The sequence below is a fragment of the Halichoerus grypus genome, chromosome 7, assembly GCF_964656455.1.
Source record: "Halichoerus grypus chromosome 7, mHalGry1.hap1.1, whole genome shotgun sequence".
In the NCBI taxonomy this organism is placed as follows: Eukaryota; Metazoa; Chordata; class Mammalia; order Carnivora; family Phocidae; genus Halichoerus; species Halichoerus grypus.
This window is the reverse complement of record NC_135718.1, coordinates 85,830,038-85,953,594: the sequence shown is the minus strand read 5'-3', so window position 1 is coordinate 85,953,594 and position 123,557 is coordinate 85,830,038. Positions and strand designations below refer to the sequence as shown.

At 47.7% G+C, this 123,557-nt stretch overlaps 2 protein-coding genes, 2 long non-coding RNA genes and 1 pseudogene across 7 annotated transcripts; 2 read left to right on the top strand and 3 right to left on the bottom strand.

Annotated features, from left to right (window-relative positions):
• Nucleotides 1-3,653: 3,653 nt before the first annotated feature.
• Nucleotides 3,654-8,187, bottom strand: LOC118552459 (uncharacterized). Its single transcript, XR_013449787.1, has 2 exons — nucleotides 6,743-8,187; nucleotides 3,654-6,296 (listed from the first exon to the last, which is right to left on the bottom strand). It is a non-coding gene; the product is annotated as an uncharacterized LOC118552459 (long non-coding RNA).
• Nucleotides 8,188-15,836: 7,649 nt separating this feature from the next.
• DEGS1 (delta 4-desaturase, sphingolipid 1) lies at nucleotides 15,837-25,842 on the bottom strand. The gene is made up of 3 exons (XM_036118904.2): nucleotides 25,644-25,842; nucleotides 19,880-20,622; nucleotides 15,837-16,527 (listed from the first exon to the last, which is right to left on the bottom strand). The coding sequence occupies exons 1-3, from the start codon at nucleotides 25,723-25,725 to the stop codon at nucleotides 16,381-16,383; spliced, it is 972 nt and encodes a 323-aa protein (XP_035974797.1). The 5' UTR covers nucleotides 25,726-25,842; the 3' UTR covers nucleotides 15,837-16,380.
• LOC118552446 (F-box only protein 27 pseudogene) lies at nucleotides 25,724-27,775 on the top strand (annotated as a pseudogene).
• A 7,893-nt stretch (nucleotides 27,776-35,668) lies between these two features.
• On the bottom strand, nucleotides 35,669-64,856 carry FBXO28 (F-box protein 28). Of its 2 annotated transcripts, XM_036118905.2 has the most exons (5): nucleotides 64,557-64,856; nucleotides 52,751-52,860; nucleotides 49,400-49,538; nucleotides 42,553-42,748; nucleotides 35,669-40,297 (listed from the first exon to the last, which is right to left on the bottom strand). In XM_036118905.2, the coding sequence occupies exons 1-5, from the start codon at nucleotides 64,821-64,823 to the stop codon at nucleotides 39,903-39,905; spliced, it is 1,107 nt and encodes a 368-aa protein (XP_035974798.1). In that variant the 5' UTR covers nucleotides 64,824-64,856; the 3' UTR covers nucleotides 35,669-39,902. The 2 variants fall into 2 exon arrangements, with proteins under 2 accessions (XP_035974798.1, XP_035974799.1); XM_036118906.2 differs by lacking the exons at nucleotides 35,669-40,297; nucleotides 42,553-42,748 and adding an exon at nucleotides 46,612-47,810.
• A 24,274-nt stretch (nucleotides 64,857-89,130) lies between these two features.
• On the top strand, nucleotides 89,131-120,637 carry LOC118552463 (uncharacterized). 3 transcript variants are annotated; one of them, XR_013449786.1, is made up of 7 exons: nucleotides 89,131-89,847; nucleotides 93,483-93,681; nucleotides 97,911-98,092; nucleotides 101,419-101,549; nucleotides 103,700-103,894; nucleotides 118,544-118,655; nucleotides 120,356-120,637. It is a non-coding gene; the product is annotated as an uncharacterized LOC118552463 (long non-coding RNA). The 3 variants fall into 3 exon arrangements; XR_013449785.1 differs by having other exon boundaries at nucleotides 89,131-89,872; nucleotides 101,424-101,549; XR_004925551.2 differs by having other exon boundaries at nucleotides 89,131-89,872.
• Nucleotides 120,638-123,557: the final 2,920 nt, after the last annotated feature.

The following is a 123,557-nucleotide window of genomic DNA, read 5'->3' as shown; positions in this document are numbered from 1 at the left end:
TCCCTGTGATCCCGTGGGAGGGTGGTCCTTCCGGGCTGCGCACGCGGCTCCTCCATGGAGGGAGGTGCTGGGAACCACGAGCGAATCCCTTCAGCACAGCTAGCTGCGCGTGTGTTTGCGTGGGCGACTCTCAGGCTGCCCAGGTCTGGCCCGCTGGGGCCTCTCCCGCACCTGCGCGCCTTCGACAGGCCCCTGCTGCGTCCACAAGGGCTGCGTCCGTGTTCACTGTCCTCGCCCCTTCTTGGTGCTGCTCGCGGCACCATGTGACACCGCAGACACGGGCGCTTGCCTCGTTTTCCTTCCACTCCCCACTCCACCTCACACTATGGAAACGTTTGTGCTACTTCGAAGAGTAATCGATGGGGGCGCCTGGGCAGCTCTGCCGGCTGAGCGTCTGACTCCTGGTTTCGGCTCAGGTCGTGATCCCCGGGTGGAGAGCAAGCCCTGTGTCGGGCTCACTGCCGGGAGCTGCTGCTCCCTCTCCGTCTCTCCACCCCCGCTCGCTCTCTCTCTTAAATAAATAAAACTTAAAAAAACATGGCAAAAGTCCAAGAGTGAAGAAATCCCAACAGAGGTCGTCAGCTTCTCTTCCCTCCGCGCCAACACCTGCTCTTCCTCCTGCGTCCTGGTCTCCCCCGCTCAGACCCTGAAGGCATCTTCAGTCTGAACGCAGTCAGGCCTTTGTTAACCCTGTTTCTGTAAGCTTCCCTTCCCTCGTCCTCATGGGCGCCGCCTCGCGCTGCCATTACCTTTCCTCTTCTACCGCGGTGTGCCGCTGGGCCTCCCGTTCCAATCTCTCAGGCACTGAAACCGGGGCCGCCCTCCCAAAATACTCATCAGTGACGCTGAGACAGAGCAGGGACTGGACTCGGGTCCCTCGACCCTGACCGCGAAATCCAGCCCCCATGAGGAAGAGCAAAGGGCTAGGACTCTGGGCCGGGGGAGGACGCAGCTGGCAGGGACCGGACCCAACCAGTCTGCACCACCATGGACCCCAGCGCTGACCTCTCGCCGGCTTTTTCGCTCATTATTGTGCTAAATATTGAACATGTTAACAGACATGCCACGCATGAAGAAGCGTGACCTTTTGGTGTGCAGGTGCTAATAAATCCCACCTGCACATGCTTAGCTGTCACTGCTTTGCCCCTGACCTCTCCCCGGGGCCTTGGCCTGAGGCCACTTTCCTCTGTGCGTCTCCCCTCTAGTTGGAGCATAACCCCAGCAAAGTCTCTCCGGGAACTCCGTCAGCCTCTCATTGGTTCTGCTTGGTTTCGGTTGCAGCGTCACTTCTCGGCCCAAACTCAGTAGTCTAATTATACACGGACCTCCGGTGATGGGACATCAGCCCACCCTCAGCACCTGTCGCCTGACCCCAACTGACGTGTACTATAATTCCAGGGAAGCTCATTGTTCTCTGAGCCTTGGCTGGGGAGGCCCCCGCCCCCTGGAATGCCTCCTGGGTCCTGTCCCACCCAGCACAGGGCCTGAAATACCACTTCCCCAGAAGCTTTGCCCAATCCCTTCCTCCGCTCGTGCGTGGGCTGAGTTTCGTGCTGACCTGGCCGGTGGTGCCCATGTTGGATCAGCTCCAAGTGCAAGACCCACCTTCTCCACGCAGCATCCCGACCCCTCCGTGCATCTGTGGCACTTGACTCGGATTAAGAACAAAGTAACTGTTGAGTTACATAGCTGAATGACTTCCCAAAAGGAAGCAGCATTAACATTGGGGAGATCTGATGTTTCCACCCGAGGTGTCTACCCAAGTGGGACCCGGTGGCTCCGAAGAGGAGCCCACGGGACTCTGGGGGCACATCGTCTGGTGCTGAGTTATTGCCGCTCAGAAGGGCTCCCCAAACACTTGTCCCCGGCCGAGCAGAACCTTGGGTGTGCTCAAGGCTCTCAGAACAAACTGTTGGTGAGAGTTGGGCCTGCATGAGCATTCTGTAAAACAGAAGGCTTTAAAAAGAGATAATATATATATGTTTTATACCAAAATTCTAATTACCTTGTTTTGCGCAGACAGGAGCATCTGCTCTCCTACCCTAGCTGGCTGTGAATGAGCCTGGTCAGTGGACAGTGGGTCTTCTTTTGAGACTCCAGGAAGTTTTGCTGGCTTGAACTTTCTCAGAATTAATAGTGTGGAAAGCGAAATGAGCTTCCCAGTCACCGGGGGCTTTAGAAGTGCAGATACCGAATGAAGGAAACAGCTGTGGCATGCAGGGAGCTCGTGTTTCAAGGTAAAAGGCCGAGTCTGAAAAGGGGATCAGCAGATTAACTCAACAGGCACTTTTGGGCACCTGTTTCGTGTCTGCTGGTTTTCAGTTGCCTCCTTGATTTTTCCCAGCTCACGAAGAACTTAGAGTCAGATTTTCCAGCCCTCAATTGCCACACTCAGTTCGTAGTCCAGCTTAGATTCACTTATTAAAAATGAAATTAGGGCGCCTGGGTGGCTCAGTCAGTAAGCATCTGCCTTTGGCTCAGGTCATGACCCCAGGGTCCTGGGATCAAGTCCCATGTTGGGCTCCCTGCTCGTTGGGGAGTCTGCTTCTCCCTCTCCCTCTGTCCCTCCCCCTGCTTGTGCTCTCTCGCTTGCTCTCTCAAATAAAAAAATAAAAATGAAATTATTTGCTTCCACTTCCGTCGTACACCTCGGAGGGCACAGGTTTGGAGCATCTGTGCTTTGACACAAAATGTCACAGCTCTGTCCAGTGGCGTGGGATATGGGGATGACAAGGAAGGTGAACTATACACATTATCTCACTAATACATCAAAACTGAGGAATATAGTATCTTCTTTTATGTTTGAGAAAACGAGCTCAGAGAGCTCCAGCAATTTGCCCTTGGTCACACAGCTAACAAGTGGCATCTGGGGATTCAAACTGAAGACGGGCTTAACTCGAAAGCCTGTGTCGTCCTACATCTTAGTGCCTTTGTCAGAAGTGGAGTTCTGTGCCATGTCTCCTGGGAGCTGTAAGATGTTCTGCCTTCATGAACCAGTGTGACTTGTAACAATAATATTCTTTTTAAAATAATCGATAACAGGGGCACCTGGGTGGTTCGTTCCGTTAAGAATCTGCCTTCGGCTCAGGTTGTGATCCTGGAGTTCAGGGGTGGAGCCCCATGTCAGGCTCCCTGCTCAGTGCAGAGTCTGCTTCTCCCCTTTCCTCTGAGCCCCCCCCACTCATCCTCTCTCTCTCTCTCAAATAAATCTTTAAAAAAAATTAAAAAGTAATGTATAACATGTCTTTGAATTCAAGCAGCTAGTATCAGAAGCCTCAGGCAGTAGCCACTCAGTAAGCTCTGAGGTCGTGCAGAACAGTCGAGTGTTTAAATGGCTGTCGGGTCTTTCTGAGGAGCTCATTGTCGGCCGAGCTCTTAGGGCAACACGGAACCGCAAGGGTGAACACGGGAACCGTGAGGATATAGTTGAATGTGTGATTGACCCGCTTATAGTAGAAACTGTCAAAATATTTATATAAAAGAACAGCACTTGGATAATCATGTACAAGCTGCTATTTTTGTGGGTCACCCAGTCCAAACAGAAGGGCTCCCCGAGTGTCCTGCACCTGGCCTCTCCGCCCATCAGCTCGCGGCCAGCCTCCCTCCACCTGTCCGCCCCCGCGGTTCCCCACCCTGGATTACTGGGAAGCGAATGGGAGACAATGTGTCATTTAATCTGTATGTGTGTTAAGTGATTTTTAAATGGAGAGGGAGGAGGGAAGAAGCAGGAACTCTGTTGTTCAGCCTCTGCAGTGAGATCGGAGGTGTCGGGCGAGTGGTAACTGCAGGGACCGGGAAGAAGGCGCCTCCCCTCCACAGCAGCTCAGAAGCCGGTTTGTGTCTTCCAGGCTCTGGAGGACATGGCTGTGTCCCCACGAGGCCGCCCCCGGGGGTCTGAGCGCATCCGGCGCCACCGCCCTGTGGATTTCGTCTTGGAAAATATTACCTGCAGTTTTCTGGGTTGTGATACCATAAAAAGCCTTTGAATCATCCGTCAGTGTTGCTCAACTCTGGGTTACACAAGAATCACCCAGGGCTTTTCAAAAACATACCACCTGGGCCGCCGCCGCCGATGAGTTGGATGAGAGTCACAGGGCAGGGCGCAGGGAACCCCACTCACGCACTCTCCCAGGCGATCCTGATGCCCCCCCACCGAGGACCCCTAGAGCCCCACCCTCGCAGTTTAAGGGTGGGGAGCCCTGGGAAGGGATTGCGCGGGACAAACGCTAGTGCCCAGGGTGGAAACACATGGCCAGCGTGTTTTCCTGCGACCACAGAGGCTCGCCAGCCTTGAGATGGGGAGGTGATGCTCTCCAATGCCTCTCCTCCAGGTCACAGAGCTGGCCTGAGTGCTACGTCCCTCGGCCAGGGCCAGGGGGAGAGGGGCAGCACTGGGTGGGGAGCAGGGCTGGGGACTCCCTACCCGGCCTCCTCAGTGCCCAGAAACAGCTCACACACCCTCTAAGGCCACATGCCCTGTGGAGGGCGGCGGGCACCTAGGCCTCGTGTCCTGGTTCCAGGCAGTAAGACTCTGGATGCAGCCCCCTCCCCCTGCCCAGCCCCATCGGTGCCCATGCAGAGGGCCTGGGGTTGCCATTCACCTCTTGCTGCAGGTTTTCCATGAGCAGGCCAGCGCTAACCTGAGTTCTTCCGGGCACGGACTTGACCCTCCTAGTCTTCTGCGACCCCGGGCCCAGTGGCAGGCCCTCTTGTGGGAGCCCCCGGGGAGGGGTAGTGGGTCTGGGACAGCCCCAGGCGACCACCCTCAAGCAGTGTTGTCTACTTCTATGCCCTCACCCTTCAGGAAACTAATCAGGATGTGCTCTACCAAAATGAGGGAGAAAACCAAGGAATGGAGATGGGTGACACAGGGCCCGGCCCAGGAGGCAGGATGGGGGCCCTCGGGGAGGGAGCCCGGCCAGCCTGCAGCAGGGGCTCAGAACACAGGTCGTCACAGGTCATGACCACAGAGCAACCGACCGCCTCCTGCAGTGTTTTGAACATGAAGACGGAACGGCCACCGTGTGCCTGGCCCACTTCTCTGTCCTCTTCTGTCCATCCCCTGGAGCAGTGAGCACCTCGCTTCCCAAGCCCCTGAGCACACGGACTTCAGCCTCTGGCAGCCAGTGCGAGTCTGGAGGCAGAAAGGCCAGCAGCCCACTCCCTCCTGAGCATCTCACGGCCGGACAGGTAGCACCGAGTTCACACGGTGCCACGCCACGTACCTCCAGGGGCCCCGGGGAACCCCAAGGAGGCTGAAGCCGGGCTCTGCTCTGGCTGCCTGTGGGCACTGGCGTCCGATGGGGCATCAGGGCCCTACAAAGTGAGGTTTGGACCTGCTCACCTTTTGGAAACAGAACCATAGGTTTTTTGCGGATCCACACATAGGTAAGACCAAGTGCAGTGAGTCAGGCAAAGGCAACGGCCGCATGATTTCGCGCGAATGTGGGATCTTAAAAAACAGAGACAGACCCCTAAATGCAGAGAACAAACTGATGGTGGGTGCAGGGGATCAAGAGCACACACTTCCGGTTATCAGTAAGCCGCGGGGATGCGTCACACAGCATGGGGAATACGCTCCGTAATACCGTAACAGCATCGTGCCGTGGCCAAGGGAGCATTGCGGAATGTATAGAATCGTCGAATCTGTGTTCTGCGCCTGAAAGGAACGTAACATTGTATGTCAGCTACGATTTTAAAAACGTTTTCTAATTAAAAGATTTTGGGGCACCTGGGTGGCATCAGACTCTTGATTTTGGCTCAGGTCATGATCTCAGGGTCGTGAGATCGAGCCCCACGTCGGGCTCTGCACTGAGCATGGAGTCCGCTTGAGATTCTCTCTCTCCCTCTGCCTGCTCGCTTCGCACTCTCTCAGTAGTTTGAAGAAATTCCCTGAATGAATAAATAAGGAACATTTGCAGTGATTTAGAAGATACTGTGTTCCTCCATCCTCAAAATGATTTTGATTTCTGCTTTCCTCAAAAATCTCAATAAACCTTTCTCATGAAGAACTTCAAGAAAAGAAAGATCCACAGAAGCCGGGATAATGGCCCCTTTTGGGGAGGGCGGCCCGGGGGTCTTCTGTGGTGCGTGTTCTACTTCGTTCTTGTTGAGGCGCAGATGCCCCTGAAAGCTGTACATACTGTGTAGGACTCGATGAGCTTGGAGATCAGTACCCGCCTGCGAAACCGTTGCGACAGCCAGTGCCACCAGTCTGTCATCACCTCCCGCCCTCTTCATTAATTTCCTTCTTTGTGATAAGAACACTTGATATGAGACGTACCGTCCTTCTGAATCTGTAAGCAGACGGCACAGTATAGTTACTAAGCACGGGCACTGCACAACCCATCGTCGTTCTCATGGTGCGACACAGACTTTGTACCCTTGACTGGCGTCCCCCGTGCCCTCCCACCCCCGCTCCGTTTCTGTGACGATTCTCTAAGCTACATGTATACATTTTCCATGCTTTCCTGTATTTATGACCTATTTCACAACAAAAACAGAGGTTCAGGGGTTGCTTTTGGGAAAAACAGCTCGGCCGAGTGGGCTGAGGGAGAGTGATGATCAGGCTCTAAGTCACGGAGCCAACTTTCCGTTGTGTGTGCGGGGCGCGCCCAAGCCCAGAAGGGGCCAACAGCAGGGTTGGCAGAGCTAGGCCCCAGCCGGCCCTGCCTCACTGGGCAGGTGCGCTCGCCCTCAGGGGATCGTGGCACGGACACACGCGGGCCTGCCTGCTTCGCACCATGAGATCTTGGCCGGAGTTGTTCCAGATCGAGTGAACAAAGCCTTTGTCTCCTCGCTTTTCTGCTTTTCCTTCCCCTGCAGCCACGTCGGTGTTTGCGGAGCCCACACGGCCTCTCGCTCTGCTGCCATGGGCCCTCATGGGGCCTCGGTTTCAGGTCAGAGGAGCTCAGCAGGCTGGGGCGGGCGGATCGAGCAGGAGCCCTCTGGCCTCCGCCTGGCTGGTCACAAAGCTCAAAGGAAGGAGACGCTTTGGGAATCACGGCAGGTCTCCAACTGCGAAGGATTTCCAATTGGTTTCCACCTGCGGGGCCCGTCACAGGTTCCTGCGGCAAATGAAAATCAGCCAAGTTCACTGCGGGGAGTCCTCCTGATTCGGGACGGGAGGCCACTGTCCCCTGGAATTACAAACTGAAGGGCAGAAACCTAACTGGGAGGAGAGGTTTCACTCATTTGTTCAACAAATATCTATTGACTGGCAGCCGTGAGCCGGGCTCGGGCCGGTCTCTGGTGGTGCTGCGCTGAGTAAACCCCAAGTCCCAGCCTGCCGCGGGGCCTCCCGGGCTCAGGTTGGAGGGGTCATTGGGCCTACATTTGTGCGTCTGCCCCACCCACGCCCCCAGAGGCCTCTGCACTTGTCACTCCGACGGCCTCAGGGCTGAGTTTTAACCCATTCAGTTCTCCCGGGACTCCTGGGCGGGAGGTGTCACTTGTCCTTGCTCAGCAAGGAGCTGGCCACAGCCAGAGGGGCAGCCGGGCAAGTCTCACCCGCTGAAAATCCCTTTCTTCAAGGAAACAAAGCACAATTATGGGAAGTTCGAAGGTCTAGGGTTTAAATAAGGCAGAGAGAGCGGTGACTCATCAAAGGAGAGACTCTGGCCCAGAGAGTCCTCGGAAGTGCAGGGCCCCGTCAAGTGACCAGCTCGGGAGCAGGAGAGCGTCTGTCATACCCGCGCGGACGACTCCGTGCCGTTTATTTTTCTGTGGCTATAGGAATTCCTAGGAGTTGACGGGAAGGTGCAAAAGGGTATTCGAACCATCCATAATCCTGTTCTCAAAGACCGCCACTGTTAACGTTTTTCAAACATTTGTCTCCAAGTTTTCCCCTGGTCAGATGGGTTGTGTGGTCTTGTCCCTGATCAGAGGTTAGCGTCACATCCCCGTGAAGGCGGTCTCGGTCCAGGAGGCGGAGGGGCCTCAGGGGACAGATCCCTCTGCCTCATCCCTTACCCGGAGGCGCCTGCCTGCAGTGACACCCACAGGAAAGTCACCCACAGCTCCGCAGGCCGTTCCGATTGTTGGGACATCCCCTTCTTGGAGCTTGACCCCCGACGCCACGTGAGGCCAGCAGAGCTCACCGGGCCAGTCACTCGCGCTCCATGGAGTTTCTCCTTTGTCTGTTTTGTTTTTTTTTAAAGAATTTTTTAACTTTTTAAAAAGATTTTATTTATTTATTTGACAGAGGCCCAGCGAGAGAGGGAACACAAGCAGGGGGAGTGGGAGAGGGAGAAACAGGCCTCCCGTGGAGCAGGGAGCCTGATGTGGGGCTCGATCCCAGGACCCTGGGATCATGACCTGAGCCGAAGGCAGACGCCCAGTGACTGAGCCCCCCAGGTGCCCCTGTTTTGTTTTTTAAATCCTCTCCTTTGCCGTCAGTGAAAACACCCAGGACGTTCCTGCATGCGCTGCCCTGTGTGGTCCGTCTCCGTCCACTCCTGCCACGGCAGAGAGACACACACTGGACGGCTTGAACGACAGAGGCTACTGGTCACCGTGCTGGTCACTGGGAATCCGGGACCAAGGTGCCAGCAGGGCAGGCTTCATGTTGAGGCTGGAGGCGGCTACCCCCTCGCCGTGGGGCCCACGGCCTCCTCTCTGTGCTCTGGCAGCTCCCCTCTAATTCGGGCACAGGTCCGACCTTGGGGCCCCGATACCATCATGATGGGGCAAGGGCTCCAACCCTGAACACTGGGGACACACACGTTCGGTCCCTGACCCTGAACGATTTCGTGGACCAACCCTTTTCATCAAGAAGGGGTGAGAACTGGGGTGTCTGGGGGGCTCAGTCGTCAAGCATCTGCCTTCGGCTCAGGTCGTGATCCCAGGGTCCTGGGATCGAGCCCCGCATCGGGCTCCCTGCTCGGCGGGAAGCCTGCTTCTCCCTCTCCCACTCCCTCTGCTTGTGTTCCCTCTCTTGCTGTGTCTCTGTCAAATAAATAAAATCTTTAAAAAAAAAAAAAAGAAGGGGTGAGAACTGCCAACCAGCTTCTCAGGACCCCATTTTGGGACTGTCCACCTCACACCACGCCCCCTGCATCCCCAAGCCCCTTGGCAGCCTGGTGTCACCAAAGGTGAGGGAGCAAAGGCATGAGCGGGCGAGCTCACTGTGCTTCAGTAGGAGCGTGGGGGGCGCGAGGGGCTGTAACTGCGCAGGCAGGTATGAGTACGATGGCCTCAGAGAGGGACGTGCGCATGAGGAAGATAAAGCAGACCCGAGCTTGTGGGGCACTCTGCTAGAAGGACACATGTGGCCCCATGAAAACATAGGGGACATCGCTTCTGTGCCCGGCCTCCCACCCAGTCTGGGGGCCCAGGTCCCCATCGTGCAGGGACCTTCCCGGGTCTGCCCCAGTGTCTCCTCTGTCCCCCCACCTGCAGCAGATGGGCAGTGTCCCCAGGAGACTCCATTAACCAGGGACGGACGGGAGTCAACGAACGCACACCTTGCTCCCTCACCCTGCACGGGAACTTTTAAAAACTCTGTTCTTGTAAATGTGGACCCGGAAGAAGACACAGAACAAATGTAGGGCTACGCGAATTGCTCCAAGGTGCACTCCGCACAGCAGGGCTGCTGAGACACGTCCACCCAGGCTCCCAGGCCACCTCTGTCCTTTCCTGATGCCGTTCTCCATCCCCCAGGGTCCACCCTCCACACACACTGTGTGTATCCACATTCTTGCCTCAGGTCAGCTTCAGGAGAAACCCCACAGCAGGCAGTGGGTGAGGAGAGGCGTCCTGCGAGCCCCGAGGGTGGGGAAGGAAGGGGCCTGGCAGAATCCGGGCTCTGGGCAGCGGGATCGGGAGGCCCTGCAGCCTCGCGGTCCTGAGTGTGCAGGGCAGAAAGCAGCCGCTGTGGCCGGAACACGCCCCCACAGGGCCTCAAGGTCCTGTGCGTGCACGCGTGCGTGCGTGTGTGTGCGCTCGCCCGCACGCATAGGAGTGGCGTGGAGCCGAGGGCACGGTGAGAGGCCACTCCTCCCGTGTCACCACCCACCCTGCCCCGCGGCCGCCGGCACGTCCACACTCGTACACGTTCATGGCCAGACACCGCTGGAAAACCCAATCTCGGGGCCTTTCCAGTCGAGCACAAGTGTCTATTCAAATTGGGTACTTGGAAAACCTGTGAATTACCAGGATCCAGCCCTGAGATGTCTGAGAGGTGGCCAGTCATGGACGCACAGCTCAGGCCCCAGAGCGCTGGCGGCCTGTCCCCAGGAGACCATCCCCCACATCTCCCCAGCTGCAGCGTGAATCAGCTGCTGGGAACCACCCGGCCCTGCGCTGGGGCAGCTGTGTCTCCCCCCTGACCCTGACCAGGGCCCGGCTACCCCCGCCGAAACTGGGCCTCCCACGGAGCGTCTGTTGGGGCTACTGATGGGCCGTGAGGAGCTGTGCTGGTTTTAGAGAGTGGAGAAAGTGGAGTGGGGGCGCCGGGGTGGCGGGAGGGGGCAGATGGGGAGCTGCTCAGGGTGTTCATGCTCCATTTTGTAGGGCGAACCTGTTTTGGGGGTTGGCTGAACAGCAACACGAATGTTCATAACACCACTGAACTGCATACTTAGAAATAGGTATGAGGGTGAGCTTTATATTATGTGTTTTTACCCCAGTTATTTTAAATTCTAAAAAAAAAGAAAGGCTCCGACAGAGTTTGGGCAGCACACCCTAACTGCTATGATTTGCGACAGTTGTGACGTCCAGTTTCAGCACCTTGGTGTTCCCAGTGCCTGCAGCAGCCACCACGACGAAACCCACGCGGTGACGGAGCCTTTCCCGACGATCCCACACACCATCCCAGCAGCCCCGGGAGGTAGACTGGATGGGGAAGCGCCCAAGGAAGTTAGTTACCTGCCGTGGGCACACGGGCTCACAAGTCCTATCTTTCTTCCCCGTTGCTGAGATGTATGGAGGTGACGTGGTGCTCTCCGGGCACCCCCAAACACCGGTGACCCAGCCGGGGTCCCTCCCCGGGGCTCTGCCCTGAGCCCTGGAGCTGGGTCTGCAGCTGAGGCTTCTAAACCCGGTCAAGGGGACTGGGTGTCTGGGGTGCTCACAGCATCCCCCTGTCCGCCCGCCTTTCTTGCTGGCGAGCTGGGCCCACGTTTTGCCTGCTTTTCCTAGATTGGCCTCGGGACGGTCTCTGCAGAAAACTGTGTGCTTCGGGGCCTGCTCTTAAAACCCTTTGGTTAGATGTGCGCTCCAGGCCATGGGAGTGGTTTTTGGAGAAAGCTTGAGGAGTTCACGGGCCACCCCAACCCGGCCCACACTGCTACCCTGCCCGGAGCCCTGTGATCCCCGGAGTGGATCCTGTCCTTGATCCTGTCCTTGGAAACTGCAGGTGTCAGACTAATTAGGGAGAGGGCTCCAAATTCAAGAAGGATGTCACAGACTTTGAATTTGTTTCCTTGGTTGCAAAATGAGGATGATACCAGTGTGGGGGCTGACAGCACGTGGGGGGAGCAGCCCGTGCCTGGACCCCCCTGCGGCAGCCCCTCAGCACCGTCAGCCCCACCAACCCTGGGCAGGATTCTCTGGGAATTAGCAGCTCCTGTGCACCCCGCGTCTCTACTCTGAAAAGCAGTCTGGCTTGCTGACGTGGAATTCTGAGGCAGTGAAGGTCGCCCGACGCCCTGCTCACATCAGTGCTCAGCAAGCTTGCACAGAGCCAGCTCAGCCAGGGTCTGGAGCCATACCACCGATTTCCTGAGAAGCGCAGCCGGAAGCCTGAGCTGACTCCCTGGAAGGAGGTGGGCTGCCTGGCGAGCAGGTAGAGCCTGGTCCTCAGCGTGAAAGAGCACCCTCCCGGCCAGACCCAGGGTTCCAGAGGCTCTTCAGGTAGGGCAGGGGCGGGAGGGCTGGAGCTGGGAACATGCTGGTCAGAGCCTTGGAGGGCACGCTGGCCAGCCTGATGCGGGGTGCTGAACTTTGGCTCTCATCCTCCTTCTTTAACCGAGAATAAGATCACGTACTCTACATCGAGCTAGAAGGACAACGAGGGCAGAGATCTTCCTAGTGCGTGGTCCTGCGTCTCTGCTCCATCAACAGAAGGATGGGTGGAATGCGTGAGACTGCCCAGCATGCCCGGACCCACAGGACTGGGGAGGTTTGGGTTTTGCTTGGGCCCATCCCGGGCTCCAGGACCCTCAGGTGGAAGCACGTAGCACCTGTCAGGCTGGGAAGACAGAAACCTCCTTGTACCAGAATCTCTCCGCTACTACCTGGGAGGGAAATGTGGGACCTGAGCCACTAACCTGACGCAGGACTGTCCTGTTCCCTCTGTGACAAAAGGTTCGTTCCCCTGGGTCTCCTTCAGCCCTTCCTGCTGGCCTGTTACAGCCGCCGTCAGAGGGAGATCGCAGAGCCCTCCCTGGATTAGCCAACTGCCGACCCACGGGGATTTAGAACCCAGCACCAAGGGCCACGCAGTTCTTCTAGGCCTTTTCCACAGAGGGTTTCCGACACAAGGATGTGGGCTGTGAACATGCTGTTTGTGTTTGTGCGGGTCCTGCCCTGAGGAGAAAAGGCCAGGTGTGTGCCCCAGATCCAGGAAGGGGCCCCGTGACGGACAGCCGCTCAGGCCGGGGCCCGACCCCTTGCTCTGGGTCTTGGGCGCCACACCAGCCTGTGGTCACTGCCACCGGCCCAACGGCACAGGTGCTTTTACTTGTGGGCGTCTGGAAGCTTCCCTCCGCTGGGTCGTCGGCCACTCCAGAGCGGACTTGGCAGCCACGGAGCCCGCCTTGTCTCAGACGCTGCGCCCATTCTCTTCCCTCAACCATGTCATTAACTTGCCAGCGAAGCACGCCGGCCTGACCTGACTTGCACATCCTGCCCCTTCTCCCCATCGGGGCGGCCCCCGGACACTGCCGCCCTCCTCGTCCGCAGCCTCCGCCCCGCAGGGCACGCTGCCCTCTCCCTGCCCCCCCCGTCCCCCCGCCCCCCCCACCCCCCTGCCTCCGAGAGGGTCTTCGCGTTTAATGCCCTCGGGTTTCCGAGCGTGGTGTTTGCAGGGCCTGCTGCCCGTCCTTGCTTCATCGCACATGACTAAGTCTGGCTCCTGGAAGACGTTCCCAGCAAGACAGCACATTTCCTTGTCCAAACACGGAGCCTCGAGCCAGCCGGGCGGGTGGAGGAGCGGAGGGAGCGTGTCTCTCGGCCTGGTTTCTTCCCAAGCCAGCGCGCGGGGTCCCTCCCTGGCCAGCCCAGCACGGGGCACAGGGCGACCTGCGGGGTGGGTGGGGCGTCGCTGCCTGCTGTGCCCCCTCCCCTCAGCCACATGGGACGCCCCTGTCTTAGGCGCTGATTTCAGATTCCACACGCAGTCCTAGTGTTGGAGCATCGGCGCTTTCCTCTGGGGCCCCGTGCCGTCCGCATCCTCACTGCCTGCAGGGCTTGGCAGGGTGGCTGTAGAGTGAACGAGTACGTGCATTTTTGCTACGAACTTAAGGGTTAATGTTCCATAGTAGAGTTTAGAAGCGCCCTTTAGATGCTGCTCAGGTGCTGGGTCCTCCTGAGGCCCTCACTTCCCCAGGTGCTGAGACCCCGGCAGCCAGCTCCGCGCTGGCCGGCATCTGCTGGGTCCTGGTACTGCACAGCGTGGTGAGGTGCTGGACACGGTCACGTAGGTAAGAGCATTAAAGCAGCTGGTGCAAACACTGACCCTTTCTGGCCGGGCTTGTTGGCAAAGGCGCCGGCCAGTGTCAACATTGGGAGCCTCACCTACCGCGGGGTTGCCGGCGGCCCTGCCCACCCCACCCACTCCCCCCCCCCCCACTCCGCAGAGGACCTGGGCGCACAGAAGGAAGAATCAGGAGGCGTGGACTTTGATCCCTTTGACTAAACCTCTCTTGTAACATGTTCTATAAAAAGCCAAACTCTAAAAACAAAACAAAAAATGACTTAGATTGTTGGAAGTCAAAGCTCCGAGATTCAGCCTGAACCGCAGGCTCATAGAAGGAGGTCGTGCGGGCAGCAGAGGGAACGCATTCTTTCCCACGCCCATCCGTGCGGGGCTCTGGAGTCCCGGGGCCTGCCGCTGCGACCCCTACAGCTCACGCAGCTGGCCTCGGGCCACGTGAGTCCGCCTCGCTGAGCCTGTCTTCTCCTGTCCACGAGGAGCATAGGAACAGTGCTGTCTGCGTCTAGAAGGTGGAGGGTAAGCTCGCGCAGGCTCAGCAGGATTCTCGGCAAACCACCACCCTCTGAGGTTAGCCGCCTGCCCTCCAGCTTTGCTTTGCTGTGCACGTGGCTCTCCGTGTATTCCGGGCTTGCTGACCCTGCGAGGTCTGGCAGACACAAGTGAAGATCTTTCCTGCCCTTCAGGAGTGACCGCCTCATGGGGAAACAGACTGCAAATTTCTGAACAGTATGTGGGGCCACGGAACCATTTGGAGAGTCCAAAAGAGTGGTGCCTGGCCTGCCGGGGGTGGGGACGGGCTGCAGAGGGCTGGCGTGAGCCCCGAGGATGAGCCAAGCAGACCAGGAGAAAAGATGTAGGCAGAGGGGAGTTGTGCAAAGCCACAGAAGGATTTCTCACGCGCAGCCCTGGTGCTGTAGAGGTGCCGGGGCCCAGCCTTCCTACTGCCCCAGAGTCCTAGGTCTGTCTTTGGAAAACTCCCTGCCGGGGACAGAAACAATGGGCTGAATTGGCGACCAGGCTCTGGACTGGTCAGGAGACCTGCCGCCTGAGGGAGAACTGGTAATGTGACTGCTGACAGCAGGTTTGGGGAAGGAGGACTGCGTTCACCGTGGCCCCCGCAGTAACGGGGCCCAGGGAAGGCCGAGCCGGATGCGGAGTCGGGAGTTGTCGGCATCTGTGTGGCGTGTGAAGCCGGCAGCCCAAGTTCTGCGAACAAGGAGAGTGGGAGGCCCGCTTGCCAGAGAACACAGTCGACTTAATGCATCACATCCATGGGTGTTTCACAGACGCTGTTTCACTGAGCATGTGTATTTGAATTGTAACGTTGGCTCTGTTATCACCCTAAACCATTCACACAATGGTTCTTTAAGCAATAGTTCTGATTCTAGGAATTTTCCCAGGCAAGAGGACCAGGAAGGGAAAGCAAAGTACTTTGGGGATGAAACGAGGTGTGCAGAGCAGGTTTGCCTGTCCTGAGAACGAGGATGCAGTCCAGCTGGTGATTACAGAAATCGGACTTTGTAACATCTCATAAGGGTGCTTGAGGGTGGGGCGCCTGGGTGGCTCAGATGGTTAAGCGTCTGCCTTTGGCTCAGGTCGTGGTCCCAGGGTCCTGGGATCAAGCCCCACATCAGGCTCCCTGCTCAGCGGGGAGCCTGCTTCTCCCTCTGCCCACCCCCGCTTGTGCTCTCTCAAAAAAAAGGAAGGGGGGTGCTTGAGGATTGGTGTTGTGTACAAATTATAGACTACTTGATTTTTTGATACCACATATTATTTTTAACATACTTCACCATGGGGCGTCCGGGTGGCTCAGTCGGTTAAGGCATCCGACCCTTGATTTCGGCTCAGGTCATGACCTCAGGGTCATGAGATCCAGCCCCTAGTTGGGCTCCCCACTGGGTGTGGAGCCTGCTTGGCATTCTCTCTCTCCCTCTGCCTCTCTCTAATAGAAAAAGAAAATGAAAAATAAAAATGAAGAAATAGAATACTTCCCCACGTCACGCTCAGTTTACCCCAGTGACAGTTCAGCCCCAGGGTCCTGGCCCCATGGAGCTAGCTGTACCCCATCAGACCACACCCCCGTTCTGCTGCCATCAAATGACATGGCGCTCCCCCCGGGGAGCTGCTTCTAATCGGAGAGTCGCTGCGTCTGAAAAAGGAAGTTCAGTGTTGGACGTGATTGAACACAAAAGTCTTTTATTTATGAGTCTCTGCAGGATTCAGGAGTGTGTCATCTCAGTTTCACATATAATAGTAAAAATAAAAAATTCAGCTTACAGGGAAAGATATTTCCAGATCTTTTGGGGGGGGACATTTTAAAGTAAACTCACCCTAGTACCGTATTAGATAAAGACAGTAAAGTATGAAAATGTGATAAATACTACTGTGATTAATAGCTCATTTTATTAGCTGTTTTAATAAAGTACAACTTTATAGTGAAAATAATGTACTAGAAATAGCTTTTTTAAAGCTTTTTTATGATATGCTTACAAAATGTCAGACGTCAGGGGAACCATCCTCAACAATGATGATGCGACGCACACGCTCCGTGTGAGCAAAGCTGAACGCGGGCTAGACAGGCTGACCGTGGGAGGCCGGGGAAGCTCCAGGGACCGTGGGGCTCACGCTCGGGACCTTCTCCGGGCTTCGATTAATAACGCAGAAAGCCCACTTTCCAGCCCTTGTGAAGCTCCACAGAGGAATTCCTTTAGCCATGAGGACCTTCACTCCAGTACCACCTTGCCTTTTGGATGCCGCTTCACTCTCGAGTAGGGACTTATGGTGTCGTCCGTCACGAAATCATACAGTACTTTTATCCACGAGTTGTAGTGGGGGAGGTTGTCATAGTACTCGGCAGCGATCTTCCTCACCTGCAAGGCCAAATGCGCAGCAAGAATGAGTGCTGGCGGAGTGGGACTGGGCGTCACGGACCGACGCGGGCACAAACACCGAGAAGAGAAACCACCCTCTGCCCTCCTCTTGCCCCAAACGCTGGGATCCCGAGGGATCCTGGCACCAAGCATTTCAACAGTGACATATACTCGAGCCTCTAGGATCACAGACGCTCTCCCATCAAGCTCTGAATGGTGCATTTTATTCTATTATTTTTAAAAAACATTTTATTTATTTGTTTGTTTCAGAGAGCGAGAGAGAGGCAGAGGGAGAAGCAAGCTCCCTTCTGAGCAGGGAGCCCGATGCGAGGCTCGATCCCAGGACCCCGAGATCATGACCTGAGCCAAAGGCAGATGCTTAACCAACTGAGCCACCCCATGAATGGTGCCTTTTATTTATTTATTTATTTATTTTTTAAAAGGTTTTATTTATTTATTTGACAGAGAGAGACACAGCGAGAGAGGGAACACAAGCAAGGGGGAGTGAGAGAGGGAGAAGCAGGCTTCCCGTGGAGCAGGGAGCCCAATGTGGGGCTCGATCCCAGGACCCCAGGATCATGACCCGAGCCGAAGGCAGACGCCCAACGACTGAGCCACCCAGGCGCCCCTTAATGGTGCCTTTTAAATAGCTGAGCTATACATGTAAGTTACATCTTAATAAGGCTGTTGTAAGAAGCCTTGTCACACACACCCATTAACACCACGCACTGTAACTCCTGCAATATGATCCAGTAAATACCAGGGATTTGCTGAGCACACAGGACCGAATGCTCCCTGATGCACACCTGACAGGAAGAGCCGGTAAGGGAAGACCAGAGCTCTGAGGACACCTGTCAGTGCAGCTCAGCAGTGAGACAGCAGGCAGCGGGCAGGAACGGAACAGATGCTGCTCACCATGGGCCTTATGGCAAGTGATGTCTGAAGCGAGCAAATTCTCAGTTTGGGGGCTGTTCAAGAAACCCCGGAAGATGGGGGCGGCTGGGTGACTCAGTCAGTTGGGCGTCTGCCTTTGGCTCAAGTCATGATCTCAGGGTCCCGGGCTCGAGTCCCACGTCGGGCTCTCTGCTCTGCGGGGAGTCTGCTTCTCCTTCTCCCTCTGCCCGTCCCCCCGCCCGTGCTCTCTCTCTCCCTCTCTCTCTCAAATACTTAAATAAAATCTTTTAAAAACAATTGAAAAAAAAAAGAAACCCATAAGTTAAGGTACAGTTGACCCTTGAACAACACGGTCTGAACCACGGGGGTCCACGCATACGCAGACATGTTTTCGCTAAACACAGTGCGGTCCTGTAAATGTGTCTTCTCTTAGGATTTTCCTAACATTTTCTTTTCTCGAGCTCACCGTGCTGCAGGAACACCGTATAGGACACGGATAACATACAAAATACTGCTCACGTCTCCGGTCAGCTTCCAATCAACAGCGGGCTAGTAGTTACATTTTGGGGGCGTCAAAAATCACATGTGGATTTTCAACCCTGTGGGGAGTTGGCACCCCAGCTCCTGTGTTGTTCCAAGGACCCACTGTGTGGCTGATGTTGAAAAATGATTTTGTTCAAAGGGCAGCCAGCTTTGTATCCTCTTTAAAAAATAAGTGGAAATTCACTTCTTTAAGGAAGAGGCGCACAAGGCCTCCTCTGTCGTCAGTCGTGTGCATGGGCGGAGCAACACCGGGCACATTACACCTGCTTTCAAACTTGGCTCCAGTTGCAAGGTTTTTCCCCAAACATTTTATTTTGAAAAACGTGACACCTACAGAAAAGTTGAAAGAGCAGAACAGAGACACCTCTATGCCCTTTACCCAGGCCCACCAACTACCACCATGAGTCCACTTTCTGTCTCTGCACAGACATACACCACATAGTATGCTTTCTCTGCTGAGCCTTTTGAGAGTAAGTTGCAGGCATGTGACAACTCACCCCTAACGTTCCACCCCACTATTCAACACCTACCTCCTACGAATAAAGACATTGTGTTACAAAACCATCCTACTGTTTTCACACCCAAGAAAGTTAACATTAACACAATATTCTCGAGGATGCACTACTCAGTTTAAAGCTTCCCCACTGACCCAATGTCCTCTCTAGATGTTTCTTTCCTCGAGTGGGAATCCAGTCAATAATCAGAGGTCACACTTAGTTCTCATGCTGTGTGTTTTTGTATTGTAATCAGTCAATAGTTAAAAACTTAGGAGGAAATCCATAAAATTCGATTGGGTAGATATGATGGCATAAAATATCTGGCGATAGTTAGCTCCCTACGGGGCACCTGGGTGGCTCAAGACGGTTAAGCATCTGCCTTCGGCTCAGGTCATGATCCTGGAGTCCAGGCATCAAGTCCCGCTTCAGGCTCCCTGCTCAGCGGGGAGTCTGCTTCTCCCTCTGCCCCTCCGCCCGACTTGTGCTCACGCTGTCAAATAAATAAAATCTTAAAAAAAATTGTTAGCTCCCTTATATCATAGCTTAAAAAATTAGGAAAAACTAGTATTATCTTTCATACATATTCCCCTTTTTCGAATTATGGAAACATTTTTTGGTAGTAAACTGTAAAAGCCACCCATTTTGAGGAAGGGAAGTCTAATAAAAGAATTAACCTGAAAAATAAGAGAAGTTACGAAGGTGGGCCTTTGCAGAGGATGGAAGGATGGGGGTCAAACTGTGCTCTTTCACATCCTCCACAAACACTATACTCAAATCTGCTGCGTGGGGAACAGGCAGGCCCTGCCTGAAGAAAGTTTGCCGCCCTGGAAACTGTCCATTCACTGTGCAGGCCAATTACGAGGGACGTCTGCATTTCCGAACAAGACAGCACATAAATCTTAGCTAAGCCCATCAACTTAACAGTGATGAAAGCGACGTGAACCTGTGCTCACTTCACACGAGAACTCCTTTCTCAATCTCTGACTTGTTTATAAGTCGGCAGATTCTCCAGCACTCTGGACCCCTAAGGGCCACCGCTAGGCTTCGGGACTGAGAGAGTGAACACCGAGGACTCTGAGGAGGGCACACTCAGGACGCACACTTGTCCTTTGCTTTGACGAGCAGCTTAGATGGGCAAAATACACTAGATCCCTTTTGTTTTATTATTTTTTAAGGTTTTATTTATTTATTTGAGAGAGAGGGAGAAGCAGGCTCCTCGCTGAGCAGGGAGCCTGAGGGGGGAGGGGTGGGGCTCGATCCCAGGGCCCCGGGATCATGACCTGAGCCGAAGGCAGACGCTTAACAGACTGAACCACCCAGGCGCCCCCACTAGATTCCTTTTAAAATGGGCAAGTTGAGACTGATTTTGGTCATATAACCATCAGAAATTAGAGTATGTGTCCAATCTCTTTACTTACCAGTGGAAGGCTTTTTCCGGGAATGTTGGGGAAGTCATGGTGCTCGTTATGGTAACCCACGTTGAAGGTGAGCAGATTCAGAGGCCCGTAATACGAATAGGTTTCATGTCCCTTGAGGAACATGTAATGTTCGGCTATAAAATGTCCAGAAATCGGGTGCAAGCCTAGCCCAAGTAAGGATGCTGCCAACATGTAGACCAAAGATTTAATTCCCAAAACATAGTAAATTATAATGTCAAAAGTGACCTGGATCACAGTATTAATAATTTCCAGGTAAGAAATTGGTTTAGGGTTGATGAACAGAGGTCGAAAAGCATAAAAGAGAGGCTGAAGGACAACCCATATAAACTTTCTGAAAGTGGTACAGAAAAACCAGCCTTCAAAATCGGTGGGAATATCCACATCGATGCCATCACCCCCAAGGTAGCGATGATGGTCCATGTGATACCTCTTAAAGGAAACTGAATAGGGAACGCCAATGGGAAGATTAGCGAATATTCCAAACCAGCGATTCCACATAGCTCTGTAGTGGCCAAAGGCGCTATTGTGGGAGACCTCATGAATAGCCAGAGTCACAGAGTGGTTAATGCAGCTGCCGAAGGCATACGCCCAAAATATGACCCACTTCCAGTCTAGGTCCTTCACTAAGTAGAACGCAACCAGTTGAGTGAGAACCATCATGGTTATAATCCAGATCAAGTTGGGATCAGGTTTCATTAAGGACTTTATCTCTGGATACTTTGCTGTAAAGAAAAACAAACAAACCAGGAACTGAGAAGAGCACACACGAGTTCTGCAATTATAATTAAATCAACACCCATTAAATTAACACATTATTTTTTTCTTTTTCCCAATCGTGATATGCCCTCCATTAGAGACTTTATCCACTACGGGGAGGAGTATATTCCAATAGTAAAATTACTGAATACCATGTCACAACAAATTTGTGCAGGAAAAATTAGCCTCAAAATCTAGACTCTCCACACGAACAGAAAGAAAATCACAAATGAGTAAAGATTTCATGTTACCTAATTCCCTTTTTACTCCTAACAGTTGTTTGTATATAAAATTGGTAAGTTTTGCAAAGTCGCAATCACAGTCTGATAAATCTATTCTATATTCTAGTGTCTGACAGAAGGTACAGTATATGTAGATACTTATGTATGATGTATATGCAATGTACTTAGACACATACGATATGTATGTTATAGAGGACACATACTTAGATTTTATAATTTCCTTTATAATGACTGAATCACTTCTAGTTGCCAGTTGTAACTTCTACCCACTTCCCTATTTTTAGACATTCAGATAGCTAAGATTTTTGCCTGTGTGGCCTTCTGACAGCCATCAGGAAATCAGGATAATGTGTGAGAACTGCACGGTGCTAATTTGTTAGATTCTTATTTGCACTGTTGAATCTACATGCAAATATCCAAGTATGACGAAAAAGGCCAATAGCAAAAATTCTGCATTTCAGGCAAGTGTCCTCTAAGGGCAAATGCAAACTCTTCGCTGGATCTTACTCTCCAAGAGGGAGGCCGAGGTGTGATGAGTGTCTTTGGTTGTACATGTTGCTGAGTAGGTTTGATACAGGACAGCATGAGGAGCAAGGACCTTCTTCTTGAGTTAAGTCACTCAGAATGTTTTTGAAAAGATAAAGAAGGGAAAAGAGCAGCTTCACCCTCTTTTCTCTACATTTGAAAGGAGGAATTCAACCAAAGCTTACACTGCAAGGCAGGCTACTGAAGTCCGGTTTTATTTTTTTTTTTATTTATTTTTTTTTTTTAAAGATTTTATTTATTTATTTGACAGAGAGAGAGACAGCGAGAGAGAGAGTAGGGGGAGTGGGAGAGGGAGAAGCAGGCTTCCTGCCGAGCATGGAGCCTGATGCGGGGCTCGATCCCAGGACCCTGGGATCATGACCTGAGCCGAAGGCAGCCGCTTAACCGACTGAGCCACCCAGGCGCCCCTGAAGTCCGGTTTTATATATACAACATGAGACTCCCCATTTTTTCTCTCCACTCCCTAACAATTAATCTTCATTGGTTTAGTTCATTTTATCAAATGTTAATAATTTTGTAGGCAATAGACGAAAAAAAGGTAATCCTACAGGCCTAGAAGTGAATTTGTCTAAAACTAATTTTCCTATCAAGTCATTCATTAAAATATGAGCATTTGGGGAGCAATTCCCCAACAACAAAACTGGTGGATAAGAAATAATTCCTTGAAGAATTCATTCAGGAAGTAATAATTCTGTGTATTTCTGTTTAGACAGAGCTCTGGCATCTTTACCTTATTTAAAACTTGGTTAAATTGACACATCTGACAAAGGATAAAAGGCAATACACATTTTATAGTATTCTAAAATGATGAAACTCACATGCCTCGTTCTCTCAGACAAATCAAGTTGCTCCAAGTAATTCTGTACCAAATGTCTGCAAAGCTTATTTTAGTACATAAAAATCAATACTACAAGGGTACTGATACTTCAGGGAAAGAAGAGTTTTTGCAACAAATGGTGCTGGTTATTAACATGCAAAAGGCTGAAGATGGACCCCTTCCTCACACCGTACACAAAAAGTAACTCAAACAGATCACAGACCTCAATACAAGAAAACTATTAACACTCTTATAAGAAAACAGAAGTAAATCTCCATAACCTTCGTGGCTTCTTAGATACTATCCCCAAATCATAAGTGTCAAATGGCCAATGAGCACATGAGAGATGCTCGACATTATCAGTCATTAGGAAAACGCAAACTGAAACCAAAATGAAATGCCCCTTCACACATGCTAGAATGGTTACAATGAAAAGACAGGCAGTAGCCAGGATATGAAGAAACCGGAACCCACAGACGTTGCTGTTGACAATGTAAAATGGTGCGGCTGGGTTGGAAGAATCTGGCTGTTCCTCAAAATGCTAAACACAGAGCTACCAATGACCCAGCAATTCCACTCCTCGGCAGCTATCCAAGAGGAATGAAAACACATCCATCTAATAACTTCCATGTGAGGGTTCATAGCAGCATTATTCGTAATAGTCATAAGGTGAAAACCACCCCACAGTCTAGCAACTGAAGAATGAATAAATGAAATGCAGAATAGCCATACACTGGACTATTACTTGGCCGATAAAAGGAATAAAATACTGACCTACTACAACATACATGAACCATGAAAACATTAAGGGAAAGAAGACAGTCACAAAAGACCAAGGATTGTATAATTTCATTTGTAAGAAATGTCCAGAATAGGGGCACCTGGGTGGCTCGTTGGTTAAGCGTCTGCCTTCAGCTCGGGTCATGATCACAGGGTCCTGGGATCCAGTCCCATGTCGGGCTCCCTGCCCAGCGGGGAGTCTGCTTCTCCCTCTGCCTCTGTCCCTCCCCCTGCTCATGCTCTCTCTCGCGCACAAATAAAATCTTTTAAAAAAATTGTCTAGAATAGGTAAATCTACAGAGACAGAAAGTAAATCAGTGGTTGCCTAGGGCTGAGAAGTGTGACTGGGGAACACAGGGACTGCTTTTGAGTATGGGGTTTCTTTCTGGGGTGACAAAATTGTTCTAAAACTTAGATTGTGTTGATAGGTACACAACTGTGTGAACACCCTAAAGAACACTGAATTGTACACTTTAAATGGATGAATTTTATAGTTTGTGAATTGTATCTTTTTTTTTTAAGATTTTATTTATTTATTTGAGAGAGAGAATGAGAGAGCGAGAGCACATGAGAGGGGGGAGGGTCAGAGGGAGAAGCAGACTCCCTGCTGAGCAGGGAGCCAGATGCGGGACTCGATCCCGGGACTCCAGGATCATGACCTGAGCCGAAGGCAGTCGCCCAACCAACTGAGCCACCCAGGCACCCTGTGAATTGTATCTTAATGAAGCTGTTAAACATGTTTCTCTGTGGATGTACGGCATTAAAAGGAGCACTTCTTGTGCACTATTATTTGACCCACTAATGGTCTCGTTCCTAGCCTTCATTAAGGAGGTCATTTATTTACTTATTTTTCTTTTATTTTTTTATTTATTTTTTCTTTAGAGAGGGAGGAGGAGGTGGGGCAGAGGGAGAGGGAGACAGAGAATCTTAAGCAGGCTCCATGCCAGCCTGGAACCCAACGGGGGGCTCAGTCTCAAGATCCTGAACCTGAGCTGAAATCAAGAGTCAGATGCTCAACCGACTGAGCCACCCAGGCGCCCCTCAAGTAAATGCCTTTCAAATGAACTGTAATGTAACTCCAAATATACATTTAGCATACAGATGTCAGTTGTTAAAAAACAGATCCATGTTCCCTCATGTCTCTCTCTCTCTCTCCCCAAAACCCAACCAATTCCAGAAATATCTCTTTATCATTTAAGTATTCGCATCTTTCCTGAGGTTATTGCATCTCCACTCCAGAAATGGGACACTGAGCAGGATTTGCACCTGCAGGGAAAGGGACTATATTTTCATTGAGGAATGTGTCATCCTTTTACTTTCCCAGTGAAATGGTTCAGTGATGTTAAGTATGTGGGAAAAGGCTCATTGTCAAGATAAGCATCAATAAGCACCTTTTCACTTCCTTGATTATCTGAATATTAAATCCATGGCTAAGTTCCAGTATTGAGGCATTGGGTTTTTACAAGGTGGACACCAAATTGTTCTTATGGGGCATGTTGATTGTCTAAGGCATGGATCAAATGTATCATATGCTGTCTCTCCTGTGTAAGTGATTTGCAAAATATGTTTTAATTAAAAATAAAAAAGCACACATCCAATAACCAAATCTCTTAAAAGGCTATCCTGAATAGCAACTGTAAAGATTCAGGCTACCAATTTACTGATTCCATTCTTTTAAATCCATTTTAATTGGACCTACTAACTCCTGTTTGTAAAAGCATTAAATTTCTAACTTTAGACACCCCAGCAAAAATCAGGGGCTGGCTTTCTCTGCTCACTGGGCAAATGGATGTTGAGAAGAAAAGCTAGGTAAGGACTTTGCGAGAAATCATTCCTCCTATTGGACTTAGTACCCATTGGTTCCCTGATTTTTTCAAAGAGGTGGAGAGCATCTGCCCCGATCGGAACCCCTGTAACGCTGCTCACTCTTTACGTCGTCGCTAAAGTGGGGATACCACCGACTAGCTTCTGCGAGCGCCCAGCGGGGTCGTGTCTGTAACCCACCCAGCACAGTGCCGGCCCTGGCGTCAGGAGCGGCCTGGGCGCAGCTCCCGGCAGCGGAGCGCGCTCGGCACCTGCAGGGCCGGCCCAGGCCTAGCGAGCCTGGGGCGAGGGGCCCAGAATGGGCAGTCGGGGAGCTCGGCCGATCTTCCGTGCGCCGGTCCTCGCGGCCGCCGAGCGGGAGGGATGGGGCCCACGCGCGGGTCCGGCCTCCCGGCGCCCCGAGCTCGCAGCCCCTCGCCCCCGCCCCGGGCCAGGCCCGCTCGCCCAAAGGCCCAGGACCACGCCCTGCCCCGCACCCGCCGGCGCCCACGCTCCCGAGGCCCGCGCCGGAGGGTCTCCGAGCCGCAGGATTTGCCCGGGCGCGCCGGGAACCCTCCGGGCCGCCCCCGCCGGGACCCCCGCGCCCCCAAGAGCCCCCTCCCTGCCGGGAACCCCCCGGGACGCCCCCGCCGGGACCCCCGCCCCCCCGGCGTCCCCCGCCCGCCGGGAGCCTCGGCTCTTAACGGGCCGCGGACGCCGGGGAGCCAGGCCGACGCGGAGAGCGCGCCCCGGCGGCGGGAGGCCGCGCGCACATAACGGGGCGCGGGTCCGGCCTCACCCAGGATCTCCTGGCGCCGGCTGGCGTGCGGCTGGTCCGTGTAGACCCACTCGAAGTCTTCTCGCGCGACGCGGTTCCCCATGGCGGCCGCTGGCGGACCCGCTCCGGCTCTCGCTTCCGGCCCGGCTCCTCCGAGGCGGTGGCGGCGGCAGCTCCCGGTGAAGACGGAGGCCGGGGCGGAGTCCCGCGGCCCTGCCCCGCCCCGCCCCGCCGGCCCATTGGTCACGCCCCACGGTCTCTTCCCCCCACCCCCCACCGGTCCCGGCCCCCCCGCCGGCCCATTGGTCACGCCCCACGGCCCCGCCCCCGCCCCCGCCCCGCTGGCCCATTGGTCCCGCCCCCACGGTCCCGCCCCGCCGGCCCCCGCCCCTCCGGCCCATTGGTTTGCCCCACGGTCTGGTCGGGCTGGCCCCGCCCCTCTGGCCCCGGCTAAAACTATAAAGAGGAAGCTACTGTTAGGACAGGAGAGAGCCGCGGGCGAGGATCTCGGGCCCTGGTCCGAGTCGCTCCCGCACCTGGTCTTGGGGTGGGCCGTGGGCGCCTGGGCCTCCCGACGCCGGCGCGCCCCCGTGCGCGCGCCGGAGCCCGAACCCGAGGAGGCGCAGGGCCTGAGCCAGCTGCCCCCGGAGCTGCTCCTGTTGGTGCTGGCCACGTGCCCCCGCGCGCGCTGCTGGCGTGCTGCCGCCGGGTGTGCCGGGCTGGCGCGCCCTGGTGGGCAGCTGGGCCCTGTGGCTGCGCGTCCTGGCCCGGGAGCAGGGCGCCGTGCTGCCGCGCGTCCGCAGCTGCCTGCCCCCCGCCCGCGACGGCAGGCCCTGCCTCCTGGGCCGCTTCTGCGAGCGCCGCCCGATCGGACGCAACCCCTGCGGCCAGGAAGGCTTCCAGAAGTGGACGGTGCAGCACGGTGGGGACGGCCGGGTGGTGGGGGTGAACATGTCACCGGTGCCTGGGGCCCCCTCGCAGACCTGCTTCGTGTCTTCCTATAGGTGGTGTCACAAAAAGCAGGTCATGGACCTGGGGGAGGAGGGTCTGTGTGTGGCCAGAGCTGCTAGATAGCGGCAGGATTGAGATTTGTGTGTCTGAATGGTGGGGATCCCGAGACGACTGTGGCTGTGAGTACAGGCTCCTTGTCCAGCTTCCAGATGCCAGGCAGAACGTCTTGGACGATTTCACGTCTGCTTTCAGGTCACCCACGTGTTCTCCAACATCAGGATGGGCCTGCGCTTTGTGTCTTTCGAACACCGGGGCCAGGACACGCAGTTCTGGGCTGGTCACTATGGAGCCCGTGTGACCAACTCCAGTGTGGTCGTGCGGGCCCGGCTGTCTTAGTCGAGGGCTGTCCTTGCAAAACAACCTGCCCAGTGGCTTCTGCGACCTGGGACCATTGGCCAGGACTTCTCATTAACCAAGGACATGACCTCCCTGGCATCCTGGGTACTCCAGGATCCCCTCGAGGGTCCTGCTGGGCCCCCTCTTTGGGTTCTGCAAACTACTAGAAGAGAGTCCTTCCTTCAGAGTTCCGTGCTGCTGTTATAGGGCAGTCCTCCCTCCCCCTGTTGGTGAGCACGGGGGGATGCTGGTCCTTGAGGGGCTCTTGGTCCTCCTCTCGGAGGCCCTCTGCTCAGCCCCAGTCCCCTCTGCCCTTGTCTCCTCTCCTTTCTGCTTCAGGGGCTTTATCAGTCCCGTTAGAGAATGCCTCTCATCTCTGAAGTGGAATCCTTATGGCTGGGAAAATTCCAGCCACCTTGGGTGGCAAACTTAACGTCTGGCAGTTTTAAGGCTAGGACCAGGTCTCGCAGCTGAAAGCCAACTAGCTCAAAATATGTTTGGAGATCCTCAAGGACCCCAGTGATTGCGTGGTGTATAAAATTATTTTTTTAGCCTGGGTGGCTCAGTCGGTTAAGGTCTGTCTTCAGCTCAGGTCAGGATCCCGGGATCCTGGGATGGATCCCCGCATCCGGCTTCCTGGCATTGGGCTTCCTGCTCAGGCTTCCTGCTTGGCGGGGAGTCTGCTTCTCCCTCTGCCTCTCTCTATGGCCCTCCCTCACCCCCACTCATGTGCTCTCAAATAAATAAAAATCTTTAAAAACTTTTTTTATTTTGAAAATTTCCACAAACATTGAGAGAATAATGTATCAGCAACAACTATCTGCCAATCTCACGTAATTTATTATTTTCCCAAAAAAACACACAAAAAAACACAAAAACACAATTTCTTCCAGCATCCCACCTATCAGACAGAGGAGCTCGGAGCTCAGAGCGGCACAAACTTCAGCCTCAGAGCCTGAGGGACAGTAGGGGGGCTCTGGCCAGGTCCCCTTCCTGGGTCAGGTAGTTCCCCCTGTTGGTGGGGACCCGGGGCTGAAGGATCCTTCCCCCTGTCAGGGGTTCCCGCACTGGTGGGGACCCAGGGCTGAAGATCCCCTCCCCGTGTTAGGCAGTCCCCCTGCTGGTGGGGACCCGGGACTGATGGTCCCCTCCCTGGTGGGGACCCAGGGCTGAATGATCCCCTTCCCGCATCAGGGGTCCCCTCACTGGTGGGGACCCGGGGCTGAAGGATCCCTCCTCCCGGCAGGAGGTCCCCTCACTGGTGGGGACCTGGGGCTGAAGGTCTCCTCCTCATGTCAGGCAATCACCCTGCTGGTGGGGACCCAGGGCTGAATGATCCCTTCTCGCAGTCAGGGGTCCCCTCGCTGGTGGGGACCTGGGTTTGAACGTCCCCTTCCCACATCCGGCAGTCCCCTCACTGGTGCAGACTAGTAGAGGCTGAACCTGCAGTTGGGTTGGGTGTTAGGTCTGGGTTTGCTGACTGGGACTCGGCACAGCTGATTCCGTCCATGGCCTTGTCTCTTAACAATTCTCCCACTTTTGATCCGACCTTCAGCCTACCTAAGGATGTGATCAAAATTTACGGCACTGGCGGGGCACCCGGGGGGCTCAGTCAGTGAAGCGTCTGCCTTCAACTCAGGTCATGGTCCCAGGGTCCTGGGATCGAGTCCCGCATCGGGCTCCCTGCTCAGCGGGGAGCCTGCTTCTCCCTCTCCCTCTGCTGCCCCCCGCCTATGCTCTCTCTCTGTCAGATGAATAAATAAAATATTTTTTTGTTTGTTTTTTGTTTTTAAGATTTTATTTATTTGACAGAGAGAGACACAGTGAGAGAGGGAACACAAGCAGGGGGAGTGGGAGAGGGAGAAGCAGGCTTCCCACTGAGCAGGGAGCCCAATGCGGGGCTTGATCCCAGGACGCCGGGATCATGACCTGAGCCGAAGGCAGATGCTTAACGACTGTGCCACCCAGGCATCCCTGAAACTTTTCATTAGGAATTTCAGATTGAACTTTAAAAGCCTCTAAAGCCAGGAAGCCAAGCCAAGGATTGTCATCAGATGTTACCTGCGATACTTACAGTTGGGGTGAATTCCTCCCTTCTTGAGATCCCCCCAAATAAGCTGAGGTTCCTGGACCGACCAGGAAGTGACCTTCCTTACTTACCTGGTAAGGCTTCCAAGAACCCGTGAGGAAGATTCCAGACCAATTTATCCAAGCAGTTCCTGAAGGCTGTGTGGTCACATCTGAGTCTATGCAGGTCTCTCTCAAATATGACATTCCAATTAAACCCTTGGCAATATGGCCAGGGTTTCCAGTTGTGTCCTGTTACAAAGAAAACAGATTCTTATTGAACTTATGCAAGTAACTACCCATATTGGCATGAAAAGAATACTCAAGAGTTTCTGAATTCTGGAAGGAATAGGTCCGGAGAAAAGGTAAATATTTCATCTTTGTTTACAAAGCTATACTGTACCAAATTGCTGTAAGTCATAGATAGTTTAAGAGAAGGCATTTCCTTAGGTCTGGAAAAACAAAACATTAAGGAACCAGCAGTATTTCAAACAAAAAGTCATAAAAAATCATATTCATCCTCGTGAGTTCATTCAGTCCCATATACTTTGTACTTGTTCTGCTGGAATCCAGTTTTTCTATTAGTTCTGGAAATTTGTACCCAGTTTAAACGTTTTATGATTTTAAAGTTATCAGAAAACTTGTACTTTTAAAGTCCTTTCCATGAATCTCTTTGAACATGAAGCATTTTGCAGGAACACTTTTGCAAAAGTTATCAGAGTAAAACAATACAGCTTTGTAATAATCACCATTATGACAGGTGTAAGGTGATATTTCATTGTGGGTTTGACTTGCATTTCTTTGATGGTTAGTGATATTGAGCATCTTTTCATGTGTCTATTGGCCATTCTGTATGTCTTCTTTTTCCTATCAGGTTCTGAATGTCAACTTCTAATTTGGACAATTCTGATCACAGAGCTACTCAAAAAATCCTTTCAAATGGGAGCACCTGGGTGGCTAAGTAAGTTAGGCGTCTGACTCTTGATTTCAGCGAGGGTCATGATCTCAGGGTCGTGAGATCAAGCCCTGCTTCAGGCTCTATGCGGAGTGTGGAGCCTGCTTGGGATTCTCTCTCCTTCTCCCTACTCATGACACGTGTTCTCTCTCTCTGTATTAAAAAAAAAAAATCCTTTCAAATGAAATTTACCACTATTCCCATCCCCACCTGGCTTATATTTTTTCTTTCTCCCCAGGCAGTAATTTTCTTCAACTTATATTTTTAAGCCAAAGAATTGCCCCTCACCCATGAAAGCCTGATAAAAAGGAAGCTGCTAGGGTTAAAGTATAAAAGTTGGCCAGACATAGACAAATAAAAAATAACAGACATTAGCAGAGGCTGGAGGAAGTGGGGAATGGGGAGCTATTGTTTGATGGGTACAGAGTTTCTGTTTGGGATGATGAAAAAGTTCTGGAACTGGATAGCGGTGATGGTTGTACCACATTGTGAATATACTTAATGCCACTTAATTGTACACTTCAAGATGGTTAAAATGGTAAACTATCTTACGTATATTTTACCACACACATACACACAGGAACGACAGAGACTTCAGAGAAGTGTGAGACACCCATTAAGTTCATCCCCCGTATACATGTAATGGGAATGTAGGCAAATTTTTCAAAGAAAAAAATAGTTGAGAACAACCCACCTTTGCTGAAAAACATTATTCTATACATCCAAGAAGCTCAATGAACTCCAAGCTTATGGACTCAATGGACAAACCAAGAGATCAACGCCCAGACACATCATTGTAAAATGCTGAAACACAAGGAGAAAATCTTGAAAGAGCAAGAGAAAAATGACTCATTGCATACAAGGAGACCCCACAGCATCAACAGCTGACTCCTCCTCAGAAGCAGGGGAGATCAGAAGGCAGTGGAATGGCATAGACAAAGTGCTGGGGGGAAAGCACCCTGGCAACTAAGAATCTTATATCCAGCAAAACTATCTTTTTTTTTTTAAGATTTTATTTATTCATTTGAGAGAGAGACAGAGAGAGCACAAGCAGGGAGAGAGGCAGAGGGAGAAGCAGACTCTCCGCTGAGCTGGGAGCCCAACATGAGGCTCAATCCCAGGACCTGGAGATCACGACCTGAGCTGAAGGCAGACGCTTAACCATCTGAGCCACCCAGGCGCCCCGTGCAAAACTATCTTTCAAATATGAAGGTAACATTTCCAAATAAACATAAACCAAGAGAATGTGTTGCTCAAAGAGCCATTTGATAAGAATTACTAGAGGAGGTTCTTCATGCTGAGAGCAAGTGACCGCAGAAGATAACTCGGGTCCACGTGAAAAGGTAAAGAGCACCAATAAAGGTAAGTACTTATAAAAGCTAGCATAAACACCTATTTCCTTTACTTTCTTAACTGATTTAAAAAGCAATTGTAGAAAGCAGTATGTATATAATTGTATTGCTGGCCTGATAGTGTATACAAATATAAATAACAATAACAGCCCAGGTGATAGGAGCAAAGCTGCCTTGGATCAAGGAAATGACACCAGATGGTAACTCAAATCCACAGGAACAAATGAAGAGAAATGAAAATGGTAAATAAGGTGAGTATAACAAACTCCATATATAGTCCCTCTCCTCTCAGTTTCTTTCTGAAGCACAAGATTATATAAAGTAACAATTATAACAGTGTATCTGGGACTTGTGCCATACACAGATGTAATATGGTTAATGATAATAGCACAAAGTGGGGGGAAAGGAAACGGAAGTAACATTTATAGGAGTAACATTTCTATATGTCACTGAAATTAGGTTAGAATAATCTTGAACTATCCTGATAAGTTAAGATGTATATAGTAAACCCCTAGAGCAAGCACTATGAACATAACAAAAACATGTAGTGAAAAAAGTCATTAAAGGAATTAAAATTTTACACAAGAAAATATTCACTAAATACAAAAGAAATCAGTAAGGAGGAATAGAGAGGGAAAAGACATGAGACATATAAGAAACAAAAAGTAAAATAGCAAAGATAAATCCAGCTATATCGACAATAACATTAAATGTGAATGGATTAAGGAATCCAGTCAAAAGGCAGAGATTGACAGGCTAGATAAAAATATAAGCTCCAAATACAGATCTTCCTTGACTTCCGACGGGGTTATGTCCTGATAAACCCTGGTAAGTTTAAAATATGAACCATAAGTCAAAATATATTTAGGGGCACCTGGCTGGCTCAGTTGGCAGAGTGTGCAACTCTTGATTTCAGGGTATAGGTTCGGGCCCCACATTGTGTGTAGAGATTACTTAAAAAAATAATCTTAAAAAATTACATTTAACACACCTAACCTACAGACCATCATAGCTTTGCCGTGAGTCCTTTCAAATTTATTTATTTGTCAGAGAGAGAGAGAAAGCATAACAGGGGAAGCAGCAGGCAGAGGGAGAAGCAGGCTGCGGGGCTCGATCCCAGGACCCTGGGACCATGACCTGAGCCGAAGGCAGACGCTTAACCGACTGAGCCACCCAGGCGTCCCCCGTGCGTCCTTTAAATGCATTCAGAACACTATAGTTGGGCAGAACTACCTAACACAAGGCCTATTTTATAATAAAGTGTTGAATATGTCACATAGTTTATTGATTATACTGTACTGAAAGTGAAAAACAGAATGGTTGGAAGGGTATCAGTTGTTTACCCCCGTGATCACATGGCTGACAGGAGGCTGTGACTTGCCCAGCATCGCAAGACAGTGTTGTCTCACACAGGAGAAAATAAAAATTCAAAGTATGGTTTCTACTGAATGCATATCACTTTTGCACCATTGTAACGTCAAAAAATTGTTAGATGAACCATTGTAAAGTTGGGGATTGTCTGTATATAGTGACTACAGGAGAGACCCTTCAGATTCGGAGATGCAGATAACTTGAAAATAAAATAATGGGACAAGATATGTCATGCAAACAGCAACGATAAGAAAGCTGGAGTGGTTTTGCAAGTATCAGACACAATAGGCTTTAAACATAGCGTTAATGGAGGTCTTTTTTTTTTTTTTTTAAAGATTTTATTTATTTATTTGACAGAGAGAGAGCGAGAGAGGGAACACAAGCAGGGGGAGTGGGAGAGGGAGAAGCAGGCTTCCCACGGAGCAGGGAGCCCAATGCGGGGCTCGATCCCAGGACCCTGGGATCATGACCTGAGCCGAAGGCAGACGCTTAACGACTGAGCCACCCAGGCGCCCCAGAGGTCGTTTTATAATGATAGCAAAACTGAACTGCGGGGACAAGTAGACAATTCCACCGTCATAGCTGGAGACTTGAATACCCCACTCCCAATAATGGAGAGAACAAGAGAACAACTAGATGTGATCCACATGGGAATAGAAGACTTAGAAACACTGTGAACCCCCTAGACCTAAAAACTATGTATAGAACACTCTACATAAAAGCAGCAGAAGACCTATTCTTCTCTGAACACCCTCTCAGATAGCCCCCATTCTAGGTCAGAAACCAAGCTTTGAAAAGTGAAAAGGATTGCAATGACACAAGGTATGTTTCCTGACTACAGTGGAATGAGAAATGAAGTAAAAAATGGAAAGAAACGTGGGAAACTCACATATATAGGGGAATTAACCAACACAGTCCTAAATAACCAATGAGTCAAAGACAAAGTCAAAAGGAAAATCAGAAAATACTTTGAGATGAATGGGAATGAAGACACAGTACACGAAAAGTGGTGGGACACAGCAAATCAGTACTTAGAGGGAAATCTGTAGCTGTCAAACATCACCACCAGCCACTTTCTGGACCGTTTCCTTCTTGCAAAACTGAAACTCTGCCCGTCACCCCTCTCCCCAGTCCCTGGCAACCATCATTTTACTTTCCGTGCCTGTGATTGTGACTGATCCAAGTATGTTATATAAGTGGAATCTCAGTACTTGTCTTTATGTGACTGGCTTATTTCACTGAGTAGGACGCCCTCAAGGTTCATCCATGTTGTAGCAGGTGTCAGTCTCCTTTCTTTTGAAGGCTGAGTATCTTCCATGGTACGCACACCCCAAGTTTTGCTTCTGCACTCATCTGTCAGTGGACGCTTGGGTTGTTTCTACATTTTAGCTATTGTGAATAGCTTCTGTGAACATGGTGTACACATATCTCTTCAAGACCCTGCTTTCTAATTCTTTTATATACCCAGAATTGGAACTGCAGGATCATGTAGTAATTCTATGATTTTTTAGTGGTGTTAAAGGATATGATGAAGGATCGGAATCAACAGCCAGATGGAATTGATGCACAGGGTGAGGTAGGGGAGAGGGGCTTGGAACTTCGTGTCCTCTCCAGGCACGTGACGCTCCCCACATCCAGAAGCTCCGATTTTTAATTTTTTGAGGACTCACCACACTGTTTTACACAGTAGTTGTACCATTTTACCTGCCCGCCAACAGAGCAGGATAGTTCCAGTATCTCTACATCCTCACCGATACTGTTACTTTCTAGTTTTTTGTTTTGTTTTTTAAATATAGTAGCCATCATAGTGGACGGGAGGTGGTATCTCATTGTAGCTTTGATTTGCATTTCCCTGATGGGTGGTGATAAGCATCTTTTTTTGGCCATTTGATTTGGAGAAATGTCTTAGTCCTCACACAGTTTTAAATCGGGGTCTTTGTTTTTCACGGCTGAGATTTAGGAGTTCTCTAAACGTTGTGGATATTAACCACTTATCAGATACATGATTTGCAAATAATTACTCCCATTTTGCGGGTTGTCTTTTAACTCTGATAGTGTCTTCCGATGCACAGAACTTTTAAATTTTCATGAAGTCCAATTTGTGAGATTGATTTGTATGTTTTCATTTCATTGAAATTCGGAACATTTATTTTAGAGCTGGAGGGAATTTTGAAAAGTGAACTGGTATTCGTCCTGACAGGGCAAAAGAACCAATGGTGATCACTCTTGAATTGATTGGCAACATATATTATAGGAAGGCAACTCTGGACTTGTATTAGTGGCCTTGGACCCTGTCTACTGTTAGGACTGCCTCATATAGGATTACAGGTCCTAGAAGCCTTAAAAATGTTTTACCTGCACGCTTAGGGTGAATCCATTGCCAAAAAACTTCAGGACAAAAGTTGCTTTCTCCAAGCGCTGCCTTTTTGTGCTATTAAGTTCTGTATGTTACTCAACGTTAGCAATTTTGTCACTGACTGCTCCTAGTAGATGTATGGAATGTTCATCTGTATGTATATTTATTATTGAACTTAGAATTAATGTAATCTAGAGTCTCAAAGCTCCCAGCTGGTTCCGAATGTAGTACAGCATAGTGGGAAGCACGTGAGCTTTGGAGGCAGGAAGGTCTGTGTTCAAACCCCACTTGGGCACTTGGTGTCTCATACTGTAGATATGCTGCTCAACTAGTGTTCAAGTTCCCTAGATAGGGCGCACGTGCTTCACCAGGCGGCTGGGAAGACTGGAAGAACAGATGGAAAACACACACAGCACGAGGCTTCCAGTGGCGGTAGCTAGCAACACAGCGTTTGTTAGAAGCGGAGCTCCGCCATCTTTTGTGCAGGAAATACAAAGAAAACAAGTAGCACTGGTTCCAACACATTTATTCACGTACCCTGTTGTGTGAGCGGGAGGTGCTTTTCACTTCCAATTGAATTAGGTTATAACAATTAAAATTCCAGAAGGCAAACTAGTAATTTATTGGTGCTCATGAGCATAAGTAAACAGACATGGTACCACATAAAGGAATTTTAAAAACACTTCTAAACTTTTGGTATAGCTTTGAATATGGACCAGTATACTTTGGCAATGGACCTCATAGATTTCCAATATGCTTCTAAATCCCATGGTTCTCTTCAGACACAAGTTAAATCTGGATTTAACTTTTGAATTTTAGGAATTTAACAAAGATTCTTCAAAAGCTGGAAAAGGCCAACATTACTTAAGCCTATACTTACCACGAACACAAAGTACTGCTGCTAAAAAGAAAATGGTGGGCAGCAGTCAACCGAGTGCTAGTTTCATTTTTGATTGCTTTAGTATTTTTTGAAAAGAATTGACCTCAGCGGGCTACAGAAGCTTGTTATTTCCGAGGAGTTTTAACTTCGTAACCTTTCGTGGACTAGTTAAAGGGACTCAAGTCTCAAGAAACTGGACGGCATTATCAGATCGGACCTTATGTGTTCTCTATTAGAAATAGCCGGTTCCGAGAGCCTGCATCGTATGGGACGTTTACTTTCAAGAATGCCTCTATTCCTGGCTTCAGATCGTACTTACGTGATATTTCGAGAGGGCTCTGTTAACAGATGGGTACTCACTGCTAGGGCGGCATGTAAGAATGTGCTGATCACCAAGGATGAGATTTTACGTTACATTAAATTAAAATTCTATACTGTTGGAAACATACAAGATCAGGAGTTCCTAGATCCTAGAAAATATTATGGCTAAGGAAATAGAGAACTCAGGAAAGGGATCCACCTCCAAGAAACTCAGTAAAACAGAATTAAGTGCCCTGTCTTAGGAAACAGTTTCCTATTGATCAGGAACTGGGACATCATACATTGTTTCTTTGGAGATTAAAGTGCAGGCTATGAAATGGCATAGAAAACAATGCATAAAATAGTGCAATCTCAAGGTGCCATGGTTTTTGCTTCTTACACATAGCCTCTGTTCATATGTCCATCTTTTCTAAAAAAAAAAAAAAAATCCAGCTATAGCGACACCTTTAGCTTATTTATTTAGGCATGACTCATACTGTTTTACCCACCTTCGGGGCTACATAGATTATTTCAACATTTTAACAAGTAGAATAATAGCGCATACACCTTGAAACTACTAAATAGAGATTAAGGCAAGCCCCTGTAAAGTTCAGTATTCCAAAAAACACGTCTTACCAAAAAACAAAAACAAAAACAAAGCTGCTTCTAAAACCGGTGGCTTTAGACCAGATGGCAGCCCGACAGTTTTTAAAACAGTCCGATGCATTACGCTCCGTCTGCGTCTGCCTCGTCACTTCCAGGCTCTGCACCGCGACAAAGGAGCTTGAAAAGCAGCAGGTTCTGTAACCTCACGTCCTGAAAGAATCCGTATTTCGATTACGTGAAAACCAAGCCGAGTCCATGTGGGAGAGACGCAGGGGGCCCTGGGTGGGTGAGGTGGGGGCAAGTCCCCCTCGTTCCTGACGCCTCTTCCCCTCAGGTCTGTGTCGCGGGCGCTGCGCCATAATCGAGTCACAAGTGGGAGTGACCCGCTAACACAGAGAAGCCTCCTCTGAGAAACAGCCAAGGGAAGAGGACCCGAGGAACTCATGGCATCTCATTCCAGGACAACATGACGCTGAAGCCGCTGGTGTCTAACCCCGGGCAAGATGGTTCCCGTTTGGGAGGCTAGTCTGCAACCTTCCCATGGCATGTCGGTTTTAGCAGATGCAAATAATTTGTCATCTGTCGAACCCTAAATGCCACTATGCTATCCCAAAGCAAGTGTAACAGCTATCAAATCGGTCAAGGCCATAGCCTAACGTGTTTTTTAGCAAGATGTCTTAGGTCAGATTTAAGACTTAAACAGACGACTGAACTGTAGTGCTTTCTTCTCCTACTCTTACGGAACATTCGTGCATTAACAAGTGCAACTCATGGGCCTTCTGGACAGTTACGAGCGAATCCTGTAGAAGTGTGGATTTTGAAACAGAAAATCTACCTTCTGATAGTGTGGATGCTTCCTACGAAAGCCAAATACTCATGCTAACTAATGGAAGATTCTACATACATTTAGGGTGTCTAGGTGTAGTTTAAAAAGAAACCCAGGAACTTTAAATAATTCATGAACAACTGCTCATCATCTGAGGTTGTATCCCTTTGATGCGTAAGGATCCTACTTTGTAAACCTGTAAACATGTTACCTGGTTACTCTAAATAGAGTCTTCCCATTACCGGGAAGGCAGACTATTCACGGCCATGAGTATTCCAGTAGGCCTGCTCCAGAGTTAGGACAATATGGCTAAATCCTAGGATTACAAAAATGACACCTGCCAAGAAAACAAGTTCCAGACGGGGACTTTTATGGATGACCTTGGCTGACAAATGTTTTTTGGAAATTGTTTATTTTAAAATTACCTTCCCAACAAACCATGAAACACTTGGATGTTATATGGTGGTTTTTTTTTTGTTTTTTTTTTTCATTGAAAACATACTACATTGTAAATGGAGTTTCCAAGTCAGACAGAGAATTGATCAAAATCTAAGGACAGTATTATGGAAGGACAATCTTAAAAATGGGTAAGAAAAAGTTTTGTTTGGTGAGGTTAAAGGATGGATAACCGTGTCATGGTGGACGGGTAAAAAGGGCGGTAACCTTGTGCTTTTATTCAACTAAGGTACTTACCAAAACCTTAGGTTTTATGCAGGTGTCAAACTCCCACCTGGACGGGGATAATTTTCTATATTACACCTAAACCTATTTTAAAGAACTGAAGCCCAAGGCAACAGTTGTTGACAGTTGATAAAAGAACTTATCAGTCAAATAATAACTACATAATTTAGTACATTAACATAAAACGAGGACAGTAATAGTTGAAGGTCTCAAAAATATACAAGTGGGGAAAGAAACCACTGCACACAATCTGGAGGTTGTTAAAGTGACCGCTTAGAAGTGTGAACAGTGCAAGACATGCTTTTCCAGTTACACGCTCAAAACAGGAGTGCAAACGAAATTAAAGCTTTTGTTTAAAGTTGTAGGATAAGGAAAGCTTGAAATTAATATTTAAAAGCTTCCCTCAGGTCATCCCCCAGAAATGAAATGATCAAAATGCTTTTTCATAGTAGGATTTTCTTCAATGAGCTTTCTTTCAATGGCAAAACTGCATCCCATAAGCTGAGTCCCCTGCTCACACCCGTGGTGATCACACTGATCCATGAACACACACGGTGGTGAGTAAGGGCCACTACCAGTCCCCAGAGGTCCGACACTGACAGAGCCTTGGAGTTCGGGGTTCTGCCTTGGCTACTGTACCTGAACCCTACAGAGAACAGGGAAAGCGATGAGCTTTAATGCTCCCTCGCTCCCCTAAAACCGGAGGACAAAAGGACTAATCCCTCCCTGGAGGCAAGCTGTTGTGGTGGTGGAAGATGTTAGGCGCTCAAATAAACTAACGCTGCTCTAGAAAGTGGAGAAGTAGAGAGGTTCAAGGTCAATACCAGTGCAAGAGCTTTTTACGTGAGCTGACTAGGCGATGCGTGCATGCATCCATGCAAATGCAGGGCGTGGCCCCAGAAGAGAACTGAAAACATGTGTAGAACAACTGGGTAAGTCCCTTGCCAGTAGTTTATAAAAATATATAGTCAATACTGTAGAGGCCCCTCCTACAGTCAACACTATGGAAGTCCGTTTTAGTTACCCATTACTTCGATACCAAAAAGCATTTACTACTTTTCAGACATTCCAGACAAAGGTCACTTATAACAGAAAGTCAACTTTTTCTTTTTTTTTTTTTTTAAAACAAGATACTGTCCATTTAAAAAGTAGGTCTTTTCTTTCAAGTGAAACAGGACATTTTCTGTATTCAACTTAACTCCTAGTCTGTCCAGACTGGTTTGTTTCAGATCCTTCTGTAATGTGCATATATGCAAGAACAAATAAACTTACTTTAAACATTATCTGCACAGAAAAAAAGTTAACTCCTCAAAACATGATAGGACAGGGTCTGGTTAGTACAAATCTATTGCAAAGTAAAAAGGTTCTGTGCATCAGTTCAACCAGGAGAAGCGGGAGAAGACTGTCCCAACTGTGAAGAGTTCAAGCTGAAGTTGTGTTCTTTCTGAAAGACCAGAAGCCTCCGGGGCGTCCTGAGGTGCGTAACTGCTTCAGCTGCTAAAGCCACGTCTTCCTCTGGAGCCAGGACCCTCCCCCCCTTTACTTTCTATTCCGGAGACGCTTAGATTTCCTAAGGGAGTCTATGGCTTCAGCTGCCTTTTTCCGTTTCCGAGGAGACTCTTCGTTCTGCCCAGCCCCTGAGGAGTTTCCCACCGCGCTCTCCATGACTTCCCGCAGTTTGCGCTCCAGCTCCGCTAACCGCGCGTTCTGCTCGCCTATGATCTGGGTCTGCTCTAGCAGTTTCTGGTCCTGGTCTTGAAGCTGCTTCTGCTGTTCCTGCACTTTGGTGCGAAGCTCGGAAATTTCACGCCTGAGAACAGTCACACCGGCACCGTTTGTCTTAACCTGCTGCTGGAGTTTGGTAACCTCTTGTCGTGAAGGGTTTTGCTTAGAGAAGAGCTGCATTGTTGTGAGGGCTGCAGAAGGTCCCGGAACTGCGGAGAAATGGTTTTAAATGGTCATTAATCACTTAAAATGTCTCACTACCGGTAATACGTCATTAAACTTCTTTTGAAACTGAATATCCTTCTAAAATCACTTCCGATAATTTTCTCTTGGCAATCTACTTGGTTGAATGGATTAATCAGACACCCCTGTCTTAACAGTAAATGAGTCTGAATTCCGATGCTTGGGCTCATGTGCCAATGGGTGGATCGCCAGGAAATGGAGAAGGACATTTAGCGGCATCACCTGGTACTAAAACATTGGAGAACATTTTTAAGACCTACTAAGAAAACACAAGCAGTAAAACTAGAATAGAACTATTTTCTATCTTCTTTCACACGAGCAAATGTAAACATTCGAGTTAGAAGCACAGGTCTATCATGTTTTTAAATTCTCTCTACACTTAGCTCTATACAAGAGCTTCCACGTTAGCCAAACATGGATACCATCAAAAAGTGGGTTACATCACACACGATGATCATGAAGAAGTTCCAAGGTGATGCAGAAAGACAGCTTTGGAATCATTCTGTTTTAGGAATACTACAAGGTAACATCGGCATAAAAATCACTATCATAAACCAATAACGTCCTTTTTAAAAAATGTTCTCTCTCCTTTTTTAAATACATCTTTTTTTTTTTTAAGATTTTATTTATTTGACAGGGAGAGACACAGCAAGAGAGGGAACACAAGCAGGGGGAGTGGGAGAGGGAGAAGCAGGCTTCCCGCAGAGCAGGGAGCCCGATGCGGGGCTCCATCCCAGGACCCTGGGACCATGACCCGAGCCGAAGGCAGATGCTTAACGACTGAGCCACCCAGGCACCCTAAAAAATGTTGTCTCTTAAAGGTTTTCTAAAAGGACTAGATGGATCCATTCCTACCCTAAACCCGTCGTAACAATTTTCTCCTTGTACATACATATAAATATTTTCCTGGACTGACGCATTGTTCCTTCTCTGCTTACCTTTATCTCATTTCCACTAACACATCAAGGCTTGGATCAATTCTTACCTCTTGTGAACTCTTAGACCAGTCAACAATGGTTCTATCTTCCTTAAGGTCCTGTCTCTGCTACTCATTTGGCATTTCAATGGACCCTTCTTTAAAATATTTCTCTTGCCAATGATAATTTAACTTTGAGCCTGGGTATGTCTTACCTTTTGACACAGTAAGATCCTTGAGGGTGGACACCACATATTACACTTACTTTTAGTCTCCACAGGACACAGTACAGTGCTGTGTACATAATAGGTGCTCAATAAATTACTGATGTATGAATGCTGAGATGCCATAGGCTTTATGATTCAATTACAGACAGCCACTCGGTCACCCCACTGAGCACTCCCAGGGAGCTAACTCATCCAAACAGAACAAAATGTCTTACTAAAAAAGGTTTTCCTGATGTAAGGTATTTGCAAAGGTTGAAGATATTTTGACCAATCTGGGCACAAATCTCTCAGATTGGATATACTTTTTTTTTTTTTTAAGATTTTATTTATTTATTTGAGAGAGAGAGAGGAGAGACAGTGAGAGAGTACAAGCGGGGAGGAGAGGGAGAAGCGGGCTCCCCCGCAGAACAAGGAACCTGATGCGGGGCTCGATCCCAGGACACTGGGACCATGACCCAAGCTGAAATGCAGACGCCCAACTGACTGAGCCACCCAGGTGCCCCTCGGATAGGATATACTTTTGCAAAAGAGCTACCACAGAAGCAGTGATAGGGTTCAAAACAGCCTTACGTACCCTGTCTTTTCCAAGCAGCAGCCAGACCCTCTAGGGGCTGAAATAATTAAGTGAATATTCCATGAAGAATTTTTTGGGTTTTATCTGGTATATTATAATTCTGTTTTAGCAAAATGGATATTAACTAGTCAGAAACATCAAAAAACAAACAAACAAAAAAAAAAACCCTAAACAAACAAACAAAAAAACCCTACATACATATTTGTGGCTTTTTACCCAGAAATTCTAATACATTTATTGTATGTCAATAGTTACGGATATGTACAAAGATACAGCCAGGGGATTGCTCTTCAAAGTGTAGTTTAAATACTGCAAACGTGCCTAACAGCAGCGATCAGTTACACAAGTTACGGTCTGTGATCAATGTGTCCTTAAAAACCATGTTGCAGATACTATTTACAGACACAGAAAAGGGCTCGATGTATGATTAAGTGTGGGGGCAGGGAGCAAGTTAGGGAACTGTGTCTGAATGTTGCTTTACACTGAATACACCAACAAGAGTACCTGGAGGAGAGCCCATGAGTCTTCCGGACACATCTGATCCTGGTAACTTCCTCTTCAGAATGGGCACGATCTTCTCGTCAAAGTACTCCATCGCCATGGAGGAGATATCCCTTAACTCTTGAAGTACTTCATGAGCTCGTTGAGGGGCTCTGGTAGAATTGACGTATCTCAACACACGATAAATCTCATCAATCACCTAAAACAAGGAGTTCTCATTAGCACTTCCCATTGTGTTTTTAAAAGAAAATGACTCACCACTTCTTGTGCGATCCTGGTAAAGACCTCCGGGGTGACGGGACTGAGGTGCTGGCCCCTGGTGACAATACCGTCTGTCCCGCACGGCTCTGGGCTTGTTATAATCCTTCATGGGCCTCACACGCACATTTATTAAAATTTTCTGTATCAGGTGCTAGGGCTAAGGACTCAGGATGAATAAAACACAGCTTTTGCTCTGAGGGAAACCACAGGGCGACAGACGTGTAAATGGGTGATAGAAAAAGGAGGTACAAGCCGCTACAGAAACTGACCCAAACCCACTTCACTCCAGCCTGACGGTTTCTCAAAGCCCCGGGGACCCAGCCTGACTTCCTGCTCTGGGACCAGGCGCTCTGGCCTCGGAGCTTTTGTTTCTCTTAAACCTGCTATGGATTGGGATGAGGTCTCCTCAGATCCCCCCTCCCACTATCACCAAAGGGTAGCGAGAGACCCCTTTTCACTTTAACGGTAATCGCAATGGGGAAGCACAGGCATGACGTACATGGGGAAGAAACAAAGTTCTGACCATCCTGGGTCCTAATCCTCTTGCTGGAATGTAGCCAGACCTTCCTTAGGCATTTTGGGCCTCAGCTCTAATCCCTAGAACTAACTGGTAAATTGCACCTGTAAACTAACTTGTACCATATTCTTATCTTTACTGTTTTTGGTCTTTGAGGTAATGGTGTGAAAGGTCTCTCCATTTGCTCAGGTCTTCCATTAGGAAAGGTGACATTTCTAAATTTTACTATAGAGAGATTATGTTAGTCAAGTGGGATAATCCACGTTTTCAATAAAATTAAAACCATTCTCTTTCCTCTGTCCTGAAGTTATACTCGAAGGACAAGATGAAGGAGAGACGACCCGCACTGCTTCTACCATTCAGAGTGACTTGGGGTGGCAATGACGCATGTTAGGAAAGCATGGTGTTGACCCAATTTTCAAAATATTTCACCCTCCAAATGGGCTTAATTACTTTCTGAAAATTACTTTAGCAGCAAGAATGTAAGGGCATGATGAGTCTTGAAGTCTACTGGAAAGATCACAGGCCTTAGGCTGGTCACTTAAACTTTTTTTTTTTTTTAATAGCTTGTGATTTTCTACTTCTCAGCAGATCATTCCTGCAATCTTTTTTATTTATTTTTTTTAAGTTTTATTTATTCTTTTTAATAATGTCTATACCCAACGTGGGCCTCAAACCCAGGGCCCAGAGATTGCTCGCTCCACTGACTGAGCCAGCCGGGCGCCCCTGGTCACTCAAACTCTCAATGGCTGTTTCTACAGCTTTCAAATATGCTGCATGCCGAATCCCTCCTGAGCCTGAGGTGCTAAGATAATATTTTACAAAGTATGCTACCGACCACATACGGTGCGTCTCTCATGCTCGCAGCTCGTGTTAAAACAGGCAGCGTCGTAATACATGACATACCACGGACATGACTGAAGAGGGCAAGAGGGGTGGGGGCGGGGGGGGTGTGCCAGGAAAGTGGGGGGGGAGACAAGGGGGGCAGGGTGGGGACACCGAGAAAGCAGCAAGAACAGATTGATTCTTCTTCTTTCATTTTAAAGGTTCATGGACCGTATATATTTACTTTGGGGCAAGCACAGTAAAAAGAAGAAATGTTCCCAAATAATACTGATTTCTAAGAACGTCTTCATATTGAAATCAATTTTAAAAGAAACAAAAAACACAACATTTTGGAAACATTCGATAAACTCGAAAGAGTATTTCTCAAAATAAGGGACCCATGTTCTTCAAAAGTGAAGATCAAGCTACACAAAGGAAGCCCAGAAGTATTCCACATTAAGGAGGTTACAGAGTCTAGCGTGACCGTGGCCTGGGGTCTGGACTGAGAAAAAGAGCAGCTAGGATGAGTATCACTGATCAGTGGTGAAATCTGATGTGGGCTGTCAGTGAGAGAGGCCATCGTACCAAAGTTACATTTCCTGATTTGGTAACTGTGCTGTGGCTCAGAGAATGCCCTTTCTCAGGAAATACATCAGAATATTTAAGAATAAAGGTTCACAGTATCTCCACTATTTTGAAATGGTTCAGAAAAAAATAAAACACATACTTACAGAAGAATAAAAGCAAGCGGGACAAAAGGTAAATAACTGTGGGATCTGGATGAAAGACATATGGGAGATCCTTGTACTATTCTTGCAATTTTTGTGCAAATGTGAAATTGCATCAAGACGAGAAGTTACCCAAAAAGGAGAAGAGATTACAAAATGCCATCCCGCCATTCCTCCTGCTGCCTCCCTGGCCAAAACATTAAAAACCAACCAACAAAACCTAATTCTCAGATTTTCAGTTTGCTCAGGGAAATCTAGCCTCGTGACCTTGCATAATCACTTACACTGAAAATCCTGACTTTTGGATATCACTGGGTTTCAATAAGCACAGAAGCGTTATCAGGGCCCACTGGTAATGCCTTAATTAAGAAAAGGGGCTCACCGTGTCTTTCTTCATCATATTTCCCAGAACAGTCAGCTGGCCTCTGTTTACGTGTGCTTCAGTATGTGTGAACTGCTAACATGGACCCTGAATTTACTGTAAAAAGTGTGACTTCTGTCAGATGACTTAAAAAATGTCCAGAGTGAACCGGGCACCTACAGCCTCTTAGTTCTAACAGAAGATGGACGGAATATCAATACAGTGGTCAAGGGTCGCTGCTGGGGCCCTGCTGGACCTGCAGCTGTTTCTGTCAATAGTTTTACTGGAACATGCGCACACGTGTGTGTTCCCCACATGCTGCCCACGGCCGTTTCTCAGAGCTGAGGAGCCGAGAGAGACCACGTGGCCTGCAGAGCCAGAAATGCATACTACCTGGCCCTTTACAGAAAAAGTTTGCTGATCCCTTTCCAGGACTGACAGTGGCAAACTGCCGACGAGTCTGAATTCTTCAGACGGATTTTCTTTTAATGTCCTTGTGATCATATGGTTTCTGTGTCCAGAGACCCCATTTTAACCCCTTCGGTGAGTAAGACCTAGTTTTTCACTCAGCAGGAGGGCAATGAGCCAGCCGTCTGGAGTTGGAGGGGACCTGTAGGTTTAAATGCAGAGCTGCGCCCCACCCTGCCATGTTAGCCCCACTCTCGGCGGTGCTTGGAGCTTTCTGGAGCCGGCTGTGCAGAGGATGCTGCCTCCCAGCTTCCCCGCGGCCCGTCCAGGCTTTAACTTCCTCAGATTGCTAAACCAGCCACCACTGGCCCGTGTACTTTCCAGCTTCCAGAAGTTTGTTGCTGTTGCTCTCCTGACTTCACTCTCGGGGTCTCCGTTTTTTTTTCTTTTTAAAATTAGCTTCTTTACTATAAGAGCAAGCTTTGGGAGGAAATCGAGGTAATATGTATTTAATCTGCCATCTTTAACCTATCACTTGATTCTAGGAGTAAATTTGACTACTCTTTCAGAGAATAATTTTATTTTTATTTTTAGAGCGGGGAGGAGCAGAGGGAGAGAGAATCTCAAGCAGGCTCCGCGCTGAGTGTGGAGCCCGACGCGGGGCTCGATCCCACAACCCTGAGATCACGACCTGAGCAAAAACCAAGAGTCGGATGCTTAAGCGACTAAGCCACCCACACGCCCCAGGAAATAATTTTAAAAATGCTTTTTTCCCAAGTATTAGTTTAAAATTCCAAAATTCTGATATATATCAGGCATTCTAATTTAAACTATAATGTAGATATTACCCAGGTTCACTTAAGTAGCTTGTGAAAGAGTAATCTGTGAATGAAATGTTTACTATAGACATGAATTCTACCAAAACTATAAAAATGAGTTCTTTTATGAAGTATGAAAATTCCTGAATTTTTTTTTTTAAAGAGTTTATTTATTTGACAGAGAGAGACACAGCGAGAGGGGGAACACAACCAGGGGGAGTGGGAGAGGGAGAAGCAGGCTTCCCACTGAGCAGGGAGCCCGATGCGGGGCTCGATCCCAGGACCCTGGGGTCACAACCTGAGCCGAAGGCAGACACCCAACCAACTGAGCCACCCAGGTGTCCTGAAAGTTGCTGAACTTTTAAGTAAAATCCAGAAGCAGGAACTGGGGGAACACAAGAATAACCTAATATAGAAACTATATACCAGATCAAGATTATATGTTACACTGAGAAAGAATTATAGTATTATTTTTTAAAGATCTTATTTATTTGTCAGAGAGAGACAGCACAAGCAGGGGGAGTGGGAGAGGGAGAAGCAGACTCCCCACTGGGCAGGGAGCCCGATGCGGGACTAGATCCCAGGACCCTGAGATCATGACCTGAGCCGAAGGCAGACACTTAACCAACTGAGCCACCCAGGCGCCCCAGAGCAGGCGACTCTTGATCTTGGAGTCATGAGTTGGGCTCAGAGATTACTTAATTAAAAAAAAAAAAAAAAAAAGAAAGAAAGAAAAAAAGTAATATTCTGAGTATACAGTGTTTGTTGTTTTAGGCAAAATATAAGATATAAAGATGGCACTTTTAAGAAACAAAGTAATCTAAGATGAATTAAGTGTGATGATAAAAACAAAAATAATTTTTTTTTTTTTTTTTTGTGGGGTTGTGTTTTAGGTTTACAGAAGACAACTTCGGGTGAGTTTTTGTGAAGACACAGGTACTATTAAGGAAAAATCAGCAGGCTGGTGCAAAACTCCTGTCAAACCCACCTGCTGGCTGAGCCTCAGTTTTCTTACCAAGGGAACAGGACTAGACCTTCCACAGCCATGTGGAAAGGAAAGGAGTCTGTGAATGTGAACGTGCTCTGATGATCAGAAGTATTTCACGAATCTAAGAAGAGAGCAGTGACGAGGGAGAGGGACGGGTACAGGTGTGTGTTACAGGTGAGGCTGGGCACGAAGTTCCTTCCCGACGGCTCTGCCGCTGAGAGCACAGGAAGGGCTGCAGTGAGGAGCTGTCCTGAGCTGGTGCCCTGGTGGCGGCGGGGGGGTGGGGTGGGGTGGGGCTGCTGCGCCTCAACAACTTAAGACTTCTCCATGGCACCTCGGTTTTGTTATTTTGGTCCTAAAATTAACGTGAAAAGTCAACAGAAACTTGCAAAAAAACAGCAGGACTCAACTGATTTGTTCAGACAGTCAAGACCAGCATTCCAATCACGCGATCCTGATCACCTAGAAAGACCAGCCCCTCTGTAAAGGCCAGGTACTAAGCATCTCAGGCTCTGCGGGCCGTGTGGACTGAGCACACATTACTCCACTCTGGTTCATAACGGCTGGCTGAAGTGTTTTTGAGGTTATGAAAACTGTAAGATGTTTCCTTTTTTTTTTTTTTTTAAGATTTTATTTATTTGACAGAGAGAGACATAGCGAGAGAGGCAACACAAGCAGAGGGACTGGTAGAGGGAGAAGCAGGCTTCCCGCGGAGCAGGGAGCCTGATGCGGGGCTCGATCCCAGGACCGTGGGATCACGACCTGAGCTGAAGGCAGATGCTTAACGACTGAGCCACCCAGGCGCCCCTGTAAGATGTTTCTTACGTATCCACATTCCTAACAATGAGATATGTGACAAAAACCATGAGGCTGTAGGGGACAACCTACACTAGTGCCATGAACTTCCCAGGAACACAAGAGATGAGGCCTGTACATTAGATCTGGATGCAATATGGAGTAAGAATCAGAACTGCCTTTTAAAGTTAAGTACCCCACAGAAGAATCTGTAGCTAACAGGAGGAAAGTGAGATATACTAAAGAATATTTCAAATAAAATAAGAAACAGGATCCCCCTCCCCATAAACGTCACAGAAAACTGAAAACGGAGGAAGTATATACAAAATATTGCCAGTGTTAAGTATCTATAGAAATAACAAAAAGAGAACATTCTGGTTTTTCTAGAACTGATTAGTCCTGACCATGTTAAGGGAATCTTGCTAGTATCGACTAAGCAGCAGAAGGACCTTTCAATCCATCTCTGCCTCTTCTAAATATGATACAGATTTCATCTGAATTTACTCTCAGTTCAAGAAGCAAGATACCACATGCACTGAGGTAGTATCCTGAGTAGCATGTGGAGTGCTGGGGCCTTTGTGAACTTGGGGACAGTCAATACGCCAGGACAGACAGACTTCTGTGTTCAACAGCACTGTTCCTGTGCTGCTACCCAGTAACTGTCAATTCTTGCTGAATCTGGAAGTATTTGTCTTTATGAAATGCTTCTCACACAAAACAAAAACCAGCTTGTCCCTCCCACTCCACCTCCCCCAAATGAGAACAATCTTGAAGGCAGGGACAGTACCCATCTCGTTTGCTGTCGACCTTAAACAAAGAGTAAAAGCCCACAAATGTGTTTTTCAGCAGGAACTCTGTTATTTCTTCCTATTTATGGAAATAGTTTGTTCACTGGAGGTGAGGATGAATTCCTAACAAGCTTTTCTATAGAACAGCAGAGCTTCTACTGTGTGTTTCATAATGAGACTTTTAAACATGAAGATCAAGTATGATACGGATTTATATCAGTTACTGTACAGGAGCTAAACAAATCCATTCACAGGAACTCATTCCACAGAGGCGGGTACGATTCTGACATTTAAACAATCGCTTTATAATAAAGTTTAAGCAGCACAATCCAGCTGTTTTGGGTAAGCAGTTCTATTTTACCTTTCCTGGGATGAAGCAACAGAGATTGGAATCCACATATTTCATGAAAGTCATGTTTAACAGTGAGAGCCTTGTTTCCACAGCAGCAAGGATGTCTGCGTGACGAGCTAACGAGTGGTTTCTTCTTTCCGACTCCCTCCTAGAATAAGAAAAAAAGCAAGCATAAGAAATACTGTGAACTAAATGGTAAGCAGTGAAAATGCCTTAATGGGATTTCTAACAGTTTAACATTTACCTGTTAATTTGATACCTACAATTGGGTCATAATTTAACTGTAACCATCAATGAATCGCTATGTCCAGAAATCCCTGCCAAGGACTAGTACTAACTAATCAATTATTGTGGGGAAAAAAAAAATCAGTTTTTTCTTGTTTTTTGGCTGTATCAAGCCTAATGGCCATATGAATCAAAAAGAAAAGAGAAATGAAAGAATTACACAAGGACATGTGGACAAGGGACTGTATGTTTTTACCCATAAAATCAGCTCACTTAAAGTTTTACTTAACAAAAATTTTTTTAAAAGATTTATTTATTTTAGAGAGAGAAAGAGAGACAGAGCCACTAGTGGGGCTAGGGGCAGAGAGAGGGAGAGACGATCTCAAGCAGACTCTGCACTGAGCGGGGAGCTCGACGTGTGACTGGATCTCATGACCCTGAGATCATGACCTGAGCCGAAACCAAGAGTCAGCTGGCTTAACTGACTGAGCCACCCGGGCGCCCCTAGCTCATTTAAACTTTTAAAGTTTTATTGAGAAATAATTCACATATAAAATTCACTTTTAATGTGTATAAATAACTTCATGGTTTTTAGTACATATGGAGCTGTGCACCCACTACCACCATTTAATTTCTAAACATTTTCACGACCATGCAATGAAAGTCCGTTAACTATTATCATTCACTCCAATTCCCCAGCACTTGGTGACCACTAGCGTACTTTCTGTTTCTAGGGATCTGCCCCTTCTGGACACGGCAAGTAACTGGAGTCGTATGGTATGTGGCATTTCGTGTCCGTCTTCTTTCACAGAGCACAGCTCTCAAGGCTCATCCATGTTGGAGCGTGTCAAGAATTCCATTCTACTGCCCATTGACATTCTGTCATATACACATAGCGGTATTCTGATGATCCGATCATCAGGTGATGACTTTTGGGCTGTTTCCACTTTCTGGCTATTATGAATAATGCTGCACAGAACACTCATGTACAAGTTTTTTGTGTGGCTGTATTTCCATTTCTTTTGCTATACACCTAGGAGTGAAATTGCTGGATCATTTGGTAATTCTATGTTTAGCCTTTTGAGGAACAAAGTGTTTTCTAAAGTGGCAGAACCACTTTACAATCCCACCAGTAATTTATGATGGTTCCGATTTGCCCACATCCTTCCCAAGACGACTTCTTTACTTTGGCCATCCTAGTGGGTGTTCAGTGCTATCTCAGTGTTTTGATCTGCAATGCCCCGGGGATCACGGATGTTGAGCATCCTGTATATGCTTGCTGGCCTTCAGTTTCTCTTCTTTGGAGAAATGTCTTTGCCCACCCTTAAACCTGGTTGTGTGTCTTTTTATTGTTGAGTTCTAACAGTTCCTCACACGATCTGGACCCAGGTCCCTCACCGGATACTCGAGCTGTAACTGTTTTCTCCCCTTGTGTGTGTTGTCCCTTTGCCATCTTGATGTCGTCCTTGGCGGCACAGAAGTTTACATTCCGATGAAGTCCAGTCTGCCTACTCTTTTCTTTTGTTACTTGTGCTTTTGGTGTCATAGCCAAGAAACCACTGCCTAATCCAAGTTCATGGAGGTCAGTACTGTTTCCACGTGAGGGTTTACGGTATAGCGCTGACGTTCACCTTTGATCTACATAGTCTACTTTGAGTTAATTTTTGTAGATGGAATGAGGAAGGAGCCCAACTTCATTCTTTCGCATACAGATACCCGGCTATCCCGGAATCATTTGTGGAAAGCATCATTCCTTCCCCAGTGAGTTGTCTTGGCATCCTGGTTGAAAATCAACTGACTAAATATGTAAGGATTTCTTGTCCACATTCTCCGTTCTATTCCATCAGTCTATACGTCTGCCTTTGTGTCCGCCCCACGCTGGTTTGATTACAGCAGCCTTGCAGTAAGTTTTGATATTGGAAAGTGGTAGTTCTCTACCAACTTTGTTGCTCTTTTTCAAGACTGTTTTGATTATTCTGAGTCTTGTATTTCCACAGGCATTGTAGGATGGGCCTGTCGTTTTCCACAAAAACCACAGCTAGGATTTTGACAGGGATTGCACTGAATGTGCACATCAACCTGGGGAGAACTGCCGCCTTCAGAGCAGAAAGTCTTTCAATCCATGACCATGAAATGTCTTTCCATTGAAGTCTCCTTAAATTTCTTTTACCAATGTTTTGTAGTTTTCAGCAGACAAGTCTTCTTCTGTTATCGTCACTACTAAGTATCTTATTCTTCTTGATGGTACTATAAATGGGATGGTCTTTTTTTTTTTTTTTCTAAGTAAGCTCTATGCCTAACGTGGAGCTTGAACCCACGACCCCGAGATCAAGAATCACATGTTCTTGTGGCTGAGCCAGCCAGGCCCCTGCCCCCCCCTTTTGGAGTCTAGTTGACGCACAATGCTATATTAGTTTCAGGTGTGCAACGTAGCCAGCATCTCTAGCTTATGCCATGCTCACCCCAAGTGTATCTGCCATCTGTCACCACACAATGTGATTATACTACCACGGACTATATTCCCTATGCTGTACTTTTCATCCCCATGACTTTTTCATTCCATCCCTGGAAGCCTGCATCTCCCACTCCCCTTTACCCACCCATCCCTGCATCCTGGAATTGTCTTAACCTGCTTTTGGATCATTTATTGCTAGTATATAAAATTACACAACTCCTTTTTGTATATTGATCTTGCATCCTGTATCCCTATGGAGCTTATTTATGAGCTCTAACAATTAGAGGACTCCTTGTGTATGTGACCACATATATATGAGACCTTGTCATTTATGAAGAGAGAACACAAATTCTTCCTTTCCAATCTGGAAGCCTTTTATTTCATTTTCTTGCCTAACTGCCCTGGCTAGAAACTCCAGTATAATGTTGAATAGAAATGGTGAGAATGGGTGAACCATAGTCAAAATCACTTATTGTGATCTGGGTACCCTTCCCTCTAAAAAGTTGGAAACCATTTAATATGTAAACTTACCCAAATCAAAAAACAAAACTCAAAACAACAGGGGTGCCCCATGTTGGCTATAGCCATTACTTAAAAACAACAACAACAACAACAACAACAACCAAGAAACAAAGAAAATTCCCATTTGTAAATTATTGCCACCACTAGCCACAACATACCTTGGAAGTTGTGCTTTAACTTGTTTCTGACATAGATTGTGGTATCTCTCCACTTTTAGAAATCCCTGATTCAACATTCTCTGGCAGACCAAGTCCATTCTTTTACAAACCTACAGGGAAAAAGGAGGAGAAGAAAGAATTTTAATAGGTAAAACCCAAATAAATAACAAGACAGTTAACTTAGACTCCTGTTAGAGGGAAGCTCTGTGTCAGTACCGTTCCCCAGTCTGCTGTCTCTCTAAATCTGTACATACAGTATATGTGTATATATATGAGCTGAACCCCTCATGCTTTATAACTCTTGCAGCATTACCTTAAGAAATTAATACTATGTGTAGGCAAGGAATACTTTCCCTTTATTTTAGGTACTGGCTGAATGTTCTGAATGTATCCCCACTACTGTGGTCAGAAAATGTAGTCCTGAAGATCAGTAAAACAACATATTCAAAAGGATTTTAACGGTTTGAATAAAGAAAATTCTCCGTTAGCTCAAAATGTGCATTCAAACTTAAGCCCAACCTCTCATAAAGTTTATATGATCTATAACCAGAATGAGAATTCTCATTTATTTCTACTAGTCAGGGTTAACTACAGAGAGTTACTCTATACTAGATACTATCATATCCTCCATAATATAAAATATTTTAACATATGTAGCAGAATCTCGACTATTTTGAATCTTTAAGGAATACTATGTTTTTATACAGTAAGAGCACAGGATCATAAGTCAGAACACCTGAATTTGTACCTAACTTGTACACATTCTTGAGCAAGTCAGCTACCTGAAAGACTGAGTCAGCCTTCTGTAAAATGTGGATAGTATCTAACTCATAGGGATATCATTAGGATTAAATGAAACAATACACGCTAAAATCACTCTGATAAACCCTAAAGTGCTCTGTAAAAATTATGTTAAATAAATGATTTAACTTAGTACTAACTGGAACACTTTGTTCCACAGGTGCTCTATTTCTGAGACATGCCAGCGTCTTTTTTATCTTAATGAAACCCAGTGCACAAAATACTTTTGTTCTTTGATCCCTGAGAATTTTGCAGTGACTCAGAGGAATCAACTTGAATGTTAGTTCTCACTGTACAGGTGTGGATGTTGAAAGTGCAAGACATTGAGAAAAATCTAGATCAAGGCCAAGGCGATTAGGCGGGGGCTGTCATATGCTTCTCTCTCTCATAGCAACCCAGCACAAATGCTTGACAGATACTTGCTGAAACTGAAATGTTGATGAAACTCTTGATATGTCTGCTTTCTCCTGAGAATACACAAAAATTCTGGCAAACTGGATTGAAGCTAACGAAGGCTGTAATACTCTAGTATTAAATACTATGTACTTCCTAAATCATAGCATGCCAAATGAAAGGTATTAAGGAAAACACTTCCAGTTGAAAATAAATAAAAACGTAGCAAATTTTAAGTAATGAAACTAAGAGTAATTCCTAATAAATGATATTTTAGAATTTGGTGGGATCTATTTCTAACTAAACTAAACCAGTTGTCAACATATGCTCAATGTCTATTAAAAAATAATAACAAAACCAATACATATCAACATCAATAATTTGTAAAGTTTATTTATGCTTTATAGTAATCACTACACCCATCATGGGGTTCGAACCCACGACCCCGAAATCAAGAGTTAGAGTTGCACACTCCTCTGCCTGAGCCAGCCAGGTGCCCCAACATAAATAACTTTTAAAGGAAAAATAACTCTTCTAAAAATACTTAAGAGTTACATTTTTGCAAATCTCTTTGATATGTAGTTTTATAGAACAGAAATGGACGGCCATATCTGCTTCTGCATTCAATCTACTGAAGTATTACCTTAGAAAGTTCTAGAAAACATAATACACAAGCACACATTTCATGAGCTGTCGGTGTGCTGACATCATCACATGTCACAGGGCTCCCGGAAAGCTCCACTGTCCACTTGTAAAACGCAGAAATAACAACTTAGAACTATAATGGAAATACTTTAGATCTTACAGACTCCCTGAAAGGGTCTTGGGAACCACTCTGGGAGGCCTAGACTAAACTTGAAGAACCAGTGCCCCATTCCTAAATAAATACATTGTCACGATACGGTACTAAAAGAAAACCACTTTATGTTATTGGGGGAAGGAGGAGAGAGTCTGTATGTGATGAGGGGGAATACAGCAGGCTCAATTCTCATCTTTCACAGTAGAAAGTCAACAGATAGTATCAAAATAGTATCAGCCCAAAGACTTGAAAGCAGCAAGCACCTCTGGGGGATAAAAATTGAGGGCTATAAAAACAATTTTTTTTGTTGTTGCCAGAACTATCTGAGGTGAAGCACCTTCTAACACAGTCTGGTAGGAAACACGTCATTGTGGACTCTGCAACCTCTTTGACAATTTCTGAGACGAAATAATAGAAATAATTTTTTAGCAGCAATAAATTTACAGAGAAAAAATTAAGGTCAAATGTTATCGTAATAGTTTCCCGGGTACTGTCTAAATTATTTTATTATTATACCAGCATTTTGCTGCACTGAATCTACTAACTACTAGGACGCAGACATCTTCTAATAATCCAGAAACTCGGCTCAGTGTCTGAGTACTGACCAGTACTAGTGTGGGTGATCAGCAGGTGAATAAATAAGCAGATAAGGTCAGCCAAGGAAGACTTCACATTATACAAGATTTGAGTTAGCTTCACAAAGAGGACAAGGACTGCTAAGTTAGAGGTGTGGCCTGAGCAAAGGCAGAGTCTGGAGCGAGTAAACCATTGCCAAGCAAACTACTTCTGAGGGTAGATCAGATGTGCAGGCAAATCTGAGCAGAATAAAATCTCCCATATTTTGAGCAGGGAAATCAGATGGTAATGAGAAATGACTTTAAAAAGACCACCCATTTTTTGAAAGATCTCGTATGGGGATAGTTGGTTATTTTCTGTAAGAAACTATATTAGGACTAAAGATCTGGTTCCAGAAATTTCACATGGGGATAGCTGAAATCAATGTAGATGAACCCCCAAATGAACAAGTATAACATAAGAAAATAAAGGCTTACAGAGTCTCAACTGACATTATCATTAAAAGCTGGTAAAAAGAGAAAACAGAAGGTCACAAAGGCAGACAAATGAGACTAGCACCACAAAAGCTGAAGTCAAAAATATTTTAAGCATTAATCAATATCGTAAGAAAAGAGCAGCACTTAATTTGCTATTCTTTCTTTCCTGGATGTCTAGTAAGCATTGACCAATAGCACAAAAACAAAGATACAATAGATCACATATCTTTGTTTAGAATTCAGAAAGAAGCAAAGTGACCCTTGAAAACAGAAGTAGTTGACCCCTGAACAGCACAAATTTGAACTGCACCGGTCCACTTATAACGTGGATTTTTTTTTTTTATAAACACAGTCCAATTCTGTAAACGTATCTTCTCTTCTTATGATTCTCTTTTCTCCAGCTTCCCTTTATTTTAAGAACACAGCTTTTTTAACATATAGAACATACAAAATATGTTAGTCGACTATTTACATTATTGATAATGCTCTCGTCAATAGTAGGGTGTTAGTAGTTGAGTTTTTAGGGAGTCAGAAGTTGTATGTGGATTTTCAAATGCATAGGGGTTGGTGCTCCTAACCCCTGCGTTGTTCAAAGGTCAACTGTTGGGACGCCTAGGTGATTCAGTCAGTTAAGCGTCTGCCTTCGGCCCAGGTCATGATCCCGGGGTCCTGGGATCGAGTCCCGTGTCAGGCTCCCTCAAGGAGCCTCCTTCTCCCTCTGCTGCTCCCCCTGCTTGTGCTTTCTCTCGCTCTGACAAATAAATAAAATCTTTAAAAAACAAAACAGAAAACAAAGGTCAACTGTACCCTAATTTTCCCTATGGTAGGCAGTTTAATGATAGCTGCTGATGATGTATGCTAACTTGCAATGCAAAATTATCTCATTTAAAATGTAGCTTTAGGGACGCCTGGGTGGCTCAGTCATTAAGCATCTGCCTTCGGCTCAGGTCATGACCCCAGGGTCCTGGGACCGAGCCCCGCATCGGGCTCCCTCCTCAGAGGGAAGCCTGCTTCTCCCTCTCCCACTCCCCTTGCTTGTGTTCCCTCTCTCGCTGTCTCTCCTTCTGTCAAATAAGTAAATAAAATCTTTAAAAAAAATACAATGTAGCTTTATATCTATGGGTATTTTAAGAATTTCCCAAAGCTGACGGGAAGAAATTTTAGTTTCCTGGTTATTAAAATACAACAAAAATCCTAGCAATTTGGTCATTCACCCACGACAGTAAAATAAAATTCTGGAGTCTAATATACAATGATGATGACTATGTCAAAAACTACCATTGCATTCAGAGATCAGCAAAAATAGACACTTACCAACATATCAGGGAGCTCATGGAATATGTCGGTCTGCAGCAGAGACATTTAGTTTGGGTCCTCTGTTACTGCCACTCTAGTTAGGACATGTGGTTTTCTTTGTTAATTACTTGAAGAGTTAAAATGCCATGTTTATCCTTTTCCATCGCTTTCTAACATAAGTAGTAATGAAAAGTTTTCTTTGCTTTACTTAGGAATCTTTTTTGATTTCTTGTGCCCCTATGGTCCTTCTTAACAACGCAAGACACATATGCCATAAATTTGTGAAACCTGCAATTTTCCTGTGAAACCTAATCTTAGTATCAAATCTCAGTTGATTCTAAGATGCACATTTTTTTCATATTTTAACATTTGACATCGGAATGGTCTTACAATTATAACTGGCACCATTTCTTTTTCAGATGGCTTAGATGCTGTGAAATATAAAAGGGTGGACTTCTTTGATTTTGTTTAATTCAATAAAAGCTCTTCTGGGAAAAAAAAAGCACTGCTAGAATAATACACATATAAGTTGATCAAGATACATTCTGATTTCAAAAATGTTAAAACATGAAATTATATCTTAGAATTGAGGAAATACTGTAATGGAACCAGATTTTTCATGTACTTATTTAGTGCTCTACAGTTCTCAAATGAATACTTGATGCTTTTCTCCAATTAATCTGGAAGTTATTATTAACGATTAGGCTGCTTATCAATAACCCCCAAACTGGAAGGAACTTAAGACACCGGAACCTTTCTTTCTTTTTACAGAGAGAGAACATGGAGACCTTAAGAAATTATGTAATTTGTACAAAGTCAATCAAACTACTTAGTGGCAAAAGTGAAATTAAGAATTTAGGCTTCTAATTAGTATCTTTTTAGATTTAGTGATCTGCAGCTCTACAGAGTGAAACACTTATCCTAACTATTCTCAACTGGTCACAGTCTTGACTAATACCCACTGCTACAGACACTGCTGGCGTGAGTCTCAAGTAGGACTTCTTGAGGCAATACGAGATCTTAAGGACATTAGTGGGTATTCTCACCACACTGCTAAAGTTTAGAGAAATGGCGCTAGACCAAAATCTTTCTACAATTCTTTCAAAGTTCAAAAACCAGAAGTCAATCATGAGGAAACAATGAGACAAATCTGCATTGTAGAACATTTTATAAGCCATCTGCCCTGATTCTTCAAAAAGCCAACTACATTAAAGAATGAAAAAAGTAGGGAGAATGTTCTGGATTAAAGAGACAATGTTTTACTAGGTTCAAAAGCCTTATCCCCCACCAAAAAAAAGCTATAAAGACATTTTGCGGATAACTGAGAAATTAGAATATAAAATGTAATGTTAAATCCCTGGGAAGTGATAATACTGTGATTACATAAAGGATAAAATGTCATTATATTTGCATTTTACTTTCAAATGGCTTAATGAAATAATCTGTGTGTGAAATAATCTGTGTGGAGGACATACAACACACACATTTAGCGAGGGAAAGAATGAGCACACAAGTGAAAGAGATAGAGCAGATGTGGCAAAAAGTTAATGATGGGTGATAGAATCACTTAAAAAATTCTGTCTACACGGTGTGGATTGTCTAATACGTAATACCATATACAGAGAGACACAGAGTTAATTATCTGCAGGTAGAATTACAACAAATTTTAAGACTCTGGACTACAGGAAACAAACAGGGTTGCTGGAGGGGAGTTGGGTGGGGGGATGGGGTAACTGGGTGATGGGCATTAAGGAGGGCACTTGATGTAATGAGCACTGAGTGTTATATGCAAACTGATGAATCACTAAATTCTACCCCTGAAACCAATAATACAGTGTATGTTAGCTAAATTGAATTTAAACAAAAAATTAAAAAAAAAAAATTACAACAAATTTTAAATTCTCTGGGTATCCCCCCTAGATGTTCACTTGGAAAGAAATATAAATTTATTTTATTTTTAAAGATTTTTATTTATTTGAGAGCGAGAGTAAGAGAGATCACAGAGGGAGAGGGAGAAGCAGACTCGCCACTAAGCGGCGAGCCCAATGCAGGGCTTGATCCCAGGACCCCGAGATCATGACTTGAGCTGAAGGCAGACGCTTAACTGACTCAGCCCCCAGGCGCCCCTAAAAATGTATTTAAATATTAGCCTAAGCAAAACAATTAGGAAGAAAAGCCTGTTCCCAGGATTTCTATAATACCGCCTAGAAGCCAAATAGAACAGCTTTTCTGATGATTCTGGTTTTGATGATCTGTACCATCATTCTCCTCATTAATATGGGAACGGAGTGTTGCTTACAATGCAGCCTGACGCACTAATGCAAATGGCGACTCTTACTAATCACATACGAGCCACATCACCTTATCAATTTTCATCCTTATTATGAGGATTTTCTAGTCACCCAAGCTTCTTAAAATGGTCTTAAATTTAAAAAATTCTACTCTCCTCTGTTGGAGGTAAATATGAAGCAGCGCATTTTTTAGCACTACCATAGTGTATACAGAAAACACATTTATTTCACAATTACATTTATTTTCTATCCTTTACTTGGAGTAGCGCAGTTTTTGTTTTGTTTTGTTTTTTAAAGATTTTATTTATTTATTTGACAGAGAGAGAGACAGCAAGAGAGGGAACACAAGCAGGGGGAGTGGGAGAGGGAGAAGCAGGCTTCCCGCGGAGCAGGGAGCCCGATGCGGGGCTCGATCCCAGGACCCTGGGATCATGACCTGAGCCAAAGGCAGACGCTTAACAACTGAGCCACCCAGGTGTCCCTAGTGCAGTGTTTTTAAGAACTACTTCATTAATTCAACAAACACTGAGTACTCATATTGAATCACAGACTACAGAAGGCCATCGGGATTCCTGATGAAAGGGTACGAGGAGCCTAAATTCAGTGCCCAACCAGCCCCTCCAAAGACAATTCCAATAGAATCTGTAAGTACAACCATGTTGCATTGGGAACTCAGAAGTACTACCCAGTGAGGTTCAGAAAAGAGGCACAGAGGCTGTACTGAGGTACTGACACTTAAGGTGTATCCTGAAGGAACAGATACTCTCTAGGAGAGGGGATGAAGGAGAGGCTGCAGGCAGAAGCAGCACCTGCTGCGAGAGGCCTAGCATGTTTGGGAAACTCAACAGCTTGATGATGCCTGTTTCAATTGAGCTTAAGTCCAAGACGCTAGAAGTAGGTGGTCGGGAGAAACCTCGATCAAGGGTTATCTCTGGCTCCTAAACATCGCGAGACTGGATCCTACACATAGGCCATCCTTGGAAGCTAGGACCTTCTCCCATACCGTCTGAATCTGCCCTGCTCTGCTGACCAGGTTGTTCAGGTGCCTCTGGTCTGTTAGGAAATGATGATGATGTTAAGAGGTGGAAGTTGTTTCTCAACATTCTTACTTGCTGCCCCCAGCAAAAGGTGTCAACCCCGTAGGTTCTCAAAACAGTTTCTTAAATCTGGCCAGTCTGAGAAATAAAAAAAGGTGGGAAAGGGGGGGGGAGTCTGAGCACTAATCTAGGACATCTGACACTTCAGACAATCACCTCATAGCTCTAATTAGTCACCCTGTTCCAGTCACTTCACTACATTGTACGTCATTTCTTTTTTGCTGGGAATGTTCTCTCACCTTTACTAAGGATAAATTGGATAAAAAACTCACTATCTTGAGGAAGCCTCTGATTAAGTGCTCCCGATTAACCTCAACGGTCTTGTATTTCTTATCTTTGCATTTGTTATTCTGGTGCTTTCTAAGTGTGCTCAAGGAAGGTGTGTCCATTCTGTCTTCATGACACTCTGGGCAGGGTTACTGGTTGAACCCCTTCACTTTAGGACTAGAATCTGCAGGAAAAATGAATTGTCCCCTAAATATTATAATCTCCAACCTGTACTTAAGTATCTGTTAATAAAAATAACCCAATGATGAAATGGTGGGGAAAAACCACAAATCATCAATGCATAGAATATATTCTCCATAACACTGCCACAAAGAGCCATGGTTTGCAAAGTGTGGTCTAGGGACCCCTGGGATTCCCAAGATCCTTTTGAGAGTCTGTGAGGCCAAACTATTTTCATAATACTAAGACATTATTTGCCATTTTTACTCTTTCTTCCATAACATACAGTGGACTCTTCCAGTGGCCACATGACACATGATAACATTATTTTTCTGACCACTAACGAAGTATGTACTGTCTCTTCCTGTGTCTTCTAGAATTTTCTAAGGTAAGCTCTTAGGGTCCTCAATAACTTTTAAGAGTATAAAGATGTCCCGAGGTAAAAAAAAAATTTGAGAACTACTGGCATAGAGCAAGAGATAATAAGGAAAAGCGCTTGCCTATTTAAAAAAAAAAGAGTAATGGTTTCTCATTTTCCTTCATATTTCCTACCAATCAACCTTCTCTATAAAATTTTCTAACCTATTTGAACAAAAGATGAAAAAGGAACTATAAATGGGTAACAGATTTAACTAGCTAGAGTGCTCTAGAGAAATAGCTTGGGATGAAAGTATGTATTTTGTTACCTACCAGAAAATTTAATTCTAGATAATGAGCAAGACTTCTGAATTTAACCTTCAGTCATATTTATGTCCTGAACCACTAACAGGATTCCATTAAATTTACAGGAGCTCCCCACTCAAATCATACAGGAAAAAATTTGATAGGATCCCTCTGAAACAGCTTTTAAAAAAGCCTTCCATACTTACTTTTCAGTGAGTGAGAACACTATGCTCACAAGTCAAAATCAAAGGCTCAAACTTGGCTTAGATACACTCCCGAACTGGGGGTAGGACCTCACTTCTTAACCTTTGCCACTTGTTTCAAAAATTCTCACCCCATCAAGAGGGCCTAGGTGACAGTCTAACGCTGCATCAGCACAAATTTGTCTCACTTACTGAAAAAACAACTCAAAGTACAAGTTTTGTCACTTCAAAAGGTGTGTTCCACCAAATAATTTTAAATACATTGGAAGAGTTAAATATTTAAAGAGCTATTTCTGTGTAACCAGGATCTCTAGGCTCTGGGTACATTTTTGGAGCAATAGTCAATGGCAGGAAAAACGAACAAACAAACCAACAATTCAATAAGGCATTTGGACAATCCCTTGGTAAGAACTGGACTGGAGAGTCGAATTTCAATTATTCATGGCAACAGGAAGCAAAGACTATCACCAACTAAACTGCACAAAGAACTGAAAAATGTTATTTTAGCAGTTTCAACCGAGAGAAAATCTTTTAAAGAAAATACAGAGTAATGAGTACATGGCTTGTGTGCCTGTCCTCTAATTTAGGTGCTAACCACAGTTACAACTGAGGTCCTAATAAGGCAAGTAAAGTGGGAAGAAAGAAAAAATCCAAACATCCAAACAATACATAAACTAGTTCATCAACCACTGAGCAGTTGACATTTAGCTTTATGGAAACTAATTCTATTCTTAATTAGTATCATTCTCGTCAAAGCATATCCAGCCTTAATTCCACTAAAGAAAAAAAAATACTTAAAATGAAAGGAGCTATGTAATGTGTACTCCAGATAGCAGCATACATACTAAAGTTCCTTGATTTTTTGGCAAATAGCCCATTAGGTATAAGTAAAGCACATACCAGGCACTGTTTCTACCCTGCCAATTTCATTAAAAGACCACAATTAAATTAATGCTGACATCTAGTGGCAAGAAAGAACATCTTCTTTTATAATGCTGCCTGAATTGAATTGTACCTTACAACACAGAGCCAATCAATCTGAAACCAAAGACACTTCCAAATGCCCACAAAAGATTAACCACTTAATCTAAGAATTATCTATTAACCTTAAGTAAACAAAAGAATAACAAAACAGTTCCCCATTACTAAACCAGAGGGAAAAGACCCATCTTTGAGACATAAAATTGACAGCAGAATCTTTTGGGGGGCAGGGGGGAAGAGGGTGGTGGTGCAGGGGATGGTAAGGAGCTCCTTATGAAAAATCTTTGTTTCAAACTACAAATCTGTACCCTTAAAAAGCTAGAATAGAGGACTGCTTTAAAATTAAGAATGCAACTGAATATTTCACTTGAAAGAGATGTCATTTATTAATAAACTGTGGCATGTCCTAAGAAGCTAGTTTTCCCCCTCAAAAAATGTTTTTAATTTTTAAAAAAAGTACACAACTGACGAACAAAAAACCAGTTTTCCCCAACACTTACAAACCAAAACTGTGACTATTCCAAGCTTTACAAAGCCACTGTCTGGCTGAGAGGCTCAATTCAATCAAATGTTATGCCCAACTATGTAGAGCATGAATCTTGATCAAACACCATCCTTTATAAAAATCGGAAGGAATATTTAAGATTCTATACGGAATTCTAGGATGACATGTTTGGGGAATTCAGGGACAATCAATTTTGAAATATGACTTTTCAACTGAGGAATCTTCCATTCTGCAGGCTGGCGTGGTAGACCTGCTGGGCTGACTAGGAAAAAAAACCTGGTCATCAGTTTGAATCAAATTAATAAACTTTCTTTAAAAAGTATGATCTCCTTTCCAAACGTAATTAGAATCAAATTTAAACCGGAGGTGTAAACCTAAAATGTGGCACATGAACGAGAAAATGCTGTCCACACTACATTCAGAAATATGTCTTTGTCCTCTTATAAACAATTCCAAACACAGATTTAGCCCCTACACACAGTCGGCTTGCAATCACTTCAAAATGTCCACCTCCTTCAATTTCCTTCCCACTTAAAGATAAATCCCCCCACAGGAAGCAAAAGATCTTACTGAACTAAGACATTCATCAAACCTTCAGTCCACGCTGTGGAGCGAGGTAAATGCCTCCTTTCTGTAAATCACTGAACTACTGTGATTTGAAGCTGGCGGGTGGGCGTTAAGTCACTAGTTAGAAAATGAACTGCAAGAGAACCAACCCTGTCCAGGGGCGAGGTGCTCCCCGAGGGTGGGAAGTGTCGGGGCGAGGCCGAGCCGGACGCGCTCTCGGTGGGCTCTACTTTACTGGTCACCTGGGGAGCTGGGGCCACCAAATGGCGTTCACTCCCCTCGGAGCCCCCACCGGGTTTGGGGAGGCCTCCCCGACCCTACTTCATCTTCTCCAACCGGGAAACCTGGGTCGGGGGTTAGGGGAGAAGGCGGGGGGACACAGTGCGTGATTCCTGCGGTCCGACCAAACCTGGCTGGGCCCGGCCAGGGGCTGGACGCTGGTGCACAAAAGGCGGCGGCCGGAGCCTTGGGGCCGGCGCTCAGGCCGGGCGGCGCTGGGACGCCCAATTCCCGCCGCCGCCCCGCTTCCGGGCCGGGGCAGCGAGACCCTAGCCCCGCGGCAGGAAGGGGGGACGACCCCGCCGCCCGGCACCGGGACTCCGCGTCCTGGAGCCGGCTGCGGCTCCCTCCCCGGGGGACGCGCTCCCCTCTCCGCCCCTCCCCAGACCTCGGCCGGCGGAGGGGGCGGCGGGGGTCCCGCGGGGGCCTCACCAGGCGGAGCTGGCTAATTTCGTCGTAGGACATAAAGCTGAGGATGTTCTCGATGGCTACGATGGGCAGCGCCACCAGCGTGTTGTTTTGAGGCAGCTGGTCGGGAGCCAGCGCCGGGGCTGGGGGCGCCTGGGAGCCCGGCTGCGGGGCCGGGGGCGGGGGCGGGGGGGGCAGTCGCTGGGCAGAGCCGATGGCCGAAGAGGGGCCGCCGTCGCTGTGGCCGCCGCCTCCTTCCTCAGCCATCCGCTCCTCCGACGCCGCCGCCATCTTGGGGGTTTGATTCCTTCCCCCCACTGCAAGGGGACCAAAGGCGCTTCCGATGCGTCACTTCCGCCTTGGGACGCGGGGGGCGGGGCCTCGGAGGGGCGGAGCCTGCGCGGTGGCCGGCGGCCCCCGGCGCTTGACGTGCTGGTGAGGCCCGGCGGTGTCCATCCCGGGGAGGCGACCTTTGGAGGCCCTCTGACCCGAGGCCGGCAGGGACCGGAGGGCGAGGGAACCCTGTCCATTAGAGTGCTGTCCGCCGGCGCGGTTTTCTTGGCGCTCCTCCTGACGCGGGGCGGGGAGAGTAGTGTTGCCTGGCGAGTATAGACGCGACGTGTGTTAGAGCGTCGTCGTTTGTGGAGAACCAGGTAATGGTCCCTGTAGGCGAATGACGAGAGTGAAGTACTGATTAAAGCTACCGTGTGCAGGAACCTTGAAAACTTCGTGCTCAATGAGAGAAGCCAGACCCAAGGACAACATTCGTCTGGGGATGTGTGCTGCCGCCAAGTCCGCGGAAGGCGGAGGGCCCAGGGGCGGGCTTCGCGGGTCGGGGGCACGGAGGGAGGGAGAGGCGTCCGGCTGCGGGGCGGGGGCCCTGCTGCGGGGCGGGGCGGCGGGGGGACGTGCAGAGAGGAGGGACACGCATCCCGCCAGGATGCTTCAGGGTTGAAGAGCGTGGGTGTACAACCTTGCGAGTACACGAAAACCAGTATGTTAAAGTGGTTGTTCCACTGTGTGAATTGTATCTCAAAAACATTGATTTAGGCAAGAGTCATCAAAAAATGCTAAAAGGAGAAAGTAGGTCGTCTCAAAATAACTCCCCACAAGTTACATGTTAATTACAAAGATAAATAAGTTTGCAATAGAGAAATTTGGTGGACAACTACCATAATCATATCATTAACACTAACATCAGGCGTTTTGAGAGGAATGGACATCGTGTACGTCCTGATATGATATCCTCAAAAGAACGTGACGCAAGATAGTATTGCTGAAAAAAAAAAAATAAAAGCATAACCTTTATTTGAGGTAGGCAAATCTGGTTAATTGTTCCATGCTCTTCAAAAACGTTATTGTCATTTTGTGCCAGATTAAGAGAGACTAACGAGGTAAGATAACTACATTCATGGGTGATTTTGAATTGGATCCTGGATTAGGAAAAACAGCTAAAAAGAACATTATTGTGACAATTGGCAAAATTTGAATATGGATTATATATTAGATAATGTAATCATTACATTTTTTGATTTGGATAATTTTATTGTGCTCTTAAGAGAATGTCCTTGTTCTTAGGAAATACACGTTGAAGTATTTAGAGGTAAAGGGGCATATCTCAATTTGATCTCAAATGGTTCAATAGATAGAGAATGAGATTAATAAAACAAATATAATAAATGTTAATAAGTGGTGAATCTGGATGAAGAGTATACAAGAGTTCCTTGTACTTTTTGCAGTTATTTCAAAATAAAAACTTTTTAAAGGTTGTGTTTGTGAAAATCAGTAAAGGATGCAGAAGGGGAGGTTGGAAGGGGGAGCCGCATCACTCAAGGTCAACTACAGATCCAACAGAAGAACCCTCCCCAGGGAAGAATCCCGAATTACAGGCCCCCACAGGGAAAGATGGGCACTGCATCTCCTACAGGAAGTGAGCACCCCAGGAGCGCGGCCGGTGACAAACCACCGTCACCCCGAACTCCTGTTTTTCTCCAGTGGACTTTGCTTCAAAGCAACCCTCCCAACATCCTCCTTCTTGACCATAAAACCACATTCCTCTCCTTCATATGTTGGACTTGCCTGTGGTCTTGTCATAGCTTGCGTGTCGCAAACTGCAATTCTCTGCTGTTCCCAAATCCCCTTTCGCAGGGAAAGTAACTGACTTATTTTTAAGGTTAATGCTTAATATTTCTATATTTTTGTATTCTCATAATATTCTATAACAAAGGTAAGGGTGCACAGATGACTAAATTTTGAAGCTTTGTCTTCTTAGTCCTGGGTCTTAATCTCAGTCTCCAGTGTGTCCCTTCTTTTGCAGCTCTGGTTTGGAATCTAAGGGTTACAAAGTAGATGCAGAAACTGCAGGAGAAGCTAAGCGTGAGTAAGGGCTATGGGCAAGGGTGCAAGTAACACGAGATTAACTGGGGGTGGGGTTCGCTGGTCACAATGGGCACACTTTCGGGTGACGGGCAGTAAGGAGGGCACGGGATATAGTGAGCACTGGGTGTTATATACAACTGCTGAATCACTAAATTCGAATCCTGAAACAAATAATACACTATATGTTAACTAATTGAATTTAAATAAAAAATTAAAAAAAAAAATTGGCACACTTCCCCATTCACAGCCTCTTAAACAACTGGTCACTTCACCTATCTTGTTGCAATTGTGAGACACTTTGAAGTTTTTCTTTCGTTTTTCTGCCCCCCCATGTTTAGCATTCCATAAATGCTTTATGCCTAAATGTTTCTGATATACTTGCAAATTTATGAAATGTTGTTTCATCGCCTCTAATACATTGTAAGTTCACTTTTTTTACTTAGGGTATTGTTCTCTATAAAACCTATTACAGTTTGGTCTGAAATGAAACCTCATTTTATTCAAGTTTGCTGCTTTTTTTTTTTTTAAGATTTATTTATTTGAGAGAGTGTGCCTGCATGCAAGCTGGGGGTGGGGTGGGGCAGAGGGAGAGAATCTTCAAGCAGACTCCCCACTGAGCATGGAGCCCCTAACAGGGCTTGATCCCACCACCTTGAGATCACGATCTGAGCCAAAACTGAGTTCTACGCTTAACCAGCTGAGCCACCCAGGCACCCCCAAGTTTGATACTTTCTTAATAGGCTGGTTGAAATTGGACTTCTATAAGTGGAACTATGCTTTAATTACATTATGGCAACTCTCATAAAGGAAACTTAGAAAATCCTTTAAAAAGTGAATCATCCCTAACTTAATTTGTTCTGTAAATCCACTAGTTACATCCAGTTTTGTTTTGCTTGAAATGGGTTTGTGAAAAGCCTTCCTACTCCTTTATCTCTCCATCTGTGGTGGTCAACTAGTTAACCTAGGGTCCACTGACCACGGATCTTCACAACAGAATACAACTTTGGAAACAATTTAAGCCACTTCCTGCCAGTAAGCTCATTCAAACTATACTCTGTTTATGGATATTGGATCTGGTGCCCTTATATTCCCTATACATTTTTTTTAATAGAGAAAATTTCAAAACACATGGTTTCTTCATTTCAATTATTGAAATCAAAGCTTGCTTTGAAGATGCTTTCCAATCAAAACAAATACTTGTAACTAAAACAAATATTTGAACTTCCTGGAGTTCTGGGTTCTAAATGAGGCTTTACGCCAGTCGAGTACTATAGGACCTTTGCAAGATGGTGATCTCTGGTATAGGATGGAAGTATGCATCTCAAGATCTGTGTGTTTCTTGTTTCATGTTTACATGGGAGAATAGCGTTACCTTCCTTCTTTTATCTCACACATATGAAGATGAACTGATAGAGCAAATGGGTGGAGTTTTGAATTCCTCTAAGTCAATTTACTACAATGCAGACACTGTCCATTATGTACATTATTTTGGTCCCCCTTATCCATCAGCCTTCCTGCTCAGGATGTGTTGGCTTGGGTGCAGTCGGGTGTGGGGAAGGGTGACCTGTGCTATGGCACCTCCACCGGAAAAAGGACTTTATATATGAAAAAGAGGAAACCCAAACCAGACATTGGTTTTCCTATTTGTTAGCAGGTTTACAACATAGAGCTCATAGACTAAAAAGAGGTTTGTGGGCACCTGGGTGGCTCAGTTGGTGAAGCGTCTGCCTTCAGCTCAGGTCATGATCTCCGGGTCCTGGGATCAAGTCCCATGTTGGGCTCCCTGCTCCGCAGGGACCCTGCTTCTCCCTCTCCCTCTGCCCCTCCTCCCTGCTTGTGCTCTCTCTCTCAAATAAATCAATCTTTTAAAAAAAGAGAGATTTGAGAGTTTCTACAGATTGTAATTAGCTATGTTTTTAATTCTAGTAAAAAAAACAACAAAATTTATCATCTTAAAAAAAAAAACAACTATTTACCATCTTAGCCATTTCTAAGTGTTCAGCTCAGTAGTGTTAAGTATGTTCACACTGTTGTGCGACCAATTCCAGAAGTCTTTCATCTTGCAAAACTGAAATTCTACACCCATTAAACAACTCCCCCTTCCCTGCTGCCCCCCACCGTTGGCAGCCACATTTCCACTTTCTGTTGCTACAAATTCAACTACTCTAGATACCTCATCTAAATCAACTAATATTTGTTTTTTGTGTGACTGGTTTATTTCGCTGAGCATAATGTCCTCAAAGTTCATCCGTGTTGTAGTGTGTGTCAGAGTCTCCTTCCTTTTAAGGGCTGTATAATACAATATTCCTTTGGAGCCATACACAGCAGTGGGATTCCTGGATCATATGGTAGTTCTATTTTTAATTTTTTGAGGCACTGCCATACTGTTTCCCTTAGCAGCTACACTATTTTAGTTTTATATTCCCATCAACAGTGTGTGGGGGTTCCAATTTCTGTCCATCCTTGCCAACACTTGTAATTTTCTGGTTTTTGGATAGTTGCCTGTGGTTGTTAATGTGAAAATGTTGGGGTTCAGAGCGAACAGTCAAGAAGGAATTCTTGAGACGTCTTCAGTGCAGAAAGGTGGTTTTATTAAAGCTTGAGGACAGGACCCATGGACAGAAAGAGCTGCTCTGCGGTTGTGAGGAGTGACTGATTCTATACTTTCAAGTTGGGAGGGGGTTAGGGAGAGTGTAAGTCTCTATGGAATTTGGAAGCAAGGCTTCCAGGACCTTGTGGGGCTGTTGTTAGGAAAAGGCCATTTTTTACTGTCTAGTAAAACCTGAGTCATGAAACCCTTCAGATGTGTATCGGTGGGTCATATGCTTGGGAGATGATTGCCAATGTGTATCTTGTGGGGCAGAGATAAAGGAAGTCTCCAAAGGAATTTTTTTTTTTTTTTCATGAGAGACAGCACGAGAGGGAAGAGGGTCAGAGGGAGAAGCAGACCCCCCACTGAGCAGGGAACCTGATGTGGGACTCAATCCCGGGACTCCAGGATCATGACCTGAGCCGAAGGCAGTCGCTTAACCAACTGAGCCACCCAGGCGCCCTCCAAAGGAATTTTTATATGTTAAAGTAGACTTACAGGATCCTGGGGGTCAGGCTAAGATTGCCTTTTGCCCTTAGCCAAGTATTAACATCGAGGCAGCTGAGCGCCCAGAGGAAGGTCACTCTGCCTGTCTCAAGGACTTGTCAGTGGGTTGTAAGTTGCAAGGAAATTTCATTTTTTTCTATATTTCTTTTACCTTTGTTCTCCACAACAGTTTTAATTTGCATTTCCCAAATTATTAGTGATGTTGAGCATCTTTTCACATGTTGGCCATCTGTGTCATCTCTTAAAAAAATTTTTTTTGAAGCTTTTATTATTTATTTATTTGAGAGGGAGAGAGAATCCAAGCAGACTCCCTGCTGAGCACGCAGGGCTTGATCCTACAATTGCCAGATCACGACCTGAGCTGAAACCAAGAGTCGGACGTTCAACCGACTGAGCCACCCAGGCGCCCTTGCCAGTTTTTATGTATGTATGTATGTATGTATGTATGTATTTATTTATTTATTTATTTAAAGATTTTATTTATTTATTTGACAGAGAGAGAGACACAGCGAGAGAGGGAACACAAGCAGGGGGAGTGGGAGAGGGAGAAGCAGGCTTCCCGCGGAGCAGGGAGCCCGATGTGGGGCTCGATCCCAGGACCCTGGGATCATGACCTGAGCCGAAGGCAGACGCTTAACAACTGAGCCACCCAGGCGCCCCTATTTATTTATTTTTAAAAAGATTTTATTTATTTGAGAGAGAGAGAGAGAGGGAGAGAGCACAAGCAGGGGGAGAGGCAGAGGCAGAGGGAGAAGGAGACTCCCCGCAGAGCAGGGAGCCTGAGGCAGGACTCGATCCCAGGACCCTGAGATCATGACCTGAGCTGAAGGCAGACGCTTAGCCGACTGAGCCACCCAGGTGCCCCCTCTGCCCAGTTTTTTTTTTTTTTTTAAAGATTTTATTTATTTGACAGAGACACAGCGAGAGAGGGAACACAAGCAGGGGGAGTGGGAGAGGGAGAAGCAGACTTCCCGCGGAGCAGAGACCCCAATGTGGGGCTCGATCCCAGGACCCTGGGATCATGACCCGAGCTGAAGGCAGACGCTTAACAACTGAGCCACCCAGGTGCCCCTCTGCCCAGTTTTTAATTGGGGTATTAGTTTTGTTGTTGCTGAGTTGTCTGACTTCTTTTTATATTCTGGATATTAACCCCTTATCAGATAAATGATTTGCAAATAATTTCTCCCATTTTGTAGGTTGCCTTTCCGTTCTGCTGATTGTGTCCTTAGATGCACAGAAGTTTTCAAGTTTGATGTCGTCCATTTGTCTCTTTTGTCTTTTGTTGCCTGTGCTCTGGTGTCATATGCAAGAAATTGTTGCCAAATATAGCGTCATGAAGTTTTCTCTATGATTTTTTTAAGGAGAGTTATAGTTTTATTTTATTTATTTATATTTTTTTAAGATTTTATTTATTTGACAGAGAGAGACACAGCGAGAGAGGGAACACAAGCAGGGGGAGTGGGAGAGGGAGAAGCAGGCTTCCCGCGGAGCAGGGAGCCCGATGCGGGGCTCAATCCCAGCACCCTGGGATCATGACTTGAGCCGAAGGCAGACGCTTAACGACTGAGCCACCCAGGCGCCCCTAGGAGAGGTATAGTTTTAGATCTTTCATTTAGGTTTTTGATCCATTTTGAGTTAATTTTTTGTATATGAAGTGAGGAGGGGTCCAGCTTCAGTCTTCCACATGTGTTTGTCCAGTTTTCCCAGCACCATTTGTTGAAGCGCCTGCCCTTTCTCCATTGATTGGTCTTGGCAACCTTGGCAGAGACCATTTGACCATATATATGAGAGTTAATTTCTGGGCGCCCTACTCTATTCCTTTGGTCTGTATGTCTATTTTTTTTTTTTAAGATTTAAAAAAATTTTATTTGAGAGAGGGAGCACGCATGAGCAGGGGGAGGGGTAGAGGGAGAGGGAGAAGCTGACTCCCCACTGAGCACAGAGCCTGACTTGGGGCTCGATCCCAGGACCCTGAGATCATGACCTGAGCTGAAGGCAGACGCTTCACTGACTGAGCCACCCAGGCTCCTGTATGTCTGTTCTTACACTAGTACCACAGTCCACAATGTTTTGTTTAGTATAGTTTTGTAACAAATTTTGAAATCAATCAAGAAGTGCGGGGCCTCCAACTTTGTTCTTCTTTAAGTACCTTTTTTAAGACCCATCCTGTGACCAGATGAGAAGTTCCCTGTTGTGGCCAATGCCTGAAATGCTATCATTAGATGCTTTCTTTTTCGTTTAAAGCTTTGACTCTACAGAAAGATAGCCCACTGACCTTCAGTTCAGCAAATGTTTATTGGTTGCTAAACAGGTAAGATGCTGGGAAGACACCAAGATAAATAGTGTTTCCCACCCTCAAGAGGATGGGGTCTGGCTGCAGTATTGATCGTCACATGGACCCGCAGAACTGACCCTACTGGGTACCTCCTCATTTCCTCATACACAGTCTTCCTAAAGTTGTACATTCAGAAAGATAAGTTGAATTTCCTGGACTGAACATTCTTCAGACCAAGAGATTCAGCGACCTGTGCCCTCCCGCCCATTCGCAAAGTCTGCAAACAAAACTGATGCAAACATCTAAATAGGAGTTGTTACTTCCAAGTTGAAGCGTCAGGGAACACTTCACAGAAGAGGTTACAGGTCAGCCTGGCCTAGAAGGATGGTGGTGTTGGGGTCCTTGCTGAGGCTTTCTTCATGAACAAGCGAAGGAGGGTGTGAGGGCATTTCAAAGAAAAGGAACAGTAAGAGCAAAGAGCGTGAACTATGCAACAGGTAGGGGGTTGCTTGCGGACTCCTTGGGGCACCAGCTCCTGTGGTGCACAGTCGTCAGCAGCACCCAGTGGCCAACGGCCTCCCCTGGCACCGCCTGCTCCCTTGGGTGGCTAGTGGTGAAGTGCCACTCCTGGGGATCAGGCTTTGGTGAGTTCCCGAGGGCAGATTTCCAGCCCATCCTATCAGCACTGCCCCAAAGCCATGCTCGGCCATCCTCCCAGCCACTGCTGTGCCCTTCAATAAGGCTGGGTCTCAACCCCAAGGGAGCCTCTCCCTTGGAGGCTGTATCTCAGCTCCCAAGCTGTGGCTGCTCCTTCTATTTGCCAAGCCTGCATTAGAGTCCTCTTTCCTGCTTACTAGCCAGTGTCTCATTCCCATCCACTGCTATGGTTACGAAATCTTGGCGTTTGTGTGAACCGACTGCCGCCATCTTGAACAAATCCCCCATGATGGCCACTCTGACCAGAAACCTTCCGGAGCGCAGCCCCCGCCCCATTCTTCCCTTGGTTTAATCACACCCGTCCTTGTGCCCTCAAGGCACAAGTCCCTGATCTGCAGGGAGATCTGACTGTGACACACCCTGATTCTCAAGCCACACCCCTGGGTGGCCCCAGCTGTACTCCTAGCCTCTAGGGCTGTGAAAGCAGGTCCTGCAGGAGCTGGGGTTTGGAGATCTTATCTGGTGGCCACCCAGGACTTGCTTCTTCCCTAAGTCCCCTTAATAAAGCCATTTCTGGTCAAGCAGGACTTCTCAGCCTTTGGTGTCCGTCTTACGGCTCCTTTGGCCTCTGGAGGTCATTTTGCTCATACACTCCCCTCCAGGGAACAATATTAAACTCTTCCTGCTCAAATTACTCTATGGTTTCTCTCTCTTTATTGGACTCAGACTGATACAGTAGCGAAATCTGTTTTTACAGTGAAAATCTTTCAAGAACCCTAATACAGACCTTTTCTGGTAAAGCCAGGTGGACGGTCCAAGTCTTGCCCACTCAATCGCCCTCTTGTTCCCTGAGGCAGCTTCTCTAAAACCAACAGTCTGCAAACACTTGACAACCGTTGCTGTGGGCAGTTGGGAGCCATTTGGAGGTAGAGGAGTGACTGGGTCAGTTGTGTGTTTTGGGGGAGTAATTCTGGTGATAACGAGACTAGATTGGAAGGCAGAGAGCTGGTTCAGAGGGATGCCAGTTAGGAGGATGGTCAAGGAAAAATAAGACTTTGGATTTGAATTAGAGGAGTGACTTTTAGAGTGGAAAAGAGAAATACACACAGAGTTAAAAATCGTTAAAATTGACAGGCCTGAAACAAACTAACAGTACTAGAAATGCGGTCCTGGAGAAGTTAAAGACGACACTGTCCTATAAATTCAGTAGCAGGATTGATGTAGGAAAATGTTCGGGTCCGGAGCCGTCAGCCAAGAAAGAATTCTTGAGACGTCTTTTTTTTTTTTTTTTATTGTTATGTTAATCCCCATACATTACATCATTAGTTTTAGATATAGTGTTCCATGATTCATCGTTTGTGCATAACACCCAGTGCTCCATGCAGAACGTGCCCTCCTCAATACCCATCACCAGGCTAACCCATCCTCCCACCCCCCTCCCCTCTAGAACCCTCAGTTTGTTTTTCAGAGTCCATCGTCTCTCATGGTTCTTCTCCCCCTCCGATTTCCCCCCCTTCATTCTTCCCCTCCTGCTACCTTCTTCTTCTTCTTTTTTTCTTTCTTAACATATATTGCATTATTTGTTTCAGAGGTACAGATCTGAGATTCAACAGTCTTGCACAATTCACAGCGCTTACCAGAACACATACCCTCCCCAGTGTCCATCACCCAGTCACCCCATCTTGAGACGTCTTTGGTGCAGAAAGGTGGTTTTATTAAAGCTCGGGGACAGGACCCGTGGGCAGAAAGAGCTGCTCTGCGGTTGTGAGGAGTGACTGATTCTATACTTTCAAGTTGGGAGGGGGTTAGGGAGAGCGTAAGTCTCTAAGGAATTTGGAAGCAAGGTTTCCAGAACCTTGAGGGGGAGGGGGGCTAGCTGTTAGGAAAAGGTCATTTTTTACTGTCTAGTAAAACCTGAGTCGTGAGACCTTCGGATGTATATCGGTGGGTCGTATGCTTGGGGGGTGACTGCCAACGTGTATCTTGGGGAGTAGAGATAAAGGGAGTTTCCAAAGGAATTTTTGTGTGTTAAAGTAGACTTACAGGATCTTGGGGGGTTGGGCTAAGGTTGCCTCTTGCCCTTTGCCAAGTATTAATCGAGGCAGCCGGGCGCCCAGAGGAAGGTCACTCTGCCTGTCTCAAGGACTTGTCAGTGGGCTGTAGGCAGTAAGGAAATTTAATTTTTTCTTTTGCCTTGGTGTCTCACATCAGGATGACTGATATACCATTGAGGGAGGCGAGGGTGACAGGAAGGGGCCAGGTTGGGGTGGGAGGAGAGAAAATGAGTCTGATTTGGGCCGTCCAGAGAATGCTAGCCGTAGCTCTAATTTATCGAATAGTCACTATGATTCCCTGATTCTCCATTTATCCTCTGTTTCTAAATGTGCTTTGGATTTTGTGTTAATCAGGGAAGACAACAGACACAGAGACAGCCCCTTGAAGGAAGTCTTTGCCACCTGTAGTCCCCGAGGGAAGGGCCTTGCCAGGCCAGGCCATGTGGGGGAGCAGGGGGAACGGGGAAGTCTGGCCCAGAGCCTTCACGCAGCTTTCACAGGGAGGGACTGGTGAAGCAGGATGGGCAAGTTGACCGAGTGTAGGGTTGCCTAGTTGGAATAATTTTGGTGGGCTCTGCGTTACAGGAGGGTCTAGTACCGGGCCCTGGGGTGATTTAGGGCAAGGGGACAGTCTTCTGAACTGCCAGAGGCTGATAAAAGGAGGTGGGTGGAGTCTGGATGGGTTGGTCTGAGTCCAAAGGCAGGTTATTTGCTCTCTCTAGGAATATGCTGACCCTGGGAGGGGCAACCCCTCCCCCAGATCGGAGAAGCCCCAGACACCAAAGCATCATAAATCTAGAAACAGAGCACATGCCATCACGTCCCTCTGCTCTCAAGGATCCTCTCTTTTCAGTCTTAGCTGCTCACACCCATGGTCACTTTCTGTGCCTACCACTTTCTGTAACTTCATCAAACGTGTTCCAAGCGTCTGTCTTTGCAGTTCACTCTCTTACCTCGATGTTGATCATCCTCTGAACCCTGGAGCTACCCCTGCTGCTCCTACTGGCTTGTTTACTGCCCCTCGTCGGGCTCGTGGCACCTTCCTGCCCGATGCTTCAAGCCTCGGGGACTCGTTACCACTTCTCCAGGCAGGGGACCTCTACTCTCTTGCCCTTCTTGCTTTGTCATGCTTCGGGCTCAAACGTGGTTAGCATACTCTCTACTTAACCCTGCCTGCACTAGCAGGCTGAGCATGGCTGCTGACAGATATGCAACTGTACTGACCATTCTCGCTTTAACTTCCCGATCACCACCCTCAGGTGGGCCTCCCTGCTGCTCTGCAGTCACTGTACGTTTCCCAAGTTCACTCTGCCCACCATTTTCCTAAGTGATTATTTCATACCCTCCCTTCTGTTCTCAGATCTTCCATACTCCCCCCCACCCCCACCCGACTCCATTCAGTGGTGATCTGGCTTCTTACATCAATGACAAAAACAGACACAGTCACGAGAACCTCCGCCAGTCCTGTCCTACCTTGTCTGCTGACCTGCACCTGCCCACGTGCTCCGCCTTCTCCTTTGTTCCTTGGACACGCTTGGCTAGCTCCCAGCGCCACTGACCTTCCACTTACACGCCACATCCCGCCTTCTGTCTGCTGCTCCAGGACTCACTCCAGCAATCCTTTCTCACCTCTACAATTTCTCTCTTTACCTGATATTTCTGTTCGGGTACGCTCACGCCGCTGGTTTGCCATCTTCGAAGAAGATTCTCTCCACCTCACCTGCCCTTCCAGCCACTGCTACATCCCTCCTTCCCCTCCCTGCAAAACTTCTGGAAAGAATTGGCTGTGATTCTGCCCCTAACTTCTCTTCTCATGTTCTCTCTCGATCCTGTTCCAACTGGGCCTTTACTATGATCATACACCTCCAAAATTGCTCTTATGAAGGTCTAAGGCCAATTTTCAGTTCTCATCTTACTTGACTTGTCAGGAACATTTGATGCATTGATTGCTTGACCCTCTTCGGGACACTTTGTGCACCTGCCTTCACATCACCTGCCACCTGGGTTTCCCATCTACCCACTAGTCTCTCTTTGTCCCCCTGATCCCTTAAGGTTGGAGTCATCAGAGCTCAATTCTTGGACTTCCTCTCTTTATTGTCTACACTCGCTGATCTCACCCAGTGCCTTTAAAACGAGAGTATCTCCAGCCCAGTCCACGTTGTGAATCTGAGATTCAAATATCCAACAGCCTAAGGAATATCTCCATCTGGATGTGTAACAGGCATCCCAAATTTAGTAAGTCCCCACATTGCCATATCCCCAGCTGAGCTCCATCAGACCTGCTCTTTCCACAGACTTCCTCATCTGCATAAGACTTCACCCTGCCCATTGCTCAGGCCCCAAAATTTGAAGTCATTCATTAAAAAAACAACAATTTTATCAAGATATAATTTGACTATCATACAATTCACCCACTTGAAGTGTAGAACTCCATGGCTTTTAAAGTATTTGCAGAGTTGTGCAACTGACACCAGTCAATTCAGAACATTTCGTCACTCCAAAAAGAGACCCAGTACCCTTTGCGGAGGCCATTCTTGACTCCTCTCTCATGGCCCGCCTGGAATCCGTCAGCAAGCCCTGTGGGCTCTGCCTTCGGGATCATTCTGAATATTCCACCCCTCCACACCTCCACTGAGCACCCAAAATCCCACCACCTCTTGCCTGGGTTGTCGTGACAGCTTCTTAGCTGGGGTCCCTGTGCCCTCCCTGACACCCCTTCAGAATGTTCTAACCAGCAGGCACAGCCATGTCCCAAGGCAGACTACATCCCTCTGCTTGATGGTTTCCACCTCACTCAGGAAAGCCAAAGTCCTCGCAACGGGCTGCAAGACCCGGCAAACTCAGTCCCATGACAGCTCTGACATCACTGTTACTCCCGGGCTTCCGTCACTCTGGCCTCTTGTCCCCCCCACCCGGCCAACATTCACCCTCTCATGGTCATTCTCTCTGCCCGCAAAATCCCTCACCTAGACGCTCCCGTGGTTCACTTCCTCACACAGTGGACTTACTAGAAAGCTCGAACCTCAGCCTTCACTTGCTGCCTCTCTCATGTTCAGAGAAGCTTCTAGTGAAGGGGGATGAGGGAGGATGAGTGGACAGTAGGGCAGCTGGATATTTGAATCTCAACATTCCAGGTAAGTCTTGGGACAGCTAGGCATGGCCTGCCCTGGCACCTGTTACAATGGGTCAGCACTCATGTCTTCAAACTGGGCAGAATCCTGGATCGGAAAAATCTGAAGCAATTGGATAAAAATGAAGGTTCCTAGGCCCTGCCCATGATCTACCAAATCAGAAGCTGAGAGAATCTTTATTATCAATAAGCTCCACACCTATTTATTTTCTTATTTGTTTTTTAAGTTTTTATTTTAATTCTGGTTAGTTAACATACAGTGTAATATTAGTTCTAGGTGTACAGAATGTTGATTCAACACTTCCCTACCTCACCCAGTGCTCATCAGGACAGGTGCACTCCTTCATCCCCATCACCTGTTTCCCCCATCTCCTATCCCCTCCCCTCTGGTGAGCAGCAGTTTGTTCTCTATAGTTAAGGGTCTATTTCTTGGTTTGTTTCTCTCTCCCCCTACCCTCTCTCTCTCCTACCCCCCCTTTGTTTGTTTGTTTTGTGTCTTAAATTCCACATATGAGTGAGATCATATGGTGTTTGTTTTTCTCTGACTGACTTATTTCACTTAGCATTATACTCTCTAGCTCCATCCATGTTGCTGCAAACGGCAAGATTTCATTCTTTTTTATGGCTGAGTAATATTCCATTACATATATACCACTTATTTTTAAATTAATTATTTAATTTATTTTTTGGGGGGGGCAAAGGGAGAGGGAGAGAGAGTCCCAAGCAGGCTCCATGTACAACACAGAGCCTGACACAGGCTCAAGATCTCACAACCCTGAGATCATGACCTGAGCTGAAATCTAGAGTTGGACGCTTAACTGGTGCCCCAATATACCACATCTTCTCTATCCATTCGTCACTCAGTGGACACTTAGGCCGCTTCCATATCTTGGCTATTTGCAGATAATGATGCTACAAACATCGGGGTGCATGTATCCCTTTGAATTAGTGTTTCTGTATTCTTTTTTTTTTTTTTTAAGATTTTTATTTATTTATTTGACAGAGAGAGGCAGCGAGAGAGGGAACACAAGCAGGGGGAGTGGGAGAAGGAGAAGCAGGCTTCCCGAAGAGCAGAGAGCCTGATGCGGGGCTCAATCCCAGGACCCTGAGATCACGACCTGAGCCGAAGGCAGATGCTTAACCGACTGAGCCACCCAGGCGCCCAGTGTTTTTGTATTCTTTAGGTAAAATATCCACTAATGCAATTGCTGGATCATAGGGTAATTCTATTTGTAATATTTTGAAGGACCTCCATACTGTTTGCCGGAGTGGCTGCACCAGTTTGCATTCCCACCAACAGTGCACGAGGGTTCCCCTTTCTCCACATCTTCTCCAACACCTTTTGTTTCTTGTGTTGTTGATTTTAGCCATTCTGACAGGTGTGAGGTGACATCTCATCGTGTTTTGATTTGCATTTCCCTGATGATGAGTGATGTTGAGAATCTTTTCATGTGTCTGTTGACCATCTGTATGTCTTCTTTGGAAAAATGTCTGTTCATGTCTTCTGCCCATTTTTAGTTGGATGATTTGTTTTTTGGGTGTTGAGTTGTATAAGTTCTTTGTGTATTTTGAACACTCATCCTTTATTAGATATGTCATTTCCAAATATCTCCCATTCTGTAGGCTGCCTTTCAGATTTGTTGGTGGTTTCCTTCGCTGTGCAGAAGCTTTTTATTTTGTTGGAAGTCCCAGTAGTTTATTTTTGCTTTTGTTTCCCTTGCCTCAGGAGACATATCTAGAAAGAATTGCTATGGCCGATGTCAAAGAGGTTACTGTTTGTGTTCTCCTCTAGGATTTTTATAGTTTCAGGTCTCATATTGAGGTCTTTCATCCATTTTGAATCTATTTTTGTGTATCGTGTAAGAAAGTGGTCCAGTTTTATTCTTTGGCATGTTGCTGTCCAATTTTCCCAACACCATTTGTTGAAGAGACTGTCTTTTCCCCATTGGATATTCTTTCCTGCTTTGCCGAAGATTAAATGGCCATTAGTTGTGGGTTCATCTCTGGGTTTTCTATTCTGTTCTAATGATCTATGTGCCTGTTTTTGTGCCAATACCATGCTGTCTTGATGACTACAGCTCTGTAATGTAATTTGAAGTCTGGAATTGTGATGCCTTCAGCTTTGCTTTTCTTTTTCAAGGTTGTCTTGACTCTTCAGGGTCTTTGGTGATTCCATACAAATTTAGGATTATTTGTTTTAGCTCTGTGAAAAATGCCATTGGTATTTTGATAGGGATTGCATTAAATCTGTAGATTGGTTTGGGTAGTAGAGACATTTTAACAATATTTGTTCTCCCAATCCATGAGCATGGAGTGTCTTTCCATTTCTTGGTGTCCTCTTCAATTTCTTTTGTCAGTTTTCTGGGTACAGGCCTTTCACCTCTTTGGTTAGGTTTATTCCTAGGTATCTTATTATTTTTGTCCACACCCATTTCTTAGGCATGTTACAGGGTTTGATTGTCTATATTTATCCCTCCCCCACACCAATCTGTGAGGAGCTGTGTTTTCAGATTGTGTGATTGTGACTCAGGTTCAGGGTGCTCTGGAACTCAGATTTTCTGGTCAGTTAACTATTTAAAAACTCTTTTTCCTTATTTTCCTCTAACTTTAAGGCACTGGATTCTACTTTCGTGATTTTCATACCGCTTTGTGGGGAATAGGCCATCCAGCTTTTTGTTTTGGACAAATACTTCTCCTTTTTTTTCTTCCTAAATTTGCATCTGTGATTCTTTTCAAGACAAAACTTGTCTCATTACTCTCAGTGTGCCTCAAGTACCTGGCGTGGTACATTGGCACAGGAGATGCTAATAAGTATCTAAGGAATTCGATTACGTGATAATGATGCGGAGCAAGGGCTGTTAATAGTTACTAGTCATTGGAATGGGTGACAGCTCTTTAACCACGGAGGGCTCAGCATCACCCCGCTCTGTCTGTGGGGGTGGGCATTAGCAGCGTGAGCCATAGCAGGTCTGCGGTCTGAGGGGAATCGTCCCCCAAATCAAATCCTGATCTACATAGTTTTGGGGTCAAATGTGGTTCTGACTCAAGATGAACCAGAGACTCCTGCCCTCAGGGTCTTTGGCACAAATTATGCAGATGACGTGGCTCCTTAATAACCGCTTCATAGTTCTCCAGTCTTCATCGGAATGTGGAACCCTGGTTTGGAGTCCTAAGCCATAAACAACAAGCCAGAATGACTCTGCAGCTTTCAGGAGAAGAAAGGCCTGAAGACTTTGTATGTTTCCATACATATGGCCTTTCAAACATCTCTACTGTCCAACCCCCCCCCCCGTCATTGTCCTGTAGATGCAGGAGGGGGCACGTTTTAGGGCTTCAGCAGTGGACGCGGGTGTAGCAGAAATGCAGCACAGCCAGATTAGGAAGTGCGGGGAGTCGAGGAGCAAAGCTGCACGTATGTCAGCAAAGGAGATGCTAGCAGTGGAGGGTGGACCGCAGAACCAGAGGCATGGAGTGGGGGCCAAAAGGAGATGGCAGAGCCGCAGGCTCCGGGTGCCCGCATAGTTCTGAATTAGCTGTTGTGGTTCAGCCCCCACCTGCTGGGTTCAAATGCATCGCAGAGAGCAGGGGGCCAGTGAGAAGGGCTTTTAAAGAGCAAGATGCTTGTCTTCCTGCTCAGGTTCTGAGCCTTTCGAGGCATTGTGGTGTCTGGAGGAAATCAGAAATGATCACCTCTTTGAAGGTGTCTTGATCCTCAGCCCTGTTGCAAAATGTCAGATGCATGCGAGTAGCTAATGTCCTCCAGCATCATTCAGATACCCTTTGTGTATCGGTCATCTGTCCTGCTGACTCAAGGGCTGGGATGAAGGACACTAGTGGAACCAGAGCTGGAGAAACTGCCCCCGAGGATGGGACAGCCAGCAGCCCAAATGCCCAGCATGCCAAACTGTGCCATGACATTCTCAGCAGAGGACATTCTGTCTCGTGGGCTGGGGCAATACGTGGCAGAACTGCGGTTCCGAGAAACCATCTCAGAGCAGGAGGTGAGCTGGGAAGGGCTCGTGTGAGGTAGGCGTGTGTTGGAACCTCTAGCTGAGCGACTAATGTTCTGGGCTGGACTCAGACACGAGTGGGGACTCGCAGAGCTCAGTGGGAAGCCAAGGCAGGCAAGGACCTACTCTCACGGGCGGGGTGGATACAATGAGCAGGAGGAGGCTCAAAGTCCAGCGCTGTGGAGGGCATTGAAGAACTCTGCTGCCCTCACCATCAGAGTTGTGCTGCTGCCGAAAAAGAGAGCACAACCCATTTGAGGACCGAGCCTCGAGCCACCCTACCTGTTCTGTCTTTTGTTCTTTCTCTTGACTCCCCTGCTATGTATCCTCACAGTTCATTTGACACATTGGGAATGAATCCAGGAACACTACCTCCCCCTGGGGAACTTCTTCATGGCAGTTAGCCTAGTAAAATGTGGGCTGCGTCCCTGGATAGGGGACTACCTGGGCCTCTCTCCCTTACCCTGGGCCGAAGGTGGGGAGCAAATGAAGAAGCAGGGGCACCTTTCTTTCCAACCATAGGAAGCTCTGTTTTGTGCTCCTATCCAGTTCCGTCTTCCATTATCATCCTCCCCCTAAACCGTCATCCCAATCATGTTAATGCCCCTGAAAATCATGGCTTCCTCACCCAATGTTTATGGCAGCATTATCTACAATAGCCAAGATATGGAAGCAGCCCAAGTGTCCATCAGCAGATGAATGGATAAAGAAGATGTGGTATATATACACTGGAATATTATTCGGCCATGAAAAAAACTGAAATCTTGCCACTTGCAATAACATGGATGGAGCTAGAGAGTATAATGCTAAGCAAAATAAGTCAGAGAAAGACAAATACCATATGATTTCACTCAAATGTAGAATTTAAGAAACAAAACAAATGAGCAAAGGGGAAAAAAGAAACAGAGAGGCAAACCAAAAAACAGATTCTTAACTCTAGAGAATATACTGATGGTTACTAGAGGGGTGGTGGGTGGGGGGATGTGGATGAAGGAATGCATCTGTTGTGATGAGCGCCACGTGTCCTATGGAAGTGTTGAATCACTATAAACCTAATAATCATACCTAAACCTAATATTACACTGTAATCACTAACTGGAATTTAAATAGAAACTTAAAAAACAATTATATCTTAAAAAACAAGACCAAAAAAACCCCAACAAAATGGGGCGCCTGGGTGGCTCAGTCGGTTGGGTGTCCGACTCTTGGTTTCAGCTCGGGTCATGATCTCATGGGTTAGGGGATCGAGCCCCGCATCGGGCTCCTCACTCACCAGGGGGTCTGCTTGAAAGAGTCTCTCCCTCTGCACCCCAACAAATAAATAAATCTTTAAAAAACAAACACAAGGGCGCCTGGGTGGCTCAGTTGGTTAAGCGACTGCCTTCGGCTCAGGTCATGATCCTGGAGTCCCTGGATCGAGTCCCGCATCGGGCTCCCTGCTCAGCAGGGAGTCTGCTTCTCTCTCTGACCCTCCCCCCTCTCATGTACTCACTCTCTCTCATTCTCTCTCTCTCAAATAAATAAAATCTTTAAAAAAATAAAAATAAAAATAAAAATAAAAAACAAACACAAAACACCCATAGCTTCCTTTCCTGTCTCTGGATCTCACAAACAACACCTTGGTCTACTCTCTACTTGTAATTCACCAAGTGACTCAAGTCAGGCTTCCTGTTTCTTTTCTGTTACCATGTATGGCCTGAGAATGTTGCTGCCTCATGAGCTCACAGAGCAAGTAGCTTGAGAGGCTTGTTGAGATGGTTCTCTGAGGCTCCTTAATGAGAGGGGATGAGGAAGAATGAGCAACATATACTTACAGACAAATCAATTAGTGGCCTGAAAACTACACTGGAATCTTTTATGTCACAATGATGCTATTCTCTGCCCTAAATTAGTGGTTGCCTAATCATCAGTTTTAAAAATATAGTTCCCTGGGCAACTCCTCTGGAGATGTGGACTCAGTGGACCTGGGGTGGGCACAGGGCACCTGCATTAACAAGAACTCAACGTTCCTCAAAAAGTTGAAAATAGAGCTACCCTACGACCCAGCAATTGCATTACTGGGTATTTACCCCAAAGATACAAATGTAGTGATCCGAAGGGGCACCTGCACCCCAACATTTATAATAGCAATGTCCATAATAGCCAAACTATGGAAAGAGCCCAGATGTCCATCGATAGATGAATGGATAAAGAAGATGTGGTACATACATACAATGGAATATTATGCAGCCATCAAAAAGTGAAATCTTACCATTTGCAACAACGTGGATGGAATTAGAGGGCATTATGCTAAGCAAAATAAGTCAATCAGAGAAAGACAATTATATGATCTCACTGATATTTGGAATTTGAGAAACAAGGCAGAGGATCATATGGGAAGAGAGGAAAAAATAAAACAAGATGAAATCAGAGAGGGAGACAAACCTTAAGAGACTCTTAATCTCAGGAAACAAACTGAGGGTTGCTGGAGGGGAGGGTGTGGGTAGAAGGGGTAACTGGGTGATGGGCATGAAGGAGGGCACGTGATGGAATGAGCACTGGGTGTTGTATGCAACTGATGAATCACCGAACTCTACCTCTGAAACTAATAATACATTGTATGTTAATTAATTGAATTTAAATTTTAAAAAATTAAAAAAAAAAAACAAAAAGAACCCCAAGAACTCAACGGATTTTTCAGGTCCAGAAAGTTTGGAAGACTCTGTCTTCAGGTGTGTACTGCTAAATAGTGTCCACAGGATCCAAGGGTGTATACATCATTTTGCTCTGTATCCACATCTTCTTAGAAAAACTTATTGAGGACACCCGGGTGGCTCAGTCGGTTAAGCGTCTGCCTTTGGCTCAGGTCATGATCCCAGGGTCCTGCATTGGGCTCCCTTCTCAGCGGGAAGCCTGCTTCTCCCTCTCCTCCCCACTTGTACTCTCTCACTGTCTCTCCTCCTCTCTCTCTCAAATAAATAAAATCTTTAAAAAAAAAGAAAAACTTATTGAAATAACATTAGAGTTGAAAACATAAACTATCTTTATTTCTGCTGTTCGAATATAGTGATTCCTCATATACTACACTCACATTTTACATACTTGTAAATGTAAAAATACCAAAAGTTGGATTCTGCCTCTTTTTTGTTTACAAAATATATCAGAAACATTTTTTCCTTGGTGTTTCATAAGGTTGTAATTATAATGTTAAACGTCTATAATTTAAGTATTTACCAAGTACTGGGTATTTTGATTGTTTCGAATTTTTTGTTTATAGCACAGATGATGTAATAAATATTTTGTGTATATAGGTTTTACCTTTAAAAATTTTTAGTTTTTCAGGAATGGTATTAGTGAATTAGTGAATTAAAGAGTTTGCATATTTTAAGGCCAAAGTGATTAATATTGGAATATAAAATATTTCCTCATCAGTAGAACTTGATTAACTAGTTTTATGTTTAAAATGCTCGTGAATCTGTAATACATTTCCTTCACTTTTTCATATTTAAAAGTCCATTTTCCTTTATTTGCATTATGATGGTTTAGTGGGAATGTTGTTTATACAGGGATGGCCTCTCTGATGAAACCTCGGGAATGTCACTGAAGGCAAAGGAACAAGTCAAATGTCCTGAGGTAGGTGTGTACTTGAGAATATGGGAATGTGGGGGACGAGCTGGGGGCAGATCTCAGAGGGCCCTGCAGGCCATGCAGGCACGTTGGAGGATATACTGAATGAGAAAGGGAACGGCAGGGGAGTTTTGAGCAGAGGAGTCACATGTATGTCATGGGTCACTGGGGGGAACAGTAGAGTGGCCGAGGATGGAGGCAGGGAGACCAGTCGGAGGCTCCCGCATCAGGCGGGGGATGGGTTAGCCCAGTGATGGGTATTAAGGAGGGCACGTATTGTATGGAGAACTGACTGTTATATGCAGACAATGGATCGTGGATCACTACAAAAACTAATGATGTACTGTATGGTGACTAACAATACATAATAAAACAAAAAAATAAATTAAAAAAACCCCACTGTAATGAAAATTAAAGTAAAATCAAGTGAAGCAATCAGAATGAAAAGAATATGGGCAGTAGAAACAGCAGGAAGCTAGGCGGGCTTGTTCCTGGGTAGAGACCAGGAGCCACGGGTTCCGAGCTCTGAGTATGAAAGACCCCAGGACAGAGGGAAGCAGATTCGACTACGGGATGTGCACAGAGTGATTTTGGGAGATTAAAGCAACTGTTCCTGGCAGAGAACAGGGAAAATATTTTTCTGCAGGTGCTCACAAAGGAAATCCTGTGTCATCTAGTAATCGACAGCCCCAGAAACATCTGTAGGGGCCCAAACTAGGTGATTCAGCTTCCTGCTGGTGGCTGAGAAAGATGGACACAATGCCTAGCTTTCTCTCTTGAAATTTTTCCTTCGCAACATTTTCAAATTTCTCCTGCTCTTTCGTTTTTTGAGCATTAGTGGAGAAGCCGTGAGGTCTTGGGCGGAAAATGAAGACCAAATGAGAAATCACTCTGACAGCCACCATTGTCATAAAGAGGGGCGGGAGAAGAAAAGGAGGATGTCACTCCCTAAATAAATCAACTGCTCCTTCATGTTGACAAACCAGCCCTCCTCCATAGTAGATGTGTGCCCTGTGTTCTGCCATCCTGCAGGTCAAATGCTAAATGTGCCATCAGGACACATAGATTCCAACACTGACATCTCCTGTTGAAACGACAATACGATACTTTTTCATCTCTCTGCTGTGAGATCTCAGCCCCACGATGCTACCCTCAGCAGCCCAGCTGGGTATGTCCTGCCTCGAGACTGCAATAAAGGGTGTTATCTGAAGGCTCAGCTGGGGAAGAGTCAGCTTCCAGCGTTATATGGCTGTTGACACGATTCCATGCTTCAACGGTTGTTGGACCCAGGCCTCCCTCAGCACCTTGCCATTTGCTTCATCAAAACTGGCAAGAGAGACGTTCTATGAGCAACATGAAAGCTGCAATCTCCTGCACCCTGATGCTGCACAGTAAAGACTCTGTTTGGTCCTGGCTCTGTTCCCAGGAGATAGCCTCTAAATCCTGAAAATTCCCTGAGCTGTGGGAGTGTCTTGTTGCTCAAGGCGGCCCCTCTACCCTGTCGAGTTTCTGTTGAGGAGGTGACCCAGGGTGCGCAGTCCGGAAGACCAACCATGGAACGGGGGGTTGGGACTTTGGCTCAACCTCCTGTGAGGGAAAGGTTGGAGACAGAGTCCAGCCACACCAGTAACTGATGGTAGAGCAACCACGCACACAAGGAAACTCCAGTAAGAACTCTGGACACTGAAGCTCAGGGGAGCTTCCTGGTTGGTGAGCCCATCGGTGTGCCGGGAGGTCCATGTGTCCTGATTCCACAGGGAGAGGGTGCAGGAAGTCTCATTTGGGACCCTCTCCAGCTTTGCCCTGTCCTGATTTATATCTGTCACAATACAACAGTAATTGTAAGTACTTTCCTGAGTTCTGTGAGTTGTTCTAGGGAATGATTGAACCTGAGAGGTAGTGAGAATTCCTTGGATGTGGAGCCAGCTGCTTCGAAGTGGGGGCCACCTGGTGGGCTGTGCCCCTGGGCGCCCAGAGTCTGAGCTCCCTGCAGGTGCCTGGCGTAAGACTGCACAGCAGTATTGCACCTAATCCTTTGTTCTGTGGGTTAGAAGCAAGGCCCCAGGATTGGCCCACACTGCAGGGCAAGCGGATCAGGAGCAGGCACGGACACCAGGAGGAGAGACACCTGAGAAGCTTTCCATCACAGTCACGGTAGTCCTCGCGGCGGGGTGACTCGGCTTAGAACACACCTGCATTCATTAGATGCCCATGACATCATAGAGGATGGAGTTCTAATGGGTTTCGTGTAGTCTAGTTTCAACGTCTCATACAGACGAGAAAAGGCAGGTTTAGGGAGTGCAGGTGTCTGACTTGAGAGCATGCAATGGGCTGGTGCCAAGGTCAGGACAGGAACCCCACGCTCTTTCCGGATACCATGCCGACCGTGAGTCTAGCCCCCCAGTCGGCGGGCACTGCTGTAGATTCATAGTTACATCCCTGAGAGCACGTGCACAGGGCTGATGGAGCCCTTCCCAGACACCGGGAGACACCAAGGCTGGCAAGATTCGGGAGGCAAGGCTTTTAACTGGCAGAAAAGTGTAAAAGCTCTTCGTTTCCTGCACGTGATGCATTGATTTTTTCTCATTTATTAGAAAATCGAATTAAGAGGGAAGCACAGCGTTTCAGAGGCTAGAAAACCACAGTGCAAAGCAAAAGGGCACGAAGCTCCAGACCAACAGTCCAGGGAGCATTGGCGGTGTTCTCTAGACCGACAGCATGTGAATTCGGCTTCTCGATTAGCACCACGAACAGTGAGGGGTCCTGCGACTGGACTCACGCTGCCCACACCTCGCTAGCGGATCGCGCACCGTGTGCTGAACGGGACTGACCTCACGCAGGTGGCCAGGAAAACTGCTTCCGGGACACGTCCAGACGCTGCTTGCGGCCACTCCGATTGGTTTACAGAACAGCGTCTGCTGACTCTGATTGGTTTACAGAACAGCATCTGCTGACTCTGATTGGTTTACAGAACAGCATCCCTTGACTCTGATTGGTTTACAGAACAGCGTCCCTTGACTCTGATTGGTTTACAGAAGAGCATCACTTGATCCTGATTGGTTTACAGAACAGCATCTGCTGACTCCGATTGGTGTACAGAACAGCGTTCGCTGACTCTGATTGGTTTACAGAACAGCATCTGCTGACTCTGATTGGTTTATAGGACAGCGTCCCTTGACTCTGATTGGTTTACAGAAGAGCATCTGCTGACTCTGATTGGTTTACAGCACAGCATCAGTCGATTGCAGGACCCCGCAGCCCTGGGCGTCGCGGGGTCGCATCGCGGGGTCGCATCGCGGGGTGGCATCGCGGGGTGGCATCGCGGGGTGGCATCGCGGGGTGGCATCGCGGGGTGGCATCGCGGGGTCGCATCGCGGGGGGCGGGAAACAGCGCTGCGCTCGCTCGCTTGCAAAGCGAAGCTCCTATTCACACCGTGATTCGGGACTGACGGGGCGCGGGCTGCCAGAGGCCTTGTTGGGGGAAGGCCTTCTTCCAGAGCGTTCACGACGTCAGCATCTGCCTCAGAGTTGCTTTCTTCCTCAGAGGTCAAACGAGTGAATGTACATAAAGGGCTTCGGACGCGCCTCCCGCGTGAGGAGTTGCACTGGTGTTTGCTCCCGTCTCCGGCTTCTTACCGTCGAAATCACGGGTTTCGCTGCATGACCCTTGCAGCCTCGGCTGTCAGTCTGTCCTGCAGCGGACGTTCGCCGGACCCCGGCTGTGCGTCCCCGGCCCGGGTGCAGGCAGCGTGCGGCCGGGGTTGTTCCGAGAACTTCGTGGCCCCCACGGTTTGGGGATCGGCATCTGCGTGATGCACGGAGAACCGGAGCGCTTTCCGGGAGCCGGCGGGCAGGACGCGTCTGCGTCGTGGCCCCCGGGCAGCAGGCTGTGCGCCGACGGCCCCCGTGACGGAGGGGTTCCGGAGGAGGCGCGGGAACAGAGCCCGGGACTCTGTCTGCGACCCCCTCCCCCGCGGACACGAGCGAGCTGAGCAACTCCCATTTGTGCGGCGGCTGTGAGCCGGGCGGCGGTCATTTGTACCTGCGGAGTCACGCCCAGTAGCAGTCAAGACAGAGACTGGCGCAGCTCGAGTGGAGCCTGCTGTCGTGTGGGAGCCTTCCAGAAACAGGGGTGGGGCGCCGCGGGCCGCGTGGGGGGCCGTGTGGCGGGCCGTGGGCCGCGTGGGGGGCCAAGTGGGGTGCCGGGGGCCGTGTAGGGGGCCGTGTGGGGGGCTGCGGGCCGCGTGGGGGGCCGCGGGCCGCGTGGGGGGCCGTGGGGGGTGCCGCGGGCCGTGGGGGGGCCACAGGCCGCGTGGGGTGCCGTGTAGGGTGCCGTGGGCCACGTGGGGTGCTGCGGGCTGTGTGGGGGGCCGTGTGGGGGGCCGCGGGCCGTGTGGGGGGCAGCAGGTTGTGTGGGGTGCCCTGGGGGCTCTCACGGGGAACCACCTGGTTCAGAGGTCAGGGGATGCTTGGCACAGCTCCTCCCGAAGGATGTGTGGGAATCAGGTAAGGGGGCAGGAGTGTGGGGGCTCAGTGACGGGAGAGCGGGCTGACATGGAGGAAGGCCGCCGTTTCTTATCGTTAAGTGGAGGCAGTAATGATTGGAGAGGCCGTTCATACACACAATCTTGTCAAATTACCTGGTCTCGTGCAAGGAGCAGCAAAAAGCCACTAAAGCATTTTTTCAGGGGGACGGTATGATCAGACTTTGTTCTAGAAAGGGCTGTGTGGCTGCTGTGTGGGGAGTGGGGTGGCAGGGCAGAAAGCTGGAGGCAGGGAGGCTGTGGTGGCCCCCGGAGTTGAGGCTGGGTCCTGGCCCGGAAGGTGGGAGTAGCCAGGCCCCAGCACCCAAAATCAGCAAACATCCCGGAGGTGGGATGGACAGGCCTTGGTGACCGGCCCACGTCTCCTCTTTCCCATGGATCCATCTATGTGTTCAAGGGTGGCCTTCGTTCCTTTGCTCCCTTTCTGCTCCCTCTCCACCTGGCTTTGCAGTGTTGGATGCCTTCCCTCCCCTCTTCATGCACCATCAGTGGATTTTCTTAGCAAAGCTCCACGGCTTTCCCACCTCCTTTATCCACCCATGTTCCAAATCGGTTTTTACTTTTATTGCAGCTTTAGTGCACTGAAGAGTCAAGTCATGCTGCAAGGCTTGTGAGAATTTTTGCATCTCCCTGCTCTCTATTTCTTGCCTCAGAGGCGACAGCTTTTAAATCCCTCAGCTGGTCCTTCTGGCATTTTCTTCCTGTCTCTGATGTGCTCACATCCACTCCTTGCTTGGGTGACCCACGTGCTCCGGTCGCTTTGCGAGAAACTACGTAGGAGGGAAATTTTTGAGACTGTTGGGAAAATGCCTTCATTTTACCTTTACGCGTAACATATATGAGACAGAATTTTGGGCTGATAATCATTTTTCCTCAGAATTTTGAAAGCAGCGCTCCATTTCCTTCTGTCTTCTTGACATTCTGATTCCTGATTCTTGATGTGAGGCCTGCTTTCTTTCCTGAAATCCTTTATGGTCTTCCCTTTGCCTCTGGTGTTCTGAGACATCGTGTTCACGTGTTTTTCTGTGGTTCATTTCCTTACATCGTGCTGGACATTAGGTGGGCCCTTTCCATATGAAAACAGCCCTTTCAGTTCTGGGAAATTTTCTTGAATTATTTTTTTGATGATTTCCTTCCCTCAATTTTTTTCTATCCCTTCTTTGTAGAACTCTTATTATGCCAATGCTAGGCATTCTTTTTTTAAATTTTATTAAGGTTTTTTTTATTTTAATGTAGTGTAGTTAACTTATAGTGTTATATTAGTTTCAGGCATGTAATAAAGCGATTCAACAATTCTTTTTTTTTTTTTACTTTATTTATTTAGAGAGCATGAGTGGGGGGAGGGGCGGAGGGAGAGAGAATCTCAAGCAGACTCCCTGCTAAGTGCAGAGCCCTACATGGGGCTCGATCTCAAGACCTTGAGATCAGGACCTCAGCTGAAACCAAGAGTCGATGCTTAACCAACTGAGCACCCAGGTGCCCCAGTGATTCAACAGTTCTCTACATTACTCAGTGCTCATCACGATAAGTGTGCTCTTAATCCCCATCACCTATTTCACCCATCCCCCCCCACCTCCCCTCTGGTAACCACCTGTTTGCTCTCTAGAGTTAAGAGTCTGGTTTTTTTGTCTCTTTCTTTTGTTTCTTAAATTCCAGATCATATGGTATTTGGCTTTCTCTGACTGACTTATTTCACTTAGTATTATACCCTAGTATACCTTAGTAGTATACCCTCAAGATCCATTCATGTTGTTGCAAATGGCAAGATTTCATTCTTTTTTATGGCCGAATAATATTCCATTGTGTGTGTGTGTGTGTGTGTGTGTGTGTGTGTACACACACGTTCCATATTTATTCATTCATCTATCCATGGACACTTGGGCTACTTCCATATCTTGGCTATTGTAAATAACGCTGCTGAAAACATCGGGGTACATGTATTTCTTGAATTAGTTTTTTTTTTTTTTTTTAATGAGAGAGACAGCACATGAGAGGGGGGAGGGTCAGAGGGAGAAGCAGACTCCCTGCCGAGCAGCGAGCCTGATGCAGGACTCGATCCCGGGACTCCAGGATCATGACCTGAGCCGAAGGCAGTCGCCCAACCAACTGAGCCACCCAGGCGTCCTTGAATTAGTATTTTTGTATTCTTTGGGTAAATACCCAGTAGTGCAATTGCTGGGTCATAGGGTAGTTCTATTTGTAACTTTTTGAGGAACTTCCATACTGTTCTCCAGAGTGGCTGCACCGGTTTGCTTTCCCACCAACGGTGCACGAGGGTTCCCTTTTCTCCACATCCTCGCCAACCCCTGTTGTTTCTTGTGTTGTTGATTTTAGCCATTCTGAGAGGTGTAAGGTGGGATCTCTTTGTGGTTTGATTTGTATTTCTCTGATAATGAATGATGTTGAGCATCTTTTCATGTGTCTGTTGGCCATTTGTATGTCTTCTTTGGAGAAGCGCCTGTTCATGTCTTCTGCCCATTTTTTAGTTGGATTGTTTTGTTTTTGTTAGCTTTTCCTCTCTTTTTTTAAAGTAATCCTAACACTCAACATGGGACTCGAACTCATGACCTGGAGATCAAGAGTCACACGTTCTTCCGACTGAGCCAGCCAGGCGACCCGGTCTCTAAATATTCTTATTTCTTGAATGCTGTTTCTGCCTTCTCATCTGTCTGAGGTTATTAGTTATAGTTTTGTGCTGTCTCACTATCTCTGTGGTCTCTGTGTCCTCTGAGTTTTCTTTTCTTTCCTTTTTTTTTTCCCTTGTGTGTTTGTTGTGATCTGTTTCCCATGCTGGAGATTTTCCTCAGCTGCCTGGTGGGTCTTAGATGTCTGCTTATATTTGAGAGAGTCACCCTTGCAGGCTGTCTGGAGACTCTGAGTGTGTGGATGGGGCTTGTTCATGGGCTTTGCCAAATGATGGAGGTGGAGGCATGTCACCGGGAACCCTTCAGCTAGAATCTTAAGTCTTTCCTCTTTGGACTGGTTCTTCTTCTGTACAGAAGGATCCGATAATATTTTCCCAGTAGGAAAGGGGTTGAGCTGAAAGTATTTCCTTCTATCTGTTGAGAACAGTATGCCTACCCTCCACAGAGCCCTCTGTCCAGACAGTGTACCTCCTACTGTTGGGGTGGGGCAGGGGGAGAGGGGGGCTCAGGGGCCTGTTAGGGATCCCTTTCTACCTCGGGCTTTTCTTAATAGGCTCTTCCAACATCAGCAAGATGAAATCCAACAGGGGCAAACTCTAACGTCCTGTACTTGAAATGAAAATTCCAATTAACCCAGAACGAAAGAGGAGGTGTTTAATGCCTGCTCATGGGAAAGAGACTGAGAGCAATGTAATTCGGTGATGTGATACGGCTGTCCTTCAGATGCTAATCCACGCATGGGCTGCATTAAGGCAAGTGGAACCCTCCCTGTCCCAGCATCCTTCTGTGCCCTGAGGTCATCTACTCACATTCAGGCATTTGAATGGACCCTGAGTCCTTGACTTGCCTATCCTCATTAATCATGAACCCTGGGCTTGGGCATTTCCACTGAAGACTGTCTCCACCCTCGCCAGACTGTGAGGATTGGCCTGGTCCAGGAGCCCAATAGTCAGAATTACGGATCCAGTAGAAGGCAGGGATCTATGCAGGTAGAGCAGTGTTAAGGAGTATGTGTTGCCAGAGGTCAAGAATGGGTCAGGAATCCAGGGAGGCAAGTCACCAGTGAAGGGGCAGGCAAGTCCCCAGACCCAGGCAGACAGAGAACTCAGGCCCAATGCCAGCACTCAGAACACCGTGACCCTCCTTGGGGGGCAGATCAGAAATCTAAGATTGCGTGGGTGTAAGCTTGAAAGTCACTTGTCACTGCAATTATACCTGGTCAGACGGGGTCAGACTCCAGAGAGGGAGGGTTCTGCTGACCTAACTGGAGAGAGCTTCCGGAATGTTGTACTTCCTCCTAACTGGCCACCTGAGGGAAAAAGTATGTGGTGATACGTGATTCTTGGCCATCATAGCGCACTCTGGCCAAAGAGCCAATCCATTCATTCCCCTAAAATTCAGCTGGGGAGAACAATTTCATCATGAGGGATAGATAAGAGGCAGGTGTGATGACAAATTCCCACGATACGCTTTTAGGAACCGATGGGGCAAAAATCAAACAGCCTCTCCTGTCTGACCGTCGGAAACGAGCTACCACCCCTCCTCTAGAGGTCCTGTGGTAGCTTCCAGGTCTTTCTCTGTAGCACCAGTGTTTGCGGCCAGGCTAGGGTCTGGAGGCTGCTGGGGAGAATAATACTCGGTGAGTAACATGTTCAGTGCATATCTGTCGGCATTGCGTGGCGGGGTGGGTGACCCACGGCCAGGCCACCGAGTCCTGTGGCTGGAACGGCCACTGCTCTTACAGTAAATGGCACAAGGATGAAAGGAGACCAGAACGGAAGCGCCGACCTCGCTCCCTATGAACTTTTCCATCCCCTTCACTCAGACTCATTTTATTTTATTTATTTATTTATTTATTTTTAAAGATTTTACTTATTTATTTGACACAGAGAGACACAGCGAGAGAGGGAACATGAGCAGGGGAAGTGGGAGAGGTAGAAGCTGGCTTCCCGCGGAGCAGGGAGCCCGATGCGGGGCTCGATCCCAGGACCCTGGGATCATGACCTGAGCCGAAGGCAGATGCTTAACGACTGAGCCACCCAGGTGCCCCACAGACTTGTTTTATTTTCAGGAAGATTGTTCCTCTTGATCCACCCACACAGGAGTCCGTCCCTTATGTTTTTTGGCAAGACTTGAACATAAGCACCTTATCCTGGGAGCCTCCCTGAATTAAAAAACAAACAGAACACAACTGGAAAAAACTGCCAGAAGTCACTTAATTTAACTGTGCTGAGGAATGGCCTCACTTGGAGCCTATTTCAGGAAACTGACTTTGTTTTCTTGAAGACTCTCAGGGAAGAACGTCTCGTGGGCATGTGAGGCAAGTGCTTCAGGATTGGGCTTCAGCAGTCCGTCCCCGGGGGTCCCGCTTCTGGAGAGGGTGAAGCCCAGGGGGGGATCTGTGGAGTCTTTCGCTCTGAAATGATCACAGGAACATTAATTCCCACGAGGGCTGAAGCTGCAGGTTGTCCCACTCAGGTTCTCACTGGGCTCTCATCTTACTACACTTGCAGGGTGCTTTTCAAACCAGCACGAGGACATTCGTACAACTGCGGAGGGCAGGTGCAGATGAGGAAACTGAGGCACAGAGCACACTGTCGCAGTCTTGCTTTTGCAGCAAAGAGGGGGCTTTTCTCTGGCTGACGAGTTGTCTAGACAGTGGTTTTTGCAGATGGAAGATGAGTGCAGGGCAGCCCTCGGCGGGCCATCGCTCCGCGGGGTGGGAAAGTAAGGTGTGAGGCTGGGGGTACTGGGGAGGCTCGATGTGGGCTGCTGCCTGGGAAACATGTCTATTGCAGGGAGTTTTGTTTTGTTTTTTTTTTTTAGTGTTCAGTTAGCCAACATATAGTACATCATTAGTTTTTTTTTTTAAGATTTTATTTATTTATTTGACAGAGAAAGACACAGCAAGAGAGGGAACACAAGCAGGGGGAGTGGGAGAAGGAGAAGCAGGCTTCCCACAGAGCAGGGAGCCCAACGTGGGGCTCGATCCCAGGACGCTGGGATCATGACCTGAGCTGAAGGCAGACGCTTAAAACTGAGCCACCCAGGTGCCCCAACATCATTAGTTTTTCATGTAGTGTTTTTTGTGAGAAAGGTTTGTGACTCACCTTGAACAAATTAAGTAAACAAAAAAAAAAGAAAGAAAAGAAAAATAATGAGAAAGAAAGGAAGTTACCCTTAAAAATGATCCAATAGCAGTGGAATTTTCACATGCACACTGCCCGTGTTGGGAGGGGGTGTTGCTTCGGCCCTAACTTCCTGCACTGTTCCTTTGCCTTCTGCTTCTTTTCGACACCCTCTGGAAAAGATGGTGGGTAGGCTTTCTGGGGAGTGAGAACAGACCCACCGTTTGCTCTCGGCTGTCTGCCTCTCCCAGAGGACGCTCAGATTCCCTTTCAGACTTCTGAAGTAATGGCCACTCGTTACTTTTTCATCTCTTGACTGATGAGGTTTTGCTCCAATGGACGTTTGCTTGACCAGTTTAATTTTGTACTTTACATGAGTCAAAACCTTAAAAAGTAGATTTACTGAAATGTCTCTCGCCTTTGTGTCTTAGTCTGTATTCTGCATAGCACATTGTTGGAGGTTAAAAAAAGAATCATGATCTAAAAGTCTTGTCCTAAAAGTAAGATTAACGGTAATAACATGAGGTAGCCTTTCTTGTCACTGTTCAAAGACACGTCTAGCACGCTTTTGCAAACAAAGCCAAGGGAGCCACTCTCGTTGTCTTGGGAGATGGACCAAAGGAGACTCTGTGCTGGGATGGGATGTCCACCTTTGCTGGGGGTCATTCAGACCCCAGGCCAAACCTCACGTTGGGTCTCATTTGTCCCAAACCCCTCGCCTCGGTTCCTTGGCTTCTGCGCTTGCTGCAAACACAGTTGGCTTTTTTTTTTTTTAATATTTTATTTATTTATTTGAAAGAGAGACCGCAAGAGCAAGAGACAGAACACAAGCAGGGGGAGTGGAAGAGGGAGAAGTAGGCTTCCCACTGAGCAGGGAGCCCGATGCGGGGCTCGATCCCAGGACCCTAGGACCATGACCTAAGCCGAAGGCAGACGCTTAACGACTGAGCCACCCAGGTGCCCCCACAGTTGGCTTTGAAAGCCTGCAGGACTCTCTCCCCTTAGCACAAGCGCCCAGATGATTTCCTATAATTCTTTTTTTTTTAAGATTTTATTTATTTATTTGACAGAGCGAGACACAGAGAGAGAGGGAACACAAGCAGGGGGAGTGGGAGAGGGAGAAGCAGATTCCCCGCTGAGCAGGGAGCCCGACGTCGGGCTTGATCCCAGGACCCTGGGATCATGACCTGAGCCGAAGGCAGATGCTTAACGACTGAGCCACCCAGGCGCCCCTTCCTATAATTCTTCTTGCAAAAACTAAACTAGACAAAAAAGCAAACCTACCTTTTTCAAAAACAAAAGCAGAAATCCAAATGGCTCACGGCGGAGAAACATTTATGAGCTGCGGAGAAAGTTATGTAACAGCCAACGAATGTTAGTGGACGTGGTTCCGTCGATTCTCTGAGAATGTCAAGGAATTTGCCTCTGGAATCAGATACCTAACACCCCAAATGGTTTGGAACAGGAAGGCCTCCAGTCCCACACACAGGAGCCAGGGAAACAGCATTCCCTACTCTCTGCCTCAGGTTGTGACCGCCGGGTGTGCCCAGGAAGGAACCTGGCCCGGCCTGTCTCTGCTTGGACTCCAGCGTCCTGATAAGATTTCCCTATTCTGTTTCTCCTATCACGGGATTTAGAAGACATACCCTCTGACTCTTTGTCCAGTTCCCAAGCCACCGTACAAATAAATGTACCTTTTCCAATTCTTTCATTGAAATACGTCTGGCGTGTTACAAGTGTAAGTCTGGATGCGCTGATGGATATAAATCCACACACAGCCGTATGATCGCGGGTGTAGTGCTAAGGGGCACCTCCAACTTGTCACGCAACTTTTGTTTCTCTCTTTGTGTCAGGAATAATTCCGACCCAGCCTCTTAGTGAGTCTGCTGTTTACCCACCTTCATCCTCATCTTTGGCGGGCGTCCCCTGTGGTGTCCTCTGTAACAGGTGCTTCATGGATATTTGTTGGAGTGTCAGCGGCGGGGACGAACTCCGTGTCTGGGAGCTGGTGACAGACCTGGCTCAGCAGATGAAGGTGGGCACCACGGGGAGCCCCAAGGGGCCACGGTGCGGCTCACAGGCCCGTCCCCAATTCTGCACGGTTTGTAGACTTTGTTCTGCCCCGGTAATTGGATAGCGCCCACGAAGCCCGTGCATATCCAAAATCAGAAGGTGGGGACGTTAGCCCTTTTAAAACACATCTTAAAACTCAACCATTGATAATATTCAATAAAAATGTTTTATTAGTGACCATTTCTCTTAAAATGCAAAATAAAATGGCCTTATAAAAATACCCAGAATGGTGGTGTGGATGACCTTCCCCCAGTGTGTCTGATCATTGTCCTACCAATACTTCAGATGTTTGGTAAAGGCCATGTTTGCACCTTTGGGCTCGGGAGGCCTCTGTAGGGGAGAAAGTTGGAGGGTGGAAGGGTCTTCTCTTGAAGATGGGAGCAACGCCTCGTAGGTCCCCTCTTCTAAATGGAGGGAGGTGGTGGTAGAAATAATAACATCTTGGGCCCCAACACCTTTAAAATTGGACCTCCCAGTGGGTGTTTCTGCTAAGGGCTACATGCCGTTCTGTCCAAACAGGTTTTAAATGTTCAGAGGGAAGAAGGTACCACTCCATTAGAAGGAACTTTCTGGGAGGGGCTAAGGACTAGTAGCCCCCTGCTGCGCGATGTAAATCCGTCCCCCGGTCCTCTTCATCCAGGCCTGCCTTCCCCCAACACAATCTGGGTCGCTGTTCTGTTCTGGCGAGACCCGTACCCCTCCAGCCTGTCTCCCACAATGCATTGCTCTCTTTTCTCCTTACATCATTACTCAGAAGAGTTGCCCACGCCGTGTAGGGCACACAGTAGGGAACCTTCTATTTTTAGAATATTGAACGGATACACGTTTTGTAAAGATTTGTTTTGTAAAGAAAAGATTCTCTCCTCGAAAAGTAGGTATTGCTAAGGAAGGGAGGGGACTTGTGAGCTGTGGCCCCTCAATTTCTTTGACACTCTTCATTGAGAGGTGAGGTCCGTGTCCCCTCTCAGTGAGTCTGTGCTCTGTGACTGCTTGACCAATAAAATGGACTGGATGTGAAAGGTGCCGGCCTCTGGGCCCAGGCCCTCACCTGGCAGCTTCCATGGCCTGTGAGTCGGTCTCTCACTCTTGGAACCAGGACCATGTCGGGAGAAAGTGTGGGCCACACGGAGACGTGGCTTCGATATCCCATTGGTGGGCCCAGTGGCGGTCCCAGCCGATGGCAGCATGAGCTGCCAGGTGCGTGAGGAGGGGTGACAGCAGGTGATGCATGGGAACGCTCCACACCTGTGTTGTCCCCCAGCTTTGCCGGCACGTGAGGTGGGGGCACTGCAATGGAGGAGCTGAACTGCAAATTATTTTTCACTTAAAATGTAGCAGCCACACAGAGCTAGTGGCTACCATATTCAGCAGTGGTACACATCAGGTGGTAAGCTGCTTGCAGCAAGGATCATACCGGCCTGACTCATGTTCAGCATTTTTAATTTTTTATGTAAAGTAGACTCCATGCCCAACGCGGGTCTTGAACTCACGACCCTGAGATCAAGAGTTACAGGTGCTCGGGGCGCCTGGGTGGCTCAGTCGTTAAGCATCTGCCTTCGGCTCAGGTCATGATCCCAGGGTCCAGGGATCGAGCCCCACGTTGGGCTCCCTGCTCTGTGGGAAGCCTGCTTCTCCCTCTCCCACTCCCCCTGCTTGTGTTCCCTCTCTCGCTGTCTCTCTCTGTCAAATAAATAAATAAAATCTTAAAAAAAAAAGTTGAAGGTGCTACCGACTGAGCCAGCCAGGCGCCTCCTGCTTTAGCATTTTTTTAGATCAAGCTTTCATTGTCCCTAGATTTAAAAATTAGCATGAAGGGCACTAAAAACTGTGGACTCCTGCCCCGTCTTAGTCTCCCTCCCAGAGACACCCACGCTCAATTCTGAGATTCATCTCTGTATAAAACGAGCATGCTAAACTGTTGGGTTTTGGTTTATTGATTTTGGGCCTTATCTGAGGATTTTCTGTGATGATGGGTGAAGGTTAGGGAACGGAAATAGAAAGATAGGATCCAATCTTTTTAGCTTCACAAAGCGTGGCCCCATCTCCCACGGTGTTAGATTCCTATTACCACAAATTTGGTGGCTTCAAACAACCCCAATGCATTATCTTACTGTTCTGTGGGTCAGCAGTACAACAGAAGGCCAAGTGGGCTGCCATCAAGGGGTCCGCTGGGCCGTGTCCTTCCTGGGGGCCTGGGGGAGAGCCTTGCCCAACTTCCCGACGCCGCTGGAATCCCCGGCTCATGGCCCCTCCTCCACCTTCAGAGCAAGGGGCATCCCTCCCCCTGCTCTTCTGGGGGCCCATCCCCCTCGGGCTGTACACCTGATGGAGAAAAGCCTCTCCTATTTTAAGGGCCGTGTGATTATATCAGGCCCACCCAGGTAATCAGGACGTCTCCCTGCCTCACGTGCCTGAACTCAATCACATCCGCTAAGTCCCTTTGCTACATCAGGCTTCTGCATTCGCTCACAGGTTCTGGCACAGAGCATGGGGGCATCTCTGGGGACTGTTACCCTTCCTTGTATGGGGGGTTGACGCGATGAGGAACTTTTAAAGACACGGCACCAGTGGGTTTTTTGAAGTCACCATGCTGTTCCCATAAGGCTTGAGCACTTGGCTGGGTGTGGATTTGGCTGCTCGGCACAGGTCAGGCGCCTGCAGGTCCTGCGTGGAGGCCGGTCCCCGCTTCATGAAAATTGTGCCAGACGTGCTGTAAACAATCCTGCTTCAGTGGCTCCTCACTGACCTCAAGCGAGCCCGTTGCCCCATCGTGACCCAGTACTTGGTACACACCGAAGGCTTGTTGACCGTGTGAGCCGAGGATCTCTTCCTGACCGTGGAGAGCCTGGGTGCAAGCCTCCTCCCTGGGCTTAGGGACTCAGGAGCATCGGTCTCTAGCGCCAGTCCTGACCTCGTGGTGGGGCATTTGACCTTGAAGAGCAACACTCAGGACCTTTAGGCTGCAGAAGCCCGTGACTGCTGACTGGTTCCATGTGGCTCCAGGCCTGGCATCCTCGCCATCCAGACCTGGGTATTTGCCTTCTCCTGCCAGTTCTGTCCTACCCCCTGGGCGCCGAGCCTGCCCTAGAGCCACACTCCAATGACTGGGGCTCCCAAACCAGCTGACGCCACCTGATGCTAATGCCCTGGATTTCTGAGTGTCACAGGTAGGGCTGCACCTGCCTCGTGGGGCCCCCCGTGGCATTGTGTTAGTGCCCGGCTACTAGCTGCGAGCTTGTACCCTGCCTGAGTCGTCGCTCCGCCCTTCCTGACACTGTCTTCTCTTAGACCAGATGCTGCCCTGCCCCCTGCTGCTGGTGACCCGCCAAGCACCTGTCACACTCCAGCTGATGGTCCAGTGCAGATCCTGGGCCCCCCAGTCTACCCATCCTGCTGCTGCGCCAAGCCCAGGCCACAAGGTCAGGCCTCCAAGTGAGAGAAATGTGGGTATACTCAAAACAGGCGCAGCCCTGAGCACGAACAGCATGACTCACGCGTGCGGAAGCAGAGGTTAAGTTTTCTATTTTGGTGGATCATTCATGGGTTCTCCATAAAGAGAGAACAAATAGAATAGTGTCCAAAGGAGTGTGACCTTCTAAGAGGCTGCTTCCAACAGTTTTATTATTGTTTACTTGCCATTGCAAGTTTCTCTGGGGGTTGAAGGGACCTGGTCTCCCCTTTCTCCACCCCCTATACATTCCCTGCGCTTTGCTTATAGGTTTCTGTACCTGGTGGATCTGGTTTTATTGTTGTTGTTATTTTGTTGTTGTTTGTTTGGTTTGGTTTTTTTCTGGAGTGGATTTTGAACAGTATTATTCAAAGCGTCGCAGGCGTCCATGTGTCTGACATAGAAACCTACTTTCAGCCTGGACTCCCGTCTACACTTCTGTTTTCCTCCCAGCAAGGGCCGCCTCTCAGGGGGCTGCAGGGCTGAACCTGGTGGTCGCCACCGGAGGACCCTCGCAGAGACACTCGGTGGGGGAGGGGTTGGGGGGCAGAAGCGGTAACTAGCTGGGGCCATCTTGTATGGCGGGTGTCGGAGGCGGGACCATCCCACTGAGGACCTCATTTGAATTTTGAGTTGGCATCGAACAAAGTGATGAAAAGTAGCGCTCCCCCTGCTGTGGACGAGATTCTCTCTCCCTCTGCCCCTTCCCCCATAAGTAAATCAATCTCTAAAATAATGAATAAAATAATATAAAAGTTTATTTATTTATTTAGTAATGTCTACCCAGATGTGGGGCTCAAACTCACCACCCCGGGATGGAGAGTCACACGCTCCACGGATGGAGCCGGCCAGGCGCCCCGACGCACCTGATTTTAGCTCTGGCCCCTTCACGGAGTGGTTTTGAGTCCTCGTGAAATTTTCCCTCCGTACCTCAGTTTCTTCATTTGTAAAACCATGGGTGTCATCACAGTACGTGTCTCAGAGGATTGTTACTAGAATTGTGTTGTAACATCAATAAAGCTTAGCTCCATGCTTCACTCGGTAGCACCACCTTCTCATCAACTGTTGTTGTGAATGCGGACCAGCCACCCTCCCCTGGCCCGCGGGGCCGGTGCTTGGAGGTGACCTGGGAGGACCCGGAGGCACGTCTACACCTGCATTCTCAGAAGAGCGTAGCCTTGCCAGGTCCACACAGACAAAGAACCGAATCCCGACGGCGAGTATGACCGCTCTCACAGGAGCTGCATCAAAACACAGGAGGGGACCTGAGTCTTGAATGTTCTTCTGTTTTTGTGCTTTCTCCTTTCTTTCTTTTTTTAGAAATAATTTCAAACCTACGGAGGAGTCACAGGAATAGCGCACAGAGGGGTGCCTGGCTGGCTCCGTCTGTGGAGCGTGCGACCCTGGATCTTGGGGTGGCGGGTTCAAGCCCCACGTTGGGTGTATTTTTTTTTTTTAAGATTTTATTTATTTATTTGACAGAGAGAGAGACAACGAGAGAGGGAACACAAGCAGGGGAGGGGGAGAGGGAGAAGCAGGCTTCCTGCTGAGCAGGGAGCCCGATGCGGGGCTCGATCCCAGGACCTCAGGATCATGACCTGAGCTGAAGGCAGCCGCTTAACCGACTGAGCCACCCAGGCACCCCCGTTGGGTGTTTTTTTACTTAAAAAAATAAAAACTTAAAAAAAAAAAGAATAGTGCACAGAAACTGCACATTTCTTGACCCCACTTTTCATGATTTTGCACATTTGCTTTACCTCTCACTCCCTCTCTTTCTGTATATTCATATTATTTTTCCCCTAAACTATTTGTGCCCCCTTACTTCAAAATATGGTAGCAATGATCTATGTCCTAGAACAAGGACGTTCTCTCGTATAAAAGGTCATTTCTAAAACCCAGGAAATTTAACCTTGACACGATATCTACTATATAGTCCCTTATATAAATTCTGCCTCTTGCCTCGACTGTGTCCTTGCAATAACTCTTCAGTGTCCTTGAATCTGGAACGATGGCTCCACCTTCGCTGATCTCCCATGACCTTGTTATTTTTTAAGAGTAAAGCTCAGTAGATTTGTAGAATGTCACTCAGTTCGGGTTTGGTTTCTGTTTCCTCGTGATTAGATCGACGTTGTGTGTGTTTGGCAAGAAGAGTGCAGAAGTGATCGTGCGTCCTTCCTGGTGGTTTTCCCTCTGCAAACTCATGCTATCCGTTTGTCCCACTATTGGTGATGGTAACCGTGGTCCAGTGTTTCGATCATCGACGAGCACAATAAGAATGGAGGGACCAAAGAACAACCCACCGTGCACTGGAATCCAGTTAAGACTTTTGTTTAGATGAACACCATACATGTTCCTAAGTGTTTTGTGTCTCTGTTCTCAAGTTTTTGTGTGTGTTGCACATTTTCTAATTTTCAATGAGTTTGGAACAATCAGGCAGTAGTCGTGCTGTCACAGATGGATTCTGGGAAAGAGAATTTAGAACATTTCCTGGCTGGGTGCACACAGACCCAGGCTGGGAGTAGATGGGCTGATGGACGGATGGGGGCCCCCTTGGAGCACACGGGTGTTAAGGCCGATGGGGTGGCTGAGGGGCGCTCTGGTCTTGGGACTCATAAAAGCCAGAGATGGACCTAACGGCTTCCCGTCTGGTGTGACTGGTCCCTGCCTTTCTGGCCCAGACTTCTGGCCTTTACGCAAGTCTGCTGGTCCAAGCCCACGAGAAGGACCAGTGTCAGGCCCCTGCTGTGACCCACTTACTGCCACGGCAAATAGAAGAGCGGTGCTCAGCTGAGTAACCCGGAAGCAGTGGCCAGCAGAAAGGTGGTCCGAGGGAAGCTAGGGGAGGCGGCTGTCAGCACCCCCAGGTCCTCTCCAGAGACACGTTCCTCACCTTTGCAGTGATGTCCAGGTGATGCCAGGGCCTGTCACCTGGGGCTCTTCCTTCAGGCAGCCAGGTCCCGCTGTGGAGGCACTAATAACAACAGACCTGAAATCGAACGATTTGAATAGCCCGAAGTCCCTCCACAGGACAATCAAGAGTTGACTGAATGGTGGAATGAACAAGACATTAAAAAAAGAGACAGTGAGACATAATGTGTGTTTATCTTTATGAATCAAGCACTCCTTTATTTTTTATTTTATTTTATTTTCAAGATTTTATTTATTTGACAGAGAGAGAGACACGGCGAGAGAGGGAACACAAGCAGGGGGAGCAGGAGAGGGAGAAGCAGGCTTCCCGCAGAGCAGGGAGCCCAATGCGGGGCTCGATCCCAGCACCCCGGGATCATGACCTGAGCCGAAGGCAGACAGACACTTAATGACTGAGCTACCCAGGCGCCCCTCCTTTATTTTTTAGTAATAATAAAGTACATGCTGTGTTCCCGGAGAAGCATTAGGGGCTGTGTGCTGAGGCGCAGCGACGGTCTTTCAGTGTCGAGGTGCTGGATCCTGAGCCCCCACGGGCGATCGTGACGCACCCGCACGTGGCATTTCCAGAGGCAAGATGGTGACATTCTGTTGCTTGGGGCTGAGAGAAGGCGTGACCGAGAACCTTGGCAAAGACGGAGAGGAAGTAACAGGGTTTGCAGGAAACAGTGAGATGAACCAGGAACCAGTGAAGATGCTCTGTGCGCGGGCAAAGCTGACGGATGAGAAGTGGGGGGTCACTGCAAGTCTTGGCCCGGGCTCGTGCACCGGACTTCCGGAAGCGAGGCTGTACTTCCCAGCGTGGCCAGCAGGTGGCCCTACCTAGCACGCAAGCGCCTGGGCCGGGCCGCCGGTCTCCCCGCGCGAACGAAGGTGGGGCGGGAAGGTCAGTAATCCAATGCCCAGTGTTCCTTCCGGGCCAGTGCTAACCCGAACTGTGCCCCCGGCGCCTCCTTGCTCTGCTGCAGTGCCTGCCAGACGGAGAGGCTCGTTTCTGAGCACCAGAGCCGCTGTTCACCCACAGACCAACGCACAGGTCATGACAGACCGCTTCTGCTCCTCCAAATTCACTTTCTACTTGTGATACTGTCTCCATGTGGACTTCCTATACTTGCAGCAAGTGTGTATCCACCGCCCGGTGTTCTTGCAGCAAGTAGTACCCACTGCCCGGTGTTCTTGCAGCAAGTCTGTATCTACCCTCCGGTATTCTTGCAGCAAGTGTGTATCCACCGCCAGGTGTCCTTGCAGCAACTGTGTATCTAGTGTCCGGTGTTCTTGCAGCAAGTGTGTATCCAACGCCCAGTGTTCTTGCAGCAAGTGTGTATCTAAAGTCTGGTGTTCTTGCAGCAAGTGTGTATCTACTGTCCGGCATTCTTGCACCAAGTGTATCTACCACCCGGTATTCCTGCAGAAAGTGTGTATCTAGTGTCCAGTTCTTCAAACAAATGTGTATCTAGTGTCCAGTATTCTTGCAACAAGTGTGTATCTACCGCCCGATGTTCTTGCAGCAAGTGTGTATCCACCGTCCGGTGTTCTTGCAGCAAGTGTGTATCTACCGCCTGGTGTTCTTGCAGCAAGTGTGTATCTACTGCCCGGCATTCTTGCAGCAAGTGTGTACCTAGTGTCTGGTAATCTTGCAGCAAGTGTGTTTCTACTGTCCGGGTTATGCAGCAAGTGTGTATCTAGTGTCCGGTATTCTTGCAACAAGTGTGTATCTACCGCCTGGTGTTCTTGCAGCAAGTGTGTGTTCAACGCCCGGTGTTCTTGCAGCAAGTGTGTATCTGCCGCCCGGTATTCTTGCAGTAACTGTGTATCTAGCATCCAGTATTCTTACAGCAAGTGTGTATCTAGCAACCGGTGTTCCCGCAGCAAGTGTGTATCTACCGCCCAGTGTTCTTGCAACAAGTGTGTATCTAGTGTCCGGTATTCTTGCAAAAAGTGTGTATCTACCGCCCGGTATTCTTGCAGCAAGTGTGTACCAGTGTCCAGGATTATTGCAACAGGTGTTTATCTACCGCCCAGTATTCTTGCATCAAGTGTGTATCTCCCGCCCGGTGTTCTTGCAGCAAGTGTGTATTTAGTGTCCAGTATTCTTGCAACAAATGTGTACTAGTGTCTGGTAATCTTGCAGCAAGTGTGTATCTAGTGTCCAGTATTCTTGCAGCCAGTGTGTATCTAGCATCCGGTGTTCTTGCAGCAAGTGTGTATCTACCACCCGGTGTTCTTGCAGGAAGTGTGTATCTACCACCCAGTATTCAGGCAGCACGTGTGTATCTACCACCCGGTATTTTTGCAGCAAGTGTATATCTACTGTCCAGTATTCTTGCAACAAACGTGTATCTAGTGTCTGGTATTTTTGCAGCAAGTGTGTATCTAGTGTCCGTTACTCTTGTAGCAAGTGTGTATCTCCCGCCCGGTATTCTTGCACCAAGTGTGTATCTGCCGTCCAGTATTCTTGCAACAAGTGCGTATCTACCGCCCGGTGTTCTTGCAGCAAGTGTGTATCCACCGCACAGTGTTCTTGCAGTAAGTGTGCATCTACTGCCCAGAGATCTTGCAGCAAGTGTGTATTCACCGCCCGGTGTTCTTGCAGCAAGTGTGACCTAGTGTCCAGTAATCTTGCAGTAAGTGTGTATCTACCACCCGGTGTTCTTGCAGCAGGTGTGTATACAGTCCGGTGTTATTGCAGCAAGTGTGTATCTACCACCCAGTGTTCGTGCAGCAAGTGTGTATCTACGCCCATTGTTCTTGCAGCAAGTGTATCTACCGCCTGACGTTCTTGCAGCAAATGTGTACCTAGTGTCCGGTATTCTTGCAGCAATGTGTATCTAGTGTCCAGTATTCTTCTAGTAAATGTGTCTCTAGTGTCCGGTATTCTTGCAGCAAGTGTGTATCTACCGCCCAGTGTTCTGCAGCAAGTATGTACCTACCGCCCAGTGTTCTTGCAGCAAGTGTGTATCTGCCGCCCGGTATTCTTGCAGTAACTGTGTATCTAGCATCCAGTATTCTTACAGCAAGTGTGTATGTACCAACCGGTGTTCTTGCAAGAAGTGTGTATCTACCGCCCGGTATTTTTGCAGCAAGTGTGTATCTAGTGTCCGGTATTCTTGTAACAAGTATGTATCTACCGCCCGGTATTCTTGCACAAATGTGTATCTAGCATCCGGGGTTCTTGCAGCAAGTGTGTATCTAGCATCCGGTATTCTCGCAAAAAGTGTGTATCTACTGCCCGGTATTCTTGCAGCAAGTGTGTATCTAGCATCCGGTGTTTTTGCAGCAAGTGTGTATCTATGGCCCGGTGTTCTTGCAGCAAGTGTGTATCCACCGCCCGGTGTTCTTGCAACAAATGTGTAATAGTGTCCTGTAATCTTGCAGCAAGTGTCTATCTGGTGTCCGATATTCTTGCAGCAAGTGTGTATCTAGTGTCCGGTATTCTTGCAGCAAGTGTGTATCTACCGCCCAGTGTTCTTGCAGCAAGTGTGTATCTAGTGTCCAGTATTCTTGCAACAAATGTGTAATAGTGTCCTGTAATCTTGCAGCAAGTGTCTATCTAGTGTCCGATATTCTTGCAGCAAGTGTGTATCTAGTGTCCGGTCTTCTTGCAGTAAATGTGTATCTACCGCCCGGTGATCTTGCAGTAAATGTGTATCTACCGACCGGTGATCTTGCAGCAAGTGTTTATCTACTGCCCAGCATTCTTGCAGCAAGTGTGTACCTAGTGTCCGGTAATCTTGCAGCAAGTGTGTGTCTAGTGTCCGGTATTCTTGCAGCAAGTGTGTATCTACCACACGGTGTTCTTTCAGCAAGTGTGTATCTACCACCCAGCGTTATGGCAGCAAGTGTGTATCTAGTGTCCGGTAAACTTGCAGCAAGTGTGTATCTAGGTGTCCAGTATTCTTGCAGCAAGTGTGTATCTAGTGTCCGGTATTCTTGCAACAAGTGTGTATCTGCCACCCGGTTTTCTTGCAGCAAGTGTGTATCTAGTGTCTGGTATTCTTGCAACAAGTGTGTATCTACCGCCCGATGTTCTTGCAGCAAGTGTGTATCTAGTGTCCGTTATTATTGCACCAAGTGTGTATCTACCACCTGGTATTCTTGCAACAAGTGTGTATCTACCGCCTGATGTTCTTGCAGCAAGTGTGTGTCCACCGCCCGCTGTTCTTCCAGGAAGTGTGTATCCACCGTCCGGTGTTCTTGCAGCAAGTGTGTATCCAACGCCTGGTGTTCTTGCAGCAAATGTGTATCTACCGTCCGGTGTTCTTGCGGCAAGTGTGTATCTACCGTCTGGTGTTCTTGCAGCAAGTGTGTATCTACCATCCGGCATTCTTGCACCAAGTGTATCTACCGCCTGGTATTCCTGCAGAAAGTGTATATCTAGTGTCCAGTTCTTCAAACAAATGTGTATCTAGTGTCCAGTACTCAGCAGCAAGTGTGTATCTACCACCCGGTATTATTGCACCAAGTGTGTATCTACCACCTGGTATTCTTGCAACAAGTGTGTATCTACCGCCCGATGTTCTTGCAGCAAGTGTGTGTCCACTGCCTGCTGTTCTTCCAGGAAGTGTGTATCCACCGCCTGCTGTACTTGCAGCACGTGTGTATGTACCGCCTGGTATTCTGGTAGCAAGTGTGTATCTAGAGTCCGGTATTCTTGCAACAAGTGTGTCTACTGCCCGGTACTCTTGAAGCAAGTGTGTATCCACCGCCCGGTGTTCTTGCAGCAAGTGTGTATCTACCGCCCGGCATTCTTGCAGCAAGTGTGTATCTAGTGTCTGGTATTCTTGCAGCAGGTATGTATCCACCACCCAGTGTTCTTGCAGCAAGTGTGTATCCACCGCCCGGTGTTTTTGCAGCAAGTGTGTATCCACCGGCTGGTGTTCTTGCAGCAAGTGTGTATCCACTGACCGTGTTCTTGCAGGAAGTGTGTATCTACCGCCCGGTGTTTTTGCAGCAAGTGTGTATCTACCCCTCGGTTTTCTTGCAACAAGCGTGTATCTACCGTCCGGTGTTCTTGCACCAAGTGTGAATCTACCACCCGGTGTTCTTGTAGCAAGTGTGTATCCACTGCCCGATGTTCTTGCAGGAAGTGTGTATCTACCGCCCTGTGTTCTTGCAGCAAGTGTGTATCTACCGCCCAGTGTTCTTGCAGCCAGTGTGTATCTAGTGTCTGGTATTCTCTCAGCAAGTGTGTATCTACAGTCCGGTGTTCTTGCAGCAAATGTGTATCCTCCACCTGGTGTTCTTGCAGCACGTGTGTATCCACCACCCGGTGTTTTCCAGCAAGTGTGTATCCACCGCCTGGTGTTCTTGCAGCAAGTGTGTATCTACCGCCCGGTGTTCTTGCAGCAAGTGTGTGTTCACTGCCTGGTGTTCTTGCAGCAAGTGTGTATCTAGTGTCAGGTATTCTTGCAGCAAGTGTATATCTACCACCCGGTGTTCTTGCAGCAAGTGTGTATCTACCACCCGGTGTTCTTGCAGCAAGTGTGTATCTACGCCCGTTGTTCTTGCAGCAAGTGTGTATCTACCGCCTGACGTTTTTGCAGCAAGTGTGTACCTAGTGTCTGGTAAACTTGCAGCAAGTGTGTATCTAGTGTCTGGTGTTCTTGCAGCAAGTGTGTATCTGCCGCCCGGTATTCTTGCAGTAACTGTGTATCTAGCATCCAGTATTCTTGCAGCAAGTGTGTATCTAGTGTCCGGTATTTTTGCAAAAAGTGTGTATCTATTGCCCGGTATTCTTGCAGCAAGAGTGTACTAGTGTCCAGGATTATTGCAACAAGTATTTATCTATCGCCCAGTATTCTTGCATCAAGTGTGTATCTGCCACCCAGTGTTCTTGCAGAAAGTGTGTATCTAGGGGCGCCTGGGTGGCTCAGTCGTTAAGCGTCTGCCTTCGGCTCAGGTCATGATCCCGGGGTCCTGAGATCGAGCCCCACATCGGGCTCCCTGCTCAGCGGGAAGCCTGCTTCTCCCTCTCCCACTCTCCCTGCTTGTGTTCCTGCTCTCGCTGTGTCTCTCTGTCAAATAAATAAATAAAATCTTTAAAAAAAAAAAAAAAAAAAAAGAAAGTGTGTATCTAGTGTCCAATACTCTTGCAACAAATGTGTACTAGTGTCTGGTAATCTTGCAGCAAGTGTGTATCTAGTGTCCGGTACTCTTGCAGCCAGTGTGTATCTACCGCCCGGTGTTCATGCAGCAAGTGTGTGTTCACTGCCCGGTGTTCTTGCAGCAAGTGTGTATCTACCACACGGTGTTCTTTCAGCAAGTGTGTATCTACCACCCAGCGTTATGGCAGCAAGTGTGTATCTAGTGTCCGGTAAACTTGCAGCAAGTGTGTATCTAGGTGTCCAGTATTCTTGCAGCAAGTGTGTATCTAGTGTCCGGTATTCTTGCAACAAGTGTGTATCTGCCACCCGGTTTTCTTGCAGCAAGTGTGTATCTAGTGTCTGGTATTCTTGCAACAAGTGTGTATCTACCGCCCGATGTTCTTGCAGCAAGTGTGTATCTAGTGTCCGTTATTATTGCACCAAGTGTGTATCTACCACCTGGTATTCTTGCAACAAGTGTGTATCTACCGCCTGATGTTCTTGCAGCAAGTGTGTGTCCACCGCCCGCTGTTCTTCCAGGAAGTGTGTATCCACCGTCCGGTGTTCTTGCAGCAAGTGTGTATCCAACGCCTGGTGTTCTTGCAGCAAATGTGTATCTACCGTCCGGTGTTCTTGCGGCAAGTGTGTATCTACCGTCTGGTGTTCTTGCAGCAAGTGTGTATCTACCATCCGGCATTCTTGCACCAAGTGTATCTACCGCCTGGTATTCCTGCAGAAAGTGTATATCTAGTGTCCAGTTCTTCAAACAAATGTGTATCTAGTGTCCAGTACTCAGCAGCAAGTGTGTATCTACCACCCGGTATTATTGCACCAAGTGTGTATCTACCACCTGGTATTCTTGCAACAAGTGTGTATCTACCGCCCGATGTTCTTGCAGCAAGTGTGTGTCCACTGCCTGCTGTTCTTCCAGGAAGTGTGTATCCACCGCCTGCTGTACTTGCAGCACGTGTGTATGTACCGCCTGGTATTCTGGTAGCAAGTGTGTATCTAGAGTCCGGTATTCTTGCAACAAGTGTGTCTACTGCCCGGTACTCTTGAAGCAAGTGTGTATCCACCGCCCGGTGTTCTTGCAGCAAGTGTGTATCTACCGCCCGGCATTCTTGCAGCAAGTGTGTATCTAGTGTCTGGTATTCTTGCAGCAGGTATGTATCCACCACCCAGTGTTCTTGCAGCAAGTGTGTATCCACCGCCCGGTGTTTTTGCAGCAAGTGTGTATCCACCGGCTGGTGTTCTTGCAGCAAGTGTGTATCCACTGACCGTGTTCTTGCAGGAAGTGTGTATCTACCGCCCGGTGTTTTTGCAGCAAGTGTGTATCTACCCCTCGGTTTTCTTGCAACAAGCGTGTATCTACCGTCCGGTGTTCTTGCACCAAGTGTGAATCTACCACCCGGTGTTCTTGTAGCAAGTGTGTATCCACTGCCCGATGTTCTTGCAGGAAGTGTGTATCTACCGCCCTGTGTTCTTGCAGCAAGTGTGTATCTACCGCCCAGTGTTCTTGCAGCCAGTGTGTATCTAGTGTCTGGTATTCTCTCAGCAAGTGTGTATCTACAGTCCGGTGTTCTTGCAGCAAATGTGTATCCTCCACCTGGTGTTCTTGCAGCACGTGTGTATCCACCACCCGGTGTTTTCCAGCAAGTGTGTATCCACCGCCTGGTGTTCTTGCAGCAAGTGTGTATCTACCGCCCGGTGTTCTTGCAGCAAGTGTGTGTTCACTGCCTGGTGTTCTTGCAGCAAGTGTGTATCTAGTGTCAGGTATTCTTGCAGCAAGTGTATATCTACCACCCGGTGTTCTTGCAGCAAGTGTGTATCTACCACCCGGTGTTCTTGCAGCAAGTGTGTATCTACGCCCGTTGTTCTTGCAGCAAGTGTGTATCTACCGCCTGACGTTTTTGCAGCAAGTGTGTACCTAGTGTCTGGTAAACTTGCAGCAAGTGTGTATCTAGTGTCTGGTGTTCTTGTAGCAAGTGTGTATCTGCCGCCCGGTATTCTTGCAGTAACTGTGTATCTAGCATCCAGTATTCTTGCAGCAAGTGTGTATCTAGTGTCCGGTATTTTTGCAAAAAGTGTGTATCTATTGCCCGGTATTCTTGCAGCAAGAGTGTACTAGTGTCCAGGATTATTGCAACAAGTATTTATCTATCGCCCAGTATTCTTGCATCAAGTGTGTATCTGCCACCCAGTGTTCTTGCAGAAAGTGTGTATCTAGGGGCGCCTGGGTGGCTCAGTCGTTAAGCGTCTGCCTTCGGCTCAGGTCATGATCCCGGGGTCCTGAGATCGAGCCCCACATCGGGCTCCCTGCTCAGCGGGAAGCCTGCTTCTCCCTCTCCCACTCTCCCTGCTTGTGTTCCTGCTCTCGCTGTGTCTCTCTGTCAAATAAATAAATAAAATCTTTAAAAAAAAAAAAAAAAAAAAAGAAAGTGTGTATCTAGTGTCCAATACTCTTGCAACAAATGTGTACTAGTGTCTGGTAATCTTGCAGCAAGTGTGTATCTAGTGTCCGGTACTCTTGCAGCCAGTGTGTATCTACCGCCCGGTGTTCATGCAGCAAGTGTGTGTTCACTGCCCGGTGTTCTTGCAGCAAGTGTGTATCTACTGCCCGGTGTTCTTGCAGCCAGTGTGTATCTAGTGTCCGGTATTCTCTCAGCAAGTGTGTATCTACAGTCCAGTGTTCTTGCAGCAAATGTGTATCCTCCGCCCGGTGTTCTTGCAGCAAGTGTGTATCTACTGCCCGGAATTCTTGCACCAAGTGTGTATTTACTGCCCGGAATTCTTGCACCAAGTGTGTATCCACCGCCCGATGTTCTTGCAGCAAGTGTGTATCTAGTGTCCGGTATTCTTGCAGCCAGTGTGTATCTACCGCCCGGTGTTCATGCAGCAAGTGTGTGTTCACTTCCCGGTGTTCTTGCAGCCAGTGTGTATCTAGTGTCCGGTATTCTCTCAGCAAGTGTGTATCTACAGTCCAGTGTTCTTGCAGCAAATGTGTATCCTCCGCCCGGTGTTCTTGCAGCAAGTGTGTATCCACCGCCCGGTGTTCTTGCAGCAAGTGTATCTACCGCCCGACGTACTTGCAGCAAATGTGTATCTAGTGTCCAGTATTCTTGCAGCAAGTGTGTATCTAGTGTCCGGTATTCTTGCAGCAAGTGTGTATCTACCGCCCAGTGTTCTTGCAGCAAGTGTGTATCTGCCGCCTGGTATTCTTTTTTTTTTTTTTTTTAAGGTTTTATTTATTTATTTGACAGAGAGATAGAGCCAGAGAGCACGGCAGAGGGAGAGGGAGAAGCAGGCTCCCCACTTGAGCAGGGAGCCCGATGCGGGGCTCGATCCCAGGACTCTGGGATCATGACCCGAGCCGAAGGCAGACGCTTAACCATCTGAGCCACCCAGGCGCCCCTGCCGCCTGGTATTCTTGCAGTAACTGTGTATCTAGCATCCAGTGTTCTTGTAGCAAGTGTGTATCTAGCAACCGGTGTTCCCGCAGCAAGTGTGTATCTACCGCCCGGTGTTCTTGAAACAAATGTGTATCTAGTGTCCGGTATTCTTGGAACAAGTTTGTATTTAGTGCCCTGTTTCTTGCAGCAAGTGTGTATCTACCACCCAGTATTCTTGCAGCACGTGTGTATCTACCACCCGGTATTCTTGCAGTAAGTGTATATCTAGTGTCTGGTATTCTTGCAACAAGTGTGTATCTACTGCCTGGTGTTCTTGCACAAGTGTGTATCTACCGCCCGGTGTTCTTGCAGCAAGTATGTAACTACCACCCGGTATTCTTGCAGCAAGTGTGTATCTACTCTGCTGTTTTCTTGCAACAAGTGTGTATCTATCACCCGGTGTTCTTGCACAAGTGTGTATCTACCGCCTGGTGTTCTTGCACAAGTGTGTATCTGCCGCCCGGTATTCTTGCAATAAGTGTGTATCTACCACCCAGTGTTCTTGCAGCAAGTGTGTATCTACCGCCCGGTGTTCTTGCAGCAAGTGTGTATATACTGCCCGGAATTCTTGCAGCAAGTGTGTATCTAGTGTCTGGTATTCTTCCAGCAAGTTTGAAACTACCGCCCGGTGTTCTTGCAGTAAGTGTGTATCCACCGCCTGGTGTTCTTGCAGCAAGTGTGTATTCATCGACCAGTTTTCTTTTAGCAAGTGTTTGTCTACCGCCCGGTTTTTTGCATCAAGTTTGTATCTACCCCTCAGTTTTCTTGCAACAAGTGTGTATCTACCGCCCTGTATTCTTGCAGGAAGTGTGTATCTACCACCCGGTGTTCTTGCAACAATTGTGTATCTAGTGTCCGGTATTCTTGCAACAAGTGTGTATCTACCACCCAGTATTCTTTTAGCAGGTGTCTAGCGTCTGGTATTCTTGCAGCAAGTGTGTATGTACCACCAGGTATTCTCACAACAAGGGTGTCTATCGCCCAGTATTCTTTTTTTAAAATTTTTATTGTTATGTTAATCACCATACATTACATCATTAGTTTTAGATATAGTGTTCCTTGATTCATTGTTTGTGCATAACTCCCAGTGCTCCATGCAGAATGTGCCCTCTTTAATACCCATCACCACTGCTTGGTATTCTTGCAACAAGTGTGTATCCACCGCCCGGTATTCTTGCACAAGTGTATCTACCGCCCGGTGTTCTTGCACAAGTGTGTATCTACCGCCTGGTGTTCTTGCAGCAAGTGTGTATCCTCCGCCTGGTGTTCTTGCAGCAAGTGTGTATCCACTGCCCGGTGTTCTTGAAGCAAGTGTGTATCAACCGCTCAGTGTTCTTTCAGCAAGTGTGTATCCACCACTCGGTGTTCTTGCAGCAAGTGTGTATCTAGTGTCCGGTATTCTTGCAGCAAGTGTGTATCTACTGCCCGGTGTTCTTGCAGCAAGTGCGTATCCACCACCCAGTGTTCTTGCAGCAACTGTGTATCCACCGCCCGGTGTTCTTGCAGCAAGTGTGTATCCTCCACCTGGTGTTCTTGCAGCAAGTGTGTCTCTACTGCCTGGTGTCTTGCAGCAAGTGTGTATCTACCACTCCGTGTTCTTGCAGCAAGTGTGTATTCACCAACCAGTGTTCTTGTAGCACTTGTGGTCTACCGCCCGGTGTTTTTGCAGCATGTATCTACCCCTCGGTTTTCTTGCAACAAGTATGTATCTACCGCCTGGTATTCTTGCAGGAAGTGTGTATCTACCATCTGGTATTCTTGCAGCACATGTATATCTACCGCCTGGTATTCTTGCAGCAAGTGTATATCTAGTGTCCGTTATTCTTGCAACAAATGTGTATCTAGTGTCTGGTATTGTTGCAGCAAGTGTGTATCTACCGCCCGGTATTGTTGTACCAAGTGTGTATGTACTGCCCAGTATTCTTGCACCAAGTGTGTGTCTACCACCCAGTGTTCTTGCAGCAAGTGTGTATCCACCGCCCGTTGTTCTTGCAGCAAGTGTGTGTCCACCGCCCACTCTTCTTGCAGCAAGTGTGTATCTACCGCCTGGTATTCTTGTAGCAAGTGTGTATCTAGTGTCCGGTATTCTTGCAGCAAGTGTGTGTCCACCGCCCACTGTTCTTACGGCAAGTGTGTATCTACCGCCCAGTATTTTTGCCGCAAGTGTGTATCTACCGCCCGGTATTCTTGTAGCAAGTGTGTATCTAGTGTCAGGTATTCTTGCAGCAAGTGTGTATCTACCATCCGGTGTTCTTGCAGCAAGTGTGTATTTACCCCCCGGTATTCTGCTTTTCATTCAGTGTTATTTCACCTTTAGAATTAGCATGGTCTCCACCCATGTGTTTTAGAAAGCAAAATAAAGTTTCAACCTATTTCTCATGTTTCCGTTTTTATAAATAGCATTGATATGAACATGGGGTTTTTGACACCAAAGTAGAAGGATCAAAGAATGATTCTAAATTCTTGTTATATATTCCCAGGTAGCTTTTTTTTAAAAAATATTTTATTTATTTATTTGAGAAAGAGATAATGAGAGACAGAGAGCACAATAGGGAAGATGGTCAGAGGGAGAAGCAGACTCCCCTCTGAGCAGGGAGCCCGATACGGGACTCGATTCCGGGACTCGAGGATCCAGACCTGAGCCAAAGGCAGTCGCTTAACCAACTGAGCCACTCAGGCAGCCCCCAGGTAGCTTTATAGGAAAAACAAAACCACATTTCCCCCCCAGTTACCACTTTCCCTAAAAGCCTCTAACTCCCAATAAAAAATAAATTGCTGGTGCTGGAATCTTGATATGTTGAAATGCTCCCTGTGAGCCACCCCCTCCCCATTGCTCCCTTCTCTGTTAAGGGCTGGCATGCAAACAGCAGGTAGGATGGGAAGCTCAGAGTCTCTCGGCAGGTGCGTGTCAATCTCGTCTGGGGAAAAGTGCTCAGACACCATCTGAATGAGCAGAACCATCTCATAAGCTCCAGTTTTATGCATATTTATCCTTGATAGTGTCGTGTTTTCTGATGTTGCCTGAACCTGTATCTCTTCCATTAGTGATGGGGTCTATCTTCTCCTGCAAGGGACCCGCCTGTGCTTACGTGTCTGAAGATGGCCCAGCAACTACGACCGCTCATCAAGGGAAAAATGAGCACCAATTTTATCCATTTTTAATATTTTATTGGATGTTATGTTTTTTACACTTATGTTCCCAATTTTTAATCTTCACTTAAACATTTTAAGTTGTGGGGCACCTGGGTGGCGCAGTTGGTTGAGCGTCCAACTCTTGGTTTCAGCTCAGGTCGTGATCTCAGGTCATGATCTCAGTCCAGCTCCATTCTCAGCATGGAGTCTGCTTCTCCCTCTGCTTCTCCTGTTCATGTTCTCTCTCTCTCTCTCTTTCTCTAAAATAAATATATAAATCTTTAAAATTTTTTTAAGTTGCATTTTTCTTGTGAAGAAGCTGTTTTGAAACTAAATAATTACTTTTAAGTACGTTAATAAAATCTAAAAAGCTCAACAGAGCACAAATAAAAAGTGACCACCTCCATCAAGTCTCCCAATTTCCTTTCCCAGGAGCAACCAGTCATTTTTTATTATTCCCCAGATCTGTTCGTTGTATAAACGAAGTGTACATATTTTTATATTTATATATGTGCTTTTGTTTAAAAGCACCGAGAATAGCCACAGACACACCACGTTAGTACCTTGCCTGTTTTTAATCTTCACAACGTACCTTGGAAACGTTTCTGCATCAAGATGTATGCGCTGTCTCCTTGTCATGACAGGTGCATAGCATCTCATGCATGGATCTCCCCCTGCTGGGCGAACGGCCTGCTTTGGGTAGCCATTCCGGTTATTTCCAAACTCCTGTTGCTACAAGTAGCGTGCAGTGAAATCCTGGTTTCGCATCCATTTGTGGGCGTGTCTGTAACATAAATGTTTAGAAGAGGAATTGCTGAGTCAGAGTATCTGAATTTGAAATTTGATAGCTATTTGTGATTTTCCCCACAGTTTTTAATTTGCTTGTTTAATGTTATGTGAGGTCAAACTTGTTTTTCGTTTTCTTTTGTTGTTTTTGTTTTTGTTTTAAAATAAGTTCTTACGCCCAGTGTGGGGCTTGAACTCACTACCCCGAGATGAAGAGTCCCATGCTCCATCAACCGAGCCAGCCAGACGCCCCTTTTGATAAATTAAGAAACCATCTGTCTTTTCTGAGAAATATCTGTTCTTGTCCTTTGTGTTTTATTGGGTTTAAACAATTGATATATAGGAGCTCTCTATGTATTAGAGAAACTAGCTCTTAGTCTGCATGTTACAAATGTTTTCTTCGTTTTTTCCCTGGCATTTGGTCTTTGTCCGTTATATTTTCCTGCAGAACTTTTTAAGATGTAAAATTAAGTGTGCAATTCAAATATATACACGTGTATCTTCTGTGTGTCACAAGTTTGTGTCATCATCCACATCTGACATCACGAGCATTTCCTCACCTTCCCGATTGTCCCTCCCTCTTCCTGCAGAAAACCCCGTTCCCGAAACGCGACGGAGCTTACTCACGATACTGCCCTACAACATGAAAAAGTCTCATCCCTATAGTACCGGTGCACCTGCTTCTGAAAATAAACCTACCGGGTAAGGTTCAATATTTCTTTCTAGTTCTTTTTGTCCTTTGAATATGTCCCACTAATTGGTGTGTAATTTATTTGAATGCATTTCCTTTCTGTGTGGTATGGCATCAATTTTTTGTAAATATAATTTCATTTATAAATCTTTTTAATAAAAGTGCCATCTGGACTTCGTGTCATACTTAGGATAGCTTCTCCCACTAAGATTATATAGAACTTTCTCCATGTTTCTTGAAGTACTTTTAATTTTTTATTTTACATCCAGCTGGTGCAAGAAATACAGAATGTAATAGGCTAACTAACAGAGTGTTAGAACAGTTTATTTTTTTTAAGTTTTTTATTTATTTATTTGAGAGAGAGAGAGCACGAGCAGGGCAGGGAGCAGCAGAGGGAGAGGGAGAAGCAGACTCCTCGCCGAGCAGGGAGCCAGATGCAGGACTCGATCCCAGGACCCTGGGATCATGACCTGAGCCGAAGGCAGACACTTTACTGACTGAGCCACCCAGGCGCCCCCTTTTTCACTTTTTGTGAAGTTGGTTTAGGGCCCCTAGAGGAGCCTCCTGTACTCATTCCCGGCCGGCTGTTATGCAATTGTGTTCTGGATTTAATATTAGATCTCGTCTCCACCCCACACCCCCAGGCCGCAGGGATTTGCTCTTTCTGTTTATGGGTCCAGTGAAGGCCTAAGTAGCGATCCCAATCAACCTGTTACAGAAACAAACAGTGATGAATGATTTTCAGTAAAAGGATATCTGTGATGAGAAGACACCACATCAAGCAGGGAGAGGCCCAGCTGTGGGAGAGAAAGAAGATCAACATCTTCTTCCATCCTGGAACAGTCACGTTCACGAAAAGGGGCTCAACACTGGCCTCCCGACTCTAGGCTGGGCGGGGCCTTGGAGCTGGCGTGGGGGGTCTCCCGCTACCTGCCCTTTGCACACAAACCTTATTTTAGACATCTGATTTTTGCAGATCAGAGTGGTAGCCACTGAGCTGGGCCCGTGGCCGCTGGCTCATTTGTCAGACCAAGCATTTAAAAAAAATTTTTTTTTTTTTAACAATCTCTACACCCAACGTGGGGCTTAAACCCACAACCCGGAGATCAATACTCACGTGCTGCACCGACTAAGCCAGACGGGCGCCCCAGACCAAGCATTTTTATCATATGGGGCCCTACATTTAGCGTGCATAAAATGTATTTTATTTTATTATTATTATTTTTTAAAGATTTTATTTATTTATTCATGAGACACAGAGAGACAGAGATAGAGAGAGAGAGAGGCAGGCTCCCCACGGAGCAGGGAGCCTGATGTGGGGCTCGATTCCAGGACCCTGGGATCATGACCCAAGCCAAAGGCAGACGCTTAACTGACTGAGCCACCCAGGTGCCCCTATTTTTTTTTAAAGATTTATTTATTTTAGAGAGAGCTAGCACGTGGGGGGAGGGGCAGAGGGAGTGAGAGACAAACAGACTCCACCCTGAGCAGAGCCCGATGTGGGCTTGATCCCAGGACCCAGAAATCAGGACCTGAGCCGAAATCAAGAGTCAGACGTTTCACCGACTGAGCCACCCAGGTGCCCCTAAAATGTATTTTATTTATGTGAATGATACATTTCATTTGGTTTGTAGAGTGTTTACTGATGCTGACAACTGGGATCTGTTGAAAACGAGGTTTTAGATAACCATTCTGGTTTGTGTAATTACAGGAAAGACTGCAAAACAGCATTCTGACGTGCTCACCTCACAAAAATAGGCTTGTGGTTTCATGCCTAAAATTGGAGCTAAGTCACTAGGTGACTGTCCAGGGACGTCTCCCCTGAATGGCCGAGATGCCTTTCCTTCTCTGACCGGCAAGAACTACATGCAGACTCAAAAACCGCCTCCGGAGTGAGATCATTCATCTATTCCACAAAATACTTAGAATGTATTGTGGCCAGTGGACCATGCTTCCGGGCTGGGAGGGATCCAAAGATAAATTCAAAGTAAAACCTGGGTTTAGCAGACTTGAATTCTCATGTGTGGAACGGCGTTAAGCCAAGTCCACAGACACATGTAAAGTTACAGTGTCAGGTGTCTCGGGTGGGGGCGGGGGGATGAGCCAGGTGTGTGGGGTCCAGGTGGGGGCTTCTTCCTGCTTGAAAGCATTCCTGGACGAAGAGGCGTCTGCACCAGCCGGGGGGTGGGGGGGGCTCGGACACACGGGATGAAGGGGAAGGGGCTCCTGGCGCCAGAGTGGGGAGCTGAAAATGGAAAAGTCATCTGTGAGAATCAGAACTTCCAGAAAGGGGAAGCAAGAGGACACTCACTGGTAGGAGCCTGGAGAGGGTCCGGGGGTTGTGTGTGTCAGAGGGTGATGAGGTCGCAGGGTCCTAGATGCGACCCCTGCGAGACAGGAGGCTGTTGGGGCTTTCACATCCCAGCATATGAGAGGGGGTGCTTGGGACCCCTTTGGGGACCGTGAGCCGCTCCGTCCGGTAACAGTGACGCGGAGGGAACCAAGAGGCGGCCACGTGGATGGCGTCGTAGGGTGAGACCCTGTAGGACCTTGATCGCCAGGCTAAGGACTTAAGGACATTTCTTTCTGAAGGCAGTAAGATTCCTTTAAAGGCAAATCTGACCTGTGCCGGGAAGACTGTTCCTACCCACGCCTTTGGCTGTTTGGAAGGTTCTTGCAGCCAGAAGTGCTTCTGCCATCACCCCCCTGGGAGGGACACAGTCCAGCTTCGCGGTTGCTCACGGTCTGCGTCCCCACCCCAGGGCCCAAGTGAGGAAGAGGACCAACCGGCTGGGCGCTTTCCCGGGGGCAGGCGAGGGGGTTGGAGCCGCACCCTGGCTAAGCCGGGAGGCAGCAGGAGGTGTCTGCTGAAGCACCGCAGAGCCAGGAGGACTGTCGCTTACAAGGGGCGGAGGGTGGGACGGGGCCGCCAGACATCCATGGCCTGAAGGTTTGAGAGCAGGGGAGAACCAGGTAATCAGGTCCGCCTCGAATTGTCCGGGGACTTGTCTGCAACGTCTGCCGGCAGGTGGGAGTGGTGGCCGAGACTGTGGGTGATGTTTGGAGCACCCGATGCTCCTGCTGCAGAGATACATAAATATGGTGGTGAAGCAGGAAGAAGACAGAGCTGTCACGGACACACGTGTCGTATGTGCGTATACGCACATATAAATATATGTTATGTACACAGTCCATGGTGGGTGGAAGGGAGACAATCAGATATTTTTGTGGGCAGCCAAATACTTAAAAATGATTTCCTGGGGGCGCCCAGGTGGCTCAGTCGTTAAGTGCCTACCTTCAGCTCAGGTCATGATCCCAGGGTCCTGGGATCAAGCCCCACATCGGGCTCCCTGCTCAGCGGGAGCCTGCTTCTCCCTCTCCCTCTGCAGCTCCCCCTGCTTGTGCACTCTCTCTCTCTCTCTGTCAAATAAATAATAAAAAAAAAATGATTTCCTAGCAAGGCCTTCATAAATGGTTCCTTATGACATGTGTGACTTCGAAGCATCCTGATGTGTAAAGGGTTGTTTTTTAGGGGAGGGCAAGGGTTGTCACCGATTGGAATCCAGTGGGTCACACCCAGCCCAGTGGCACCTCCGAGGGGTCCCTGAGCTCCGGGCTCAGCTCAGTCCTTGGATTTTTAGGTCCGGCACCTGGATTTTCTCTGTCCACCTGGGGACAGACTCAAGTTCATTAGAATTCCAGCAGCATGATTTGTAAGAGGGGTTTTCCTTTCCAGCGACTGGAATGCGCAGGTCGGAGACCCGTGCCTACAGGAGGGGAGCTGCTGGGACCTGTGCTGGAGTGGATTCCTGTCTCAGCCCACGGTGCTGATTAAACCAGGAGTTTGGGAAGGGTTTCAGCTTCTCTGATTTTTTCCCACGTTGACGAGTGTGTTATTTGTGTTGGGAAATCAACATGACCCGCCTCCCAGCAGCCTCGGCTCTCCCGTCTCTGCAGCTCCAGTAAGAGGGCATAAGCCAGACCGATGGAACATTCTAGAGGCTACACAAACTCCTACGACACACCTCGTGTGCCCCTTACTGATGTGCGAAAGGGCGGCCTGGACGCTTCCCTGGAGCATGGCTTCCACTGCGACTCTTCAGCTCCTGATGAACCCCTGACCTTGAACGACCTCTGGCTCCGCCACGTTGCAGGCTTGTGTGTATGCGGGAACGTCTTCCCCGGGAGAACGTTAGAGAGCACGAGGTGGGGATCCCCTCCCAGGCAGCTGGGCGGGAGCCCGCAGGGGCACCGGCTCATCCCGGAGGCTGGAAGGAGGCATGGCTCAGGGGAACCAAGCGTCTTTGGGATTGTTGGCGGGCTGATCCGCGGGTGAGGACCAGCCAGGGTGCATCAGCTTAGGAAACGTGATACTGCGCACACTCGTGTCAGGGTTGACTTACCAGTATCGATGCACAGGGATCTAGCAAACCGTTTGCCTCTGTTCTTCTGGAAGATAAACACGGAAAGCCCCCTGGGATTACAGGATGAGGTTAAGGGTCGTTGACCCGGGGGAAATAGTGCCGGCCTGTCCGCTCCTTCCTGGCTCGCCACTCTTCAGCTGCCAAGCCCGCAGGGGGTCAGGATGACCAGATGAGTAGGAAGAGCGGGATTTACCTCGAGGAGGCCAAGGTTTCCGTGACACTCCGGGCCGCTGGATGGATGGCTGTCCCTTCTAGAGGGGTTGGTGTTTCCCTCCGCAGAATGAAGTTCTAACAACCAGTACGTGGAGTCCTTGTGAGAATTTAGTAAACTACTGTGGGCAGAGTGCTCAATAAATTGTAAGCACTCAAAAAGTGAGAAAGCCCTCAGTATTTGCCCTAAAATGTCACTTTGCTTTTCGAGGCAGCTAAGAGGAAAGACATTGACGAGACGCAGGGCTTCCTCTTTGGTTCTGTTGGCATCTGGGGTCC

Excerpts from the sequence above, each read along its gene's own strand:
- DEGS1 (XM_036118904.2), bottom strand. The coding sequence starts at position 25,725 with ATGGGGAACCGCGTCGCGCGAGAAGACTTCGAGTGGGTCTACACGGAC. Across the intron at positions 20,623-25,643 it reads CCGGCGCCAGGAGATCCTGG|CAAAGTATCCAGAGATAAAG; the intron begins GTGAGGCCGGAC and ends TTTTCTTTACAG. Across the intron at positions 16,528-19,879 it reads CCGGAAAAAGCCTTCCACTG|GTGAGGAAGATCGCTGCCGA; the intron begins GTAAGTAAAGAG and ends TTGGCCTTGCAG.
- FBXO28 (XM_036118905.2), bottom strand. The coding sequence starts at position 64,823 with ATGGCGGCGGCGTCGGAGGAGCGGATGGCTGAGGAAGGAGGCGGCGGC. Across the intron at positions 49,539-52,750 it reads GTTAAAGCACAACTTCCAAG|GAGGGAGTCGGAAAGAAGAA; the intron begins GTATGTTGTGGC and ends TTCTTATTCTAG. Across the intron at positions 42,749-49,399 it reads GTTGCTTCATCCCAGGAAAG|GTGATTGATGAGATTTATCG; the intron begins GTAAAATAGAAC and ends TCCTTGTTTTAG.